The sequence below is a fragment of the Buteo buteo genome, chromosome 1 (assembly GCF_964188355.1).
Source record: "Buteo buteo chromosome 1, bButBut1.hap1.1, whole genome shotgun sequence".
Taxonomy (NCBI): domain Eukaryota; kingdom Metazoa; phylum Chordata; class Aves; order Accipitriformes; family Accipitridae; genus Buteo; species Buteo buteo.
Window position 1 is genome coordinate 8,501,273 of NC_134171.1, and position 142,671 is coordinate 8,643,943.

Consider the following 142,671-nt stretch of genomic DNA (forward strand, 5'->3'; position numbering starts at 1 on the left):
TGAATGGTTTTGTTCTTGGCTTCACGTTACTCATTACTAACTTTAAAACACTCAGAAATAACACACATTCTCAAAAAACCACTCTTATGAAAAATACCAGCAGTTACTAATGGTCAAGTGGCACAGAGACAGAACTGCATTAAGCTTTAAGTGGCTAACTCAAATTAGATGCATTAACCATTAAAAAAACCTAATAGTAAGTAGCCATGACTTGAAATAGTGTTCCCAAGTAGTTTCACATGCAATTGTCTGTCAGGCCTATCAAAGTTAAAAACTGAGACACTCAGAGCAGTTACTGTGCTACCTGGGAAGTCTAGTTTAAACCCCTTTTAGCCATTATGTAGAAGCCTTAAGTAAAGGCATCAGATTATTCTAGGTAGACATGGAAGAATTTGGCTTGACCTTAAGACCACTGTTATTGAAGGGAATATCAGAAAGAAGCAAATTGCAGCTCAAGCTGTAATTAGGTATTACACAACAAAAACACTTAAGAACAACCAGAGACAGAAAATGCCATGAGAAAAGCCACCTGGGGAGGGCAGAGACGGCTTACTCCATGTAGTAAGCAAAACAAACTATCATTTTGCTGTCTTTTCTGGAAAAGATACACACTAGGAAGGCTGTCTCCTTCACACCAGAACATAGCTCTGACTTTATACCAATGCCACAGTTTCCTCATCAGATCAAGCCACCAGATTTTAAGAGCACCTAACAAACTAGATAGCTAGTAATATTGCTTACAGCTAGGATACTCACTTGAGTTGAAAAGTTTAAGTGTCTCCATTGAGCCTGACAGTGTTGTAACACCAACACCCAGAAATTCCATTTTGGAGATAAAACCAGGTGAGGTGACTTTAACAAAAGGTCCTGTGTAGTAAACAGGAGTGAAGTGTCCGCCTAGCTCTTCTAGCAGTTTTTCTAGAGAACAGAACTTGGTAACCAGCTAATGGACACCTACTAAACTAACCTGCTTCTAAGAAGTCTGCAAAAGGTCAACAACAGGCTTACCCATTATAATTAAGTCTTAAATTCACTCCAGTGGCCTGCACACAAGTAAATAGTTTTTAAGGTCTCCCTCAAAGAAAGAGGATGGTGCTAACACACACATATCCTAGCCTAGTATCAGTATCAGATACATGGCTTTCAGTATTTTCCTGCATTTTCTTATCCACAGAACATCACTAGTAGGAAATGAAATTAAGAGTCATAAGTAAACACGTATCATTTATTTTCCAGCAACATCCCATACAAAAGCAATAGAAACATTAACTGCTTTCAGCAGAAAATCTGTACAGTGTTATCATTTACAACAGTTTTACATTTAAAATCAGCAAATTAAAAAGAATCAAGCACTTTCCCTAGACATTGTTTTCTTGAGTGTATTAACAAACAACTCATGACTATTTACAAATTTCAAATTCAGGCTACTGCTTTTTAAAGCTTTATTGCCTAAGCTTTACCATACTGACCTCCAATTTCTTGTGAGTATTTAACTTCCAATTGTTTCTGAAACATTTTTGCAAATAAAGAATGTTATTTTAAAGGTACGGCAGTTAATCTTACAGTAAATAACTGCAGTAGATGGGTTTACTAGTACTAATCAGCAGTACAGTTCAGCTACCACTTGTATTACTTCAAGTCAGATCTTCGTAGAAGAGCCAGATGGAAAAGCAAGGTATCACAGATGCTCAAATATATGTCCCTATTTTGCTCTTGATCTGCAGGTGGACAACTGAAATTATGGACACAATGGGGGTGGGAATCAGTTAAAATCTTGCTGAACTATTTATAATTACTTGAGGATAGCACTGCCTTTCACTAGTTTTTCTATTGAAAGCCTGTATAAAAAAAATCTGATATACATAAATTAAAAGTTAAAAAGAAGTCACACAACTTAATGGTATTTTTACATAAGTTTGGTCCAGAGAATATGTAGACCAACCACAACTTAGAGAACAGTCTTGAACTTTGCTTAAGCTTTTCTTACTATAAACAGTTTATGAATCAAGTTAACCTCTCAAATTTAAAAGAAACTTCCTCTAAAACAGTTTGCACAGACTATTTAACTGACAGTATCAAAATCTTTAAGTGGTTCCCTCAAACACACTTCCAAGTCAAATTCACCTTCTGCTTGACAGTCAACATGTCTAACTTTGGTGGGAGTGCCAGAGCAGGTATCCTGGAATACAAAGTCAGTTAATAATTAGCAGTTAAATACAGGTTTAGTTATGCAATAATTCATTTCACTTCTGTAATTCATTTAGACCACCCGCTAACAGAGGCTTACAAGCACTTTAAAGGCCTTACAAAACTCCAGGGCTAGTCTTAAGATTAAAAAGATTTAAATGAAGGCTTCTGCCCATTCAACCACATTCCAAGATTTCTTGCATTTTAAGGATCTCTATATATGCATACATTAAAACATTATACACATTCAACATTCATCAGAGAAACAAATCCAGTAAGAAAAACATTACTAGATCTTTACTGAAGATTACTGCTCAGGTGTATTAAATGCTTTCTGGATACAAAAAGAGCCTACTTCAAAAAGTCCGAGTGTGCCAAAATTACATCCTATTTTAACATTAGATATTGCATCTAGAGTAGTATTTCCACTGTACATCACAGTTCATAACTGACATGCTTTGAACAGATAAATAACCTTTTGCAGGCTATGAAAAATGAGATGTGTCGTTTGAGATGGTCACTTAAGTTCTAACTCTCTAAACTCAGACTACAGACATCTACTGTCACAGTAGACTCCTTTGAAGTAGAACTTAATTGGCTATAGCTGGGAAAATTTAAAGATTGCTCAGCTTTATGAACAGTCCCTAAACACAACAGATTACGGAACTTCTCATGTATTCAGGCTACTTTGGGTACAATTCTAAGTAATGGACCAATTATTAACAAATATTTATGACAGATATGCTTACATCATTATCCTGACAACTCGTTTGAGATTCAGTAGAATTGCTTCCAACAGATTCTGTCTCCATCTCACCAAGGTCAACAGGACTACTGTAAAATAATTTAAAAGAATACAACTTAAAACAAATTCAGTTTTTTAGTAGTAAGTTGCACTTTGTAGGTGCAGGTCCGAAAATGATGGCCAAACAAGAGCAAAAAGACCTACAGAGATCAACAGGGACAGTGGTGGCAAACTGCAGAGACCAACCAGAATACCAGGTCAACTCAATACAGCCAAAATGGCCAAGGACTAAATTAAAGTCTTGAGACTGAATACTGCAACTTGTCAAAGACAAATACTCAATACTCAAAAAATGCCTCAATACAAATAAAGACAGATGTTATGGAAGAGCAAGGAATTATTTCTTTTCTCCCAGACAAGGTTTTCATTGATTTCTTTTGCAACATAAGATTTAACATTCACTGTACACAGAACTAGACCCCAGCATCTGAAGATAGACTATTATTTCAACACCAACATACACAGTAGGCTTCAGGCTGAAATACCAACTCCTCTCACATCAATTACAAGTAAAAGGAAGCTAAAAGTAAGCCTTTGCTTTTAGATCCCATTGCTCCATATGGGTTTTAAAGTCAGCATCACTGTTAGTGAAAAACAGTAGTTTATCACCACAAAACTGTTTCCTGAGGAATTAGTTACATCTGAGTCCTCTTCATTCTGTAGTCCCACAGTTTTGTTTTGGATGTTCCCTGATCAGCTTTATTGCTTTCTATAGAGGAAAATAACTAGTTGCATTATTCTCCATCTTCTAGAGCAGAATAGCACAGTAGCTTGGACTGTGAACACATGGACTGTGGCCATGCTTTTAATTCAATGGTACCCTGAGATGATTTTACAAGTACATCTTTCCTCCCCTCTGCTCAAGAAACAAGAATTCATACCACTGTTCTTGAACTAGGAAGTGAGAAGGCTCTGAGGCAGGTTCTCGTACATTTTATTGGTCCAAGCTCAATATTCATGAATCTGTCAATTAGCGAGACCTCTCTAGCACTGCTTCTACCACAGATTAATCTGCAGACTGCTCTGAAAGAATTAGCTTGCCTCAAGGGTGTGGTATTTTCTTTTATAGAGTACTGCAGAATGAGCTCTGATTTCACCCAGTGACATGCATTAAAGAAGTGAGGAATATATATGTATGCCCTTGCAAGGACACTGGGTAAGTCTAGTCCCACCAACTAGGTCCAGAAAGCTACAAGATATTTTGACCACAAAGGAACTGAATAGCACTACGTGTGGACAAGTAACTAATGAAAACATTCAGCAATCACTGACTTGTCTCAAAAAGGGCTATGCTGTTTTTTTGGGGGGGAGGGTTGTTTGTTTTGAACATGAGGTTTTATATATTCATTTCTATAAAGGTATCTTGAATACTATATACATACATTTCTTGCAGATCACATCCTTCTTCAGTAGGTGGATCCCACGAATGCAATGCAACTTTCCATAGTTTAATTTGCTGGTCCCATGACCTACGGCTGTACTTCTTAAATTTATTTGGAGTTCTGGGATGAACTCCCGGTATACGATGGCATCTATTCAGATATTAGACATGAAAAATTCATTAGTGTTTTTCACACATACATAACACATAGTTTTAAATGGTAAGACTGACTGCCTGCTACACAGACTCATTACAATGCAGCAAATTCTAAGTTACTATATTATTTATGAGAAAAGCCTACACGCAATTCCAGCACTCAAGTGAAAAGCTGTCAGCTGCTTATGAACTTCCAGTTTTTCTGTCTTTGAGTCAAATAAAAAAAATACAAAAAGGATTAACAACCACAGGTCTAAAAAGCCTCATTCCAAACTTAAGAGCGACTGTAGTCCATTCTGTCTTTTAGTTTCCTAATGAGAAAATGGACTGCAAAAAGCAGTTTCATTGCCTCTAGTTGATAAGCACAACCAAAAGAACTTTCACTTCCGTTTCTGAAGCATGAGAAGGTTTGAAGGGGTGTTCCTCATGCACCAACTAGTTAAAAAAGAAAATCCATGTCTCATTTGATTGTGTGACTTACTGGTTAAAAATGTCTTAGAAAGTTTAATTTCTAGATGCCTTCTATCTGAATGTGTCTCAGATACCAAGTTTAGTATGTTAATATGCTTATAAAGAACAGGTATGTGTTACAATTGAATATTTAGTTTTCCAGAAACCCAAGCAGCTTACCTAGGAACTTCTTTAATGTATCTATCATATGCAATTGTGTTTTTTCCGTAGTTTATCTGTTTTTGTCTTCTCATCAAAACCACTTCATCTGTCTCAAGTTCTACTGTCACAGTGGACTCCTTTGAATCAGAACTAAAGAAAAAACATTGTAGATTTAGCACTACTAGAAAACAAGTGACACTCAAACAAATCCATGTGTAGATTATAAAGAAACATGTTAAAACTTTTCAAATGAATGCTTGGGATGTTACTGAACTATGATGTTGGAGCAGACTTAAGATGAACTATTTCAAACTCAGCATTTTAAGAAGCAACGTGGTACATGTTAAAACTCAGACCTGTTGTCAGGATTTTCCTCAGCTAAGCTACAAATTTAACCTACCTTCCAGAGGAGGACTTTCTTTCTCTTGAAAATTCATTTATCAGGAGTTTTCTTCTGTATCTGTAAGAGTTCAAATCAATATTAAGAATATACATACACAAAAAGAACACGTAAGGGTGCACTGTCACAGCTCACAGTTGATTTTACTTCTCAGCTAAGCAGCAGTCCTGAAAAAGTCAACCCAGACACTGTAAATGCCTTTCCACTATGGAATGGATGTTTCAGTTTTCCCCTAAAAAAAAAAAAAATTCTAAGACTTTCTTTTCCTAAGTCTTTTCTCTAAATATCTTTTTATAGCAATGATATGCAAAAACAGTAATTTGAGTTACTTTGAATGTCCTTTCACTACAAGATTCAGGAAAGGTTTCTTCCAAAAGGGAGATATTTAATGATAATGCTATGTCATTCCTGCAGGACTTAAGCCAAAACTGATCTAAAAGCAGCAGACAAGCTGCAAAGGTTGGTCTCATTTTACTACAATGGTGAAGTTAAAAATAGAAGTCAATACAGATTCTACAGGACAACTACCATTTCCCCTCCTTTCCCCACTTCATCTTAAACACCCATAGGTACCTTGCAATTTCTTTGTTAACACTGTTCCTCATTTCTTCTTCTTCTACTGCAGTTCCCCAATCTGAACACCGGGAAAGGGGTCCAGGGCCTTCTGGTGTTGTAAAACTAGAAAGAAAAAAAGAAACAAAGGAAAAAAGCCTCTACATTAAAATTTTATTATATTGTATTTCCCACCCCAGGCATCTCCCCCATTCACAGCTTGCTAGCTATTTAGTATATTCATTTATAGTACTCACAATGGCTGTGAAAAATCTTGTATTGTTCTATTAAAATTTACAATGTAAAATTAAGAATCATTTGAGAGTTCCACCTTGAAGTTGTGTGGTTTGGGGTTTGTTTGTGTCCGTCCGTCCCCCTTAAAAAGTTTATGTAGATATCTACAGAAACATACCACTGTAGCATGTAACCTAGCCTACACTCTCAATAATTTTAAGCTGGTGTCCTTCAGAAAATGGTATGCGAAATACCAACTTTACTCATTTACTCACTTATTTTCACTCCACTACATGAGTTAACAAATATTTATTCTTTCACGATCGCAGACTCATTAGCCATATAAAAAACAAAAGTTAGAACACAGAATTAAATCGTACAGCTAATTAATTAAAATTACGCCATGGCACCAGGAGATTCTCCATGTGAAAATATACCTAGTAAAGAAGGCACAAGAAAAGCAGTCAATTTTTAGCTAGTAAACTGAGATTTGCTATGACTTTGCAAACTGGTATTTAACAACTTTATTGTAGCCCATTAGCATCATGAGCAGATTCAGACTGTTGCAGGGGAATAAGCTTATATCCCTTCCCAGCCAACAATAGTTGCCTATATTCAGATTATTAAACGTTTTCCAGTTTCTGTCCTCCTGATGACCAACTTTCCTGAAGTACTAACTCAAAACCGTATCCTGCACACCAGAGCTTTTTCTGGAAATGCTCTGGAGACTTACCAGGATTCTGTGCAAAGAAGTCCATTGAAGTCAGGGAATTAGATCCACCTGTGCTAAAACCAGGTCCAACTCCCTCCCTGCTCCCAGCTCAGAAATAGTCTTGCGCTATTTTGAAGTTTTTGTTAAATTCAAACTGAAAGTTCTTTCTAGAGGAAAGCCAGTTACCAACTCAGAAAAATTAAAAATCCATAGCAAACAGTACAGGTCCCTCTGCAAATATCTGCTCAACCTCCAAGGATTTTTAGTATTTGCTTATATTAAATTCTAACCTTGCAGAAAATGCAGGCTACATTCAGTTAGTGTTCTCTCATGGTAGAGGACAGTGCAATCCCAGCAGTACCCAGTTAGTCCCAACATCTGAGCTATTTCCTCATCAACACTGTGTCACACCTTTTTATAGGTGTTTGATTCTGTACCTGTGCTGTGTATACAGAGAATTAGGGAGAACACGGGAGGGTCTACAGCTTTTTCTCTTGATTAATTTGCTCTGATGCCAGACAAACTGAGCTTAGTTCTCAAGACTCTCATCCCCATGTGCCATCTCACACTTGGCGAGAAGTTCTGGTGCTGTGCTAGGACTGCAAATGGTGCTCAAACTCTGCCAGAAGGGCAGAAGAACAAGGCTATAACCACACCCCACACACTGCCTGTCCAGATCTGTTGTATGACCAAGCCTCCATCCCAATCCTCTTCCAGTTTTAAAATTTTATTTTGACAATGTTGAATTAGCATAAACAAAATGTAATTTTAGCCCAGGAAGAGAACAACTTCCATCAGAGCTGAATCAAAACCAATCCAGAAAGTATGCCTGTTCAATACTGGAAGACACACAAAAATGTTGCTTATTTCGGTTGAAACTGATGAAGCAATCTGTAAAGTTTCATCCTTGTACTCCTGTTCAAACACACTTCCTGAAATTAATTTCATTTACTCTGGATATTGTAATTTGAGCCTTTGACCAATATCTTCCCTGCTGATTATCAGCAAGGAAAAATAGGTAGTTACAGGGCACAACCCATCTCATTCTAGATTAGAAATCTAGATTCAATCAACTGGGCTGCAGGCCACAATTCCCATCCACTGCTAAAAGGGACTAAAGGGTCTGTGGCATGAATAGCTCAGATGTAGACAGTGATATAAAATAAGATACTTTCACTAAACTGAAGTTCACCTGTGCTGTGAAATGGTAAGGAAGGCAGCGAGTAGCAGTATGAACAGAGCAAGTGACCTCAGAAGTAGACCCCACCACACATGTGTTGACACACTTAGACACAACTTCTCAGTCTGTACTGCCTTCAGAAATATGAAGACAGATGGCTTCTAAGGCTTGAATTTTTCATTTGTCATCTCATTTAGTTTTACCACAGCAGTATGTACAGCTTATATCCACAAACAAACATAACTGGCTTGTACAGTTATTGCTTCACGATAAATGGGGGTAAGCAAGCATGAAATAGGGCAGAAAATTATGAAGAATATAATTCAAGACATAAGAATGAAAAATATTTATTCTTAAGAAGTGACTCCAAGATAAGAACACTGCACTAGATTCTCTTCCCTCCTTTAATATCAGCTATTTATGGCGGACGAGTGATTTATAAATAGGCAGGGCTTGAAAAACTGAGTACAACACACAATTCCACAGCTCCTGATGAACAAAAGAGCAGAGGGATGTTTCTATTGCAAGCACTGCCTACCTCTCCAGCCTGTTATCAGAAGGCCTGTACTTGTTCTCATCAAAAACGGATGAATCGGATTCACTCTGCTTTCTCCGCTTTCCATCTGCGCCACGTTTTCTTCCTTGGGACCAGCGAGGCAGAGGCTGCGGGCTGGAAGCAGACAAGCCAAGACAACGTGAGCACGCTAGGTGGGTTTATTTAATTAACCTCTCTGTAACACCATCGTATGCAGGCACGCTGGTGTATTTACTAGTTCTACTTCAACAAACCAAGCCTGGCGACACGAGGAGGTGTGGGCCTTCAGAGTCCCCTCACAGGGAGGCTCTCCCACGCAAGGACACTCCGCTACTAACGGCCCCACAACCTGCCCCTCGCCGCCCGCCCTTGCAGACAATGGCGGGCACGGGGAACCCGGGCATTTACACCCCCCCCTTCCCCTACCCCCGCGGGGGGAGATTCAGCCCCGCTTCGCTTTAATTGGGAGGGGAGGAATCCGTACCTCAGCGAGGGGCCACCGGCCGCCCCGCCGGAGAACATGGCGGCCGCCCAACGGCCCCGCCGAGGGCGGGAAGGGCACGCGCAGGGGGCGCGCGGGCCCCGCCTGAGGGACGGGGAGAAGAAAGGGCGGGGAGGGGGGGGGGGGGGATGAGTACCGGTACCGGCACCCCTGGGTTCTACCTGCTCTTCGTGCCGCCGTGCGGGCTCCTCTGGCGGAAGGACATGGCGGGAGGTGTCCTCGGGAGGAGGGGGAGCCGGAGCGAGGACGAGATGCGGGAGAGCGACCTGCCTTCCCGCTCAGCCCCTTCGCATCTCCCGCCGCCGCTGACTGGCACCGCCCGCCCCGCCTCCGCGGAGGGGGCGCCTGCGCCGGCCCCTCCATAGGGACAGGTACATGGTGGGGAGCAAAGAAAGAGAAAGGGAAGGGGGAAAGCGCAGCCGCCCTCTCGCCCAGCCAAGCCGAGCCGGCTGGTGGGCGCAAAACAAACACGCTCCCCGCTACGGCGTCCCCGGCACACGCAACCCCGGAGACGCTTACCGACCCCACCCCCCCGCCGGTGATAATGGTTTAACCCGGTCCCACCGGCCCCGCCCCGCCCCTCCCGGCCCCGCCCCGGGGCGTGTTGGCGGGAGAATCAAGCGCGGCGGCGCGCGGTTTTGGCGCGCGCTGGCGGCGGGGCTAACCTGCGGCCCGGGGCGCGGAAGCGAAGCGCTGCCCACGTCAAACAGCAGAAAATAACCGAAACAACAGGAAAAAAACCCAGCGATTCCCGTGATCGGACGATGAAGGATTGCAGCCACCAGCGCGGCCCTTTAATCTGCGAAGAGCACGTCGTATTTCAACGGCCGCTTCAAACCCTACGGCAGGCTGTTACGACGTAAATTTACGTTTCATAAAATGACACGGCATTAGATAATATTTCATATCGGTATTGAATAACGTTGGATAATCCCCTGAGGTTGCTATGCTTTAGTAAGTGGAGTTTTTAGGTGTTTTTAATTGCACATGCATGGTGTTTCCACAGAGGCAGTGAGATCTATTCATCTGCGAGATCTGGTAGATACTGACATTTTACAACAGTAATTTAGAAACAACCTGGAGAACTCCTACAGCAGAACACAAGCACAGCTTTAAATAAAAATACCTTTGCAGCCCTTGTGGACCAACGGCTGGTGGGACACTTCACAAAGAGATGCATACAAACTGGGCAGCGTTGTCTTCTGGCCTTAGAGTCTTAGAATCATTTAGGTTGGAAAAGACCTTTAAAATCATTGAGCCGAACCATTAACCCAGCACTCCCAAGCCCGCCACTAAACCATGTCCCTAAGCACCACATCTACACGCCTTTTAAATACCTCCAGGGATGGTGACTCAACCACTTCCCTGGGCAGCCTGTTCCAATGCCTGACAACCCTTTCTGCGAAGAATCTTTTCCTAATATCCAATCTAAATCTCCCCTGGTGCAATTTGAGGCTGTTTCCTCTTGTCCCATCACTTTTTACTTGGGAAAAGACACTGACAGACCTCACAGAACAGAACTCTCTCTTGATTGCCCTCAGACTTCTTTTTGCAACTTCATCGCTGCTTAACTGAAAAATTAATAATTGGTAATAACCTGAGGGCCGTACCAGGGTAGGAAGTTTTCTCCTCACATCTTTAACCCGGGTCCCAGGGAGGCAGCAGACTTCCCTAAGAAGCAGGTCCAGTCGGGATATTGGGAATTCTGTTCCCCTCAGGAAAGAGTCTATGACAACAACCCATCTGTTTTTTCTTTATGGAAGCCGTTTTAACACAGGGCATAGACTGACTTAACCTCATCGACAGCTCCAAGATAGATGAACTGTCATCCTCATTAACGTTCGGTGCTGCTTGCAGAGCCTCACAACAATTAGACAAGGGCATCTGGGGAGGTGGGGTGGTGATGGAGGAGATGCACCCGCTGCGCCGGGCAGGAACTTGTCGTCGTTCCCCTCTTTCTCTCCAGTCACCGCGTTCAGCCAGGCAGAGAGAGGATTGGGAATCCTCCCTATCATGCGTCCTGCCTGCCTGTCCGTCCCGTCCCAGGGAACGTAGGGTGCCTTGGTGCTTCTGCTTGGACATGGCACGTAGCTATCACAGTAGCAATGGCAAAGTGGTGAAGTTACACCTAGGTTACCTCTAGGTAAAGTGATTTTATCTCCGCAAGCAGGAAGCATTCATATTTAAAAAGGTATTATATTTGGAATGTAATAAAACCTTCATATTTCTGCAGGTTTGGTATTCAACATGTGATATGGTAGCAATGAGAATGGGGTGTTTCTCTTGTAGAACCAGATTAGAGTTTTCTTCCCTTTTTTCAAGAGGCGCTTTTCTTGCTTCTCAGACCAGCAAACACATCAGCTGTTGTCAGATTAAGGTTAAAACAATCAGCAAAGAGAAATAACATTCTTAATCTAATAAAACTTATTGACATTAGTAAGATAGAAAGCAAAGGAAATAGCACTGTTCTCGAAGTAAGCAGGTTTTTTGTTCTAGAATTCAGTTTCTAAGGTATGCAGTTACCCCTGAGAGTGTTTAATTATGCATTGTATTTCTGCTTGTTCAGATGCAATCTGCATATTCTGATTCAGCTGTACAGGAAATAGTCTGTTTTCAGTATACTACAACAATCCCTATCATGATGCCTCAACTGAAAGCTTAAAAATTACAAAAAAGTGCCTCCTTCGGAGAAAGCCCACAGTCAGAGTAGTCATCTTTTTTTTCTCTAACGAGCCCCAGCCAATTAAATTAAATTAAAACCATTTCTTCCCAACACACCTAGGTAATACTCAATTCATCCTATACTGTCTGGTCATAAATTTTCTGCTGCCAAAAGGTAAGTTCTCAAGAACTACAGGCTTTGTAAGAGCTATCGTGAGCTATAGCCATAGTAGCTCTTGCTTGCCATAGAAGCTGGCACAATTTTGCATTAATTCTAATAACGCAGCTTCTTCTAACCACATCTCACCTGTGTGTCACAAACTGAATCATCTGTTGTGCTTGCCCAGCTGGCCTCTTCATTACTGGTATTTGCTCACTGCCTGCAGCATATAATTAACTTCTTTTCACTATCCCTATCTTCATTGTCTCTTCTTAAAAAAAATAAATAAGAATACCACTGTACAACAGCTATGATAATGAAAGTTCAAAAAACCAGAGCAGAATTATAGTCATGATATGAGGGTACAGAAAATAGGATTTTAAACTTAGTTTTAGCAAGCTTTCTTCTGTATCATACATGGTTTGCACGTCAGTCTACATTTTTACTGGATCAGCCTCACCTTTCTCTCACAGGTAGCAGAAATCCCGCAAACTTTGGCTCTGCTTACTTGACAGAAACACAGTTATACATTCATACTGAATCTAGCTCATACAAGGTAAATGCATGGAGTCAGTGTAAAAGAGTTACTGAGCTCTGAAAACAATACAAAAAATCTGCAGGTTTCACCAGTAAAGCTTTCTAGTGCAGATGTGGCCTCAGCCCAAAATACTTCTGATGGTATTTAGGGATATGACACTATTTGAAAAACTGCAATTAGATTATATTTTTCCCCCTTTAACTTGTGTATTCTTTTTAGTAAGGTTGCAACAGCCACTGCAGTTCTCAAGAATCTCTGCTCTTTGGCTCAAAGACCAGACACTTAAAGAGCAGTGAGGGAAAATTTAACTGTTGGCCAAGCAAGTGCAAAGCAGCCCTGGAGTAGACATTTACCAGATTAAAGAGCATAAACATGTCTTCTAATGAACCTGGGTGAAGCAATCCTAACATTCATTACTATGACAGGCTGGTTTTGAGTAACACTTGCAAGATCGGCAATTGAAATGTGTTTGATGCATGGCAGAAGTAGCAAAGAAAAGTTGTTTTGTTTTCTGTTTTTTTTTATTTTGAGCAGCTTCACACAAAAGCAAATACCAAAGCCCAGCAATAGTTTTGGAGACACTTTCTGAGCACATATTGACAGGTGCCGTTTTGTTTTGATTTTTTTTTTAAGAAGATACTTCATGCATAGCAAGGTTGAAGTGTATGTTGAGAGGGAGAATTTGCATCTCTAACTGTAGAAATGAAGCATGGTTTCACAAACTACAACTTTCTCATGTAATTATTTACAGACATGAAAGTGAAAGATGCCTGACTTGTGTTTCCAGTCTTTACATAGAGTTGGAGCTCTTGTCCACAAGTTGAGTAGAAAGGACATAGTCACCAAGCACAGTGGGTGGCAGTACACACCTTCACGTGCTAGAGGGAAGGAATTGTCTGAGCAGCATAATTGCAGCCATAACAAATGTGTTGCTTTGGATCCATATTATTTAAAGTAATTAAGACAGCCATCAGAGGAAGAGCGTCTGCAATATGCAATACGTATCTTTGTCTTTCTGCCTCTTCTTCACCATATGCTCCCAGTAATTTCAGGTCCCTAGACTCAAAACTTGAGTAGTTCCAGAACACATTTATTTTTTCCTGTTTCCCAATTAATCTATTCTGGAGAGTTCAATAGAATGGCCTACAGGAACATCCTAGCTGAAGTGTGGTAAATAACCAGACAGCCCTTCTTACACCTTTTTCAGTTTGCAGATATAAAAAGAGGCTTTCTTCAAGGCTGTGCAAAACCATACAGCACAGTATCTACAGCTGCTTTTAACTCTGGACATAAGAGCAAGGGTGAGAAGGCAGAGGTCAGATAAGGGTCCCAGCACAGTAAAAACTGCTGAATTTTCTTCTACCAGAGATCACTGCAGTATTATTATATCTGTGGTCTTGAAGGCCAAGAGGAAGCACCTGCTCGGTGAAGCTCAGGATTGCTCAGATATGTTAAAGATCTTCATGGCAAATTCACAAAGCTCATTGCACATTGTCTTTTCAAAAGTGGGAGAAAAATCATACTATTTTTTCCAAAAAGGCACAAATACTGTTCAACCACTTGGCTGAATTTTTTCTTGTTTGTTTTTGCAAAGCTGTGCCAGACAACAGATGGATGAACACACACAGACACTCACACTAACTTCCCAGCAGAACTAACAGCTTCAGCAGTGGGAAGACGACTACTCCCTGCCAGCCTGCCTTGGGAACTGCACCAGGCCAGACCAAGAGTCTGCAGACAACAATTTGCAATGGCTTTTAGAAATTAAATGGTTTGAAATCTCAGCAGCTGGCTTACTTTCTATTGATTTTTTTGTTGTTGTTATTTTACTCAACTTTTCAATGGCTTTACACGTTTTTCCCCCATTTGTGAATGCAGTGAATAAAGATGCTTCACTTCTACAAATCGCATCTACATTCTCATTATATGTACGTATCTCAAAGACTTCTGCTAATTATGTATTTGGAAATGGTGTTTTTAGCTGTTTAACAATGCTGTTTGGGTGGAATGTCTACATACCTAGCGCTCCTGGCTGAAATCAGTAGTATTTTGAGAAGAGGTAAGGGAGAACTGTGTTCACTTTCCATCAACTCCTTGTTTTTAACTCGAAGGTTGTACACAGGTCCTGTCCTTTTCTCCTCAGAGATCTCTGTTGTACGATGTCTCCAAAATGCCTGCCTTTGGGCGATAACAGTCAGGCTGGCTCCATGCTCAGTGAAACACTAACATCTGAAAATAGGACAGTGTAAGGGATTTACCTTGGAAGTTCCTTTCCCTTTGCCTGGCCTTACCGTAATTCTACAAACTCATGCATCTTCTGTGTGGCATCTGCATAAACATCCATGCTCCTGCAGGAAAGTTTGTTACGCTAGCACCTCTCCTTTCACACACATAGCTATGGAAAAGAGAACGGTGTTCCTGAACCAAGGACATGCTTGGTTCAGGATGTACATTGTAGGTTCAAAACACAAACAAACTCCATCTCCTCCAGCCTTGCTCCGAGATAAATGACTCGAACAGCGTGTTTACCTGAGTGCATCCAAGCAAGCCAGATAGAGGACAGCTCCAGCCTGGAAGTCACACAGTGCTTTTAGCATAACACTACATACAAGTTAAATTCAGTTCATCCAGCAGAACCATCTGCTGTAGCAGATCTTAGGGACTGCAGCTGCCTTGCATCTTTCTGTCCCTGCCAGTGAAGAAAATCCTTCAGAAAAGCACTTTCACACCACAGTGGGAATTTTAAGAGGAGGAGGAGATAGCCTCATCACTGTGACCTCAAAGCAGCATTTTTTAAAAACAAAACAAACTACACATAAGCAATGGCATTTCAGAACTGCTAGTGAAGGACTATTTCTACAAGCACAGATAACGTCTCATCTGTAAGGAGATTCTCACAGTGGAAGCATGCCAACAGAAGATACATGTAACTTCTTGGAAGAAATTTAAACCTGGCTGGTGAAGTTTATTTTTGCTAAATTACAAACTGTGCACAGATTTATACAAAGTGGATTTAATTAAGATAGGTCAAATTAATGGAAGGCTATCAAATACAAACTGGGGGTGGAATGCTGGACTTCAGCTTTGCTTACGTCAGTTGTAAGCTCTTATGTCAAATAGCTTTGGAGAGATAAATAAGTGAATGGATGGACTGCATTCCAGTATTAACTGTTCTGTTTAGACTGATGAGGCTACCATGACTAATTTGAAGACATTATGATGCTTCTATATCCAGTGGCAGCACTGCATGAAATGACTTCAGCAGACATCAAACCTCATCTGCTCAGTTTCATTTCTTTCCTTGTGCTACCATAGCTTGTCCAAGCATACAGAACCTGGATTAGGGAATAAATCTGCCCAAAATTTAACTGCCACAGGCAGATCAGTTATTCTATTTCTAGTCCACGTATCTTAGACCAAGAAATACAAGATCTTTTAAGGACTGCTGAATTACAAATCCTACAGATTTGTGTCCATAAATCCACTGCAGGCCCCATCCATCATAGGCAAAAGCTATGGGGTCCGACAGCTGAGCTTAAACATTTCATGACAACCTATTACTCTCACCTCTCCAGAAGGACACCTTTCTCACAGCAGAATGGGTGCTGGGGCTTCAGCTGCTCCCTTCCACTAGGTTACAATGCACTAAATACAAGTTCCTGACAAGATAGCAAAATACAAACTGAGGGGCTGGATACAACCCAAGTTGTAAAGACCCTTCAAGAGTTTGATTTAATCTCTGAAGAGTCCTCCTTTCCCCTTTTATCAAGGTGTCCTGGTTTAAGCCCAGCCAGTAACAAAGCACTGCAAAGCCGCTCGCTCACTCCTTCCCACCAGCCCAGGAGTGATGAGGAGAAAATGTAAAGAAAAGCTCGTGGGTCGAGACAAGGACAGGGAGGGATCACTCACCACTTATGGTCACGGGCAAAAGACAGGCTCAACTTGGGGAAGAAACAAAAGCAATTTAATTTACTACCAATCAAATCAAAACAAGGACACTAAGAAGTAAAACCAAACCTTAGAAGACCCTCCCCCCACCCCTCCCTCCTTCCTGGCTCAACTCCACTCCCCTACCTCCTCCCCTCCAGTGGTGCAGGGGGATGGGGAATGGGGGTTGGGGTCAGTTCATCACACGTTGTCTCTGCTGCTCCTTCCTCCTCAGGGGCAGAACTCCTCACTCTCCCGCTGCTCCAGCATGTGGTCCCTCCCACAGGAGACAGTTCTCCATGAACTTCTCCAACATGGGTCCTTCCCATGGGCTGCAGTCCTTCAGGCACAGACTGCTCCAGCGTGGGCTTCCCCACGGAGTCCTGGCCATCTTGGGGGGCATCCTCCTGCTCCAGCGTAGGCTCCTCTCTCCCCAGGCTGCAGGTGGGCATCTGCTCCCCTGCTCCCCAGTATGGGCTGGGGGCCGGGACAGCCTGCCATCTCACCATGGGCTGCAAGGGCATCCCCTCCTTCGGCGCACCTCTTCCCCTCCTTCACTGACCTCAGTATCTGCAGAAGGGTTCCTCTCACATTCCCATCTCCTCCCCTACCGCAGGTTCCCCTTCTTAACTATATTACCCCACAGACACTACCACTGTTGCTGATGAGCTCGGCCTTGGCCAGACGTGGGTCCAACTTGGAGCTGGCGAAGCCTCTAGAAGCTTCTCACAGGAGCCACTCCTGCTACCAAAACCCCAGGACACAAACTCAAAACACAAGGTTTAAAAAACCCCCACCAAACCCAAAATAACCAAAACACCCTAAAACAAACAAAAAAAGGACTACTAACCCACACATTCCTTTATAATGAAACTGACAAACAGCAAAAGCAGACTAGCGAGGATTTTTAAATTTAAAGTGTTTAATTATTTTGCATAAAGACAAAATGCCAAAAATGTTACACATCCCTTATTTACAATCATCATAAACCACATGAAAGCATGCACACTGCAACAACAAGGTTCTAAATATTACTTCTTAAAAAAGTGCTATACAGACATGTTCCTTGCATACGCACACTCTGCACTCTGTGGTGTGTGACTGAGCCACCCTTGTGCTGGGACACTACCGAACCCCGTGCTCGAGCATGCCTGGAAATAATGTTCTGGAAGGGACTGGGAGTAGTTTCTGGGGAAGCAGTTTACTTCCACATCAGTAGTACAATGGGCTTTTGGCACTTGGGTACACTACCAGCCCCACAGCAAGGCTGCTGTGTGTCATCCCTAGCACTGCCACAGTTCTGCAGTGGCCTTGCGAAAAGCCAAACAAAACTGCAAAGAGACAATTCCCAGCTCTAGTGGATATTTCTACCCCAGTACGTGCTACATAAAATGCCACAAGGACTGTAAGAAATTCCTGAAACTGGTACATGAATCTGGTCTAAACTCCACTATAGCCACATCCCTCACTTTGACCTCTTAATCACAGTGCTAGAAAAGTAAAACAAAGGAGAGCCTATCTCAACACTGTCACAACCCTTAGCCTGGACACCCCATGCCCAAGGGCAGCTCCAAACCTGCAAATAATGCTGCTCATCTCCAATTCCTGCAGGAACAGCAGGCCCTGAACTCATCCTTTTATACTCTTAGCAGTAGCTTGGCTCTTTGGGTCAGGCTGCAACACACAAAAAAGCAAAATCTAGGTATTTAGGCTTTGCTGCTGTTCGAACAGTTGGGGATCTGATTTTGATAAACCATCTACCTTTTCCTTCTCTTCTCTCACTAGGCTTAGGCAAATGCTAGTTTAACATATCTTATCTCAGAGAAAGGTAAATAAGCCAAATGGATGATCACCCAATCCAAAAGCTAAGAACAGTTTGTCTTTAACAACTGCAGAAAGGTTGAAATTATCTACATTCTTCTGAAGCAGTTCTTCAGGTTGGATGTACAATTCTGGTCCAGTAAAGGAAACAGGGTTTAACTCCTTGGATTAAGGGATGGAATTCTTCAGTTTGACTCAATATTGGACCAATTCACCAGCATGACATTAGTGTGCTCTAAGTAGCACGATCTCCAAATGGCGACAGCAGGATCCATCAACTGAAGTAGCCTTTACAATATGATGTACATGTCACCTGCCAACGCAGGTACAGCAGAAACATTCTCACAAAAGCTTTAAGGAACATCATCATCATTGTAGCACACGCTTAATGAAATCTGAAGTTTTGCACCTGAGGCAGAGCGTGCAGAAAACAATCTATCCTTAAAGATCTGGAGAAACCTGGACAAAAAGGTAGATAACAGCATTTTATAAATACAATATATCTAGTCATTAACAGCAAAACATTTACTCTTTTAAGCTGTAATGTTACAGTAGCAGTAAATGAACAAAGCACTACATATGGTGAGCTTAAAGCACAGTATAAAAGACAAAGCCATATTGTCCATACTAAATAAAGTGTTATAGATCGTATGAACACTTTGAGAACAGAAATTATGGTAAAAACAAAGAGAGTACCGCATACCCTATATTCCTAAAGTATTTGTCAAAGAGAAAATGAAGCAGTTGAGCCTATCTTTCCCAACCCCTCACATCTTTTTCACCTAAATGTCATTATTAATTCATAAAATATATTTTTCTCTCAATTCTAATTAACACATTCTTGCCATGTCTTAAGTGTCCTACTAACTAAGGTTTTTTTCCTTTAAAAAGCAACCAGACACATTCAAAATTATGGACATTTGTTTTTCCTGTTTAAGACATACATTTTCTTTTAGCAAAAAGGCAGGTGGTGTGGAATTCTACCATGTAACCCACTATCTGGTTTTCAAGGCACATTCACCTTCCACAGATGAAGTTTGTGCCATTTGAGAGTTAGAGCTCATCACACCTAAAAAACATTTTTAAAGGCAGCGTCTCTCTAAATATTGATCTTTACATTCCAGGAAACCAACGTGTTGCTCCACAGAGAAGCTATTTAATTCACTTTCTACATTTTACATGTCAAAGATATTTTTTCAATTAGAATGAGTGATTACGAACCCACTGAATATATATAGTCCTAAACAGAGACTTATTTACAACAGAGACAACTGCAAAGCAGCTAAATATCAACTATCTAAAAGATGAGAAAGGCTCTCTTAACTGTGATGTATAGAGGCATGCTTCTTTTACCTGCACATATCACCTTATGCTGATTGCACATTTGCTGACTGTAAATCTCTTCCTCTTTCAGTGCAGATCTTGCGCAACTGCACCAGTTTTCCAAGACTTCATCTGCTGATCTCAGAGTACATCCCTATTCTTCAAATAGTCTTCTGTCACAGCAGAAAGTCCTTCTTCCATACTTCTATATACAGAGAGACTAGGTATTTTCAAATATCGAATTAGCACTTCAAAAAAATGAATCCATATTAAGTCTTATTTATGCTCAAAGAATTTAAATTAAAAATCAAGAAAGTTAATACAAGAATGCCATTAGCACAATTTTTTAAAAGCTCCACCTACCTTTTCCTCATATTGCTAGAATTCAAAATTTAAGTAGTGTAAAACTAATTGTGCACTGTATTCTTAATACCATAGTCTTAATGAGTTTTCTTATGCAAAATATTGCAAGATCACTGTTAAACAGACATTTAGATCCTAGTTCATAATGTTTCAGAGCCTACATTAAACATAGATTGAAGACAATCAAGTTACACAAATACTCTCTGCTAATAAAAGCTGTTTGATTCGAGATTACTAACCATCCTATTAATGCACCACAGGAACCTACAGTCCAAGAGAAAATTTTCATTGAAATCTACTGCTGCAGATGCAAAGTTATGACTTCATCACAAAAATATTAAGAGGCAGAAAAGCTGCTACTGAAATAATTAAAAAACCTGGTACTTTTCATTTGGGTGATAATATAAAACACATTTTCTGGCTGAACAGGTAAATATTTCAATTTACTAAGTCCGAAATATTAGATCTTTCAATTGAGGTGCTGCATTAAACACAAGAAGATGGGATAAAATACTAATATGATAAAGAGAGCAACTGATCTGCTTTAACTGAACAGTTGGATTCTGTAGAATGATACTGCATATGGGCTACTGAAACAGAACAGGCAAAATAAGTAGTCAGCATGAACTCACCTCAATATTTAAATTTTTTTCCTCATTATTCTATCTTCAGCACTTGCACTTCCCCATTCCCTTTCAGGGTATTCTGATGGATGTCCTTCCAATAAACTGCTACAAAGTTTAAGCCTACAAATACAAAAAACCCTGAAGTGGCTTTATTATGGTAACATTTTTATACTAAATACAGATACAACCTGCTATTTACTCTAATACAGACTATAACATGAGAAAATAAGGACAGAATTTTACCACACAACATATAAATATTGGCCAACACATCCCTAATAGTTAAAAAAAAAAATGTTTATAATAAAAACTTGGATTGAAATGCAGCAATAAAGCAACTATGCTTCTAACTTACTACACAAAAGAAAGCCCCTGATTGATGAGCTGCATTTTATACCTCTCCAGCCTGCAGTCTGTATCTCTGCAAGTTTTGCTGTCAGGCAGAAAGAAGTTGGTTTTTTTCTGTTTCTGATTGTTCCATCCTGAACAACAACTGGCTGGAATCGGGTCACTGCATAAAAACAAACAACTATCATTGTTGTCAGCTACAAAACAACTTAATCTCTAAGGAGACAGAGAGGAAGTTTTCAGCTCCTAGGCTGAGGAAGTGAGAGGCTAGTAACAACCATGGGGACCAATTCTGTAAAATGCCATTGCTTTCCATAAAACAAAAAGGGTGAATAGGGCTCATCATCTTTCAGCATTACTTAATGGCAGAAGCAGCAGAAAGCAACCGATGGAGAGTCAGACTGGAAAAAGCCAAGTATACTCAAAGAACAAAAATAACAACCAAACATACCACATGTTGGAGGAAACATAAGGAGAGAAAAAAGAACAGTATTACACAGTGAAGACAGACAAAAAAAAAGCAAAGGACACCTTCACAGCACAAGCAATAAACAGAAAGTCACAATCATTATGGTATTTACCTTGTTATTTCTATACCATGTTGTACTGTCATTACTTCATCATCTTCACCAAAGGCTTCCCACTCTGAGCACTTTGAAAAAGCCTCCTGATGTCCTGATTCGGTAAGACTAGAAAGAAAATGAAAAGGTCTCAAACCATGGACCTTTGCAACACAGTTCCTCTTAATTCTTCTCAAGATAAGGGGGCTAAGTAGAGAGAAAAACCCACACCTGTATAAACATTTTTACTAAGGTTAGTGTGAGAAGTCTACTAAACCCCAAGGAACTTAAATCATAGTTCCAGTTTTCTGGTGGTTCTGACAAAACTTTGTATAGAGTTTAAACCATGCTCTCCTCTACATTGCCTATCATTTCTCAATTATAGGAAGACTTCTTATGCAGCAGCTAGGAACGGGGAAAAAAGGGAATATGATTAAGACCAATCACTAGAGGAGCAGTTTAATTCCTGAACAACTTAGAATAATGAAGGTGTTAGCCTAAAGAACTCTACCCTTCTGTTATCCATTTTTGAATGTTAACCTCACTCTGTCCCAGTCCCAGACTGGGCAACCAATTCCTTGTTGTTCCAACAAGCATTTTCTTCCATACCACCTTTCATAAGGCAGGGAAAAGCTTAATCAAAATACACAAAGCTTCTTTCATATCCCTTCATGAATACTCATTCTCTGTAATACCTGTAGCAAACGTTAACATGGTAATAATTAAATAGGCAGCAAGTTTCAGTATTCGCTGACAGTTATGAGCGCACACTGAGCTTCATTCCCTTACCATTATGTTCATCAACTTGTACACACTCTGAATGCCAAAAAGCAGAATGCAGTGCATGTAAGAGATACGAGAAATAAGTATGGCAGATGCCTAAGAATTTCAGAATTACAACCTCTGAAGCACAAACCATGTTCCATGAGAAATCAAGAACAACACATTAGCATTGCCTAAATCTACGCACAAAAACCAACCTATGTTGTGTCTTCTGACACTGAAGTTTCTTCACCTTTGCAATGGACCACTGTAAATATTTGCTATCATACAACACAATTATTCTGGCATGACTTCCCTTCCTCATTAAATTGCACACACATTTATATAAAATTAAAACTATTTAACAATTGGAGGGATAAATACCATTCATATTCCAAAAGTCGGTTCATAATATCAATATATCTCCATATGGAGAATCATTTCATACCTTTCCAGTGTGTGGTACATATGCACATAATGGTTTTTACTCTGTGAAACCACAGGGGAGTCAGAATTGTTTCTTTTTCTGCGTTTCCATACTGGAGAAGAATCGGGAGAACAGGGGCTACAAAAATAAGACAGATTTTATGCACACAACGTTTTTTCATCTGTGTTTAAATGCTTATCAGAGTTCTGCAAAATAATGGTACATGCTACACAGGAAGACCTTTTTTGAGGTATGATTCTTCAGGCACAACAGAAGAACACAGAAAATAGCTCAAATTTTGTTAACGACTCCACTATATTTTGGAAAGCGAACCCAGTCATAACCTCAGAAGAAACTGGGAAGCAGAACTATTTTCAGCTCCACATGCATGTCCCCAGAACAAGATACCTCAGTAAACAGGGAAGTGCATGAGGTGCTTCACTGTTAAGTCTCCCTGCTGTTCTGCAGATGGGCATAATACCATTAATTAAGGATGGTCACTCCTGCTTCTAAAAAAGGTATCCTCCTCTCAGCACTTGCCAACAGTGCTTAAAGAAACCTCAGCGCTCCACTCTATAAACAGACAAGCTGAAAAAACACTGCTTTTCCTGCTGTTAATAATGCAATTCTGTAACACTTGTAATTATTCTGCATTCAATGCTCTGCACCAGTGACGGATTACGTTCAAGAGCAAAAGTGCCAAACTCTGAAGCTGAGCATTAACTGCTCTCCCTCACTAAACTTTTCCCACAAAAAACTGACAGCATTAACACGTATTGAATTATTTCAGTAAGTTAACCACAGAAGTTTTATCTCATACCTCTCCAATGTGTAGTCAGTTTGCCTACATTCATCTTCACCCTCATTTCTTTTCTGCTTCTCGTCAAATACAAAGGAGCCAGAAAAATCCTCGTCTTTGCAGAACCATTCCTGGGAACTGCCTGAGGGTTCTGTACTACTAAAAACCAGGGGAGGAAAAAAGGATTTAAAATACTACCCATCTGGCTTAGCACTCCAAGCAGAAGACAGTTAAGCTGCAGTAATAACTGACAGTTCATTTCATATGACATCCAAACAGTGCAAACAACTGCAACTTCCACCATAGGTCAATTACAACACAGCTAAAACTATTTACGCAATGCAGTTACAGAGCTAATAGAATTCCATTCACTCATTTCCTCCCAATTTACCAGTCCAAATCTTGTAAAGTATTAGGTGGTGTCAATTAGCAGAGCTAGCCTTGTTAGAGAAATTCAAAGTTCTGAAAAGACAAAAAAAATTTCCGTCTTGAACACAGTTGCCACTCTCCTGCAAAGAGCACAGAAATCTCTCTCTAATCTTCTTACACTTCTCAAATCCTCTAACATATTGTTACTGCAGGAGAAAGGTGGTTCCACTGACATCAGAAAAAGGGAATATGGAAAGGTTATCAAGGTCAAGGAATAGTCATCACTGAATTTCTGCTTATGCCTATCCCTTTCTAGAAAAATAATTTTACCTTGTGCTCACCAGTGTAAACACACAGGTGAATGTAGTGTACTACTGCAGACAGACCAAATGCCTTCCTTCCCAAAACGCTTTATTGGAGATGAATTTAGACTAAATAATGGGAATATCTTCAAGATATAACTAACAAGATTCAAAAGGAAAACAAAGCATTCAGGGAGACTCCCATTTCTGAGCCTGATCAACTCAGTTAGGAATGCTCTAAAGGAAACAGAGTCCTCCTGTGAAGCAAGAGACATGTACTGACTTAATTCACCCATACACACACTGGCTGCAGATCCCAGGTTTCTTCAGTAGGAGGATCCCAGGCATGCAGTGCAATCTTCCACAGCCTGATCTGCTGGTCCCAGGATCTACGGCTGTACTTCTTAAATTTGTTGGGAGTTCTAGGATGAACTCCTGGTATTCGCTGATTCCTGTAAATACACAGTAACATTTATTATTTCAGAACATGATTTTTCTGCTTAAAAAAAAATATCTTCCGTCCATCAGATGACACAGGCATCAGTGGCCTAAGAAATAGAATTTTCATATTTTTAAACACTTAACTGAAACACTATATTGTAAAACACTGTCAAAAACAGACAACACAAGCAACAACTAACAGTAACATGCTGAGTCAGACCTGAGGTTCTTCCAGTCCAGCACTCTGATAGATGCCAAAAGCAGATCCCTAAGGCCCATGGAAAAATATGAAACAGAAGCAGCATAACTCATACCCCTTCAACAGTATCCCAGCCTCCAGCTACTTCTATCTCAGTTTTCCCGAGTCATGTGCAGTTTCTTTGTATTTAGTATTGTACTGAGTCTGGCTGGGATGGAGTTAACTTCCTTCATAGCAGTCCCTGTAGTGCTGTATTTCAGATTTATGGCTAAAATAGTGCTGGTAACACACTAATTTTTGGTTATTGCTAAACAGTGCTTGTACAGCTTCAAGACCTTCTCTTTTTCCCCACTCTGCCCCACCCCCTCCCACAGCCACTAAGTTGAGGGTGAACAAGAAGTTAAGAGGGGGAACTGCTGGGACAGCTGACTCAAATTACCCAAAGAGATATTCCACACCATGTAAGGTCATGCTCAAAAACTAAAATCAGGGCAGAGGAAGAAGGGGAGGTGTCTTCCAAAGTAGTTGCTGCTCATAGACTGCCAGGGCACCAGTCTGCCTGTGGGAGGTAGCGAGTGATTGCATTTGCATCACTTGCTTTCCCTCCCCCTTTTTTTCCTTCACCTGTTAAACTGCCCTTATCTCAATCCATCAGTTTTCTCTACTGCTCTTATTCTTTCCCCATCCCACTGGGAGAGGGAGGGAGCAAGTAGCTGTGTGGGTACTTGGCTGCTGGCAAGGGTCAACCCGCAAGTATCTTCAGTGAACTTTTATTCCACCATTGTCTACGCACTGTTACAATGGGGATTGCTGTAATTCTAAACAGCATTTGTCTTCTGGGAGTATAGAAAACAAAGTCACCTCATTCTCTGGGTAAAATGTAAACGATATGCCCTTCCACTGAATCTACACTGGGCAGACACTGTAACAATGCTGTCTGGGATGACCCCATGGCTGGAAGTGCTATTTCTCAGGTAGTATCTCAAAGCAGATCCTGACCACCAAACATTACTAGAGAGCTCACTTAAACTGTATCTTCAGTACAAAATAATCCTGTTTATAGTCCTACCATACTGGAGTCAGCTTTATGCCTGGAAGGAAGCATATTACAATAATGTTTTAAATCATACCAAGTACCTTGGTCTCAGGTGGCTCCCCCTACCAGCTTCACAGATCAATGTACTTAGCCATAGCACTTTTTCTAAGATAAACACATCCTGCTAAGGAACAGGATTAAACTACCCTGTTACAATGCCACCCAGAACACTTTTTTTTTCTTTTAAGTTTATCCCATGTTTTTTCTGAACGCTGTTCTCATCCTTTCCTATGCTCCAACTATGATTTAACTGATCACAGCACAGTTATGCAAGTGCCAGGCATCACCATAAGAGTGGCTGCAGTCCTACCACTGATGACAAAGTGACAAGCAAAATTACAATTCACAAAGCGATCCAAGACTCTTTGAAGAAAAGTGTTACTGAAGATTTAATGATTATATGCTATCTGTGATCATTTACAGTATCTGTTGTTGATTTTTCATCATCTAGTCTAATCTTTCAAGTTTTGCTCAACAACAAGCTTGCAGTGTGCACTGCACTTGGATAGCAATTTCCACAACAGACTCTTAGAGGTAGAATCCACAGAAAGCTGGCAAATATAAGTTGCAAGCCATATTTAGAAAAACACCTCTAAAAGTAACCCTCAAAACAAAAAGCCAAGAACACAAATGCACATCCACACATTAGTACAGACTAGTTTCTGAACCTTGACAGCTCTGCAGTAAGCAGAGGGGGCTGGCTACGAAATCTTGATTTAAGTGCCACAATTCACAGACTCTGAAGCCCAAAGTGGAATAACAGAGAAAGCAAGAAATCCAGGTTTTGATCTGTTAGTTACTGATGAATCATTGAAGACTGGTTTCCTTACCAATACTTAAATGCAAGGCTTTATTCAGTCCTCATTTAAAGCTGTCATTTCCTGCTATCAATTAACTTCACACTGGCCTAGCAACACAGTCACCAGAAGCATCACAGGGAGGTTATTAATACAGAGTTTATTTGAAGTATATTTGCTACTGGCAACAGCAATACACAAAGAAAACATTTAGCTTTAAATGTTCCCTATCTAAATTTGCTCCTATGCAGAAAATACCTGGCTTCTCTTTGACAAAAATCAACTGATTTTAAGTTTTCTTCAGTTACTGTTCATAGAATTTTAAGAGAACTAAAGCTGTATGCTTACCTACACACACATCAGGACATAGTTAAGAGTTTATTTGGGAATGTGCAACACAGTGCAACTTACTTTGGAACTTCTTTAATGTATCTGTCATATGCAAGGGTATTCTTTCCAAAATTGATCTGTTTTTGTCTTCTCCTCAGAACCACTTCATCTGTTTCCCTTTCAGCTGGATTAGCAGAATCACTTGAAACAGAACTTAAAAATAAAAATTAGAATTAAGTTGAAAAGAACCTTAATAACTTTACAAGTTATATAAACACATACTGTAGAACTACATGCATTCTTACTCTGATAGACAGTAAGCACAACTCCTACTTCACTAGTTTACAGAAGTGAAAGTTGTACCAACCAAATGAATCACTACAAAAGGTTTTGCAAGTTCATGCAGTTGCTCAGGTTTGTAACAAGTAAACATACACAGGAGGGTACTGGTGCTAGAGCTGCCTTACTAGAAGCTTACAGCTAGTCCTACAGCAAGCAAATCAAATGATACATGATTATTGCTTACATGTGTAACAACCTTCTAATATAAATACGAAAAATCTTAAACTCAGTAGAACAAAGATGGATAATATAAAGGAGGATAGCTTGAATGACCTTAACAGCCATTTCTCTCTCCAAGACATGATGGCTGATTTTCATTTTTCCTTTCACTATTCCAGTATTTTCTGTTATGGAAAGCTGTAATGAATATGCAATTTAAGCTGAAAAAGAGAATCTGAAATGATCATACAAGTAGCTTTTGAGATAAGACTTCTCAGTGCTACTTTCTCCTTACGGCTTCCTTCAGGCTTGATATGAAACAGCTTGGCTGTGTTTCAAATCTTCACTAATGCATGTAAAGTAGCTGGACATCATCAGATGGTTATTGCTAAAACCAAAGCAACAACAGTTAATAATTGCTCAATACCCACTTTGTCATTTTTTTATTTGATGTCCTCATAGTTTTGCCTTCTTCAGTTCTACTTTCCCAGTCTGGGCAACTAGAAAGAGGCCTAGAATGTTCTGGTGTTGCAGAGCTAGAAAACAATTGAGAATTCAATATGAACATTTGTTGCTCATAACATATTTAATGAACAGGAACTTTAATAGTGGACAAAAACTGCTCCACAATTGTAACACCATGGGCATGGCCCTACCCTATTTCATTTCAAACTCAAACAAATCAAAACACTTCAGCTGAAGTCACCTTCAGTAGTGATTTAAGACTATCAGTTTTACTTCGCAGGGAAAGAAAATGGTCACAAACTGAATTTCAATTCAGAACACAGATCTGACAATCTCTTAAAATACTGCCAGCTCAGCCAATGCGAGTACTTCGCTCTACTACTTGAGGACCTTCTCAATACTGCAATTCCATCAAAGAGCACAATTCATGAAATTACTTGAGGTCAAAATCAGTCTAATCACTGCTTTCTGTCATCAGCTAAGGACTTTGTAAAGGACTAGGGAAATGCTTAAGAAATGGAAAAATGCCCATCACAAGAGCAGAACTAACATTTTGTCAGACACCATCATATCCCAACATAATCATTTCAAGTATGTAAACTCCACTATGTAAAGCCAAAAAGTAAGTCAGGAAGCTCTTAAATAATCAGTTGGATCACTGATGTTGTCTGAGTGGAGAAACACCAGGTTCCTCATTAACTTAAAAAATATAATAAATAAAAAGTGTATAATGCTGTAATATTCTAAAGCGCTGAAAACTTCTCCTTTCAGTCTGTCATCTACTTTCAATGTTAATGCCACAACATTTAACATAAGTAATAAAAACTAGATTTAGCTTATAGTCTTACTTTCCCTAAGCAGTTTCACATCACCAGATATTATCATCCATGCTGCCAATGTCATTTTAACACGACAGAGATTCATTCCACACTAAGGAACATACCTACTCAGCAAGAGAAATACAAAATGCTGCTAGCACATCCAGTTTGACTCACAATCACAACACACTTAATATTTTTTTATGATAGCATCAAAGACATAGAAAACACTCCTGAATACAAAGGCTTTCCTAAGCTCTTCAAAAGACTCATTTATTAACTGAAGGAATATTAAACATGCCATCAGAAAAGACAATTGCTTTCCTATAATGTAATACTCAGAGATGTATAAATTATATACAAAAAGAGCGTTCATGTGCCCTCAGTGAAATATTTCATCTCTTCTAACTTACGTTCTACTCAGTTTTCTGCACATATCCAAGCACTCACCACTTTTCACCCCTCCTGTCAGACATTAAGATACCAATCTTAACCACTTCCTCCACCTTAGGTCTTTAGTCTAGAATATACAAAAGTAAACCAAAATACTCCTAGAACTACCTACCTATAAAATTTGATCTTATATCAAATTGTTCTCTGTACTGGATTACAAAAAAACAAAAAAGGTATTTACTAAAAACTGTAGTATAGCTGAATATACCGAGTGCACTGCCAAGTGAAGAGACAAACATCATGGTTTGCCCAGACTTACATATAAAGATGTGCAAGCAAAGAATAAAAAGTAACAGCATATTGCTTCAATGGGAATTTTATACTAATATTGAGGGCTTCAGCAATAAAGGGCTTCAACTACTGCCTCAGTACATACCATTTCTCTCTTTCATATGGAATACTTGCTAATATTATGGCATGTATTTCAATTAGCCAAATGGAATGGTCTACTCTTGCATAATGCAGATATCATTTGCTAACTCTGTGCTACTGTATTATTAGAAAACATTTAATTTAATCACGCCCAAGGTTTTGCGGGATTCCTAAAGAAAAGAATGCAGCAAAGTGAACATTTAAACAAACTTCACATTTATTCCTTACCTCTCCAGCCATTGGTCTAAATGCCTACACTGATATTCATCAAACACCAAAGAGTCTGAATCATTCCAGCTTCTACATTTCTGTTCTTGATGCCAGCAGTGTGGATATTTCACAGAACTAGAAAACAAGAATTTTCATCAGAAAACAAGTCACTGGTAGTCACTGAACATTGCCTAAACAAAACAAATACAATCTGCGTATCATCATTTATAGTTACAAAATGCTGATTTGGTATACAGATACGTGACTTCCGTCAACTTAACTCATTCAGGCAACACTAACTTAACAAAGGTGTTAGACAATGCAATTGCTGAAAAAAGGTCTTTGACAAATGCAATTAAGACATCAGAATTTTAAAATAAACCATTAATATTTAGGTAACCAGAAGCATACCCTTTCTCTATTTGCAAACAAAAAGGGAAGGGGAAGAAGAAACCCAGCTGAGGACTGTCACCAGCATTTATGGAACTGCTGACATGTGCCAATGTTCATAGACTGTCCTCTGTCAGCAATGCATTATTTGACATTTATATACCATTCTATCCAGTACAAAAGTTGTGGAAGAAGCAAATACAGAAACATCACTTCAACACAAGAAAACAGCATGTCTAAGGGGAATCAGGTCAAACGTTTATGTGGAAACACTTTTACACAGGAAATTCTTTACCAGACACTGCTCCAGAGTCCTCACAAGTAAGCATGGGGAAAAGGAGCTGGAGTGGGATGCCTGCAACACACTGGGAGGACAGCCAGAGATTGCTTAAGGATTAAGAGTTATCTACATTCTCCTCCTCAGTTCTGGCAGCGTTGACATCTTAAATGATAGGTTGCTAAACAAAGCGTCATCACAGCGTCTACTAGCATCAGACCTGGCTTCTGGGCTAAGGACCACACCTGCAGATCTGCCACCACCTGCCTGAGAGAATGACCCTATACTGCAGACTCCACACAGCAAACATACTGTTGCTCTGTATGTGTGAGTAAACAGTAATTGTACTGTTCTGTATGTGCAAGGTCTCTGCACTTTTTAAGTCAACAAGCGAGAGGAAAGGAAGGTTTTTGTTATTTTAATCCTGGATTAACAACCTATGTTTTCTTTCCTTTCCTCCTCCACCCTGACCGGCCTTGGGAGTTTCCCGCTCCCAGAGGGCTCAAAGTTACTGACACACAGCACAAATCGCTCACTCTGAATCATGGATCTAGGTAAAAGGACATTTTCAACACATTCGGTTTCTGCAAAGGCAGCGAACGGAAAAAACCTTCCTCTATCCACCCTCAGCAACAATTACTCAATTTAAAGACTCGAAAGAAAGAAACAAGCAGACAAAAAAGCCCAACACCTAGCACGCCTTACGTACAACACTATTTGAAAATATAGGGAAAAATGCTAACGGACAGTTACGCCTTTCAGAAATATTCCCGTATTCCTCTACCTCCAGCGCCTTGCACCACCCCCTGCCCACTGCAGCCTCAGCCTGAAGGCGAGCCCCAGCCGGGCTGAGGGCATTTCGCCAGACCCCCTCTGCCAAGGAGACTCCCTCCGGCGGGCCGCAAGGACGAGCCGACGTTTTGGCGGAGGGAGGCGAGCAGCCAGCAGCCGCCTCGCCCCGCTCCTCCTCACGGGTACCGAGGAGGACGAAGCTGAAGGCGGCGGCGACCTCCCCACCGCCCACACCCCCGCCCGCCAACACACCGGAGCCCCGGCAGCTCTACAGACGCCCTGAGGGAGTAACACCCCCGCCCTACCGCGGTAGCTCCCACCTGCGCAGCCCGCCCGGCTCCCCGCCGCCGGCGTGGCGCGGCGGGCCCCGCTGCCCGCGGAACATGGCTGAGGCAGTGGCCGCACGCCGCTGCGGAACATGGCTGCGCCCGCCGGGGAGAAGCAGCGCGCAGGCGCGGCCCTTCCTCCCGAGAGGAGGGCGCGGTGGGCAGCGCGCATGCGCAGCAGTCCTGCCGGGCGGGCTGCGCGGAGGGGGGGGTGCCGCTGCGCATGCGCACAAGCGCCCTTTGGGTGGCGTCAGGGTGCAGAGCGGGGTGAGGGCCCTGGGGTTAAAGCGTTGCTGAGGCTGGAGGGAAAAATGAGTTGTTCCTGCCAAAAAGCCGACCAGGTTTTACAGAGGGAGGGCAGGAGGAAGGCGTCGCGTCCTGCAGCCCACGCTCCTGTGATGAGGCGGCGGGGCGCAGCTTCCCTCACGCCAAGGGCACCGTCTTCCTCACAGCCCGTCCCTTGCCCCCACACAGGGCGGCTTGGACCCCCAGGCCCGCTCCGCTCGCTAATCTGTCGAAACCCCAGCTCCGACATCAGTGCGTTGTCTCACTCATGAGCCAAGGATTCAGTTTTGGGCAAGTTAGTCTTCTGCTCGCTGTCATGAGCTAAATGGGCTCAGCAAAGGGAAAGAAAAGCATCCCACGTTTCATACCATGAATGCAATGAACTACATTCTTCTATCGCCTGCGCTTGTTAACATACACAATGCCACAATAAAAAAAAAAATTGTTTTATACAGGACACATCATTGCTATATGCCAGTGCTCCCCTGGAAAGATGAATTTCTAGTCACCACCCCTGCTGATTTCATGACATCCAGTGTCACTCCTTCCCCCCTGCTATTTATGGAAAGTATTGTGTTTTTTTTTTCCTGAGATACATACGTAGATTTTACCTTCTTTCATTTACGCAACCCGCTGCCTTCAGGTTATAGCAGGAAAATTCATCAAAGAATGAACTATCAGGTGCACCTTCAGGAGAATTTAAGCCCTCTTTGTATTCACATGTTCTCAGCTAAGACATATACAGGTAAGTCAGACTGATTTCCACCCATGTGAAGTTTTAGCTGGTAAGCATAACTTTAAAATGAAAACCAGGACAGTCTTACATAAAATCAATTGTATTTTTATTCAGCTCTTCAGAGAGTTCTAAGATTAACTACATGTATTCATTAAGCCTTTTCCTTAAAGGCTATCCAAGTAATATTGCCCATTTTAAAATAGGTAAACTATCTAGGTAAAAAAAAACAAACAACAAACAACCACAAATAACAAATCCTGTGGTATATCTTTGGAAGAAAATGTCTTGTAATGCATGTAAAAGCTTGAATATTTGTATCTCAGCTCCTTAAATATCTCAAAGTCAACATTTCTTAAGAAATGGCACCCACAACTTTAGTCAGTTATGTCTTACTGAGGTTTAGCCTGACTGGAGTGGTACATAGCTGCAGTCTACCAAGTTTCAACACAACAAAAATACTCATACTGAAGAGATCACATCATAACCTGGTATTTTGTTTTCAAGTTATGGCAAGCCTCATGGTAAGCAACTGCATTCATATCATGGATTCAAAATATATCCTGCTTGGACAAAGTGCCTTTTTTGGGTTAGCAAACTATGTTAACCTAAAAAATCAACAGATAACATATTTTGCCAGTATTTTCCGGAATGCTGGAATTACAGAAATAACACAACTGTGGACGTAAATAATACAGCCGCAGCCCATGTTTTCAGAGACACCTGTTCAGCTGCAGCACATAGGGAAACTGGGGCTACACATGTATACACACATATGGGGTATTTATACTGACACTGTGCACCCACATATAGATTGTCTTATTGTAATGACATTACATTTATATAACGTACTTCAGATTACTAACATTGCCCACCCACAAGTCAGTGATGTGGAAAAGCATACGCACAGCTGAAAAAGCAACACTAAATCACTAATAATTCAAGAAAATTCTTTAAATAAGTATTTTAGCCCATCATATTACTTGGTTCATTTTTTTCTTAGAAAAGTGCTGTAAAAAGACCAATTCTAAACACTATCCTTATGTTAAAGAAATGTATCAAGATTGGGTGGGAGGCAATGTATTTCTTTTTACTGCAGAGAGAGATCTTCTCTAGAACAGCCCTATACGTGCATGTGGTTCTTCGGTTAATGACCCGAAGCTATCACAAAGACAAATGCCTATTTTTGTGCTCTATTATTTTCATGTTCAGTGCTTTATTCAAGACAAATAAGATATCCCATGACTGTGCAGGGAGACATCATGGTTTCTCCTTCTACTGTCTCTAAGAAGAATATGTCTCATGGATTTTTAACAAGTTGGTTCTCTAACACAGCCTTTAAGAAACTTACAAACTTTGGAGGCATGCCAGATTACTCTTAGAATTTAAACTTGGAAAAAAATGCTTGTTTTAAGGAATTTAAGCCAGGCACTATTGCTAACATAAATCATAATTTTATTTTGGTAATTATTACTAAGTTTTCTACGAGGCACTTCTGTGAACAGAGCACTACAATTAAAAGATGCAAGAGTATTATACATTTATGACTGTTACTTTGTCATACTGTTATATTGGCAAAAGAAGTGAGATGAATAAAAGCAAAGTTCCTCGAAAACGAAAACTTCCAATCAATTCAAAGTAGATTTCTATAAAAAACAACTCCACTGCACAAGCAAGTAAGAGACTAAAGCTCTTATTACATGAGATACTATTGGCAACTGACCTGTTTTTCTTTTATAAAACCATCTGCAACTACATGTATCTAAGATTCTTGAGGCCTTTATGATTTTAACTTCACACATCTGTACAATAAATATTTTTATTCCAAACAGGAAAAGAGCTGTAGGAATTGAATGCCTATCAGTGGCAAAACCACAACTCCAAAATCCTACCCTCTCTTCTGCAACTATTTCAAAGACCACATCCCGTATATCTGTGCCACATTATGTAAACTTTCCAGAAGTAAATGGTACAAAATGCTTATTTGTAAAGGCTGCTGTGTTGTGAGGAGGTGCATGTCAGATGACACCACCCAACCCTGTAAGAATCTTCCAAAGGTTAAAAAATCCTGCAGAGACCATTTCAGACTTCCAACAGAAGTACTGGAAAATATTTAAAATTCAATCACTGATCAGCTCCTTGATTTTTTATTAATTTTCAGACTTGTCAACAAATCTGTCTGAAACTCAGGAATTCAATTTAATCCTATGCAGATGAAGAGGGGCATGCCACTTAAGATCTCTTCGGGAAAGAGAGACAAATCCATACCACCATTCTCTGTGTCAAATTTTCACTCTATGCAGTACAAAGCAACAGGTAATGAAAACCAGAAAAATCACCCTTATTAATAGGTAGTATAGATAATTGCATAGTAGATGTTGTATAAGTAACAACTGAGATATCCTCAAGCAACTAGTGTCCTTGAACCCAAAGTTTGGACTTTTATAAGTGCATATTATTAAAAAAAAACAACAAAAACCCCCCAACAACACCAACAATATAACATATATGTTAGTTCTCAAATGATGCTGTCAAATCTCTTCTCAATTTCTTATCCCTCTCCAAAATACGGCTTGCAGCCACATTCATAACCATTTCCTGGCTGACTGGCTCTAAGCGCAATTCAGTGCATTCACCATGCAACCGTAGCTAGGCTGAGACTCTAATGAAATCTTTCATGGTTGTGCTTACAGTACTTGTACCGTTTTTAACATTCTGCCACCTATTCCTGCTCAGAGCAGTTACCTGTCATGGTAATCAAGATGTTTTCATGTAATCACTGGCATGCCATCTATGCTAGTGATTTACTGGTAAGATCAAACTCCTACACCAAAGCATTAAATTATTCCTTTCACTATTTGACCCACCTGTCTGCCTGAGATTACTACCCCTCTAAGATGGACGACCCAAGCAAGCAAATACCTGCATCTCAGCCCCTGCAATGCACAGGTCAGTGTAAGAACTCACACATTCTCCACCAGCTTGAGGCTTTCCACCAAGCACTGTGCCAAGTAATTGTTCATTGAAGGGTGTGATGGACAGCTAGAACACTAAGCATTGCATTCAGGTGTAGGAGTAGGGCTCTCTTAAATGTATGGAAAATGCTTTGATTTTAATTTACAAATTATTCTAATGCAGATCAGATCAAGAAGTGTGCCTCGGTACCCTATGAATATTAAAACAGCAACTACTGCTTATGATCAGTTTTTGAATTGCAAGCCTGAAAAACTTCTGTTAATGAAGGTCATTCTTTAGGCATCTAGCATGGCAACTTAAACCTTCTGCCATCTTGGCATCTCTTTCAGGGCAAAGGTTACTCCTCAGAAAAAACTTACAGGCTTCAAATAGTTGTGCATTCTGTCAGAGTATTTAGACAGTTCAGATGTTTGCTGCACTCCCTTCAAATGGATAAAAAAAAGTCCATCACCTACAGAGCATTGAAACCCTAAGCAGTGTAGCTCCTGGAAACCAACAGATTTAATGATGCATAGCATTAGCAGTGTAGGTAAATGGAGTATGTTTCTGAATCCTTCTGTTGTTTGAAATAAATACATCCATCAAAAAATAAGCTAAAGGCAGATTAATGGAATAAAAGGTCCCTATGGGAGTTGTACATCTTCAGGGATTAAATTCCTTAGCCTACAGAAACCAATCCCTTTATAAGTGGAGGGGACCAGCAGAAGGAACGCATCTGGGATACTTGTTTGGTGAACACCTGCAAAGATTAATAAGAACTTTACAAATGCATTAAGGAAGAACAAAAGTATCAATGAAGTTTAACCAAAATAATTTTCTCAGCCCTTTACTAAAGAATCAAAACCCAAGTTAAATTTAAAAATTTAAAGAATTTAACCTACGTTAATACTTGAAAAGAGAATAGTACCGCAAATATAGAGGGATACCCTTATTCCATCCAAGACACAAGAAAGCAAAATATGGGTTAAAAAAAAAAAATTTCAGGTACTGACATCTGGTGAATAAAAAACAAAGACACAGGTAAAAGTGGAGAGGAACTGAAAAGATTTACATCTGTTTTCAACACTGTAAAAGAAAGCTTTGGAGTTTGCACCCCTGTAGAACATGAAGTCTCAGAAACAAATCTAAGAGGCCTTTTAACCAAACCCACTATGAAATACATTCAAATTTAAAAAGTTAAAACATACCCAAGTATTATTCATCGTATTATGCAAACATCTAAAATGCAAAATTTGGCTCGGCAAGTCGGACAAGGCACTTGGCTCGACAGCCAGGTCTCTGGGTGCTGCTGATCTTGTCGGCTGGCAAACCATTTGCCCATACAGGTGAGGCACCACATGGGACGACAGTAGCATTGCTGGCATTCCCCTTCGTTTGGCTCCTGGCAGTTCTTGATGAGCTTGATGTTAGCGATAGTCTGCATACATCCTATGCATGGCTCCAGCTCCTAAAGAAGGAAAACGTCAAAATTATGAATGGCACAGAATGGCTTTCGTTATTGCTCTTCAAAGGCTTTTAGAAAATTATCTGCGCACAAGCGTAGCAGGTACCTGAGTTGGGCAGAGCCTCAAGGCAGAACTGCCCCACCAGAAGATACCAAATGGTTTCAACCTCCAGAGCCCTGTTTTATTAGAACACCCTCTAAAGAATGAGAACAAAGTATCACTTTAAACAGAAACCCCAGAACTGCTGCACCACACTGATTAAACAAAAATGACTGAAAATAAACATTCTTTCTCTCTGAAAAGCTCCACCTGTTTCCAGAGCACAGCGGCCAGAGCAAGGTAAGCAAGAAGCCATCTTTATTGTTCAGACATACTATTTTTGAAAAAACATGCCGATATAAAGTAAGAAAAATAAGCAAAGCTAACAGTTCTTACCACTTATTAGAGCAAATGGCTGTTCCCATCTCCATCTTTGTAAGTAAGAGACATAAATAACAGAGGAAATCAGGGCTCTACTGAACACAGTAGGCACTCATCTTGAAGGACCGGAAATTTACTTTATTTTTCTTGGATAATATTGGAATAATTGATATTTCCCCACCATTAGTTATGCCACGTGAACTTGCAGTTGCATATAGGGAGATCATCTTGCTATGAAGTGTTTTACAATTAATAAACAATAATTAGCATTTCTCATGTGTCTTCCAGCCAAAGCTGTCCAAGAGCTTGACAAAGTTCAAAGGACAGCACACTGAACAGGCATGGAGACCTGAATCCTACTCGTACTGCTACTGGTGTAACAAAAAGCAGCTCTGCTTCACGGTTTCTAGCTCCCACCTCCAGTGCCTGTTCAACTACACTGGCAGCTTGACTGTGGAGCGGATCCAGATGAAAACTAGTCATCGTTCCCTGCCTCTTTTCACCTCCATCATTTCCCCCAACCAGGTTCACCGCAGACAAAGTCTTGTGTCAACATGGGGACAAGGAGTGTGCAGGAAGTAGGACTGCTTCTTTCAGAAGCTTTATCAACTTGTGAAATTAGGGCTTATCTTAGGTTTTAGGCAGGAAAAACTCTAGCATAGAAAAGTTAACTAACTTTTTCAACTTATTCATGGAGCTTCAGAATAAGGAAAAATCCGATTTTGTATTTTTTAATGTCCATATCATAATTTCTAATGTTATTTATCACTCAATGCCAAACCAAAGTTCCGTAGCTCAGCTGACACGTAAATGTGTCGCAAATTAAGAGCCCTGCAAGAAAGCAACTCTCTCAAATGAATCATATCTTCTCTTTATTTTGAACATCTCTTTTCATTATATGCTGGCACTGCAATCAGAACGCACAACCACATTATGTGCAGACATATCTGATCCAGTTTTATTTTAGCTAGTTCATGTAACCATACAGTGAAGACACCATACAAGCTGCATGACACTACCAAAGATACCAAGTGCTCACACCATGAGCTGGAACATCTGTCACAGCCTCACTGCAAGGTCACCAGAACTAGTTTAATTAGTTACCTCTGGTACAGTGAACAGTGCTCTAGTCACACTTCTGATTGATGCACAAGTATAATAATGAACAGGTCTTCACAAATATTACTGGAGGTAGGACTCTATGGTGTTATTTACAATTAAAGAAAGCCCCAATTAGAATCATTAATTTATTTCAGCAGAAGATCCAGCAAAACCTGGCTGTCTAGAAAAGCAAGCTGTAATAGAGCAAACTGCCTAAAGAACAGTAACAACAGCTGTGATTCTAGCTCCTCATAAGCTTTCTGGAAATGTAACCTCAGAATTTCCGAATGTTTTCAAGTAAAATTTTTTATGGAAATTATAATAGGGGACTTTCTTCCACTATGCTGTTTCTCCTGTCTCAAAAATATAATGCTCACAATGCAGTTCATCTCCTTATAGAAGGAACAGAAGCAGCAGCCAGAACCACATTTATTACATATCTACAGAAATAGAAGGTGAGCCCTTGTGACGGATGCACCCACTCTGACTGAGTGAACAGCACTTTGGTTCAGGCATCACCAAGGAGGAGGCCTGACTGGAGTCAGCCCTGCTGTGCAGACCTTGAGAAACTGTGCTAGGCTGTATCTCCTCAGGACGTTATGGAACCTAGGCCATGTCTTATCAGGACCTAACGGTGCCAGCCCGAGCTGGAACTACATGAAACTAAAACTGCTACAGCTGCACACCTTCACCAAAGGGGAGTTTGACTACGAGTCAGTCATTTTACACTATAAATGTCCATAGCCCCCCGAGCTCTCCTGTACAGCAGCGGGCTGCATGGCGGTGATCTCCCCTTGGGTAGGACGCCTCTCAAGGTCACTCCTCGAGGTCGAGAGATCCCTTACCCTTTTAGACCTCTTAAGGAGGAATTGCAAACCTTGAAACCAAAAAAAAGCTAAGTGCTGGATGGCAACTTGGGCTGCCTGTCTGGAGGATTGAAACTTATCAATGGGATAACACAGACAGCCCTCACATTTCTTTCCCAATCGGCCCCCAAAGACAGTAAATTTCTTAATTGACACAGAAGCTCAAATGTCAATAATCTCAAGCTTGGATGCCCAAAGAACTTATATTAAGCCCCGTCAATGGGGGGATAAAATAACAGGATTTACCAGAAAAAGTAAAACATGCCCCATAGCTACAGTAAACTTGTTATTGCCAGGGCAGAAAAGGGTATCAAGGCACCAATTAGCAGTAGTTTCAGGGAAACAAAATGTGTTAGGCTTTGATGCATTACAAGAACGAGTTTGCAAATTGCCAGACAGTAGTGTTGGTCTTTTCACTGCCCAGTGTCCTTGGTTAGCTGAGTGAAAATTAACAGCAACCTGTGGGCGTCAGTGAACTGGCACAGTTTGCTTACTGTGAGCTACACCCATGGTGCCTGACCCAAAAATAACTTCCCTCGGTATCCTAGCTCTGCCGATGCCTGGACAGGTACTGCGGAGGTCACAGGTGACCTAGAAAAAAGACACATTATCTCCCGAACGCATTCCCCATGTAGTTCCCCAGTGTGGCCAGTTAAAAAACCAGACGGGAGGTGGCGCCTAACTACAGACGATAGAAAGTTAAATGCAAACACTGCCCCTTGCACGGCAACCCTCCAGGCTGCCTATCACCCCTGGATGGTGGTACTAGATGTAAAAGATATGGTTTTTAATGGTGCCGTTGCAGGAGGAGGAGAAAAGAAAATTTGCTTTTACCTAGGGTGGGATACAATTTACCTTTAATAGACTTCCTCAGGGCTATAAGCATTCACCCGCTGTAGCTCAGTGGAGATAAACATTATATTAGCGCTAGGTGGATACATCCTAGCTATTTATCAAACATATGTAATTTATACATGTTCCTTTTCTAGGTTAAGTAGAGGTGGCCTGTCCCCCTAGGCAAGGCCGGTAATTGGTATCTGTGGTAAAGATGACGCATCATGATACTGAGTCCCTTTTCATCCCTCCATACTATCAGACCTCTACCACCTCTCTCCTTCACTCCTCATTGGGGTCTGCCTTCTGTGTTAGAAAAAAAGGAAAAAATAATTTCATTTCCAGTCAATTAAGATTTTACAATAGTTCTTGCTTGGCTTGTGAATACATGTACGATACCCAGACATAAATAAAGTCCAATTTGAAAGAAAATGGACAACCTTCTCTTTCCAGGAACTTCAGAGTTCTAATTCTGCTAGCAGTCTGTAATTGCCCTCATATCACTTCCCTCATGCACCTATAGGAATCATAGAATCACAGAATGGTTTGGGTTGGAAGGGACCTTTAAAGGTCATCTAGTCCAACCCCCCTGCAATGAACAGAGACATCTTCAACTAGATCAGCCTGCTCAGAGCCCCATCCAACCTGACCTTGAATATTTCCAGGGATGGGGCATCTACTGCCTCTCTGGGCAACCTGTTCCAGTGTTTCGCCACCCTCATTGTAAAAAACTTCTTTATATCTAGTCTAAATCTACCCTGTTTCAGTTTAAAACCATTACCCTTGTCTTATTGCTACAGGCCCTGATAAAAAGTCTGTCCCTATCTTTCTTACAAGACCCCTTCAAGTATTGAAAGACTGCAATAATGTCTCCCCAGAGCCTTCTCTTCTCCAGGCTGAACAACCCCAACTCTCTCAGCCTTTCCTCGTAGGAGAGGTGCTCAAGGCCTCTGACCATCTTCGTGTCCCTCCTCTGGACTTGCTCCAACGGGTCCATGACTTTCCTGTGCTGGGGACCCCAGAGCTGGACGCAGTACTGCAGGTGGGGTCTCACCAGAGCAGAGCAGAGGGGGAGAATCACCTCCTTCAACTGGCTGGCCATGCTTCTTTTCATACAGCCCAGGATAGGGTTGGCCTTCTGGGCTGCGAGCACACCCATTGCCAGCTCGTGTCAAGCTTTTCATCCACCAGTACCCCCCAAGTCCTTCTCTGTAGGGCTACTCTCAATCCCTTCATCCCCCAGCCTGTATTGATGCCAGGGGTTGACCCGACCCATGTGCAGGACCTTGCACTTGGTCTTGTTGAACCTCATGAGGTTCACATGAGCCCACTTCTTGAGCTTGTCCAGGTCCCTCTGGATGGCATCCCATCCCTCAGGTGTGCTAACTGCACTACTCAGCTTGGTGTCATCTGGAAATTTCCTGAGGGTACACTTGATCCCACTGTCTATGTGACTGATGAAGATATTAAACAGTACTGGTCCCAATACAGACCCCTGAGGGACAACACTTGTCACTGATCTCCATCAGGACATTCAGCCATTGACCACTACCCTCTGGATGTGACCATCCAGGAAATCCAGTGAATTTTCTATAACTGGCAATTGTCACCTCCTGGACTTGCTCCTTAAGATGTTGATATTTCCTAACTTTCTCAGTTGCTGCATCAGCAAGCGATGATGGTTTACTCTCAGATCTAACAGTTAAGTCCATCACAAAAGCCTGATCTCCTGTGGAATGATTTCTGGAGGTGACATCGATATGACACTCCCCCCTTCAAGGGAAGGTGAACCTCCAGGGTGGAATGCAGTGGACATGTAAAGAATCAGCTCCATGGTAATTCTCTAAGCAACATAACCTGCAACTTTAGATGTTAGCAACACCAGGGGAGTGTGGCATGCTGACTCTGAAAAGTAACACGGAGGGTGGAGCGGAGTGGAGACAGCGTGTCCAGGCTCTGTGATTGCAGGGATAGGGAACTGGAATGAAAAGAACAGGAATGGTTGGTTCCCGCATTGAATCCACTGAAGCAAGGAGGTAAAATAATGGGGGTTCTGTCAACCTAATGCCTTACTTCTGATTTATATCACATGTGCCCAGTTCTGGGGTACTGACAGGCAACACCATGTCCTTTGGGTGAACTTTGCTCATTATAATATCATTATAATACCAAAACACACCTCCATCCCCAAAGTTACCCACCTCCAAGGTGCGACCACCCCCCGCAGAGCATGTGCTCTGAATTTTTTCTAGCATATACCTTTAAAAGCAAAGTGAGATAACTTTATACCAATCAAAGTAAGGTATGTATGACTGTATGAGCCACTCAAGCTCCACCTAAAAGGAAAAATAGGATAAAAAGACCCAAAAGAGGAAGACTGTTAGGGAAGCATATTGTATACAAGCTAGCTTAATTATTAGAAGTGCAGTAAGTAGTAGAGTGTTTGACAGCAGTAATCAAACCATTTAATTACCATTTGATTACTGCTTAATTACTGTTTAATAATTATCATTTAATTATCTTCTAATCAGTGTTTAATAAAACCATTCGGTTAACCCCACAACAATGACTTCTCTTAATAATTCACTTGCGACAGCCCTAAGGAAGCAGTTATCAATTACGCAGTAATCACATGCTCACCTATATTGAAAAGGATAATTATTACAGTCTCACATGGATAGAAAGTCTCACCTGAGTGCTTGGAACAGGATACGTCTGGTTAATTTCCACCAGAGATGTAAAGGTTTCTAGAAATAAATCACTAAGGCTTTGATGGATTACAACATTAGCTGCATTGCTGATGGGAGCACGGAGCTTTTCTCGGAGCTCTCCATACTCTGTGGAGTTCAACCTGAAGAAGAAAAGGTGGAACTAAATGTTACCATGATTATCCATTCAAATACCTTGACAGTACATTTCAGAGGTTAACATCGGAGAAATGAATCCACAGAAAAGCCATTTAGGTTGGCACATACTAGTCAGATTAAATACACAGTGAGCATTTTGTTTTCTTTTCCTGTTTAGTTGGTTTTGGTTTTGACACAACTTAGACAACAGAACATGCTGTCATCCTTCCTATCTGTGTCAGATTGCTGACAGCATGTTCCAGAGGTTAGCTAAAACATCATACAAAAATAAAGGAAGGTTTTTGAAGTTATCAGCATGAACAAAATCCATACAGGTACATAAATCATGCATTTACTGTTAAGTACTGCCTGCACAATTTCTGTCCACCTTTTTAATGCCTATTTACTTAGACCATATCTAAATTCTAGTTTATAAACTCCTGAGGACAGGAATTGAGAGTTGTATCATGTGGCATATATCACAAGGTGATATATGTATATATAAGTACGTATAAGTATCAGAAGACTGTCAATCAGTATCAGTGTCTGTGATTTTTATGATACAATTTTAGATAAAACCTGAAATTTCACAACGGTTACTAACAGCTGCTGAATGTGACTTACACTTTGATTTAAGGCTGTAACACACTGCGTTTCACACTAGGTTGCTTCTGCTGAACTAAGTCTAAGGGAGACCCAGAGACCTCAAGTGGCAGGCACATGAGACCTTGTGCAGATCCTGTAGTGACACGTTACTGTTGTTACCCCTTTTTAATGCAACAGTTCTGAACTGTAGATTCAGAACTCCCCGGCTCGATGTTTCCACTCATTAAACAGCTTTCATGGAGAAGCCCTGGGAACATCGCCCTGAAATTCCTCATTCTTCCTACCACTCGCTGAGTTCCGGAGCCCAGTACAATGCAACGCTGGCTTAGCTTTAGCTCCCAGCGGTCTCCATTGTTTTAACTACTATAGGATAACGTTGTTTGTTAACAGATGCTATCTGTGCAAATAACAGAGACCTTTCTACCCAGAGGAAAAATTCACACCGAACACACAGAGAAATGTGGCCTGCCTGCACAAAAGCATTTTTCTTCCAGAAACATCCCACTGTATCTAATTCTGATTCTGGATGTGTACAACGATCCAATAACCTTAATAGGCAATTTTTTTCCTATGGCACTTTTCTTAAATGCTGTATGACTGTGTTCTAGCAGAGATTTGCTATTTCTGACACATCTTCTTATAAGAACTTTTAAATACTGTTCTTGGTGCTGTTTAGTTTAGCCACAAAATAAAGTTTTGGGGTTTGGATTATTTTTCCCTAAAAGGAACTGTCAAAGAAGCCATGATTTTCTCAGCTGGGGATGTAGCTTTATCACTCTGGCACTGAAGCACTTACAGAATAAAATCGTTAGTTGTTTAATACTTATTTGGTCACCACTCTCACAGGTCTATAAAAGTCTCCTTTTTTCTTAGGACTGTCATGCTTACCTTAACTAACCTCTCGTTCTGAGCTCTGTTCACCTGGGTATCTAACACAATCACCTCTATGCCTTCCTCATGCTTGCCAGGACCCCTCTGCTCACCAACCAGTCTGGTGATCTGCCTACTTTTAATTACCTAGTAAATAAATGCTGCTGACATACAAATTTACACCAAACAGACACTCAAATGGCTTTTCAAAGATATAATTTTAGGAGCACTAAGGTGGCTTTGTGTGCTCCTTTTAAGGACACAATGACAACAAAGACTTTAGCACCCTTCTACTCAGTGTTACAGGTTTCTGTAGAACTTGTACTTTTGCCTAGCTACACAGAGTGACTGCTGAAAAAAATAGCATGGGCCCTTGGAAAACAAGCCCTAACAGTTCACAGCACATTCGCTATGATTTACTGCTATGAGAACACATAAATCAGAAATGGACCAAAATTACTTTCTTGCTTTAAAGGAAGTTAGCTTGCAGTAGATCAGCAAGAACTCCTCTGAGCAGTGACAAAATTATGAGCCTTGAGCAGGAGGCGAAAAAAAAGTCACGGGTGAACAACAGCCAGTTTTAGACAAATAACTATTTCTCCTCCAAAATTTGGAAGACCAAAGATTCTCCCTTTCATTCCTGTTCTCCGTCTTTCACCTAGCTTTTTCCAGTTACTTCTTTCTGCATCCAGCACAATCCTCCTCCTAAGAATGGATCAAACAGGGCAGTCCCTGTGTTTAACCACTGGGCATTCAACACTGTAGGTGTATGAGTCTTTCTAAACAACCTTTCTTCACTGCGCTGCATGGCAGAACTGTGCATACAGCATCTCTGAAGACCAGGCAGGGAGCAAAAAGGAAGGGATGAGACCCAGGGAGTCTTCAGATCTGTCAAAAAAGCACTCCATTAGCACCATCAAATAGCATATATATAACATAACAGGGTAGTTGTTTTACCGGATATCAAATGCCTTCACGTAGGGATTAATACTGGCAACACGGATGGTGAGGAACTGCACAGGCATATTTGAGTCTGGGGTGAGTTCATGCTGTCTGGAGTCCGTGACCGTCAAATGAATGTCCTGCTGCTGGGCAACGTGTAAACAGTAGGTGGTCACTTTAATCACCCATGTGTCCGTAACAATCACCCTCGCTCCTGGGGCCCCGGTAGCAAATTTGTCGATTCTCCTAAATTCCATATTGATGGAAGAAGCTACTGCCCTCCAACCCGACTGCGGGAGAGCATGAACAGCGAGTGTTCGCGCCAACGGATGATTATTCCAACCTTTCCGAGACCAGTAATATGCCAGGGCACTGGTGACTGCTGGAAAGAGAACAGCGAAGAAGAAGAAAGTTTTCCACCCTTTTGAAGCCAGGTAGAAAAAACAAAGATGTTTTTCAGGTGCAGCAAAGCACATACCAAGGTAATAACCTGCAAGGAAAAAGACTTTCAGAAAGCAATTAAGGACACGCATAAACACATACCCCTGAATCATATCGTTATCTAACCAGTGAGCTCACCTCCAGGAGAGCGATGGTACTTCTGGATGACAACTCAAATTCAAGCCCCTTGTCCTAAGCAATCTGAGGTAAATTCTCACCTGTCACTGATCTTTACCAGAATTACATAACTAAATGAAGCCAATGTGAATTTGCTGGTTAACTAAAACTACCTGTAAGATGCCACTTTTACCAGAATTATATACCTAAAGGAAGCTGATTTGAATTTGCTGGTTGAATAAAACTACCTGTAAGGTACCGCTCGGTTTTAGCGGAATTATATGGCTAAGGGAAAGCTGGTTTGAATTGGCCAGTTAAATAAAACGCTATTCCTTCGCAATCGCATGTACTCCGATGCAGCCAACGAGCTGCAAAGCTTAGGACGTACGCTGCGAAGGAGCTCGAGCGATACTAAAATACTGTATTTCCAAGACGTAAGGGTGCAACCCCCACCCGCCACCGGTGAGGAACCCCCTTGCTCCCACCCGGCCGGGGGTCACGCCGGCCACAACAAGTTCCCGAGCGCAGGCTCACCCCGGGGCAGCGGCTCTGCCTTTCTCCCCAACCCACGCCGGGGCGATTCGCCCGTGGGGGACACCCCCCCCCCACCTTCCACTCCACTCCGCCCCGGGCCCCCTCGCCCGCCGCCGGCCGGGGCTCACCCAGGGGCAGGAGGGAGTGCGCCAGCAGCGTGCCGGTGCTGCGCCGCAGGTGGTACTGCACGAAGGCCGCGTCCTCGCTGCCCAGCCAGGCGGCCAGCAGGCTCTGCACCGTCAGCCCCGCCGAGCGCACCTCGTCGGGAGGGAAGACGAAGCAGACGGCGAACACCAGGTAGGCCAGCGTGAAGGTCACCGCCGGGCTCTCCATGCTGCGCCCCGCCGGGCACGGCCCGTTCCCGCCGCCGCCCCAGCCCCGGCCCCGGCCGCCGCCGACCCCGCGGCTCCCTGGGAGCGGTAGTTCCCGCCGCCGAGCCCGGACGCTGCCGGGGCGGCGGTTCCGCTGGGGCGGAGCCGGCCGCGGCGGTGCGCGGCGTGGAACGCGGCCCCGGAGGGCGAGAAGCGGGGGTCGGGGGGGACACACACGGGGCTGTGAGGCTCAGGCGAGGAGCCCCTCCGTCCCCTCCTGCCCTTAGAGGAGCTCTGGTGGAGGAGGGCAGCGTCCTTCTGAAGTAGGCAAATGGCCTGTTTTACTGGAGGGTCTGAAAAAAACTTCTGTTTTTCCTGGCGTATTTTACAGAGCGTTTTCGTCAGAGAATCATCACGGCAGGGACGCAAGACCTTAAAAGGCCTTATTGAAGATACCTTCGTACAACCCCGAACACAGTGAAGGGAAAGGCCTGACTGGGGTCTCTCGTTACTACCAATGTACAAATAATAATTAATAGCTGCAAGAGTCGCCATTTCTCTTAGAATGCAACAAAATCCCTGCTTGCGCCCTGTAATAACCTGCCATATTTGTCCCTTTCACAGAAAGGGGAAGTTGCATAATTGGAAAAGCATGGCAGAGAAAGCAACATGCCATGTTACAAGCTGCTACTGATGGGGAGCTAAGTCAATAGGAAATGCCGCCCCCGGAATGTGAACTCTTACACTGGCAGATGGCTGATGTGTTACTGTTGTTGATGGAGACTGGGAATTCATGGTGGTTTAGCAACTCTTGAGTAAGACAGTTGCAACAGTAGAATTATGCTTGGATTATGGGCATCTTGTTTCTTTCTGAAAGGCACAACTGTTAGCAAGTTTATTGCTTTAACAATCATTTCATTGTCGCTGTCTCGTGACTCAACAGTAAAGACTTATAATTTGCAGAATGGACTGTGAAGTTCTATAATAAAAATGAGGCTGTGAAGCAGCAGGATTTCTCGGTGGTTTTATTCAAAAGATTGTTGATGCAGAGTAACTGAGAGGTCGTGGGTGTTTTTAGGGCTAGAGGGGACGGATGGGTTTCTGTTGTGAGGGGGGAAGAGAGGCAAAATACTCTAGCAGCTACACGGGACAGTTGTGCAAAAGTACTGAAGATGATGGAAGTTCACGTGGCTTTATTTATAAACATGGACCTCAGAAGGGAACCAAAATTTAAATGTGGACCTTCTCCTTCCAAAAGCTTTCCAGCTTCTGAGCTGATCCTGCATTAATTTCTATATCAGCAACTTTCATTTCCTTTAAAGAGTCCTAGTGGTATCAACAGTGTTTCATAAACTCATCATGGGACTGAGTCTCAGGGGATCTGACCTCTTTTACGAAGACAGTGTAGGCCCCCACATGCAATCCCTCCATAGCAGGCACCTACAAGCAGAATATTGGAGCCTACATCTCAAATTCTCACCCAATTTTGCTTTGTGTGGAAATCAGAGCGTGTGTAGCAGAGAGCAGCATGAACGGGCAAGTGCCCGCCTGGCCTTCCCCTGGCCACAAAGCAGTGCGACGGAGAGGCTGAGGATGCCCAGGAGGTACACCGGGGTCCGAAAAAATCCGTATGGGCCTTCAGCGCTTTCTCCCTGCCCTCTTCCTTCACCCCTTCCACTGCAAAGGGCTTTGGCTTTTGAGAATCTGCTTTTCTAACACTTCATGCGAAAGGGTGGAATTATTTACCTCAGGATCTGCAGGCACAACTCTCTGCCCCCATAGCCAACCACGTCCTGTGGGGCCCGGTCTGGGACTAGCCATAACACCACAGATACTCCGCATGGCTCTTCCCGAAGAACACCAAACACCCAGTTTTTTTCCCCCCAGAGCCGGTATTCGCTTCCCCGAGCGTGGATTTGAAGCAGGACTTCGCTGCCGGCCGCCCCCGGGCCCAGGCTTGCTCACCTCAGCGCGGCGCCATGGCGCGCCCCCGCGCACTACACTTCCCAACACGCCTCGCGCGGGAACGCGCTCCCGCGAGGGCTCATCGGCCAAGGGTCGCGGCTCTCCCCGCCCCCACCACGTAGGACGCTTTTCTGATTGGCGGACTCGTTCCGAATGCCGCTTTCTCATTGGCGGGCCGGAGCTGCCGTTGAAATTTGAAATCCTGTGGTGGCGGCGGAGGGGGCGCTGCCCGGCGGTGGTTGCAGAGGCGGGGAGCTTACGCCTGCCGGGTCCCGCGCACCGCCTCAGACGAGCTCCCTGCGGGATCGCACCCGCTCCCCGCCGGCAGGTGGGGGTCCTTTGGGGGGGGGGGGGGACCTGGGGGTGCCGGGGAGGGGGCAAGTCTCGTCGTCTACGGAGCTGCGGGCAGCCCCGCCAAGTGTGTGTGTGTGTGGGGTGTGTTACGGCTCGGGGTCTATGAGCTTGGGGGTGGTGTGGGGCTGGGGGGGGGGGGACGGGGACGACGAACGACACACACGACCGGCTCGGGGACCCCCTCTGTGAGTTTGGGGGTGGTGTGGGGCTGGGGGGACGACGACACGACAGGGTCGGGGATCCCTTCTGTGAACTTGGGGGGTGTGGGGCTGGGGGGCGGACCACAGGCTCGGGGACCCCCTCTGAGCTTGGAGGGATTGGGGCTGGGGGGGGGGGGGCTCCTGTCGAGGGGTCTCAGAGGCACTTTTGTGAGTTTAGGACTAAGAGACTTGGGGGAACTTAAGTGAGCTTGGAGATGAAGCTGAGCTAAGAGTTTGGGGGTAATGGGGTGTGTCGGGGATGATGGGGGTGGGGCTCAGGGGCTCCCCCATGAATTCGGGGATGAGGTGGGGCTCAGGAGGATCTTGGGAGCATCTCCATGCGTTTTGAGGGTGATATGGGGCTGATGGGGACTCGGGGTCGCCTCTGAGTATGGGAGGGGGAGGATATACGTGGGCACTTCTGTGAGCCTGGGGGCTTTATGGAGCTGAGGGAGGCTCAGGCAGCCTAGGTGGCCGGGGGTTTCTGAGGGCACCCTGCTGTGTTTCGAGGTGGGTGATGTGGGACTCCTGTGGAAAGTGGGTGATGTGGGGTGATGTGAGGCTCCTGGGTGACTCAGGAGTGTTGGGAGCACCCCGGTGAATTGGGGTCTGGGAGAGGGGAGGCTTTTACTATTATTATTTTTACTTAAAGCATAGCTATGTGCAATGATGGGCAGGGACGATGCTTCTCCGGAGAGCCTGCGAAGCCTTCCCTGGCCTTGCTGCTCCTCCTCTCCCTGGCCCGGCCCGGAGGAGCCCCACATCGCCAGCTCCCGCCCCGAGCAGCTGCCTCTGACTCAGCCGCTGAAGGCCAAGGCCATCTTTTGTTCCCCCGCAACGAGCTGCGGGCCCCGACTGCCTGCTCGGGGCCTTAACGAGGCTGGCTGGGCTGGGGCTCCGCATCTGCTGCGTCCCAAGCTTAGTTTTAGTTAAAACTGCTGCGAATTCCCTTTCCTCAAATGGTCTGTTGAGAGTCGGGTGACTTCTGTAGTCAGGGGAAGATCGTGATTATGAGGGTTGGTTAACCAGAATAGTGTTTATTTGTTCTGAATTGACATGTTTGCACTAAAAAAATTCATAGCAGTTGGCTCTGTGTCAGTCTGTATGGAAACATTCACAGCACATACTAAGTTACTTTGTCCGTGAGCAAGCGCTCAGCATCTTAGCTGCTGGAGGATAATAAAGTAGAAAAATTCCATCTTTGCCCTGCATGTTCAGTGGCTTTAGGCATTTGAGATCACATCAGTGTTTTGGATATTGTGCTCCACTGTTCATTAAACAACAGGTAGTTGCCATGAAGCCCTCAATTTACAAACGATAGGTACCTGAGGTTTAATTATCTGATGTCATTGAATTTATTTTCATTCTCAAATACAGAATGACAGACTGCTGGTTGTGCCTGAATAAATATTCTTCTAAAACTAGGTGCATTTTCATTTTTGTGAACTTTGATTGACCGTAGTGGGGAAACTGGCTGCCTTTCACAATATTTGCATGCCTTGGACACTGACTAATTTAAACAAAAATATGTCTTTAATAAAGCCTCCCTTCCCCTTTAACTTTGTCACAGCTACTGGTTAATGAACTTGTGAAATACAATTTAGATCAAATCTTGGTTGCAAATATTTTAAATAAATGCTGAATTACTTTTAATGATTTAATCCTAGAAAGGAGTTTGATTTTTAGATTTAGTATCTAAAATGCTGGGCAAATGTGGTGTATGTACATGGTGTCAAATTATTTGGTATTTTAATGATCTGAATCTGGTTTGGCAATGGTGCACAAGTGGCTCAATGACAAACCTGAAAAAAATCTCCAAACAAACCTCCCCTGCTTATGGAGCTTATTTTAGAAGGTGTTGACAACTTTTTCATGTCCTAGGCTTCATTTCTAAAGTAGCTACAGTAAACTGCAGTTTGTAAAGACTCACTTGATCTCAATTTGAGCTTGGAATGAAGGAAAGCAATGAAGTTGAAGTTCTACAAGTTGTTAGTGTAAAAATATGTATAAAATAACTTGGGCTAAAGTATGAATATGATGAAGAATAAAGAAGGAATGAAGAAATAGCTAATACAGGCGTACTTTGCTTGCCGTTGCTTCTGTAGTCATTGTTTGCATTCCATTGCTGATTAAAAGTGCTGTTGTTGGGCTTGCAGACAAAGCAGCTGAGCTCAGTGGAGAGTATGAAGCAAATTTTCCCACAAGGATTAATGCAAGAGTGGGGAAATGTGTATGGAGGCTTCAAGACAGAAATTTGAATACATAAGGGCAATGAGATTGAAAACATGACTTAAAATTTTCAGTGTGAGTGTTCTTGTTACTTCTTCATGACAATGAAGACAATCATTTGGAGTCTTCCTCAGCTGATTTTCTGGATTAATCTTGACTGCATGCTGGAGGATGGAAAAACAAGCTAAAGATTAGCTGTTTGGTCAAATCAAGCATTTGAGATTTGCTTGGAATGGTTATCCATTGCGGAAAGCCAACATCTTCTCCACTTGATGATTATCTTGCATAGGTGGTACAAGATAACACATCAGTTCTTATGAAAGAAATTGCGTTGTTAGTGGTTTGTCAGATAACTAACTGCGCTTCTTGGAGGTCATCCTTCGTGGACAGTGGTTATGCCTAGATCTTGCTTAACATGCCTTCTGTGCTCTGGTACTTCTTTAGTTTTTGTCTGTTTCTGTTTTAAAGAAACAGCAATAGCATCACTGAGTATTAGTGTTAAACCTTTAAGAACAGCAGAGGCTCCAATGGGAGTAAAAGGTAGACAGAGTTCAAGTACCTATAATGTGCTGGCTTGCCTAGCATACTTGAAATGTGTTCTTTCTCTATTTCAAACTTATTTTCATCCTTAATCTTAGTTGCAATGAAGGCTTTAGTTTCAAGTCCTTCACACTTGAAATACTAGTAACATTAGAACAGCCTATATGGCCGTCTAAAGCTTGTGCATGTCCAATGTTAAGAACTATATTTAAGAAATACCTTTTTAATTACATTTTTTTTGGATTTGCATACCAATAATGTCTATGCTGCAAAGGATTCTTAAGTACTATGCATCTTAAAAAACCAGCACGTGCTCAGACAGTGCAGGAAAAAGCTAAATAATTTTACTCAGGACTCTGATCCTAAATACACCCTAACTAACCAAATTTGGGTTTGCTGTTTGCTGATGTGCAATGTAGTAATGAGAGCATGTGTATAAAATAGAGAAGTGATTGTCATCTGCCCCTTGCAAAAGCTGTGATTTTGCTTAGCTAGATACCCTATTACAAGAGTCATGACTGTACGTCACTACCGGCTTTAAGGGGTTGGGATTGAGGAAACTTGCAAATGACAGAGCTCCCTTTAAAGGATGGGCAGCTTAATTAGTAAGGTTATTATGTTAACAGTGGGAAGTGTAGTATCAACAATTAACTTCCTGGACCCCTAACAAAAGCAGAGGGATTGTGCAGTGCTGCATTTAGATGCTTTCAGGGTCTTCTGAGATCTAACTTTTCATGTGAACATTTTCAACTTTTAAAACTTCTTTTGAAGCTGTTAATCTTTGCTAGCCAGCGCCAGGCTTCCAACTTTGATTATCTGCAAGTGCATCTGGCTGACCACACCCTCTCATTCATGCTGCGATGTTGTATGTGTTGATATTCTAGAATGAGTCTGCAGATTTTAAATGCAGAAAATGGAGAAAACGGAGGAAACATCAATGATGATCTAACAGCGGAAGACTCTGGCTTTTTCTTTGCACCACCAGAACCTACAGGTAGACCTTCCATCCTACGCCTGTCCCAGAAAGAAAACTTGCCACCAAAAAGTGTGGCAAAAGCTATGAAGGTAAACTTTTGGTTTTGTATTGATTATTTTCTCTTGCCTTCTATGATGTCTGCTACTGAATGCATATGCTAGTTGGAGCTTGGAAGTACTCTGGTGTTCATGTTCTTCCTTTTTCCTCCCCCTGCCCCTTTCTTAAAGGTAACCTTTCAAACTCCTCTAAGAGATCCTCAGACTCGAAAAATCTTAAGTCCTACTATGACGGACAAACTCGAGACTACTTTCACGCTTGATGATTGCAGTGAAGCCTTGGTGGACGATCTTTTATCTGCACCTGTCAGCGTTGAGTAAGTAATGTATTCACCACTAGTAGTATTAGCAGCATGGGACATACTCAAGTTAATTTTTCCCCATTATAAACCTGTATATTTAAAATGTAATTTTGTATTTTATAACAAGATGTAAACTGCACAAAAGGACCAAAATTAATGCTGACTTGGATGAACGAACCCTTTTCAAAGATAAAATTTTCTTGAAAGTAATGACAATTATCGTGGTTGTAATGTTGAATACCTAATTCTATTTCTAACTTCTCAGTAACTGATTTCATAGAGATGATTTATGATACAGATAAATAGTTTAAGAGAAAAGAGACACATTAGGCAGAGTATACAAAACTGTTTCCTATGGCAACGTTTTCATGTGAGACTACCACTATTCTGAAGCTAAGCCTTAAAATTTCTTCTCTTGTATGTTAAGTACAATTTTATCTGTCTAGATTTTCTCCTTAAGATACATCTTCTGAAGGGTTAGCTTGAATTGACACCTTGAGTCAATGAGTATTAAGATTAAAGAAAATCTAGCAACACAAAGTGAATGTAACATCAGTCCCAAGTACAAACAAGTTCGTGTGCCTTTACAGTCTAGCAGACTGGCTCTTAAAGTGGCTCATGGTAGCTCTATAGAGAAGAGTGCAAAGTCTGCAATGTTCCAATTTGGGGTTTTGCAACTCTACTAGAAATATTGTTATAATGCTATAAAACAGTGTTATGACAATGTTATTTAATAGGCCTCAATGCCTGTTTTTTGTTACTGACTTTTTTAGCTCATTTTTAAACTTGTATAAACATCTGACATCTATAATGCTCAGTTGCAAGAAATATCAGATCTTAGCTTTGTCGTCTGCAAGGAAATACATTCTTTTGCTTGTTTTTAACTACCTAATACTTTCATTTGACCCCATTCTTGTTTTTGGGAAGGGGAGAAAGGAGAAAGTGGGAACACTTACATGTTCTTTAAATGTATAGGTTTGCTTCAACTGTTAACTTGCACGTATACTCCAGTTTAGAAAAGTACTTCTGAGCTAGCCACCACAATTAAATGACTTAATTGCATTTATGCCCCAAACTTACTGTTCACATGAATAAATGAAGATTTAGTACATACAGGGTTCAAGTGAGTTAAGAGGGCTAGCGCTGAATGGGTTTTAGTTAGGGTGTAATTATGTGTCAAGACACTGCTTTTACAGTACATGTCCTTTCTACTTTTAAAATATAAGGATCTGTTTGTAGCAAATAAGCTAAAGGACTGGGTGTTGCTGAAGGGTGTCACTTTTGACTAGTGTCAAGTAATTCAAGTTTCAAGCAGGTGTCTTGCTCTTGACTGGCATTTATTAGGTTAAACGCTGAAGGAGAATGGGAGGGGCCTGAGTAGTTGAAGGAGCCTGGGGCTGAACTATTGCAGGGAAGAGGCACTCAAACCGGGTGAGAAGGACTTCCTGAACTCTTATCTCCCGCCTTTGCTTTGCTTTCGGGTTTATTAAAGTGTTTATAGCGAGTGGCTTTTAATCATGTTCTGTTCTACAGCAGATACGGATGGCACATAGAAATAGTAACTTTACGAAGGGACAAAACAATGGGAGGAAATCCTGTTTCAGGAAGTAATGGCTTAACTCTCTGTAGTCTGAGGCTAAGCCTAAAAAGTTTAGTAGAGTTTGGGGAAATAGAGAGCAATAACTTGTAGAATACTCAGCAGTAGTGAGTACACAAACTCTTTCTTTAACCTGTTTCTTCTGCTAGAGAATTTTATCTTTCTCTTGCTGGAAAAGTATTTTCTTGTGTACCACTTTGCTCTTCAGATTTGCTGTTGCACAGAGTTTACAGTGCCTGAAGTCCAGGTTCTCTTTTGGTGTGTAGGCCCTCATAGGTGAAATGCTTGTGTGTACTTTCAGGGGAAAAATACCTGCCAGAATGACCAGACAAAGTAATGACTTAAAATGGGAGAACCTGAATCATGACTCAGTTTGGTCCCAGACTTGTGAGTCTGTCATGACTCATAGATGAATCTATGTGAAGATGTACTACTAGTTGTGCCTGTGTTTAAGCTGTTTACTGTTAATATCTCCTCCTAAGCACTGTATATTTCACTGTCTAGTGAAATGGAAGTGTCCATATGCTGTAGTGACTAGAGCAGTCTCCAGTGATGACTGGCATAAGGTAACATAGCTGTGTAGAACAGGTAGCTTAAGAATACCTATTAGCTTTAAGGATTGATCTCACTATAGTGAGATAGCTCTGGTTCATGTGTACCAGAGCTCATAACTTATGAATGTTTAAGTGGCAACTGAATTCTTGCTGATGATATTCTTTGGCTGTCAGCTGCTTTATGTCAAAAAAATCAGATTACTCTGAGCATGCAAAGCTACTTGTGCAAATACCTTTTTAAAGATGATTTTAAATGATGTCTAAAAAATAACTCTAGCATGTGTGATCTCTTTTTTTTTTTATAATGCAGCACATGTCAACAAGAGACTGAAGCTGAAGCAAACGATACAGTGATAAATACACAAATGCCAGAGAAAGTCGGCACGGCTCCTTACCCAGATGATGAGATGCCAGTGAAGAGTCGAGGTTCCTACAATCTTGATTTTGATAACTTAAATGACATCAATCCTTTTCAAAGTTCAGTGCAGTTGCAGCATTCTCCTGGAAATCTGCAAAAGTCTCCTGTAAGAGTATCTAGCAGCCCTGAGAAAACTTCTGAAAAAAGTAACGATTCTTTTCTGGATGATACAGCTCCTTTTGCTTCAACCACAACAAGTACAGAGCACTCAAGTGAAGAGGAGAAGGCTCTTTTCTCTGGAAAAGAATCTGTATTGAGAGAGCTGGAGTCTAACAAATCCAAGCTGTCCCCTAAGCAAGCAATCAGTGACTGTGTTCAGGATGTGAAGTCTGCTTCCACAGATGTGAGCCAAATTGGTAATTCAGTGGGATTAGAAGCACCTATACCTCCTGTACAGTTATCTGGCAACTTAGGTCGCAGTAGTTCTGATGTAACTAATTCTTCTAAAACCAGGGAATTGAAGCTTCAGAATGTTTCAGTAGCAGAAGAAGCCTCTGTTGAAGGGCCAAAGCCTGCAGAAGAGCTGGCTATCTCCAAAGGGGGACCTGCAGAAAAGCCTGGTGTCACCAAGGCTGGACCAGTAAAACTGGAATTTGACTTCGATAATACCACTGCTAGAAAGCCACCTCCTAAGAAACTAGGTAAAAGAACTGGAATTAAGCCACCTTCCAAAAAAATTCCTATTACCAAAACAAAACCAGAGAATACTGAAGTGCAAAATAAAAGTAATGTGGAAGATGAAATCCCTGTTCCCAAAGCATCTTATAAGTTTGACTGGGAGAAACTTGATGATCCAAACTTTAATCCGTTTGGAGGAGGCTCTAAAATTTCCAGCTCACCCAAGTCTTCTAAACCTAGCCCTCAGAAAGCTCACCTGCAAGAGGAGCAGGATAATACCTCATCAAGAAGGGAGCCTCTTCCACTGGAGCAGGATAACAGAGCGAGTACCTGTGAAACTCCTGAGAAAAGAGAACCCAGGAATCTGTAAGTAAATCTGTAGCTGAATGTAGAAGCACCTTGAACTCATGTGAGGAAAAGATAGATGGTATCTCTAAGTAGTTGATTCATACCTCCTTGACTTTCTCCCTTTGAGGTCGGCTGAGTCTGTTGCACATTGTAACCTTTAACACAGGGTGTTGCAACAGCAAATGTCTCCTTGTGGAAGCCGTCCTGAGATGGCTAGCTCTGTGCAAAAGGTGTTCTTAAATCTGGAGGAATGAGAGGTAACAGGCTTATATGGGAGGGGCTTTAGTACCTTGGTCAAGTGGCTCTTTCCCCATTTCTCCAAGATTAGAGTAAAATGTGGAGAATCAGGTGACTGCTGCTGTCTTTCAAAAAACCAGGTAAGTAGGCAGCAGCGTTGCACATCATGCAGCATGTGAAAGGACTAGGCAATTCTCTTCTCTGCTTAGGGTCCTGGCTGAACTCTGAGGTGCTGTTTCTTCCTTGCTTGTTCTTGGAATCTGAATGCTATCTCTAATAAAAAGGTCTGTCACTAAAGTTGCATTTTTTTGGCACCACATAAAGCTTTTTATTTCAGAATGGGAGATACTGTGTTGCCTTTCCTAGAAAGTCTAACTATTAAAATCTCAGCATTACTATGGACAGTCAGATGCTTGCCAGAACTTGACTGGTACAAGATGTTCATTTGATAGAAATGTTTGTGCTCTTGCCCCCTGTGTAATGTGATCAGCTACTGTTTACCAAGGTGAAAAGTTAAGTTTGTGCTGTTAGCAGTAACTAAAGTATTGGACTCCATTAAATGAAGTTCTGTGCTTTACACCAATAATCACTGCATTACTTTGGAAAGAGTAGCAGGCTGCTTGTAATTCCGTTCTTAATTAAACAAAAAGCCTATCTTTTATTTCTGTTTGTTAAGCCTTTTTTTTTTTTTTTAAATTAGAGAACAGTGTTAAGTGAATAGGAATAAGTGATGCTGCTGTGACTTTCTGCTTCCCAGGTAGCACTGCTTCTGATGGAGGGAGAGCTTTCTGTCACTTAAGTTGTCACCAGGCAAGACAGTGAATTTAGATCCCACCTTCCTTAAAGCTTCCTGTGCTGTGGCAGTAGAAACTCTCAGATATGCTTCGTTTGTTCAATGCTTCAGTATACCTGGTAAATAGAATTCAGAACTGTCTGTGTGATTTGGATTTTGATTTTTTTTTTTTCCTTTTTTCTTCAGGGAAACCAGCAAACAGAGTGTGGTAGATGAGTCAAGAACTCAAGAAGCTAAGCCAGGAGTTCAAGCAGAAGCTGAACTTCCAGGAGAGATAGCCATGGTAAGGTATAGGAAAGATAGCCAGTTCTTACCAAGTTGTTCCATGAAACAGAGTTCTTTGACTTAACCTTGTCAAACCCATGTTTGATATTTTGTCTAAGAATTAGTGGTTTTCTGCATCTTCAGCAGCTCTAGAATGAATACCAACTGTGCAGACTTGTCTTTTGAAGGTAACATCAGAGACAGCCAAATTGGTACCTTGGTATTTAGTATCTTTTTTGATCAGCAATCACATATAAGGACAAACATAAGGGTGTGGACTCTTAAAAAAAAAAAGTGACTCCTGTATAATATTAGCTGTACTCAATGTTGGTAGTTTAGTTTCTATGCCTGTGAACTCTTGGTTTATTATGCTGGCTGCCCAGCTAGTTTATGACAAACCAATTTGATCGTTATTGTGATTTTCCTTGCATGTAAATCATTATTTTAACAGTAAAAAGGATTGTGTTTTTCTCATCAGGAGACGCAAATGAGCCCATCCAAAATGTCTCCAGCAAATGTCCCCTCTCAAGATAATTTGGTTTCTGCTGACAGTGGAAAAAAGTCAGTGTCTGCAGAAGAAATTAAACCTAGTTCCCACAGAACTGAAATAACAGCAAATGAGCAGACAGCTAGCACTGAACCTGAAGAGCTCTTCAGACCATCATCAGAAGGTAAGTGCATTTCTTTAGAATAGCTTGAAAATATATTGTTACAATAACCTCTGCGTATGCACTTCTCTACAAGTTTTGGCAATGATTCTAGTTTTTGTCTCATTTTGCTCTTCTGAAAGGACTGCAAAACCTACAATGACTAGCAGGGGTGGGAAATGTACCTTAGCTTATTTCTAACTTTCTCTGGATTAAGCTAAATTCAAACAGCTGGTTGTTAGCATTCAGCTGCCTGGAAGGATGATATTTAGGCTGGTACAGAAACAATCTTTTTACAGTGGTGACTTTCTGTGCTGAAAAAATGCTCCCTTAAAATAACTTCTGGTATTAAGGACTTGCTAAATTGAGAGTACTAGAGCTATTGCAACTGCCTGTATTTGAGTCTTGTAGATTACTGCAGGCCTTAGCACTACTTGAATGCTGGTTTCATATTGCAGTGTGGACAGTCTTCCTGTACTTGCCTGCCTGTCTTGAAAGCTTACTACATAGCTGTGACTTAACCACCTGGAAGGGTTATTCCTTGTAGGAGCACTGTGTGGAAGGATGAGTAAATGACTTGACTGCAGTGCAGTCTGAGACTTACCTTTAATACTTGAGTTGAATCAGTGTATTGAGAAATGGCTATAACTGCATTGTTCAAATCTGAGCTGTCCACTAATTTTAACAGTGAGATTGCCAATCTTACTCTTTTATGGGGCATTATATAAAAGGGTAGAATATCTGAGTGTGCTTGTCACTCTAACCGTGGAACAAAAGTTCTTCAGCTGTGTGTTAAATTCTACATATTCTTAGAGGTGTGTGGAGGCAAATGTAAGCTGTAAGTTTGTTTAGCTTAGAAATCTTTGCCTGATTCTTTTTTTTATTCAGGTCCAGATAGAAATGCAATATTTTTAGCCAATGAAAAACTAGAGCTTATGATGTGGGAGCAGGGATTTATTTGCTTTATACACATGTCTATTTGTTTCTGTCTGTGGGTGCTTCACTGTAAGACAATATGACAATATTGCATCTTCATTGTATCATTTCCTGCTTTTCCAGTTCTAGGAATGGGCATAGAAATAGACTATCTTGAACAGTTTGGGACTTCATCAGTAAGTATGACATTGAAATGTTATGTTTGCCTCCCTGGCAGAGGGGAGAGGAAAAGAAAATGAAACTGTCAAGCCTTAAATGTTTTTGTGAAATAACTTCACTTTGAGCTTGCCTACAGAAATATAGGTTCTGTTCTGAAGGAATGTGTCTACAAGGCTGGGCAGGAGATGGTGCTGGAAGGAAATGTAGTTATAAGCAATTCTGCTAAGGATCAGAGGTCTTATGCTTTCAGTTTGCAAAGGTGCTATTTTTCTTTAATAGTGGTGAAACTGAGATGGATTATGTTTCACCTCTCTGGTTGCCAAAACTGCGAGAACATAATTCTTTGAAAGTAGAGGATCATTGTTTTGAAAATATTTTTTTCTAAGCTCTATTGTTTTATGGGCAGTTTCAGGAAATCTGTCTCTAAATTGGGCATGTCATGTTTTAATCAGTTTGGCTTAGTTATTCTTTCTCCTACTTTGGTCCAGAGTAGGAGTGGCTCTGAATATACAGTGAATACACTGAATTGCAATTGATTTTTGATCACACTCTGTTTGTCCTTATTGCTGTATGAGCAAAGACAGAGAATGACATGCACTGCTCATTCAGCTTACAATACTATCTTCCCCTTTCACTGTATTTTGCTGGTTTTGAAGAGTTCATAAAAGTTTGCCCTTTTGGTTCTGTCTGAGCTGATTGAGTTCACTTGATATTACATAAGGACTTAAGCATGTGGGCACCGAGTTCTCTTACGTAATTTTTCTCCTGAGAACAATGCTCTGGCCACTGAAGAATAGGCTCACCCTCTCTCCAGAGGATTATTTATGTGTGTGTGGGATGTGTGTGTTATGCTATGAAGCAGCATATCTGCCAGTTTATGCTTCTTTCCCCTTAGTTCAAAGAGTCTGCCTTGAGGAAACAGTCGCTGTATTTGAAGTTTGACCCTCTGTTGAGAGACAGTCCAAGAAACCCAATTTCTGGTACTGTTGAAACAACTATGAATATCATGACAGCTCCACTTCAGTGTGGGTAGGTATCGACTTAGTCTAGGCTATAGTACATAGCTTTACAAAGAAAGGCAGTTCTTGAACATAATGGTGTTTGTTCGTTTTTAGTCCTGTTGCTGATATAAGTAAATCGCTTGAGGAAGCTGAAAAGCCTGCAGTGAATCTTCAAAATGAAGAGAAACCAAAAGGACTAGATCTTCTGGGAACATTTACAACTTCTGTAAGGGTGTCCAGAATGGTACCAGGTTTCTTGTTGATATTTTGGGAAAGGGATGGGCTAAGTTCTGGACTTAAGACTTATGCAGATATTCTAAGGATTGCAGAATACTTAATGCTTATTTAAACTGTTATCTTAAAAACCAGGTTGGATACTCACTTACATCAAAGTTGAACTTTTTGGTGGATAGTATTTTCTTAAGTATTAAAAATCTCTTGTGGAAACTGGTGACATTGCACATGGTGTAGGAGAATTTGAGCTGTTCTTAAGAATGCTTTAATCAAGCAGTTTTTTTCATGCAGCTGAAGCAACAAAATTTTAATTGCACTGCTGGGATGAAAAGCACTTCTTTGATTAAACTTGATGCTCTACAGTCTAAGGCTTATAGTTTGAACAGCCTTTTATGAACAGATCTGCACACAGCAGTTCATCCTGGAATGGTGCTGTTTTTTTACTGGTGGGCAACAGTGTGGTGTCATCTGCTTTGTTTCTGATAGCTATAATTGGTGGATAGCAGTTTGTGTTATAACTTAAAGATAACTACATAGTTCTAAAAGATATCTACAAAGTAAGAAAGTTATGGTAACAAAGTTATGGAGGTGTTTTCAGTGTTTCAGTAAAGTATGTTGACTTACCATCAAATAATCTGCATACAGTTAATCAGTGGCATGAAAATAAGTATCTACTTTTTTTTCTCCTCACAGGACACAGATTCCCTAATTCCAGACTCCCTGACTAGTGATGTTCCTTTTGCTGCTTCCACAAACACTGCAGTGGATGCTATTATAGATGTGCTAAAATACAGCCAAAAAGACATGGATGCAGCTATTGAACTGGTTAAAAGAGAGGTACAGTGACCCTTCCAAAGCAGCACTTTGCATAGCCTTGAAAGTCCCTTGTGTTTAGACTATCTGGTATAAATCTCTATACTTGGTAATTCTTTCCATTGTACTTGACATAAGCATCTCATTCTGAAATGCTTGCTCTGCACTTGATAGGAGCAGTAGGTATAGAACTCTTCAGAGTTAATATCTAAGGAAATACAGTAAACTTCACTATTAGTCAGGTTCTGCCTTAGAACTGGTCAGTATTAAAAAGCATCTGTTATCAGATGGAATGGTTAGGCTTGATATCAGTGATCTGAATACTCCTTATTAAACTAAGCAGGATATTAAACTAGGCAGGAAGTACCTGTTCTTGCCAATGGGAGGGAGTGGCTCCTCCTGATATAATTATCTCCTTAGAACAAGATAAAACTGTAATGCCAATTCAGTGCAGTGATCAATTTTTTTTTTTGTGAATTGGGGAGGCACAACAGTATGTCCAGCTAATAACAGTGAGATCTGGACCTCATGTGGAGGAGAACTACATTAGTGGAAGAGGAAAGAAGTAGTTGAGATTTCAAGCAGTTCTTAACTATATCACTACAGAAATTGCTTTTGAACCCCCATCTTCTTGCTGATGCAAGGAGAGTTATGTATCCACTTAATTAAAAAATATAAGTACTTGATTCATTATAGCTTCTGGGTTATGTAACCTTATGAATACTAAATAATGTAAGAGGAGTACTTAAGGATAAATGTCCTTAAAGCTATTCGTGTCGCTTCAAAATTAACTTCACAAGAAAATGGAGCATTCAAAATTCCTGCCTAGCAATACTGCAGGCAGTGACACTAAGGAGACCAAAGAAAGATGACCTGTGATTATTTGCTACTTAAGTTATTTTTTTTTCCCTTTAGAGTACAAAGATACTAGCTTTTCTAGGAGTAACTTTTGCTTTCTGTCATTTAGAAGGACACTTTTACCTAGCATATTAACTAGTACAGGAAAACAAGAGCAGCTTTGACAGGGGAACAACTCTTATTGCACTGGTCTAAAATGAAGGATTTATATAGTAACGGGGTGTAAAGCTTGTAATATCTTAAAATTGGTGCTCTAATCTCTTGTTTCAAAGAACTATTTTAAATATGCAAACATAGTTGTAGCAAGACAGGTGTGACTGGATGACTCCAGCTGTGTGTCACTTAATACAGTAATTCCAAGCATTTTTGTTTAACCTGAAAGGAAGACAGACTAAATTTTAAGATTACTTTTTGGCGAAACAACTCAAGAGTGGGACGAGAGGAAAAACAACCAAAACCCTGTTTTCCTTCTGGGCAAATACAGCAGCACTTCATGGCAGCGTTCGTTGAGTCTACTGAACCATGTCTGTTGAGTTTGCAAATGAAGTTTTCTATCTGGTTTCCATCTTCACGCATTTTTGCTTTTGTAACATTTGTTTCTAGCCTAACTATTGTTAATGTTTTCTCTTTATATTTTGGTACATTCTTTTTTTCATTTGTACCCCACTTCCTGTCATCTGAAATATTACAATAGGTTTAAAATGAGTTTGCTCTAAAGAAGTACTGAACACCAGTGTACTACAGTATACTGTGCAACTTTGAAGAGAAATCAGCAGTAATCATGTGCTCTCACCTTCTTGTTTAAAATTCGAGGTTGTTTTATGTATTTTGGGCCTCTTTTGTCTTTGAAGGCCTCCCACACTGCAGTCAGCTATCAGTGTTATAGTTCTTAATAGAAACCCCAGGGCAAAATTAAGTTTATGGAGTTTACACAAAGCATTTAGCAAAGAGAGCTTATACTGCTTAATACTGTTACTGGGAGCTCTGCTTTAATTCAGCTGATGTGAAATAGGTATGGTTGTTATTAAATGAACTGAGCTGTCTTTAAATTTGGAAACATGGTAGGGGGCTGATTGAGTGTTGAATATAAATTACTCCAAACAGCAATTTAATTTTTGGCTAGACTAGACTTCTGGTACTTGCTCTTTCCTGTTAAGATTAGCAGATTTGTGTGGCTTTTTTTTGTCTGCCTTGTAAATAAAAGGGAAATACATGTCACTTGAGAGAATATTACTTCGAGAGAACATAACTGGCCAAGGAACAGTGATCTACATATACAATGAGTAAGAGTAGTCAAGACGTTGGCTGAGTTGGCTCTGATCTTGCCATTTGAAGAGATATTGGTAACATTGAGTGGGAATCATGTATGTGAAACCTACACATCAATCTACATCTCATTTAACTCAAATTTGTAATGAAACACTTAATTTTGATTCTGTTAAGCAGTTAGAATTTATTTTTCTCCGTATCAAGTTAGAAGTATACCTAAGCAGCCCTTCAGACTGTTGTGAGTATCAAATCTTGTATATCTTCCTGTGCGAGAAATAAAGGTTTATTTTTTCCCCTCAAAGGTTCAAGAGAAACAGTTGGAGACTGAGGAATGGAAAAAGAAGTATAATAAGCTTCATATGGAATACAAGGAAATGGGGTATGAATCTGTCCTGATTTTTTTTTATCTATTTACTTCAGCTGCTTTTGTAACTTATGTTCAACATTTTTTCATGTTTTTTAGAAAAATAGTTGCTGAATTTGAAGGTACAATAACACAAATGATGGGTAAGTTCCATAATTACACTTTGAATGGCTTGGGGTGGGGGGGCATGTTTAGCCTAAGGTTGCTAACTGAAGTTAGTACTCTTTCACTTCTGATGGCATTAATATTTCAAGGGCTTCCAGGGTGAGTGTAAGGTTTCAGATAAGGTAGAGTAACACTTTTATGCATATATATACAGATATGATATCACTTGGTAGCTAATGATGACTTCCTGAATCAGGCATGAACACGTCTAACTTTTCCTTACTCTACAGTGGAGTGTGAACTGTTGGCTTATTAAAAGTAGTAGATCCAGTTGTCTGCACCTTGTGCTTAACTGTTTATTATCTGACCTCACTGAAGTGATGTCAATAGGAGTTGTTGCTGGACAGATCTGGCCTTTGCTTCAGTCAAGTTTGTGGCTTCAAAGCTAGGAAGACATTGAATGAAACTCTTATTGTGTAGGTACATTCTCCTAGTTCAAAGCTGAATAGCAAAATCTGTGCTTTGCTTAAATTTAGTTCTTTAAGGAGTCTGAATATTATATCAGCTTTTTTGTGCTACCTTAAGCCTATGGGAAACACAGCTCAGGTGTGCTAACAAAAACTTGTCCTGAAAGAGTTTGCTATGCTAGTTTGGCTTGTTATCCTAGTCTCCTCCAGATCTTCCAGCTATTGTGTATATTTAATGCAAACATACTTTTGGATTCCTTGTTTCTATTGCAACATTTGAGGCCCCTGTTATGGTAAACTGCTCGGGTGTAGTATTTTGACAACATTGCAGGAGAAACAATGCTTTGGGCAAGCACCTTATAACTGGTCTTTAATGGCCTTGGGTTGGTATGAGGTAGTATGTAGTAAATAAAGAGAATATAACTGCTTCCTTAAAAGCAGAGATATGGTGTCCTTTCAGAGGAAAGGCTGCATTATGAAACCCTTTTCTGCTTAAGAGGAAGAACTGAAGGTGTGGAGGTTGTCTGTCCATATTGTGGAACTAGTTTTATGCTAATGCAACAACTATCATGAGTGTAACTCTGTTAACTCCACTTTCTTTAGAGGATGCTCAGAAGCAGAAGGAATTTTCAAAGAAAGAAATGCAGAGGGTGTTGGAAGAGAAGCAACAAGTTATTTCAGATCTGAACTCTATGGAGAAATCTTTCTCTGAACTCTTCAAACGACTTGAAAAACAGAAGGAAGTGCTAGAGGGTTACCACAAAGTAAGATGCTATAATGTAAATAATATCCTTCCAAGATAAATGAGACTTAGTGGAGAGGAAATGATGAATTTCTAGAGCAGTCATTAATTACTAGTACATGCACTACCTGTAAAACCAGGTGTGAAGTTGTTTATTTAAAGATTTTAAAAAATTACTGGTTTATTGTATTTAGTGACTGGGTTAAAGTATGATAATGATATCTTTGTTAGAAGCCTAAGTTTCTTCAAATGGAAGAATGAGCTATTTCTTGCTGCATGCATATCATTTTTCTGTTAATCATAGAGACAGGCTGTTGTCTAGCAACTGCTGCATAAGGGCAGCTTGTTTCCCTTACTCTGTGTTGAATGGATGCTGAAGAGGATTTGCTATTAAAAGTCAAAATTATAATAGTTTATTGCATGTTCTTTATCTTAACCCCCCCCAACTTTGTAGAGTCAGGCCTTCATTTGGCAGCATCTTCAGAGATTGGAGGAGTGAAGCTAATGAGAAGCATAAGCTATGGTTTCTTATTACATGAAATGCATAAAAAAGGTTCAGCTGGTGTTTAAAAAAAGTGCCTTCAAATTTTTTCCTTCAGTTATCCTTTAATGTTCCCTATTTACTCAAGCTTAGAACTAGCCTGTTACAAGTTTCTAGTCTAGGTTTGAGGAAACAAGCATGTTGTCTGTGTTATGACTTAAGTTTCTGCTCTACTAACATGTCAGTCTTTGTTCATCTTGTGTCTCTTCCATGTCTCCACACTAAATTCAGAAGACCTTCCTTAGCACAGAGTTAAAGCATCACTTGGAAATGGAGTTTCTGGATTCAAGAGCTAGAATTAGTAGGGGAGTCTTAGCCCTTGTTTCAAACAGTTCCAACTTGCTGTAATACCTAATAAAATAAGGTGTCATAGTGTCTGTGCCTACCAAGGTAGCTTTCTTGCTGTTAATGTTGATTAATTTACGTCAGGGTCCAAAACCTGAATCTTTCCATGGATTCCCTGAAGTAGCTGGATTTCTAGGTATTCTTAGGACAATTGCAAGCTAAGACAAAGCTGGTTTAAAAAAAAAAACACCAACAACAAAACAAAGCACAGAAAACTGATTAGTGACATTAGTTTCAGTGACCTTTCCCCTTTAGTAAAGTTTGCTACAAAATAAACAGAATATTGGGAGGGAAATGGGGTGAATAAATTTTAGTTTGCAAAGTTAAGAGAGTTGAAAGGGGAAGCTTTAGTCCCTATGTAGATCTGTGGGACTTCACAGTCGTTCCTGTTATTCTGATGAGCAAATACTGCCACTTTGGTGTAATCGGGCCATTTGTGGAGAGACTCTTCTGTCTACTAGCACATAAAAAGCTAACTAAGCTTCTTGGTTTTGGGACAGAATGAAGAGGCTCTGAAAAAATGTGTTGAAGAATACCTGGCTAGAATTAAAAAAGAGGAGCAGAGATATCAGACGCTAAAGGCACATGCTGAAGAAAAGCTGCATCAGTAAGTACCATGTCAAGAAGCCAAGTACTGGGAGTGAAATATGTAGTTTTCATAGTTGCTGCAAAATGTGATTCATTAATACCAAAACTTGGTTTAAAACATGTTTAGTTTGGGGATCAATCCAAAGTACAAGCATCTAGTGTGATTCTATGAACAGTTTTGCTGTGCTGTCTGAAGGGGATGTAAACACCGTCTTGCTTCTATTTCAGAGCAAATGAGGAAATTGCCCAGGTGCGAAGCAAAGCTAAATCAGAGACTGCAGCACTACAAGCCAGTCTCCGCAAAGAACAAATGAGGATCCAGTCTTTAGAAAAGAGTCTTGAACAAAAGGTTAGTCAAAATGCCATGGGTGAGTCTCTTCAAACTATTGCCTTAGACTAGGTCAAGAACTACCGTGTACCAGTGCTAGAAATAGCCATGCTAACTGTGCTGGTTTTGGTGGCTGCTGTCCTGGCAGGCTTTGGGAAATAGGCATTGAAACTTAAGGCACAACTCTATGTCAAGACTCATCTGTATGCTTAGATTTTTTGGAGCCAAAGGTTTGTTCCCATAGGTGTGTTGCAGAAGTGATCAACACAGGTTCTGTGTCGGGAGGTAATCTCAACTACTGAAGGAGATGGTGATCTAAAACTTAAATATGTCCCAGAGCAGGATCTCAGAATGAATCTTGAGTAACTGTTTGGTTCAGCTTGTTCATAAACATGATTTGTAAACTATTGGCACTAATGCAGGCTCTTTTGTATTGGCTAAACTATTTCAATATTGTTCAGGCCATTAATCCTTGTATTTGATATTTTTTCATATTGCATAAAGTCTTAGAATGTTTTGTAAATGCACATCAGTGTCATTTGTTAGAACCCTTCAAAGGAAAAAGCTTTCTGAGGGTTAAAAGTCATATTGCTGGAAACGCATGCTATTAGTTTTACTGCATCATGGTTGTATCTTTTGCCAGCATTGAAGGCTCGAAAATAGGTAATGGTGACATGTTCCTGTTCAGGGAAAAGTCCCATATTTGTGTTTAGTCTTCAGGTTTATGGCTAAGGTTTGCATAGCTGAGGAAAGAGTAGGTCTGTAACTGGAGAGATGAGACAAGCCATTTAACACAGAACTAGTTTAGTTCATGTTATAAACCCAGTAACATTTTATGTTAAGAACTCTTATTAAAATGGTTCGACCATATGAGGAATTACACAAACTGGAAATTATCGCCATATGTCAGTAAAAGTATCAAAGCATCATCCTACAGAGTTGTCTGTCTTGTTTAGATTTTAATCTTCACTGTCACTATCTTGAATTTCAGTGCATCTAACAAAAAGACTTTGAGTATGAAAAGTCTTATTTCCCTAGATCAATTGGCCTCCACAAATTATGGGGAAGTCTGTGGAAGAAGTAGAAACAGGACAGTGGATTCTGGCTCACTTCCTGGGGCTCTTAAGGGTGCTGTGTGACCTACAAAGTAGATTGTCCTTTAGAGTAAATTTGCATGAGTCACTAGCATGTAAATGGACTTTCTATTCTATGTGTTGGCAAACACGACTTGTTGCAACTCAGCTCACTACATGGGTGTACCATAGCTTAGGCATACCTAAAACTCACTTTTTTTTTTCCTGTTTTCAACAGACTAAAGAAAATGATGAACTAACGAAAATCTGTGATGACTTGATCCTGAAGATGGAAAAAATTTGATAGCTTAACTGTCTTGTAAATATGTCTAGTCTCTCTGACTTCCTGTCTTCTGTGTGTTCACTCACTTTTTTTAATTGTGTATGTTGGGAAAAAATAAAACTTTTGATTTGCACTTTTCTTGCATATTATAGGCTGTATCTTTTGTAGGAAATGTCAATAAACTTAAGTTCAGTTGCCGCTTCCAGTAGGTGACAATGTCTTGCATAACATTTTCACATGTCAGAAAAACTAATTGTCTTACTCTCTGTCTTTTCCCTGCGTAAGAACACCAAGGTTCTATACTCATGACCTGGCTTTGCTGGTGAGGGTCAGCATGGGCCATGTCTCTACTTTATACTTCCTGCTATCTCACTTAAAACATTCCAGAGTTACAAGATTGTAATAAAACTTGACCTGTCACAAATGCTATGAAGTATTTCGTGATGTTAAAAAAAAAAAGAAAAGGAACTTCAGTGTTCTTTTTCATTAAAGAGGAGCTGGAGTGATTCTGGTTTTGCAGGTAAGCCAAGCAGAATACTGAATAGCAGGACAGATTGCTTGCTACTCTATCTTGATTTTTTTTTTTCTTTCATGTCACTAGTCTGTCTGATGCTATTGGCTTTCCAGTTACCTGTGAGGAACTCCCTGCCACTTGCTTGTAATGGAAAGCCTTGGGAGATGTAGGCTGCAGGTCACAGGTTATGATGAAGTCAGCTTTAATTAGGGCAATAGCAGACATCTCGGATGAGCTGTTATTACCTAACAGACATTAACAGGATTGTCTGGTTGCAAGCTACAGCTTTTTATTTCTAATATTACTGGGCGGTCATTCCCTCACTTGCCTGACTAGTAGCTGTGTCTTCCTCTCAGAAGGGCTGTTGCTGCTGGGTGTGCTCTTATCTGTAGTTTGAGCCCTTCCCTTACATATAAGGGTAGTCTGACAGGGCAGGTGGAAAAGTAAGCAGCAGTGCTTGGGAGATCTGGAGTCTACCTTTGGTTAGGTAGCTACTGATTGGTATTGTTTTTATTGACAACTGTATGTAGCAGGAACACCCTATAGAGCAGAGCAAGTCTACAGTTAATTAACACACTTCAAGTTTATGGTCTGTGATGTTTTCTTTGTGACTTCTACACTAATGTGAGAGTGTCAGTATGAAGTCAGTAGCAACAGTATTGAATGCCTAGATCCTGCAGAAGTTGCTCTGCTGTGTGTGTGTTTTTCTTAACTTATTGCTTAGGAAAGTGCCAGATGGTAGCAGAGGAAAAAATTAGTCATAAAACAAGAGTATACAAAACCAAAGTTTACTCCCTGCCTCAACTTCAGATAACAAGGATTACTCAAGGCTGTGTTGGAATGTTCCTTTGTAATAGACTTATACATACAGGTAAGAAATCTTCTTGTACTTTGTCTAATTTGTGAACTGTCTTGCTCATGTGTGTTTAATTGTGGAAACTGATTTCTATTAAAGTCCTCAGTGAATATTGAGGTTATAGGCTGCTGTAGCCTAGGGTTAGATAAGATTAAGCATATAGCCCCCAAGGGCAGGCCTGCTCTTTACCCCCTGTTGGGTCATCTCTGGTGTGATGAGCCAGACAAACTGGTCTAGAGGAAATGGTGGTAACTGGACAAAACAGCAGTTTAGCAGTGGATCAGTGTGCTGTGCAGGTTCACTTTGCACATCTTGCACAGAAAGGGGTAGAAGAGGGCAGAGCATTTCAGTGGAATCCCTGGCTAGATTAGTATAAAGCTGAACTTGCATTACAAACTTTACAAACTCACATTATTGGGAATAAGCCTGCAATGCTGAATCTTTCCACAAGGTGTGGCTGCTGCTCTTTGAAATATTGGCTGTACTAGACTGGGCTGTGCTTCAGCACGTTGCAGAGATGGAGATTGTCCCTCTCTTCTCCGGTTGCACTTAATGCTAATAAGACAATTATTCTGATAAATTCCTGTTGGGAAGGATAAAGAGCTGCTAAGTGATTGTATGCCAAGGGACTTCATGTAAATAGTGATAACACTATCTGGAGTTTTTGTGCTACAACTACCAAACTGGAATTGTACCACTGTGTGTGCCTTTAGGCAGGTGCTGCATAAGGGAGCACTGGGATCGTCCTTGCCTTCCTTTATTCCTTCAGGGTAAAATTGCTTTCTACTATTCCCTCTGGCTTTCTGCTTTGTATGCAGAATATCTCTGGTCCAGTAGCTTGCTGGATGAAGGGAGGGGAGACTTTCAACCTGTTTGTTCTGTTGCTTGAATATAGCAGCCTTACAGACATCGCTGTCCCCGGTCTGCTGATGGAGGTGGATACAGAGGAAGAAGTGCAGTAGAGACCAGCATACCAGATACAGGTGCCATGGTAGTGTCAGTGCCTGACAATTCTTATTTGGTCTATTATCACACATGTTATCGAGAATCACACCTTGTGTGGCCAGTTATTGCCTGTTGATATTGGATAATGGAAATTGCACTTCAGCGTAATGTGGAAAGACAGCACACCGCACTCCTACTGTAATCTGTGACCGCCACCTGTGAAATCTGCCTGGGGCTCTCCTGTTTCCTGATTGTGTCAGTACTTACAAAAAAACCTGACAGTATGTGAAAACCAATGCTTGAATGAAGATTGCTATAAATGCCTGAGCACTGAAGAGGGTGAGTGAGCAGCCTTTGAATGTGTGATTCCCCAGGGCTTAACTTCAAGGTATTACCTAGCTTTCAGCTTGGATAACTATATTTTCCTCCTATGTGTGTGGGGTGTCTGCATTTTTAAACTGCTCAGAAGGCATGGCTTATTTTTCTCTGCCAGTGCCATATCTACCTCCAACTTAACACACACCATCTCTAAGAATTTTGTATTGTTTAAATGTTGAAAAGTATTGTTTAACTGTTACCTTCCTTATTTTAAAGAATCATTCTTGTTACTATCCTTCTAATGCTGGACAGTCCCCTTCAGAAGAATTTGCCTTTACAGCATATGCTATAGGTGGCCAGATGCCCATTAATGAACTTGTGTGAGCTGTTCTATGCAAAATACATGTGTGTTTCAGTGGGATTAGTTCGTGTACGCTTACTGAGATAAGAATCAAGCTGGCTGTTTTTTTACCTTATTGCCATTTACTTACTGAGCCTCATCTGATATGAACTGGCCTCTCTGCAAGCAGATGATAGGAGGGAAAACTGATACTGCTTGGTGCTTCTTGTTGCTTGGTTTTATTTATTATTTATAGGAACAATTGCTAGGTGCTGTAAAAACAGAGGATGACTGTTCTTGCTCCAGATATACTTGAACTGGGAATAGGCTATGGGAGGATGTATCTTATTTCAGAGTTGATCAGTACTGAACCTACTTGCGTGATCTAACAGCATTGGTGTGTTTATATCTACGGCCTCCATAGGTCTATGCTTTTAAAACCTTTTCATGGCATTTCTTTGGTTCTCCAGGAAGTCTTGAGGATACACATCTGCCCTTGGACTCTTCTTGACTGGACTACCATGCAGGTAATCCGTGCCATATACCTGCACTGATGTTGGTCAATCTCTTTTGTGATGTAGCCTTGCCTACATGGTCCAAAGTCACCTTCTTTGTAGCCATTTCCACTCCTGTTCCACCAAAACTAATTTTCAGTAGGATACTTGTCATGGTCCAAGCACAGACTTTAGTGTCTTGCATAGTTAAAGACTTTGCTTCAGAAGCCATGGCTTATACCCTGCTGGATTCAGGGAATGGCTCCAGATTGATCCTAGAGTCAGTGGGTTGGATTCTGACCAACTTTCTAGTCCTTTTTTGCTGCTCTGATGGCACAGTAATTAAAGAAACGTCATAGTTTGTCATGAGGGAATTTCAACAAAGCCATCTTGGTGTGAAACTGGAACCAGGCAAGGGCTGAATCAAACTGTGACTTCAGCTGGATATCTAGACATGCCGCTTCACTTCTAGGGTTGCAATTTATGTCTCCAAAGCAGGTATAATTCATCTTTTTTCCACTCCCTGTTACAAAAATTTAAATCGCACAGAAGAAAAACAGAGAAATAACGAACCATCTCCTTATTTTTCCTCACTTTGGGGGATGGATTTACTACCTGAACCAGAAAACAACAGAGTATTTTAAAGCAGCAAAGGGAAATTAATACTATTTTTCCATTAGAAAACAAACTTATAAAGCATTTAACTTCAGCATGCTGTCCTTGCCTATATGAGGAGCTCTCTGTCTTTTCAGAAGTCATTAGATCATGACATGACTAATCTTTTTACAGTTTTGAAAGACCCATGTGGTTTCGACTTTGTCAAAGGGATCAGTCACAGCATCTACTTTCTTATGGATATGTTTTCCTTTCCAGTTTGCCTAACGCAGACAAACTAAGTCCTCTGCAGGAGTGAAGGGGAAGGAAGTTCCTTGTGAGTTTTGTCCTATTTTTGATGATAGTGCTAGTAAAATTAACTGCAGCTTACATCGGATATTTGCTTTTCAGTGCTTGCTGCCAGGTTTTTGCCAATGATCTCTTGCTGTTTGAAAGCCTCTCTAGTAGTTTGCAGACTCACAACCTGTATCAGACCCTGATTTTTCTCTCTGTTGGGAGTTCCCTGGGGGTGAAGTTCTGTCCTTAAGAGGGTAATGGTGTAACTTTACCCATCTCCACGGAGTCTCTTCTGGCTCTTGGCGTGCGAGAGGACAGTCCCTTGGCTACCGTCACCTGTCAGAGCACTGCAGGAGTTGATGGAGCTGAGGACCAGCTTGTCTGACTGTGTATGTATGATAGGTCTCAGTGGCCCAGAAGCAGCTGTGACAGTTTAATGGGGCCAACACGTGTTACAGCTTGCAGCAGAGCACCAAGTGTGCTCACATGTATCGTATGGCTTGTTAGGCTTGAGGAAAGAGCCACTGGGGACACAAACACGTGGTGAATCTTCCTCCCCGCATCTCTTTAAAGCCACTTAGACTTGCAGCACAGAGATTTGGGGGGGAAGATCTTCAAATCCTTCCACTACTCACTTCTTATATTGCCTTAGTCCTAAACCTGGTGTCTAGCCTTTCGTACAATGCCGGGGTCAACTTCAGATTCTTCTGGAGGAGGTGGTGCAGGATGGCATGGAGCTATCTAATGAATCATTTAAACTCTTTCTTTCCTTTCTGTCTTCCAAGCTTGCTGAGCAAGATTGCATCCTGGAGCCCAGTTAACGGCTTTATTTCTTGCTTTTTCATTTCTTTTAATGTCTTAAAAATAAAATTGCTTTATACTGCCTGATTTAACTTGATCCTCAAAGAAATAGTTTTCCTGCAGTGCAATTTCATTTTTTAATTTTTTAACTTTTTTTCCAAATCAAGAGCCTGTATTGCTCCTTTCCAATACAAGTAAATGTGCTTGTCAAATTCAATCAACCCATTTCCTTTTGTACAAGTTCTTCAAGCCAGTTCTCCATTATTTTCTCCAGTGAATGCATCAGCCAAGAAGAGAACAAAGCTAACAGAAAGGTGACGCTGGCTTTAGGGACCAAGCTTAATCAGTGTGAATGAGCTGTGCATCCTGGATTGCAGGAGGGTGCCAGTCAAACCCAGTTGGTGAGGGAATCCAAATGTTTTCTATGAATTTCTTGTCTGGAATTTGTCCTCAGTTCAAGTAAACAGGTACTATTCAGGAAAAAAAAACAATAGCCGTGGATGGTAGACCTAGGAGTTGAACATTTTGGGGGGAGTTAGTTATGCAACGTTTCATCATGCAGAAAATTCTACCACTTGTCTGTCTTTTGGCATTTAAAACAACATTCCCTGCCTTTCTTTCCGTTAACAGAGCCAACTTGCTTGTGTTTTGGAGGCAAATGACAAGTGTTACCCTAGCTTGCACTGAGGAGTTGTGTGGGAGCCTGTGCCCAATATCTCATAATTTTATTTATAATCATGGCACCACGGTTTGCCATTCCGTTTGAAGGCATTGTTGGTATTACAAAGCAGAAGTATGTTTGGATTGGAAGAGTAGTACATGCTGGTCTAAAAATAGATCCTCAGCCTAGCTCCTAAACTGTGCTCAACAATGCTGAGGAGACAGGGATGCAATGGCTGCTTTGTTTTCTGCGCTGGGTTGACCCTGGCTGGATGCCAAGTGCCCACCAAAGCTGCTCCATCACTCCCCCCCCCTCAGCTGGACAGGGGAGAGAAAATAAATGGAAAGTCTTGTGGGTCAAGATAAGGATAGGGAGAGATCACTCGCCAATTACCATTACAGACAAAACAGGCTTAACTTGGGGAAAATTAGTTTAACTTATTACCAATCAAATCAGAGTAGGGTAATGAGAAATAAACCCAAATCTTAAAACATCTTCCCCCTACCCCTCCCTTCTTTCTGGGCACAGCTTCACTCCCCAATTCTCTACCTCCTCCCCTTCAGGGGCACGGGGGGATGGGGAATGGGGGTAGTGGTCAGTTCATCACACGCTGTCTCTGCCGCTCCTTCCTCCTCAGGGGCAGGACTCCTCACTCTTCCCCTGCTCCAGCGTGGGGTCCCTCCCACGGGAGACAGTTCTTCATGAACTTCTCCAACGTGGGTCCTTCCCATGGGCTGCAGTTCTTCACAAACTCCAGTGTGGGTCCCTCCCATGGGCTGCAGTCCTTCAGGCACAGACTTCTCCAGCGTGGGTCCCCCGTGGGGTCACAAGTCCTGCCAGAAAACCTGCTCCAGCATGGGCTCCTCTCTCCATGGAGCCACAGGTCCTGCCGGGAGCCTGCTCCAGCGCAGGCTTCCCATGGGGTCACAGCCTCCTTTGGGCATCCCCCTGCTCCGGTGTGGGGTCCTCCTTTCAGGGCTGCAGGTGGAGATCTGCTCCCCCGTGGACCTCCGTGGGCTGCAGGGGGACAGCCTGCCTCACCATGGTCTTCACCACGGGCTGCAGGGGAATCTCTGCTCCGGCACCTGGAGCATCTCCTCCCCTTCTTCTGCACTGACCTGGGGGTCTGCAGGGCTGTTCCTCTCACATGTCCTCACTCCTCTCTCTGGCTGCAGTTGCTGTTGCACAGAAACATTTTCCCCTTCTTAAATCTGTTATCCCAGAGGTGCTACCACTGTTGCTGATGGGCTCAGCCTTGGCCAGCGGTGGGTCTGTCTTGGAGCTGGCTGGCGTTGGCTCTGTCAGACATAGGGGAAGCTTCCAGCAGCTTCTCACAGAAGCCACTGTTGTACCCCCCCTGCTACCAAAACCTTGCCACACAAACCCAATACATTCTCCCAATCACAGTATCATCTGCTGCTACCCTGATTTTATTGCTGCTATTCACCATGGCCCCCAGAGCCTAGATGAAGAAAGTCATTGGATATAATCCATAATATCAATCAATAATGTTGTTTATTGGACCTTGCAGTAAAGGTGGGGTTTAGTCCATTGCAGGGTATAATGGTCTAGGTGACAGGAGCCGAATTTGAGTGCTGGGATCTGAGTGCTGAGTAGTAGCGTGCTCTTGGAGAAACCACTTTGGTGCTCTGTGCCTGTTTCCACAGAGGTGGTAGCTAGAGATGAACAATGTCTGCTGCTTTTACACAACACACTTGGAGGCTTTCAGTTCCAAAAGCTGAGTGTGTGACTAATATTTTCCATCTGATGGGCAGCCTGGAGCTAGCACTTCAAATTTTAGCTGCCCAGATCTCGTGATAGGAAAGCCGTTGTTCCGATAGATGAACTAATTAACAATGAAGCATCACATCTGCTTGAAAAATCTCTGGTGTAGTTTCTGTGGAGATTTCTGTAAATAAATAAAATCCTTTCCAAAAGAGTGTTTTGATCAGCAGTTGTTTCCAAACAATGGAATTTATATCTGGGTCCCAAATCTGAAGTCTCCAGCCGAGATCTTGTCCCATGGGAATCTGGGATATCAGGGCTGGACAATTTGCTGTGGATTTAACTCTTTAATGTAGGTGATGTACAAGAACCCCTCCTTCCAAGCAGAAACCCGTTTTAAACTGATCTGGCACTTTTTGCATTGCCTGTGACAAGCTATGTAAGAGCTGTGTCTGTTCATAGCGCAATGGTACTTCCAAACCAGACGGCGCAGTAAACATCACCTGCTTATAATGAGAAAAATGTGCTGCTTCTAAACAAAAATGGAAACAGCCCCACATTTTCTGTAAAATGAGGACTTTTAAGGAGTCTGTAAGTGGTGGCCACTACTAGGACCCCGAGCGATCAGCGTTGGGAGCGAGGCAGAAGCGCCTCATGGGCATCCCGGAGGACTGACCATTGCAGAGCCCACAGCAGCTGGTGTGTTATCACGCACCTTTTATTTAGCTGGCACCGACAAATGCATTGCTGAAACTCATCACATTTCAATGCTTGGAGTGACTCGACACAAGCACTGAGTGTTCCTAACCTCTTTCTGGTGCCCGAGGTCCTTCCAGTGACAGTTATGCAAGGTGGAGCCTGGAGTCTGTCTGCCGGGGATCTGTAATTCATTCCTCCGAGCGCTGCTCTCCACTTTTACCACAAAGCCCATCTGAGGAGCCGTGGGAAAGCACTTGTGCTTTCAGCTTAGACAGTGACAGAGCACGGAGGCTGAAAGAGGAGGTGGTGACACCAGCTGGTGATGTGGAACGAGGTGACTGATCAATAGCGGAGCCAGGTGTGAATGTAGCATGACGTGTCCTTGGTATGGACTGAGAATATTACGTCCATTCAGAATCCATGAAAAAAATTAGGAAGTATCCCTGTATACTTGGGAGTAAACATTGGTTGTGTCTGGCTGGCTCCTGAAAAGGAAGGAGTCCTGTCTTGAAGGAAATGAGTCTCCCAATGCCCTTTGGAGTTAGGGGTACCTAAACTTAATTTCCAGGATTAGGTCTAATCTGAGCATCCATGCTAACCTGAGCAGGAAAAGAACTGCAACTGGAAATGTTGGCAGCATATTTGTTGTCTTCTGTTTACATATGTGTATATACATATATGTATGTAGGTATACACACATATATATGTAGGTATACTTCCATCCATATGTATATGCACAGCTCTATAAGTTTCACTCCTTGCTTTCTGATCAAAGCTTCCTAGGACATCAGCAGCAGATGATGTGTGCATATCTTGGTTGGGAAGCACAGCTAAGCGTTGTTTTTAATATCCATCTATTCATGTTTATCCCAACACTAGGTGGCCAAGCTGCCGCTCGCTGTGGCAAATGTTATGCAGAGCTGGAGCTGGTGGTCCCTGGTATCTTTGTTGAGGGATTTATGAGGATGAGGCTGACTGCAGAGAATTGACTATTCCTCCTTGCACAAGAAGCTTAAGTCACTCAAAAGAGAGATCTTCAAAGCCATATGTGAGAAATAGGCATGCAAATTTTATTGCCTTGCAATTAGAGTCAGGACCCAACCATCTTCTGAGTACAGGTGACCAAGCTTCTTCACCCTACAGGTGATATCCCAAAATCTTCATGTGCTGAAAGCCACCAGCCTTGAGCCACGTGTCGTGGAGAAGAGGAGAGTAGCTCACAAGCAGGTGACGATAAGTTTATCATCTCGGAGGTCCCATTACAAAACAGGAGCCGTCCTGTCATGCAGCCTGGTCTCAGCTACCAATGCCCTGCACTGCTGGCGATGTGTCGTGCTCCTCGCAGCCCTTCCTGGGGCTCACCGGCTCGGAGAAGTCCTGCCGTAGCTAAACAAGGGTCCTAATCCACCGACAGGAAAGCACTTTGCGTGGCTGCCAGGTGATTTTCAGCTGATTTGCGTGGATGGACAGGGAGCAAAGCAGCTTGATTGCTGTAGACAAGGAATTAGGCTACCTGTACTGCCTGTCCAGGTGTGAAACTGCTGTGGACTTAATTACTTGCTTTGCTCACAGTGATATTCAGTTTCTCAGCATTGTGAGGAATATTATTTATGGGAACTTTATCCTCCTGGCAACTAACAAAGTAATTAGTTCAGTCTGCATCTTTCAGTTGGATTTTGCTGTGATTTGTGGCTGTGAAATCCAGAGGATGTTAAAGAAATGGATAAAAGGGATTTACATTTACATTCTTGCAAGTAAAATGAACTGCAGCTTGGGCTTTAGCTTGATTAACAGCGAGTAAAATATAAAGGAAAGGGCTGTAACCCAGAGATTCCAGGAGAAATTAACTGGATGGGCCAATTCAAGTTCCAGGTCTTCTGGTATGGCTCAGGCAGGGTTGTGGGTCCCTGTGTTAGCAGCGAGCCTGTCTCCAGGTCCCTACAAGTGTGCCGAGAGGGATCTGAGCCATGAATTCATGGTAGATGGTGGTGATAGACCCCAGAGCTCAGGGAAGGCCACTGACAGCATGCTCTCTGCTGGACACAGGGCAGAATGAGCCAGTATGATTTTCAGCCTGTGGTTTGCAAAAAGTTGGAGCTCCATGAGAGGGAAGTATGTGCTGCAAGTGGGTTTGGATTCTCCAGTTAGTAGTTCACGCCTGCTTTGGTGTGCTGGTGGTGGTCTGCAAATAAGAAAGGGTGAAACCAAGATTGCTTCTTCCTCCTCCCTTGGAACAATCCAAATAAGACAGACCAAACTGCAAGGTAGCCTACGCACACCATCTGCAGCAAGGTGCGGGAAGGAGTTAGCTTTTTGCCTTGACTGTAAAACTGTGTCATGGTTTAACCCCAGCCGGCAACTCAGCCCCACACAGCCGCTCGCTCACTCCCCCCCAGTGGGATGGGGGAAAGACTCAGAAGGTAAAAGTGAGAAAACTCATGGACTGAGATAAAGACAGTTTAATAGGTAAAGCAAAAGCTGTGCATGCAAGCAAAGCAAAACAAGGAATTCATTCATCACTTCCAATCAGCACGCAGGTGATCCTCCATCTCCACAAAAGCAGGGCTCCATCACGTGTAACGGTGACTTGGGAAGACAAATGTCGTCACTCCAAATGTCCCCCCCTTCCTTCTTCTTCCAGCCCAGCTGTATATGCTGAGCATGACATCATAAGATCTGGAATATTCCTTGGATCAGTTGGGGACAGCTGTCCCAGCTGTGTCCCCTCCCAACTTCTTGTGCCCCCCCAGCCTACCCCAGGGGTGGTGTGAGGAGCAGAAGGGGCCTTGGCTCTGTGCAAGCACTGCTCAGCAATAATGAAAATATCCCTGTATTATCAACACTGTTTTCGTCACAAATCCAAAACATAGCCCCACACTAACTAACATGAAGAAAATTAAGTCTATCCCAGCCAAAACCAGCACAAACTTTATGCTCTCAACTTGCTTTACTCCTGCTGCAAAACTTACAGGACTGGGTTAGCACCAACAGAAACCAGCATCTTCTCAATAATGATGATAACAAGATCCAAGGCATGTTTCAGCATGACCCATGCATGGGAAGTATCCTGGTGCTATAAGGTCATATCCTCAAGGGGGTTTAAACATGTTATTCTCATGGATTTCTATGGGAATGAGGCACCTACTCAATACGAAGACCTGAGCCCTATTCCTCCTTTACACGCTGTGCTTTGCCCGTAGGGAGATAGCAGGGTTGAGATGAACCCCTGCTGCTAAGCTGCACTCTGCTGCAATTTCCATCTGCTGAAATATGTTTTAATATAACTTCTGATTCTAAAAATATCTTTAAAAAAATATGGACAAAGCAAGCTGGTGTCACTCCAGTGGAATCAAATGTTTCCTCTGGCCAAGAGCTAACCTGTCCAGCGTTTCCCCCGCAAGGGCCTTCCCTTCCCTTTCCCTTCCCCTTCCCTTCCCTTCCCTTCCCTTCCCTTCCCTTCCCTTCCCTTCCCTTCCCTTCCTTCCCTTCCCTTCCCTTCCCTTCCCTTCCCTTCCCTTCCCTTCCCTTCCCTTCCCTTCCCTTCCCTTCCCTTCCTTCCCTTCCCTTCCCTTCCCTTCCCTTCCCTTCCCTTCCCTTCCCTTCCCTTCCCTTCCCTTCCCTTCCCTTCCCTTCCCTTCCCTTCCCTTCCCTTCCCTTCCCTTCCCTTCCCTTCCCTTCCCTTCCCTTCCCTTCCCTTCCCTTCCCTTCCTCTTTCCTTTCCTCTTTCCTTTCCTCTTTCCTTTCCTCTTTCCTTTCCTCTTTCCTTTCCTCTTTCCTTTCCCCTTCCCTTCCCTTCCCATTCCTCTTTCCTTTCCTCTTTCCTTTCCTCTTTCCTTTCCCCTTCCCTTCCCTTCCCATTCCTCTTTCCTTTCCTCTTTCCTTTCCTCTTTCCTTTCCCCTTCCCTTCCCTTCCCTTCCCTTCCCTTCCCTTCCCTTCCCTTCCCTTCCCTTCCCTTCCCTTCCCTTCCCTTCCCATTCCTCTTTCCTTTCCTCTTTCCTTTCCTCTTTCCTTTCCTCTTTCCTTTCCTCTTTCCTTTCCCCTTCCCTTCCCTTCCCATTCCTCTTTCCTTTCCTCTTTCCTTTCCTCTTTCCTTTCCCCTTCCCTTCCCTTCCCTTCCCTTCCCTTCCCTTCCCTTCCCTTCCCTTCCCTTCCCATTCCTCTTTCCTTTCCTCTTTCCTTTCCTCTTTCCTTTCCTCTTTCCTTTCCTCTTTCCTTTCCCCTTCCCTTCCCTTCCCATTCCTCTTTCCTTTCCTCTTTCCTTTCCTCTTTCCTTTCCCCTTCCCTTCCCTTCCCATTCCTCTTTCCTTTCCTCTTTCCTTTCCTCTTTCCTTTCCCCTTCCCTTCCCTTCCCTTCCCTTCCCTTCCCTTCCCTTCCCTTCCCTTCCCTTCCCTTCCCTTCCCTTCCCTTCCCTTCCCATTCCTCTTTCCTTTCCTCTTTCCTTTCCTCTTTCCTTTCCTCTTTCCTTTCCTCTTTCCTTTCCCCTTCCCTTCCCTTCCCATTCCTCTTTCCTTTCCTCTTTCCTTTCCTCTTTCCTTTCCCCTTCCCTTCCCTTCCCTTCCCTTCCCTTCCCTTCCCTTCCCTTCCCTTCCCTTCCCTTCCCTTCCCTTCCCTTCCCATTCCTCTTTCCTTTCCTCTTTCCTTTCCTCTTTCCTTTCCTCTTTCCTTTCCTCTTTCCTTTCCCCTTCCCTTCCCTTCCCATTCCTCTTTCCTTTCCTCTTTCCTTTCCTCTTTCCTTTCCCCTTCCCTTCCCTTCCCTTCCCTTCCCTTCCCTTCCCTTCCCTTCCCATTCCTCTTTCCTTTCCTCTTTCCTTTCCTCTTTCCTTTCCTCTTTCCTTTCCTCTTTCCTTTCCCCTTCCCTTCCCTTCCCATTCCTCTTTCCTTTCCTCTTTCCTTTCCTCTTTCCTTTCCCCTTCCCTTCCCTTCCCATTCCTCTTTCCTTTCCTCTTTCCTTTCCTCTTTCCTTTCCCCTTCCCTTCCCTTCCCTTCCCTTCCCTTCCCTTCCCTTCCCTTCCCTTCCCTTCCCTTCCCTTCCCTTCCCTTCCCTTCCCTTCCCTTCCCTTCCCTTCCCTTCCCTTCCCTTCCCTTCCCTTCCCTTCCCTTCCCTTCCCTTCCCTTCCCTTCCCTTCCCTTCCCTTCCCTTCCCTTCCCTTCCCTTCCCTTCCCTTCCCTTCCCTTCCCTTCCCTTCCCTTCCCTTCCCTTCCCTTCCCTTCCCTTCCCTTTCCTTTCCTCCTACCTCATCACAGCTCTGCAGGTGGATCAACAGACCACTTCCAACTCTCAGCTTTCTTTTTCAGCCAGTGGAGAGATGATCTCTTCTTCACAAAGAGAACTAGGGAGACAACACAATAAATCCTCCGGGATTAGGGCCGCCGATGGATCACAGCAGGAGCAGAAAACGAATTGCAGGAAGGAATTGGTATGTTTTAAGGACTGTGACTTTTAAAGACTCGCGGGTTGGGGCCATGTTAAAGGTCTGCAGGACTTTTCACTCCGAATGGTCTCACCTGACTGAGGGTCTGACACATGAGCCGTGAGCTCCATGGGGTGAAATCTCAGTTCTTTCCCTCCATCCTATTCCAAGTCACATCCATCCTGACAACAGCAAAGAAGAGCCAACACCTCCTTGCACAGAAAGAAATAGAGTTAAGAAACCCGCCTTGCTAGAACAAGATAACAGCATCTTTATGAGCCACAAGACGGCTCCGTAGAGCCGTGTGTGTCCTGCGGCATGTCCCTTGCAGGGACGCCGTGGGTGCTGGGGTATCTTTGTCTCCAAGAGTGGAGGGAGCCGAATTGCAGCCGTAAGGGTCCAAGGCGCTGGGTCTCCTGCCTGAGCCCTCCTGTCCCTGTGGCTGCCCGAAGCACATGGTGTGCCCACGGGCAAAGGCAGTTTCTGGCCGTGTCTGCTGTCCGCACGGAACAGACACAAATCCTGATGCAGCTGGACTCGCTGAGCCAGGGTGGAGTGAAGTTGGGGAAGGTGGTCCAGCAAAGGTGGCAGACGTCTCAGCTCCTGCTTTCTGTTACAGGTGGGAGTTCAGACATTTCCCAAGCCCAAGAAATTCTCGCAAATGACCTGAATTTTACTTAGGCTTGGAATTTTCAAGCTGCTTAAATGAGTTCTAAGAGACTCTCTCAGACCAAAACTTGCTGAGTGAGAGGGAGAAGCAAACCAGGGATTTTATTTCCTCCCTAATCTCCTTTTTGCAGCCACTGGTGAGGAAACAAGAAGTTTATTTTTTAGCCCTTTTTTGCTGTCAGGCTTTTCTGCTGGGAGAGAGCATGTTTTTTTTCTTATGCTTATTATGACTCGGGACTGTGCACACCAGCAAGTGACTGACTCTGCATAATAAATTGGAGGCGACCTGAAAAAAAAAAGGATAAGCTGCAGTTTCTTGGGAGTTCAAAAAACATATGCTCCAAAACCTGTTTGTCTGTATAATGACTGTTATTTCCAATTGCCAAGGAACTGCATGTACGCTTCTGCTTTTTTCCAAAGCACATTGTGTGTGTTGTTGACAGGAGGCACTTTGGCTCCAAAATACTGCCCAATAGCCTTGTCAAACAGGGAGAGCTTTTCCTCTCCCTTTCCCTTGTCCTTCTCTCCTCTCTCTCTGTCCTTCTCCCCCTTCTCCGTCTCCCCTGTCCTCTCTGCACCTCCCTCCCTCTGACACAGAGTGTGGGGCGAGAGGCTGCTCTGGGCAAAGGGACGAATTTCAGAGACCGTGCGTTCAGCAGTGCAGTTTGTGTTTTTGACCTGTTTCTGACTTTTTAACCGCCGAAGGACCCAATGGCAGTGACCTTAGCAAGGTGACAAGGCCCTCAGCGTCACACGTGAGCAGCGATTGCCTGCAAAATGGTGAGAAGGTGGCAGCCCTGATGCAGAAACACCAAAGATCAGGAGATCAACACGTGCACGTAAAGGCAGGCATCGTTGTTGGGGGCCTTAATCTTTAATTAATATAAAATTATAAAATTAATATTATTGTGCTTAAATAATTTAAATACAAAATTGTTGTGAGTCATGATTAGAAGCAACAAACATTACTGAGAAAGGCAAGGAGCTAAAGTTGTTATTTTGGCTCAGGAAGTGAAATATGAACGGCAAAGGTAGATAGCCTTTTTCTCCTTGATTCTGTCCCTGAGGTTGTAACATTCTGGTTCAGGAATGTCTATTAATATTAAATAATTCACTTGGGTGACTTTCATAGATGGAAACCAGAACTGATTTCAAAGGACTCCAAAGGAGACCCTTCATAAGGGAAACAAATAACTACACATTGTTTTTTATTTTGTTAGGTTTTTACCTTATTTGCCTCAAAGAAACTTTAAATAGGCTTTCTTTGTTTGTCCACACTGGAGCAATATAACCAGGGAATTTGGCAGAGTCCCAGATCCTGGCAGCAGCTGCCAATAAAAGCTCGCTGAGCAAGTACAAAAAATAAAATCACACAGTATCATTTTTAACTTTGATTAAGTTGTGCTGAATTGCTCCATGGGAGGTAACGGCGAGCTCCGAGGGGTTAGGACCAGCACGGGGTGTGAAGGATGTTTATCTTGCAAGTGTTTGCTTTGTGCTGTATATGTAGTTCCCATTGCTGGGGAAACACTTTGTCAAAAGTCCACTATTAAAAGAGTTCGGGGAATAAACATTGCAACAACATGAACAAATGAAAACCATTATTCCGTAATGTGCATAGCAAGCCACTGTCAAATAAAAAAGCTGAATATGCTTTAAAATGCTCCCTGCCATCCAGCGATGGGACTGCCTTAGATTTGCCAGCAAGCGGCTGAGCGATGCCGAGGACCGCGGTCCTCGGTCTGACGTGCCGCGGTTGAGGTACCATGAGGAGCAAATGGGAGAAGGGCACGGTGGGAGTCTTGCTTTAGGATGACCGCAGCAGTGCTACTGCTCCTCTGCAGTGGGATGCTATTTAGAGTGGGATGCTAAGGAAATTGGCACCTGGTATTTTGGCCTTGTGTGCTGTGAAATGTGGGGGTTTGGGAGGTCTCCTGGAGCAGGCACGTCCGTGGAGGGGAGGAGGCAGCCAACTGAGTGATGGGAACCACCACCACCTCCTTAGGTGGTTATCTGGGGGTACCTGAGGAGCAGCACCTGCGACATTTGACTATTTGTGTCAGCCAGGCGCATGTCTCATGTTTGGCGTGGTGGAGAGTTAACGCGGGTCCATGTTCATGAAGCCAACGGATTGGACCCATTCATGGGGATGTCCCCCATCCTTCCTTGAGACCCTGGGGGCTGTTGGCTGCACACTGAGCTATCCTTATGCCTCTTCCCCACTCTGGTCCTCGGTGGCTGTGCACTGTTGCAATAGTTTAGGGCTGGTCTCTTGCTTGGGACATCCTTTGCTGGTTCCTGACTCCATGACACCTCTTTGGGAGTTATCTCTGAGTATATGTTCAGAGAGCTGTCAGCATTCAGATGCTTCGTATTTACATTTTTTTCAGGGTACAGGCTCTTCCCTCAGTGCCCAGGATGATGGGGACATCAGGTCAGCCTGCCCTGCTCTGCTCCGTTCCATGGGGGAGGCAGCACGGTTTCAGAATGATGGTTCTGGAAGGGAAAATCCTCTAATCCCACCTAATGCCACCCAGCCTTGAGACCTGCTTGGGCACCTGCCATTACACTGGAGAGCCCCAAAGCCTCAGTCACCAAAACCTCTTTTTTCTTGTCTGACTTCTGGCAAGATAGGACTAGCTGGGGACAAAAGGTAAGCCTCTTTCCCCCTGCGCTGTTGTCCAGCATTTAAGTACTGTTTTCTTTTCTACATCACTGCACTGCCCTGCGATAGATGATTTCCCCATTCACCTCTCCATCCTGATTCCCAGCCTCCCTTCACTTGAAGCTGTGTACTTGCTCAGCTCGAGTGGTTGCCGATCACATCCTCTCCCTGGACATTTCTGCTGGCCCCACTGTTTGGAGGTTTAGCTCTGCTGCCCTCAGTAATTCCTCCTGAAAATCTTGGGTCCCGTGAAGACCTCTGTCTCGAGCCAGGAAGCATTTGTGCTTCCTGGTTCATATGCAGATGCCAAAGTTCTCAGCGGTGGAGCCGAAGTCTCTACTTTGTCCTCTGTTCCTTGGTTTCAGGTGAAAAAAAAACCCCAAACCCCCAACAACTGTATTTCTTTTAATTCTTCCAGTTGCTGGAGTCTCAGTGAACATCAAATGACTCCTCAGCCTTTGCATTCCTTTGGATATCGTTCTCCAATGCCCTACCCGATTTGCATGCTTGTCATCACAGTGAAACAGCAAAATTAGTTGTGTTTTTGTTTCCTCCACTTTATCCCATCATCAGCCCATTATATACACTGTGCTTGCTTCCACATTGGTCTGAATGTTGGGGTTTTTTTCTCTAGAAATCCATCACTCCCAGGCATCCTGGCACTGGTTTGCTTTGTTTCCACGTGGTTTGCCTGCTAACACCCTGCTCCAGAGCATCTCTGGCCCGACCTCTGTCATCAAGTCTCACAGACACACAGGCTGATGTAACTTATTTGCTTTACAGTGGAGATTTTTCTTTTCAAACCCAAAGAAAGAGAGTAAAAACTGCAATGAAGATTTTAACTGGGGTTATATTTCGCCTTTCTGCACAATAGAACCACCCCGTGTGGGGCTGCAGTTCAGTCCTTGCACCAGGAGCTTCCCTGTGGGTAGTGAACTCCCTGCTGACAGCAAGGGAGTGATCCCATCCCCAAACGTGGACATCTTGTGCTGGTGAGATGAACTGGGGTGCCAGCAAGGTCCTGAGTGACCTGTTCCCGGCTTGAGCAGGGGGTTGGACGAGAGGGTTGTCAAACATTGGAATGGGCTGCCCAGGGAAGTGGTTGAGTCACCATCCCTGGAGATATTCAAAAAGCGAGTGGACAGGGTACTTCAGGACATGGTTTAGTGGGCATGGTTAACGGTTGGACTCAATGATCTTGAAGGTCTTTTCCAACCGAAATGATTCTATGATTCTATTCTATGATTCTATATCCTGCTACAGCCCCTGTGTTAACTTCCTCCTTATTCTCTGTATTAGGAGCAATATTTCTACGCTGTTGGTGCCACATTTGGTCTCATCTTGTTCAGGACAGAAAAGGAGGGAGCTCTGCGTGGTCGCACCATGTTCCTCAGGTTCAGGGTGGTTTATCGCCCAGAGGAGGCATAGCACAGAGCTCCGATCCGGCCCCGTGGCTGCGCGGGTCGGTCCCCAGGGCTCTGCGGTGATGCAGTCAGCCTGTGACTGTAGGCAATCCCGTTGAAGGGCTCAGAGCCATGAAAAATGCTGCCAAATCATTGTAAGGAGAATTGTCAAAGTGCTGGTTGTAGCTACTACTCGAGGCATGGACAGACGGGATTCCTGCTCCTCTCTCTGAGCTATTCCCTTGGGAAACCTGGGCTTCTCCTGTCATTCCTGGGCAGACAGCTGCTGTTTGCGTGATCTGACCATCTGTTTGCTGCCCCAGGCTGCTGCAGCAGACATTTGGTGACACTTCTTTACTTTTCCAGTAATGTCCCAATTCTGTCAGACCATCTTTCCTAGTTATCTCCAAAACCCACTGCTTGCAGGGCTGGAAGGGGGCTGTTTTAGGGTAAGAACCCTCCTCACAGACCCTTTGCAGCAGGGTCACGTCTCCGTGCTTCTCCCTCTCACTTATCTACAAGGTTGTAATGGCAGAGAAGAAGCTGTTGCCACCTCGGTGACCTCTGAATTTGGTCTGTCTGCACTGCAGTGAAGGTCCAGCTTTCAAGCCCTTGCATGGGGTGCCCCCAGCTGCACACTGAGCAGCTCTTCTCCTTTCCTCTCTGCCACTCACTGGGTTTTGCTCCCAGACTTTGGATCTGTCATATTGCTGCGTGGATTTGGTCTGCTTCCCTGCCAGGTCAAGGGCAATGCACCTAGTCAGGCAGCCCACAGGACCAGACTCTGTCGGGGTGTATTTCTGTGTCATTTATGGCATCTACTAAGCCACCAAAAAGCACAGAGCCAGATCTTCACATGCGGTAGCTAATGGGATTTCTCTGAAGATGCAGAGGTGTCTCTGTGGTGGATCTGGTCAAGGAGATTCATTATGTGTCTGGGTGCCCAGAGAACGAGAGGACCCACCCAGGAGAAAGCAGGGAGCACCCAGTGTCCACACATGTTGAGAGAGAACCACCAGCAAGGCGATCAGTGGGTGCACAGCTCCAGGGTAGCCTGTGGCACCTCTTGTCCCTTGAACCTGGCCAGGAGAGCAGAGGAACTGGGGCCAGTAGTTGACGGCCCAGCAGACTCCCGTTATTCCTGTGCTTGAGCAGCACCTTCTTTTAAACCTTCACCTAGGGTTTAGGTTTAGACAAGATGGGGCACAAATGTCCGTCCAGTTTGATGTCTCTGTGGGCAACCTGGCTGGAGATCTGCCAGCCAAAGTGTGAAGGAGGCACCTGACGTGAAAAATCTATCATGAGGCTTTGAATGCGAAATTCTTCTCGTGTGAGAGCACTGAGGAGAAGAGAGACGTTTGGTCTCATTGGTTTTCTTTATGGAAACCCACAGGTTTTCTTTGGCTGCTTCCGTAGCACACTTGAAAACAGAAGAAACCATTTCTTAGGGAGCAGCCAATGTTGGGCAACAAGCCCTTCGACTCCCAATGCGTTTCCATTGACTTTCACATATTTTTGTCATATTTCTTTTGGCCTGTGCTGTAATTTAGGCACTTGCTTCTATACCTCTTTGGTAAAGGTTTAATTGGAACTAAAATCCCATGGTGCTTTGCTGTGTAGACCTCGGCCTGGCTAAATTTTTTAGGATCTTCAGCTCTCCTGACTTTTTCTGTGTGCTGCATAGTGCCATTGGTTGAAAGCTCTGCTTTTGCAGTAAATGGGAGCCTGTTTGTATTTATTGTGTTTCCTCTTGCAGAATTGCCAATAGTCATGAGAAAAGTTTCACCAGCAAAGGTTTGTGTGACTGGTATTTTTGTATACTGATACTTCTGCTTTCAGTAGTGGTGGATAGGATGTGTATGTGTTCAAATAGCGTTATTCCTGTGCCCCCTTGTCGTGGTTTAACCCCAGCCAGCAGCTAAGCACCATGCAGCTGCTCGCTCACTCCCCCCCCTCCACTGGGATTGGGGAGAGAATCAAAAAAAAGTAAAACTCATGGGTTGAGATAAAGACAGTTTAATAGGACAGAAAGAAAGAAAATAATGATAATGATAATAAAAAAATGACAATAATAATAAAAGAATTGGAATATACAAAACAAGTGATGCACAATGCAGTTGTTCACCACTTGCCGACCGATGCTCAGCCAGTCCCCAAGCAGTGATACACCCGCCCGGGCCAACTCCCCCCAGTTTATATACTGGGCATGACACCATACGGTATGGAATATTCTTTGGGGCAGTTTGGGTCAGCTGTCCTGGCTGTGTCCCCTCCCAGCTCCTTGTGCCCCTCCAGCCTTCTTGCTGGCTGGGCATGAGAAGCTGAAAAATCCTTGACCTAGTATAAACACTACTTAGCAATAACTAAAAACATCAGGGTGTTATCAACATTCTTCTCATACTAAATCCAAAACATAACACTATACCAGCTACTAGGAAGAAAATTAACTCTATTCTAGCTGAAACCAGGACACCCCTCCAGTGTATCTGTGGTAAAATGAGAGCAGTGTGGAAATCTCAGAGGGAAGCCCTGATTTTCATCGCAGAGATCATCGTCATAGGGGACAAACATGCAAGCAGATCGAAATTAAACTCACTTTCATTTAAAGAGGTATAATATCCTTCAGTACAATACATTACCCTTGGGTGTTTATGTTGATAAACATGATAAACAGCACATGGTCAGGTCTGTGGCTTTGAGGAATCCAAAACTGCCAACCCATGAATATTTAAAACTGCAACCTATGGAAGAAGTGCCCTCATCGCATGTGTGCATTTCCCATCACTGCAACCAGGATGCCACCAGCATCCGCCACACATGCCTTGGTCCCTCTCTCAGCCTCTCCCCAAAGGGAGTGCTGGGAACACCAATGGGGGTTTTGTTTCAGCAGAGATTGCCCATTTGTTTAAACCTGTCTCATGGTTCAGGAAATTTCCAGATGCACCTAAAAACTCCTAGAGTCTAAAGAAATAATCAATTTGGGGTTCTTACTTTGTGGTTTTTTTGAGCCTTTCTGCCCCACTGTGATGTCTTGAAGCTTTTGCTGCTCAACGTGATCTGAACATCTCACCCGCGCACTTGGCTGCAGGGGCTACATGTTGAGGAGCAGAGCCCCAGGGCTACGTCAAGGTGCATGTTAAACTAGTGAGAGCTGAAATCAGAGTAGCTGTGAGCTGAACATAAATCTGCAAGACTGAAAAGCTGGCATGTTAACCCACCTTGCCACCCCCTTTTATAACAGTGACTGACAAAGCTTGAAAGGATGTTTATACAGGAGCCAGCTCCCATTACGCAAATTGAATTTCTCCTCCCCCCTTCCCCTGAATCTGGCATCAAAACACTTCAGCAGAATAAATATAACAACTATATAAAACCTACTATTTACTTTTGACCCACTTCTTTGCTAGTTCACAGCATGCTTGCCCAGTTAAATCATTGGCCACTCGCTCAGGGAGCTCAGCCTGTGTTTTGTTGGAGCAATACTTGGGGTATGTCAGTCCTGTGAACAGGTCCCAAAATGTTGAGGCTGGGATAAGCGGTGGGCTGAGTGTTCTCAGCTGTACCTGTCACGGAGCAAGCTCTTGAAGCTGTGTTTGGAGGTGAGGTCCTTCTTCTTAATTTTTTTTTTAGCAGCTGAATTTTTTCTTTGGTGGGTTGTTAGGAACCAGACACTTTTCAGCCCATGTTGAAGCTGAAGTGTGGAGAAACCTGCTCACCTCCAGCTGGAGTCAAGTGGCATGCACATCTTCCCACAGCTGGGTAGGGACTGCCAGACCTGGGGCTTACTGCTAAAGGCTCCTGGTGCTAAAACCTGCTGTGGGCTTGTGTCCTCACCCAGAATTTGTCACATTCCCCTGTGACGGTGTGCTCCTCCCCACCCCTTACCTGACCTGTATTTCCCATAGCCCTGCTCAAGTGATAACCACCAGCGACAGTTGGAATGGATGCATCTGCTTGTGTGGATTTTGGGGAGAGAGATAACAACGCAATAGCCAAGGGCCAATTTGAGCAACGCACACACCTAACCACAGTGCTGGTCAATGTCCGACTCAAGCCAAATTTGGAAGAAACTAACATCTGTAGTTGGTCTGTAAAGACGACTATAAGTCAATTATCTTACTCCATAAATAGAGGACAGCCCAGGGCCCACTGAGCTCTCCTGTATGGCAGTGGACTGCATGCCAGGATCTCCCCTTGAGTAGGGACACCTCTCAAGGTTACTCCTCGAGTTTGAGAGAATTCTTATCACATCAGATACTTGGTAAGTGAATTGGGAATAAGCGTGCTGAAACTTTGAAATCTTCGCTAAGTGATATAAAGGACTGAGTGTGCACATATAATCCTCTAGACATAAACCATTGACCAGGTCTGGGACTAAGTCTGGATCCAGCCGCACCTAAACTCCCCTTTGAGAAGGAGTTTAGAACACAAGGGGGTCCACTCTGATCCTCGTGACTAAATGGGAGGGTCTCCCTGACAGTTTTGTCTGACCCTGCCCTCTATGCAGTCAATAATCAAGTGTACCTTGCCATCAAATCTTGTCAAACCACTGTTGCATTTATCATTGAACTGTGTCAAATCGCTGTTTTATATCACTAAACATATGGCTACTTCTTTTCTATGAGTGAAGTGCATCACTCCATCCGCTACTTCTCTCTACTTTGACATCCTTGACATCCTTCTTAGAGGGTCCTTCCACACTCACAGAGGATGGGGCGGGGGGGCACGGCTTAACCTTGCTGGTTGTAGGTTCTTAGAAGTGGGGTACATACTCGACATGAGTTACTTGTCTTGCCCCTTGCCTGGTCACTGGGGAGGGAAAGGCATTTCCAGAGGGGGACTTGTCCTGCTTGATGTCTTGTTTAGAATGGGATGAATCACAACCTCAGAAAGGCTGGGGGGAAACTCAAAGCTGGTTTTTGCAGTCCCATGCTCCAAGACAAGGCTGACTCCCATAATCATCTGAAACATCCCTCCAAACAGTTCTGGGAGGAGATTAGCCTGGTGGTGGGGAATCCAGAGCCAACCTAGCAGTCCTCTTGCTCTCTAGCCTTTCCCTTCTCATGTCCTCATGGAGCTGTGCCCAACGTACCTGCACCAGTGTCACTGAGGACCACTGTCCTGGGGTCCCTGGCGACTCTCCAGTCCCACCTGGATGTTTCATCCAGTCATAAGGTTTCTGCCAAAGAAACAAAGCCAGACTCTGCATATACCTGCATGTCACAAAGCTGAAGAGGAAGTTTTCCTATGCATGCATATCTAATGTATCAGAAAATATGTATTTTAGAATCTTAGAATCATTTAGGTTGGAAAAGGCCTTTAATATCATCAAGTCCAACCATTAACCCAGCACTGCCAAGCCCACCACTAAACCATGTCCCTAAGCACCACATCTACATGTCTTTTAAATACCTCCAGGGATGGTGACTCAACCACTTCCCTGGGCAGCCTGTTCCAATGCTTGACAACCCTTTTGGTGAAGAAATTTTTCCTAATATCCGATCTAAACCTCCCCTGGTGCAACTTGAGGCTGTTTCCTCTTGTCCTAGTGTTTGTTACTTGGGAGAAGAGACCGACCCCCACCTCGCTACAACCCCCTTTCAGGTAGCTGTAGAGAGCGATCAGGTCTCCCCTCAGCCTCCTTTTCTCCAGATTAAACAATCGCAGTTCCCTCAGCCGCTCCTCACAGGACTTGTTCTCCAGATCCTTCACCAGCTTCGTTACTCTTCTCTGGACACGCTCCAGCACCTCAATGTCTTTCCTGTAGTGAGGGGCCCAAAACTGAACACAGTGCTCGAGGTGCAGCCTCGCCAGTGCCAAGGACAGGGGGATGATCACTCCCCTGCTCCTGCTGGCCACACTAGTTCTGGTACAGGCCAGGATGCCGTTGGCCTTCTTGGTCACCTGGGCACACTGCTGGCTCATATTCAGCTGACTGTTGACCAATTTTCATACACTGCTATCAGCAGTGCTATAACTTCCCACCCTGACTCTCTACAGGGGAGAAAGCCTGGAGAGAAGTGACTTAGCTGATTCAAGTGCACAAGCCTGTTCATACCCCTGTGGTATTGTAGCTCGCCCTTAAAGAAGAAGATTAACACTCCATTTAACAGCTCTTTATATGACAGCACACCATAGATTAAATCCAGTACAGAAGAAAATATGTGCATGCCTGGACCTAGTCTCTGAGCCTTTCTATTAGGAGTAGAGCAACATCCCAAATCAAGATGCTATAAGGGCTCTGGGCTTTGCCACAATTAAATCATCTTCAGGTTTGAGTTGTGACCCAAGACAGAAGCCCCTGGAGCTTTCCACCGTCTCCTGAGCAAAGCTCCAGAAAGAAGTGAGAATAGGCTATAATGGGGAAGCTTGCCAAACTGCTTATTTTCCAGGCAAACATTTTGGGATGGATGCAGGTATGAAGTGTCTGGGACAAATACAGAAAGCTGTGAAGAAAAGACCATGTGTGGATGGGGAAAGGAGGGATTTGGAGTGGCCTCTTGCCAGTAGCATTCTGGAGAAATCAGAAGATGTTGCTTCTGTGCCAGTGAGACCAGTCTGGCCTTGGGGCTGAGACCTCAGGCAGCCAAAGGCTGAAGAAGACCCAAGTGAGGTGTTTTTGGGACCTACAGAGGGTTTAATGGAAAGACAATAGAAAAAGAGGAAACTGTGTGATTAGTTAAAATGATTTCCTAAGGGTTATCACAGCTTCTGTGTCTCTGGAAATACCTCAAGCTCAAGAAATACTCAGCCAATGCAAATTCTGGTATTATGCATTGACAGATGAGACTTGGGTGGCTTGACTGGTCTCACTCTTTGGAGAACGGTGACCGTAACAAATAAAGGGGGAGAAAAAGCTACAGGCAGGAGGATGGCCTGACAAGAGAAGGCAGACTGAACACTTAGACTACACTAAATAACCAATGCTTGGGGATAATTCATACAAAGTAGTGGACTGAGTGGGGAATGCTGATATGACTTGTGGAACTCATTGCTGCAAGACACCGCGAGGGCTGGAAGATTAGCCTGAAGAAGCAAATAAGCAGACCTTGGAAGGAGGTGGGGGAGATCCAGAACCTGGTTTCTCACCTCTCCTCTTGCCCTCAAAAGAGTCCTGTAAGAGACATTAACCTTCATAAGGTTATGGCTGTAGATCATCCCCTCATGAGACAGGCTCCCAAGAGGGACAAATCTTTGATACTGGTTCACTCATGCTGTCTTCAGTGGTAGCAGACACAAGACAGGGCTCTGGGCCATGTATAACACTGTGGGTGTGAGGGAATGTTTCAGTTCCTTTAGGCTTCCTTCACTAAGCTGCCTAAAAAGAAAAGAAAAAGCTAAAGGTGTTTAAACCCCATTGCAAAGCCCTGGACTTGGGAAGTCGGAATGGGAAAACTGGTACCGCCCCCAACCTGACTCCTCAGCACAGGGAGGAGTGGTAACAAAACAGCATATATATATATATATGTATATATATACCTGATATGTAGGGCTTGTAGTTACAGGCACTTCATAGGTCTGCTCACTCAAGAACGTGATCACTGCACACAGGCATTGAAATGCCAATTACTTATCACTAGGACGTCATCGTTCAGCCAAGGAGTAATGGGAACAGAAGTGCATTTCTGTCTCTTATTAAAAAGGCACGCTCTCAAATACAGGGCCCTATCCTGACCTCAGTTACTCTGAATGGCTCCTCCACTTATAAGGGAGGTAGTCTGAATTATGCTGTGATACAGAGATTGGGATCTCTCCTGTTATCTGCCTTTATATTTTAATCTAAATATCAAAACCATTGAAAGGATGGTTGATCTTTAAAATAATACTTGCTTTCATGAATTGTTCCAAGTGTGGTTCAAATTGGGCTGTAGAATTCATAATTAAAAGGAATGTGCAGATTTTAGTCCATCCCAGATTCAGCTGCAATTAGCATCTCCATTAATATGCTGATTTATTCCCATACAGTCCCTTGTTACTCAGAGAGAGAGACAGAGAGAACAAGATCAAAGACGCGTGGTCCTGGCACTTCAGCATCTCCTGGGAAATCTCTGCTCCTTCCTGCCAGGAACTTTTGATTTGCAGTTGTGGCTCTGGGACCTGGTTGTTGCTACTCCTGGGTACCGGAGACTGTGGTGTCCTACTGCATATAGAAGCTTTCCCCAAAGTGTTTAAACCAGTTCCTCAGGAGTGGCAGAGGGTTCCATCCAACGTACCTATTGGGAAAGCAGTTTCTGGCTGATGTTGCTTTGTTGTGCCCCAGCATCTTGTGGGAGGCCCCGGACACCCATGGGACTACGGACTGTGCCTTGGTCCCATCTAGGTTACTGGTACAGATGTAGCCACAAGGTACAATCTGTGCTCCAGAGTCTAACGAGTGCCGGTGGGGTCTAGCTCAGCTCCTGCCAGTACAGCAGATCCAGCTTTCTGCAGGGGAGAGGAAGGAAGAGGAGAGGAGGGAGCAATCTAGCTGTTCCCTTGGGTTCACTGGTCCGTGGCTCTTGTAACAGCAAAGCAAAACATAGTTTTGTTGCAAAAACGGACAGGACAGATAAGGACATTTTGTTCCATTTTTTGTGCACCCAGCTCTTTCTCCTTTCTGTGTGTATCACGATGCAGATGCACACAGCTGCTGTAATGTGCTCAGTGGTGGTACGTAGCACCGGGGCCATGCAGGACTGGACTTTCCTGTACAAACCTCAGTGCTTTGGCTAGCGCATTTTTCAGGATATGACATTTCCAGGTCATTTTGTGGAAGGCAGCACAGCACCCCACACCCATTTCTAGGGTATTGGGTCCCCTATCCAGCTGAGTCCTTCAAAGGGCAGCCTACTGAGTGTAAAGTGGTGGGACATGAGCAAGGGTTTTCCCCTAGACCAGGAGACAGAGGGAAGTAAGTTGGGTTTTTTTCACTTTTGCTCTCCTCTGTGAGCATGGGGCATGCTCTGCTTGCCAGCATTCTCTCAGTGCTTTATCTTACAAATTCCTTCCTATTGCAGATAGCTACAAGAGGCTACGCCCTGGGTTTCTCCCACTCTCTTCCAGCGGCACATTAGAGTGATTTTACATGGTTTTCTGCTGCAGGTTATAAGTTTGCCCCATAAGTGGCCCTTGGAAGCACCCCACAGCACCACTGCATGTCAAGGTGCATGGAGGGACTGTGCCATTGGCCCTTCTTCTGAACTGGGTGGATGTTTTTAGGACAGTGAAGGCAGTGACCCTCTTTCTTTGCCTTTGGAAAAGTAGCAATGACCCTGCTGTTGGCTGGGAAGTTGTAAGCAGTGGTCACGGACTCCGGTCCTGGCTCTGTCACCAGTTCCTTTTAAGAATCTGCCCAAGTTGTTTTAAATCATAAAAGCAGTATACAAGGCTCATATAACCCCTGGCTGAAGAGCTTTCTTCTCCAAATATGTACAGAGCTACCTGAGAACGAGATAACAGCAGACAACATATTTAGCTAGAAGTGACATCCTTTTTGCCTCTAACTACAAAAAGGCTACCTCCCTTCTTTTAGTACAATACAACAGCTGTATATGACTGCATATTAGCTTTTCTAGCCCCAGAGGTGCTGTTCAGTCTGCCACCTTCTCTTTTCCACCCTAACACGTGTAAATTATTTTTGTCTCTTTTTTTTTCTCAGCTGCAGATAGAAGGAGGACATACGTTCCCACAGGCAGCAGCAGATTGCCCATGTCGGAGCAGGCTGTAGATGGTGCTGCTGGCCCAGGAAAGCAAAGCTGGGCTCTATAATAAAATCTCCAATAAAAGCAGTGTTAAATGAGCAAGTCAGAGGGACTGAGAAAACCAGGGAGGCTCGGAGCTGTGGGAGCACCTTGACGAGTAAATCCTGAGCTCCGGTGCCAAACACTGATGAGTCAAAAATAGGACGCAGGGGGATGGTGTCAAGTGATGGAGGACCACCGTGGGATTCGCGGGGACAAGGGGGTCTCCTTCAGCTCTCCTCTGCAGACCCATGCCTGCCTACAGTGAAGCAGGAGAGCGCTTTGTCTAGGCCAGTACTTCTTGGGCAAAGGCTACAGGCTCTGGCAGGAGATGTAACAAGCTGCAAGAGATTAGGAATAACTGAACCTCAGAGAAATTTCTTCCTAATCCCCATTCACTGGTTTAAACCCTGAGGATTTTTATTTCTTCCAAACCTCTTATTTTTTGTTTGTTTAGTATTGGCTCTTATGACCAGCTAATCTTGTTAGCCATAAATTCAAGCAATCCTTTTTTGGATTCCTGCTAGATTTGTCGGTTATGGGAAGAAAATCACAAGCAATTGAATTATCATGGCATAATGAATTACCACTTCTCCACTCAGCTGTGGCCACTGGCTATTTGTGAGCTCTTAGTCGTTTGCAATTGCACAACTGAGCTCAGCAGCAGTTTTAGCTGAGACTTAACCTGCATTTACGGGAGGGTAGAGTCTCCCCGAGCACCAGACACTGTTTCAACATCATCCAACATGCTAGGGAACAAGCCATGATCTGATTATACATGGAGTCTTGGTAATGCCTTGTAGCAGCGAGTTTCACAGGTCGATTGGACAATATTTAAAGTATTTCCTAATGCTGGTAACATGTCTACAGCTGGCCAGGTGCCTCCAGCTTTCCTGTAACCTTCTAGCCCATGCAAGAGAGAGCCAAGATGACCACATAGAGGCTTGGACTTGACTGCTGTGACCTGCCAGGAGGTTTTCTGTCCCTAAACACTTGCCTAGCACTGTACACCCTCACCCCTTGCTGTGTGAAGCAGCTTTCCGAGCCTTTCATCTGTTCTGTGCACAGGGACGGTGTTTGTGCCACTACAGCAACAGTTTGGGCTGGTTCAGATTGGGCATTTTTTTGTCACATGGCTCAAGGAATGCTAGGTAATGCTGAAACTTCAGAGCTGAGTCTTAATTTAAGGGCTGGCAGGACTCCACAAATCCTGAATAAACACCTTCATCAGTGCCTTCAAGTAAATCAAGAAAGCCCGTCCTCCTCGACTCCATTTCAGGCTTGCAAAGACTTTTTCTTCTTTGCCTTCCCTCTCTCAGAGGAAGCGTATATCAGAATACTGCTGAAATTCAAGATCCCTCATCTGTCTCACCCCGCAAAAAACAGAGGCACAAAAGAGGCATTAAAGACACCAAACATGCAAATAATCGAATGTTTTCATATGCAGAAGAATGGTTGCTTTTAGTAACTCATCCTAGAACACGACAGCATTAGAGGTTTTGGAACGAGGGCCTCCCAACAGCATCAATAAAGGGAAAAGGTCCAAAAAGTAAGCTAAACAGTGCTGCTGCCTGAATATAGCCTTTCATTCAGCCATCCCCACACCGTTTCAGGCTCATTTTGGAGTTTTTTTGATAAATGATGGAATTTGTATTTTTTGGCTTCCGTTCAAGAGTTTATATTTTCGTTCTATAATTTCCTTAAACATTTAATTTCCTACATTAGTTGACGGTCTCTTGCATCTGCCGGAAAATTAGTTCTGGTGCTTCTGTGCCTGCACTGGGAAATTTTTATTTTATTTTTGAAGATGCAGAGAGAGTGAACCCACCTAGGGGTAGATGCTGTTGTATACAGACTCGCAACTTTGCAGATGATATAGGAAGACATGACAGATAAAAAGATATTTCAGTCAAAGGGCTTCGCTTTTAAAGTTACTAGAGGATGTTCTGTTCTGTTTAGCTGTAATACTATGGCCATCTCCAAAATATCTGAACTCAGAGTGACAAATACATGGGAAACAGAGTTTTCTTACAAGTGCTGCCATTGACCTATGGAAGGTGCTGCTGTGAGGTGCCACCTTCAACCACTGGGCAGCGTTTTTGTGAGGTCTCCCCATTTCTCCTCCATGTATGCTGCTCTTGCTTCCCAGCGCTGCCTCTGTGAACAAGATGTTCCTCATTTCAGGCTGACCCTCCCTATGATGGTGGAGCCAGCGCATCTGAAAAGTGGCAATCCCAAAAAACAACATGAGGAAATACTTTTTCTAGTGTCATTTAGGACTCCAGGGAAAGAATTCATTTAGTATGGAGCATCAGAGAAAGCACTCGGCATCATTGGAAGAGAAGCTATGGTAAGGTCTAGGAGCAGAAGTAGGAAACAACTGTGTAGATAACAAATTAGTTAGGAAGAGAGTAAAAAGGGTGAGAGGTAAAATTATGCTGGAAAAGTGTAGTTAGGGAGCAGATCACGAGAGTGATTTTACCCTATCTGTCAGCCAACGTGGTACCCTTCTCTGCATGACTGGGTGCCAAAGGGGACCCCCGCGTAAAGCTGGGGCCAGCAGGCAGGCGTGCTCAGGCTGCCGTTGGCCCTGTCTGTAAGTGAGTTTGGACATTTTTTCCTGGAGTTTGTCGGGGGACTTTGCATCTGGAAATCCTGATTCCTACAGTCCTGAGGAATCACATACTTTGAGAAGCATCATTTGACTCTCTGGCATTTTCACTCACTCCCTGTGTCTGAAGCAAATTGAGACAAGAGTTTTTTGGAGCCAAAACATGTGAACCCAATGCCATAAATATATATATTTTCATGCTCCTGCAGGAGTGGGAAATAATCAGTTCTATTGCCCTGACACCAGCAAATTACTCCCGACATGGAGTGACTCCTCATCAGTTCCTGCCAGGCAGTTGTAGGGTGAATTTGCAGTGATGCAAAATCACAGGATCTGTCCCAACTTAGATAAGTTGTGCATTATTTAAAGGTTACCGAAAGGTTGAGAGTTCATGATTTCCTTGATGCTTGGCTGGAAAGAAAGCCACGTGCTTCAGCCTTTTGCAGCGCAGAGGACTGAGTGTTCTTGGCACTACGGCAAGGAAAAAGAGGTGAAGCCCTCTCCTGACGAGGGATGGGACATCTGAATGGGCAGTCCTCACAGCAGTGGGACCAGTTGAACCTACCCTGTCAGCAAGTCAGGTGCTTCCTGGCCAGGTTACAGCGTTTCTGGGATTTAGGTCTGGTCAGGCGAGTCTGCTCTTATGAACAGTCCTGCTCCTTGTAGCAGTCTGAGCCCGCCACTATGGTGTCCAAGGAAATCTGTTCTGGTTTGAATTAGCATAGCATTATAGGAGATAAAGGCTCCCTCCCAATTAATATCAGCTGATATTTGCTACAACAGACATCTCTCCCAGTCTTTTCTTGAGTAAAAACTTCCACTCATTGGACCTAAGAATGTGTCATATCTTGGTGGAAATGATCTGATGGGAAGCATAACAGATTCTTTTTGTTCATTAAGTCCACAACATGCACAATGTGTTTGTGGCCATGAAGACTGTACCAAAAATCTTTCTACACCCTGAAAATACTGGGAAGAGCAAGACTTGTTTGTAAGTAGAGACAGTGCTTGCTGCAAGAGATGCATGGAGGGTTGTGGGCTCCAGGAAGGAGCTGCATTTGCTGGCAACACCTTTTGCTGGGTGAAGACCTGCCTTTGGAACAAAACAATCCCCTTTTGCAAGAACTCTGTCCAATGCATCATTTCCAGCCCTGGGCTAGATGCATCTTCGCAGCCTGTGACATATTGACTGATGTGTTACGGTGGAAATCAAGTCTTCCGTTACATCAGAAGGTAAGTCCGCAGTAAACAAATGGTCATGATCCTAACTCAGCAGGGTGTGATTGCTTGGCCTGCCAGGGAACCCACAGGAATGCAACACATTTATTTCTAGCCAAGCCCTGGGGACAACCCCCCACCCCACCAGGAGCTCTGCAAGGGGCTCGGACCAGCCTTGGGGCTGAACTGGCAGTGAGAAACCCACCTTTGGCCCTGGCTGCCCTTCAGACTTTGGCCCATGGAGAGACCTGCAACGGGTCTGAGAGGAAGCAATGGGCATGCCTGCTTGCATGGTCTTCCCAAAATGGGGCTCATGCCTGGAGGAATCTCTCATGCACAGCTCTAGGATGCAGATTATGGGCCTCTGTCCTTATTCTCTCAAAAACTCCACTCATTTTCATATTTTTTTTGATCTGAGCAAGGGCTTCATGGTTCTTTCCTGTTGATGGCTGGATTTCATCTCTTTCCTTTCTGCACAGTGTGCTGCTTGTCTCCTCCATCCCCCTCTTCTTCGTCAGGCTGGGATATTAGAAGAGCTGTGTGTGGTCCTGGCCAGCTCCTGATCCATGCTTGCTCCAGGAGAAATTGAGGTTTCAAAGGTAAAAAGTGTGTGTGTGGAGTGGGGCTTATTTTTCTTGATACCAAAAATGTCTGGAAGAATGAAGTTTGGCAAGGAAATCCCTGCACAAGCCACAGGTCACCTGAATTCTCAGAAAGGCAATGGTTGGAGAGCACAAAACAGTGTGTGAGAAAGTATCAGATGGGGAAAATGTACAATTGCAGTTCTTAGGCCAGACATGTTTGAAAAATTAAAACTCACAATCAGTTCTGCCATCATTTTCTGCCAGGTGATGTGAAACCTGACGCTGAGACTGGCCAACAGAAAAAGGCACAAGGGTCCTTGTACTGCTGGGATTTTTTGTTACAGCTCTGTGTTGAGAATGAGGTTTTTTCCCCTTTCCTCCAAAGGTGGCTTTCTTCCTGGCGGCCCCACTCTCTGCTCTGCTCCCTGACCCTGATCTCTTCTGGAAAACTCCGTGAGGCAGGACTGGGACAAATGATCACAAAAGGAGGGCAGATTTAGTGAGAGAGCTTAAGTGACAAGCTTAAGCTAGAAGCTTGATCTCTTGAAGATGGTGGTCAAGGGAAGAGATGGATAGATCCGGTCCCCAGAACGGATCCAGACCAAGGACGTGCTGGTGTGGACAGGCATTCCCAGCGTTGGCCACCACAGCCCCCTTCTCCTGCCCATCTGCGTCCTGGAGAAGACAGCAGGGGTGCAGTTCTGCTATGCAGTTTGAGGTGGGGATGTCTCTGGAGTGCTGACAGACCAATACACTGTTACAGCTGGCTGAGAATTGTCCATATTTTATGCTAAAAAATAAACAAAGCCAACAATACTGAAATGAAGCATTTGGGCTCAGCTGTGTTCAACATTTATGTACGCTCAGCTCAGACAGGATGGAGATGTGACGGCCCATTCTCTTAGATAGAGCAAGTCATCAGCTGGACTACATATCCCACGATGAACTACTGCCTTCTGCCTTGTTGCATTTCTGGGCTGTGCTGTGGGACCCAGTGATGTATTTTGGGTGGGAAGTCTCAGGTCTTCTGAGGCTGGTCTATAAAGCAGCCTGAGACCACGAGGCACTTGCATGGTGACCTCTCAGCAGCTCAGCCAGGTGCAAGTTCAAGTCTGAAACATGTCAAAATGATGTACAAAACATTGCTTCCCAGGATAATTCATTCTATGAAAATGCTTTGGTATTTCAACATTTTGTCCCAAGTCATAACGGAAACAAATACTAAAATATTGGAAATTCCTGTGGGATGAAATTCCTGTGAAGCTCGTTTTTGCACTTAGTGAAAGTAAATACAAAAATGCCTTGTGGGTGGGTTTTTGTTTTTGCTCCCTTAATTAAAGTTTCCTGATTTTTCCACAGTGTCAGGGATGGTTTAAAGAGCTTACTCCCTTCAAGAGCCATTGCATGCAAATAGGCCTTGAGATTTCCCCATGGCAGGGAGGGACATGTGCGTGAAAATCCAGATTATTAGTCAGCGTAGTCCAAGGGTGGGGAAGAAAACCTTCTTCTTGCATGGTTAGGGGCACCTCTTTGCAGAGCACTGATTGTTGTTCTAGTTTGCTCTCTGCTTTACATCAATGGGATACTGTCAGGAAGAAACAAAGATATGCATTTTTAATTCATTTTCTTCCTGGCATATGTAAAATGTGCTGCTTTGTTGGAAACCTTTTTGGTTTATTTTTAATAGCAGTGTGGGACGTCAGGAAACATTCAGATTTCAAGCCTTGCACAGTGGCAGAATTCACATTTCAATGAGGTTTGAGGGAAGGCTTCCTTTGGCCAGCAAGGTGCTCGCTAGCCCTAGTGTTCATCTGAGGGCCTCTTCCTTCTCCTCCCCAATCCCCAGCTCAAGTGACGACGGCTGGTAAGTTTATTGCCACCTTGTTTGGTGAGAGTTTAACACCAGACTGGGGCTTTACAAAGCGACTGGCATTTTGGCAGACTTAGTCCATCTGCCTCCTGAGATCCCTAGTTTGAGGACCAAACTTTAATTTTTGTTCTGCTTCAGTGTTCACAAATATTAGTGAGTTTTGATGTCTCCTTTTTCTTCAGAATATGCCTTCCTCATCAGCCAAGGACCCTTAACCTCTCAAGCACTCAGCAGCAAAATCGTTACCCCCTTTACTCCATACAGCAAATAGCAAAGCTTATAACAGGGGCATATCCTTGGCCATGTCGTAACTGGCAGTGTGTGGCTGTCTGGCAGCTGGACCCTGGCTGTTTCTGGCCAGCCCTTTTCTAAATATGTAAGATGCTCTGATCTGCTAATTACGTCTTTACTGAATGGCCACATGGGTGGGCAGGGTCTCTGGCATCGCATCTCTTGATATCCCGCTCAAACTTCTGCATCTTTGCCGTGTTTGGAGTTTGCAGGTGGTCCTCTGAACGGGGTAGGTTTGGCGGTGTCTGTGTTATCAGGGTGGATCGATGCTACATGGGTCCCCTGCTTTTGCCACTCTTCCAGCATTAGAGATCCCCAGCATCAGTGAATGTTTCCCAGCCCGGAGCTGAGGGAGCAATTTAGGATGGTTGGCACTCAACACAAGTGGACTGTTATCTTGAGCACAGACTATTCCCTAGCATTTCCAGCATATTAGAAACCTGCTTATTATGTTTGTCCTTGGAAAGGAAAATATTACGTATAAGAACAAAGTCCCAGGTTCATAATAGCTGCAGGGTATAAGCACAATATTTACAATGTGGTGAGCATGGGGAGACACAGAGGGGAATGAACTTAAGGCTCTTTGTATGTTTGGTGGGGCTGTGGCCCCACAGCAGCACAGGTCCGGAGAAGTGACGTTCCCAAGTGACTTAGAATCCACTCGCGGACACAGATTCTCTTGAAAATTGCTGTGCTTCCTGTGTGTCTAATTTGGGATTAGTGGGTCAATACTGCAGTAATTTGAGCAAGTGGTTTTGGGCGTACAGCTCTCTGAAGGAACTGGGGGGGGTCCAGAAGGCACAGCTGCTTTTGAGCTCGTCTCTGCAGACTGATGGGTGGCTGCTGCTTCTCAGGTGGCTATCGCTGCCAACGAACTGACCATTGCAAACTCAAGTTTATTTAAGGGAAAAGCCGGGAAAGTGATGTGTCTGAGCCAAGGAGGCAAGCCAAAGTGTCTTTTTTGCAAGGGCAATGCCTGCTGCAAGCCAGAGCCTCTGCCGGTAGCGCCGGTCTCCACAGCATCCTCCCTCTCCAGCAAATTGCAGTCTGTTTTCCCGGAGCAGGCGGAGCAGTGTCCTCTCAGGACCATTGCGTCAGCAGGTGACAAAAGCTGACAAGCCATTCTTCTTGTCTTTACAGAAGAGCAAGCAAACACAGTTTTCGTGAATGCCGTTGTGCTCAGGGGAAGTGCTGGTTTGGGAAGTGCACATCACACAAGGCTGTTGCTGAAGGACCAGCGTAAGTTTGACAACAACTGACATGATGCCTCATCACTTCTATTAGCCAGAGCAGCAAATTCAGTATAAATGCCCCCCTCTCCATTGCCACTTCACCTTCCTACGGTAATCCTTCCCATCTACACCAGTGTTGAGCTTATACCTGCCTGTTTCGATCCATTCAGTTCTTGGGAGGAGTTAACTGTAGGAAATGTCAGGCAGAAAAAATATTTAGTCATGTGGGATTATTTCACTGCATGGCAAAATAACTTGAGGCACAGACTTACCAAACTTAGACTTTTTCACCCTTGATACCCATTAAAATGCAACGTGTGATGTTATTTTAATACGGCATGTGCTACTAACCCACAGTAGCAATGCTCTGTCAATATTATGGTATAAAAATACTTCAAATGCTAGACTAAGCACAAAATAATTAAAACTTTTCCACAGAATAATTAAACTTCTCTGAAATCCCATGTGCGTGGGGAGATTCATCCCCAGCGCAGGTGTGGTAGGGCCAGGAGGGCCAGATCTGATAAATGAATGAGCCTGGGCAAACTTGTGTCCACTGACAGCACCTTCACACACCCCCTGGACTCATTGCTGCCACGGTCCAGCCAGTGAGGGAAGGGGCTGTGCCAGGTCCCTTTCAAGTCACTTCACTTTTTTCCATGTTTTTCTATTCAATGTCCAAGAACTAGTTGGTCTTTTGTGCAAAAAACAGTGTCTAACATGACACTAACCTTGATTGACTTCTGGAGAGATAATCCTGACAGCAATAATATTGATGCTAATTAATGGTTCAGAGAAGGGATGCATTGCAGAGGAGATGACTACAGGTTAATAGAAATCACATAGATACACTATTGGAGATATTTGTTTTCATTATTTTCTTGAGACTGCTAGAATTCAGGTTTCAATGCGCTTGCCAGACACAAAAATAGTAAATACTTTAAGCAAGAGAACAACATACACATTACAAGAGTGAGAGGAATGGAGAGGTGGAAGCCAAATGGAAGTTGTGAGGTATTGGTATGCTGAGCATGAAAAACTCGTCAGCAAATTCAAAGAGTCCAGGGGTGGGGGACGGCTGATATGGCCAACATAGCCTTGGGAACATACTTCAAAAGGTGAATGCGTGGGATGCTGCCAGGCACGGTGAAAGAAAACAAGTAGTAGCAGCTATTGCTGTCTGCGAGACTTTCCTAAGGGGACCAGACGGTTGGGAGACGAACGGTGAGTCCCCAAAGTCTTGCTCGCACAAGTCTTTCCCGGGAGGATGGCCCCTCTGCTCCCCCCACTCTCATGGGCACGAGGTGTGCGTGTCAGGCGGTTGCGATCAAATGCACCACCCCGAAAACGTGTTTTCCTCCCCCGTGTATGGACATGCCCAGCTGAATGGTGTTTGGAGCTACATAAACTGACTAAATAAGTAAGAGTGGAGAAAGCAAAGCTGACACTGATGACTGTGAAAGAAGAAGAAAAAAAAAAAAGTCTTTTGACATATCTGTTCCTCCCTCGGGCACTGAGGAATTTGCTCCCTGCTTCATTAGCTTCCCCGCTGTGCGCTGGTGTGTGATTCAGACCAGACCTGTCCCACCATGTACGCTTCACCCTACTCCAACCTGATGGACTAAGCAGTCCATGGGGTGATGGAAACAACTCCAGGGGATACTGTCCCTCCCAAGGAGCTGTTCCTGCTGGGCTGGAAAGCTCTGCATCATTCCCTGTGTTAGATTTGGCTTTGAGAAGCCACCCACTGCCTCTTAAAGGCTGCACTGACTATGCACGTGCATCCTCCGGCTAGAGACGCTTCTTGGGTTCACAGATCCCCCTGTGAGAAACCTGCATGTGAATCCAGACCTGGAGCATTCCTGCCAGTGCAGTCAGCGGGCATCCCTGCTTCTCCCTCACCTTCTTCTGCTGGTGGGCTTTAAGCCATTGGTACCCATCCTGTAAGAGCCGGAGGGGAGTTAATATTTTTTCATGGTGCAAGGCGCTGTGCAAATGCAGAACATGTAGGAAAACGAGCAGAGGTCAACTGGTGCTGAGCTGGGTGAATCAGTAACTATGCACATTTTTCTTTGCTGTCTGTGTTTCTTTTTATCACAGAGAAGATGGTTTTTGTTCCTGAAGCAGGAGGAGACTGTCTATAGTACTGCTGGTATTTGCTTAACTACCTTCCTGCGAGTGTAAATCTTCCCTCTTTCTTTCTCTCTATGGGGGCAAAACATTTGGCAAATCCCCTTTTTCAAATCAGGGATCAGGTATATCAGCAGGCGCAAAATGAATTTTGCATTGAGTTTGGATCTCCTCCTCTGCAGGGGTCTCTGGATCTGCTAAACTTTCACACTTGATAGCCAAAATCTGCTTGTGATTAAAGGAGAAAATGAAAAGCAGATGGCTGAGGTGAAAGGTGCAGATTGCTCCCTTTTACTGCCCTGCATGTGAAGGGGGTTGGTACGCAGGCCACTGCAGAGAAGCTCAAAAATTTCTTTCCTATTTCAGAGTCTGAAGGGAGCATCACATCTTCCAGAAAGTGTTGATGAAGGGCCGTATTCAAACTGTCTAGCTACAGCATGTGGCTTTAGCATCATAGCAGATTCTCTGTATAGGGAGCTGGTGCAGAAAAGCTGGGCAATAAGTGCCTGAAATTGGCCATTGCTCACTGAATATTGGTCACCGTGATAGACAGGCACCAGCTAGGACACTGTGGGCCAAACCCCACCTGTACACCATTCAGACTGCTTTCACAGGTGGAAGTATCAAGAGTAAAACGGCAGAATCAATAAATCAGGGAGCGATGCCTGCCCAGGGTCCTGTCACTTCTTCCAGAGGAGGTACTCGAGACTCTGGTGGAAAGGCAGGACATCTTGCTGACATTAGCAGTCCCAGCAGGAGCTGGGAGGACAAAATTGGCTGATGCAATTTTTAAGCTTGGGCGCAGGGTGATGGAGTGGGAGGAGCAGACACTGGAGAGGTGCTTTGGTACCAGATGAATCAACCGAAGAGGCAACATTTGTAAACAGAGGTGGAGAGCTGGTTCCAGCCTCCACTTACTCCTTTCCGAACTCTTCCCCTCCCGATTCACTTCTCCCAGCTTGGCCGTGTGCTGAGATCGAGTTGGGACTTGCGCTCTGCCTGGGCTCAGCGATTGCTGCTCCCTGCTGCAGAACTTCAAACCAAGACCTGAGCAAACCTGCCCCATCTGACCAGCCCAGCCTCGCAGCCCCAGGGTCCTCGTCCCAGTTTCAAGTCTTATCGCATTCCTGAAGGAGCATCTCCGGCTTGGGGAATAAGGCATAGGCCAAAATACAAGGGGGAAGGTGGGAACTTTGGGTTAGACAAGTGAAGCCAACCTTTGCCTTGACTTTTGTGCTAGGGACCTATCACCAAAATAGATGAATAATGTTTTTGCGTGAGTTAGAAATCGTTACTAAACCTTCCTGGACAGGCACTGACGAGCTCTCATGCGGCACAGTCACCGCTCTTGTCTCAATCAAAATAGATGGGCTCTTGTGGTGGCATGGGATGTCTCTCTAGCTCTCTTTTCAGCTGGGAGGGATTTAAGCATATTAAACCACTGTGTTTTTACAGGCTCTCTGAAGTGCACAGCCCGAGAGATCCTACTATGAAGGTCAGACAGACTGTTCACATCAATAGATGAAGTGGTGAGAAATTATTAAGAGGATTAGCTGCTGGTCAAAATGCATGTCTGCTGGAGCAGCCAAAATACTGCTGTTGGTTCATAAGCTTCCTTTTGTATTGTCTATGATTTCATAATTTGGGGATTCAGAGTTCATAGGGGAGTTAAGCCAGTGAAGCAGCAAAAGGGTAGATTTCTGTTACAGACCCTTGAAAGAAAACAAAATAAGGAATGTTATCAAAATGTCACTTGCTGTCACTATCCATGGAGCTAAATCCTGGTACGGACTGAGAAGGGTCAGGCCAGGACTCTACCAGGTAATTGCAAGAGGCACGGCTGAACAGAGCAGCACCGTCTCTTCCCTACCCCTTGCTTTGGCTATTTTTATGGAGGGCTAAACTGATATCATCCAGCATTTTCTGAGGCTCTGAAATATTTGCAGAAAGGGTGTTCTGGCTGAGTTGGGAAAAGTCCCAGGCTTCACAGAAGAAGCTTCAGCACCTCTTCTGCCTACCTTTCCTCCCTCCTGCCAGAAATCTCCCCCTTCAGGTCCCGGGATATATTTGCTCAGGACTTTGCTCCCTAGCCCAGCAGCATTCCTCTGAAGCCTTTTACTTCTGAGTCAGTCCATATTTCTTCTTCTCTTATGTCATATAAAACAAAGGGTGCGATTTATTCAAGTTTCCTCAGTGGTTCCTGCCAGAATAAAGAGAGGTAAGAGTTGCCCAGTTGCATGACTGCTTGCTATGAGCCTGAGACCCCAGATCTGCATTCCCTTAAGGGCAAGTGGAGACGTTTAGATCCCACGTTTAGCTTAACTTGTGGCTACCAAAAAAAAATAAAAATATCAGAGCTAGGCTGGCTGACACTCCAGAATTCAGGACTACGAAGGCCTCAGGCTTTGGTTTCTTAATTACACATTGCCTACGTATGAAGCTAAGACAGGAAGCAATGAACATAAATTACAGGAGAAAATAAATTTGGATGTTAGGAATAGTAGAAAGGCAGTGAAGCACTGACAGTGTTAGCTGTGGGATCTGCTATGGGGATCTGTGGGAACGGATGTAGATTTTGTCTTCACAGAATGGTAGAATCATAGAATAGTTTGGGTGGGAAGGGACCTTTAAAGGTCATCTAGTCCACCTCCCCTGCAATGAGCAGGGACACCTTCCACTAGACCAGGTTGCTCCAAGCCCCATCCAACCTGGCCTTGAACATTTCCAGGGATGGGGCATCCACAACCTCTCTGGGCTACCATTGCCAGTGTCTCGCCCCCCTCCCAGTAAAGAATTTCTTCCTTATATCTAATCTAAATCTTCCCTCTTTCAGTGTAAAACAGTTACCCCTTGTCCTGTCACTACATGCCCTTGTAAAAAGTCCCTCCCCATCTTTCCTGTAGGCCCCCTCTAGGTACTGGAAGGCTGCTATAAGGTCTCCCCAGAGCCTTCTCTTCTCCAGGCTGAACAACCCCAACTCTCTCAGCCTTTCCTCATAGGAGAGGTGCTCAAGCTCTTTGATCATCTTCGTGTCCCTCCTCTGGACTTGCTCCAACGGGTCCGTGACTTTCCTGTGCTGAGGACCCCAGAGCTGGACGCAGTACTGCAGGTGGGGTCTCACCAGAGCAGAGGGGGAGAATCACCTCCCTCAACCTGCTGGCCATGCTTCTTTTCATGCAGCCCAGGATAGGGTTGGCCTTCTGGGTTGCGAGCACATGTTGCCGGCTTGACTGAACTTATGACCACTACCCCGGTCATGATGGAAAGAGAAGCCAGATTTTCCATGTTCATCAGAATTAATGAACATCTGCCACAAAGAAATGGACAATATTTCTTTGTCTTAACCTGCTGGTGCAAAGTTGTTTACCAGCTTGAGAGGTGTTTTTATGAGCCTGTGAGTTCCTTCATGCCTATCAGGATTATTTGTATTATTGCTATTAATTGTAGCTATCCAACTGCCATTTTAACTGTCTGCTGGGATAACATAATATCCTTGTAGCATGAGATTGTGACAGCTATGGAAAACTGGAAGAGAAAAGCTCTCTGCTCTCAGGAAAAAACAGTGGGATTAATCCTGATCCTGCTGAAGTGCAGTTATTACTGATTTCAAATGATCTGGTGTCCACCCAGGCCTTCTTTCAGGTCCATAGGACCTTCCTACAAATCTACATTTGTTCTACAAATGGGTCTACAAATGTTCATTAGCCAGTACCAAGCCATATAAAATCCTTGAGTGTCCAGGGATAGACTTTGCAAGACAATAATTGCTTGAAAATTCCCAAGTAATAGCATTTGGGATATCCTCCTTATCCTGAAAAATAAACTGTTTAATTAAAAGGAAGAGTGGAATTAAAATGATAGAGATGAAAAGACTCTTCAGTAGGTCATACAGGCTATAATTTTTTGCTTGGCTCAGTCTGGTTCAATCAAGTCTCCTGCACTCTGTGGCTCAACTAGGTACGAGTATCTAGAGCAGTTGTGCAGCATTTCCTAGCTAGTATAGTGGAAAGGTTTAAAATACTAACTAGAAATATCTGAGGCTTTCTTTTTTTGCTTTTCCTACTCCAGGAGAGGGTAGAAGGAGAAGATGACAAATGCAGGCATGTTGATTTCTCTCTTGGAATGATGTTATTTAAAAATTTGCTTAATCTTATCAGGCCAGCCAGAGCATCTGCTGTCTCTGTTTGTGTTCTGTTGCACAATCACAGGAAACAGCCAGAGTGGTGGAAATTCTGAGATGATCCTACCAGAAATGGTCACTGGCTGAGCCGGCTGACAAAGCCCCCCCTACAGTTCCCCTCTGCCTGGCTTCTGGTTTTTGCCTCCAAATGCAAGTGGGATTTGAAGGTGGTTCTGACTCTCTAGAGGCCCATGGAGGGGAAGATTTTGACTTTCTCTGACTTCAGTGGGGGACTTCTGGATCCATTGGCAGGAGCACCACCTTGGTCCTCCCCTCACACCCAGGACCCTCTCACAAAATGGGACAACTCTATGTTTCTCTGAATTGTATCTGCATCAAACTGTGAGTGCCATTATGAAGGACAAAAAAAGAAATCCTCAGATATTTCTAGACACATGCCAGTGCCTTTCTCACTGGACTGCAGACCTGGCAGCAGAGAGGAGAAACCATGCCTGCATCCAGCAGAGTGCCCCAGCCTGCAGTGCCTCAATAGTTTTATGGTCCAAAACCAAGGTCCCTATGTGCTTGAAAGGTTGAGAGGTGATAGTCTAGTTGTCAGAAGAAGAGACAAGTTTGTAGGGTAAAGAGAAGAATTTTTATTAGATTACTTTATCTAGATAGAAATATATCAGCAACTAGTTGGACACACAGGTCCCTTTTCAGGGCAGAACTGAAGAAGGACTTAAATTCCCCCAAAACACGTCAGGTCAGCTGTACAAGAAGGGCTGTGCGCTGTGCAAGCTGATGTTTAATTCCAGCTTTACTAGTTACTACCTTTCTGAAGTTTGCCCATCACTGGCAGTGACAACTAACACACAGGCGAACTAACATGTCATCTTGATCCCTGGGGAGGCACGTACGCTTGCAGCCCCCATCGGACAGCGTGAAATTAAAGCAAGCAGAGACCTCGGTGAAAGCACACTGTGGGACATGAAGAATAACGGTATTCATTGCTTTGAGGGAACCTGGCAGGATGGGCAGTTCCCCTTGTATTTTGGCACTCTTGCTTCTGATCTGGGGACCCTGAAGAACTGAGGGGAAAAGAAAGAAGAAGAGAGGGAAAAAACCCAAACCCTTATTATTCAGACTTTTAAAAACCTCTAGCAAAGGGTTGGTTTGTGTTTTGGACATGTCTCAATGTAGGTTGTCATTAGTGACTGACTAGCTATATTTGAATAGATGCAAGTGACAACCCAGAGCCTTTTCCCAGCCTTTTTTCACTCTGGTATGTAGGAAAAAAAAAAGGTTCACTGCAGTCTAAAATGCATCTGCACATGGTGTGCTCTCCTTGGCTCCAGTTGGGCTCAAAGTGAAACACCACAAAATGCCTGTTGTTACTGGCACTTTCTGCACTGCCATGGTAAGAAGCTCTGTTTGCTCTCAGCAGATTTGGATCCCGGTTCCTGTCCCTAGCATTATCATATGAACTTTTTTGGATGGCACACCAAACTTTCTGAGGTTTACCAGTTTCTGATTATAGGCTGGTTCCTGGGAGTGGGAAAAAGGCCATAGTACCAATTCTCATCCTGTCCCAAATATGGGCTGCATCCCAGGACCCCTGAGGTCAGGAGATCCGCAGCAGTGGATGTTAGAGGGAGTATGAAACCACAACAACTCCGCTGAAGCCCTTGGAAGGTGGCTAAAGTTCATTGCTGTTATACTTCCAGTAAGTCAGAAATTTGGATCTTGACCCACAGAGGCATTTAGTTCCCTGATTCCCAGTGGTTTCCTAGCTATGGTGCAGGTTAGGAGCTGAGTCTCTAAATAACCGGTGGCTGTGAGCTCAGTGCCTCAGTGTGTTCAGATCGATCTAATGTTAGTTGCTCTTGCTGTATACCGAGGTCCTGGCTGGAATCTGGGCTCCTTGAAATAGAGCCAGAGACATATAGGCTGTGATTTAGGTGGCCAGTTGTTGAAGTTTACAGTGTGGGCGCCTACGTCGGAGCTACAGGCAATGGAAACAGTTCAGACAATACAGTTTCAATAGAGAGTGGGACATCATGCAATATTTCCCTAAAACTCTTCTCATGAGAAAGCCTCTTTCTCCTCACCAGCTCCAAGGGAAGCTGGAGTGACACCTGTGTTATTGATGTCTAAATTTAGGTAGGAGGTGTCCCATCCAGAATAGGAGGCAATTCCTTCTTAAAAGAGGTTGTCATGCTGTATAGTCAGGACAGCTTGGGCTGGGAAGTGAAAAGCGGAGGCAGTGAATTTTAGTTAAGACTAGCCAGCAGAGCCAGGAGTTGGTACCAGCTGTGTTGATTCTCAGGTTTGCTATCCACTCTCCTGCTGCTGATCCCAGCGGTGAATCTCTACTGATTCACACATGGGACAATCTGATCTTCTTTAAGCTGAAGTCTTTAGAAATGAGACATCCAAAGTCATTAGCCAGTCCTGAAATCTTGGTCTATCTGGTTTTTTCTCTGGTCCTCTTCCTCTCTCTCCTCTCACTCTCTGGCTCAGTTGTCTTGATTACATGAAGTGCAAAGTTTTCTCTCCTGCAGCCTTTGCCCAAAACTCTAGTAGGACATGTCTTCCTAACTTCCAATATCTTTGGAGCAGATCAACAACTTTTAGGAACCTAATTCTCCAGTGGTAGTAAATTGGAACATTCCACCTGAGCTCAATAATATTTTAGACCAGCTGAGGTTGCAGCCTGTTATCTTCTGTGATGTGCTTTGAAGAAAGGTGGGAAAACATGAAAATGTTTGCTGAATTGTGTTTTATGGATCATAGGAGGCTTTTCATTCATTTCTGTGTTGTTTGGCGGAAAACCCCCAAAACATCAGTCTTTGCATATTCAGTTCAGATGTTGTCAGAGCAGATGGTGAGAGAATATTTTCACTTCAACCTCTCCATGTGCACTCATACAGTTCAGCACAATCGACCTTGATCCCAGCCTGTGGCCATTCCTGCAGTACACATGCTAGAAGATAGCACATTTTCTTTTCTCACATCAAATGCTGGGTGTGTTTCCATCCCTTAGATAAAGTTTACAATATTTCTATTTCCTTTTCCCCATGGTACTGATTATCCCAGAAATAGATATGAGCTGGAAAGCTCTGTTCTGGATCTGAACTATTCCTGTGTTGCAACTGGCACTGTGACTGAATGCATTTTTGGGGCTGTGATAATTTTGCATTTTCCCTTGTGCCAACTCTACTGTCTTCAAGTCTTATTTTTTTTTTCCTCTCCATGAACTGGATTGATTTTTTGTCATTTCAAGTGCTTCTTGTTTGGAGCTTCTTCTTCTCTTCTCTTCTCTTCTCTTCTCTTCTCTTCTCTTCTCTTCTCTTCTCTTCTCTTCTCTTCTCTTCTCTTCTCTTCTCCTCTCCTCTCCTCTCCTCTCCTCTCCTCTCCTCTCCTCTCCTCTCCTCTCCTCTCCTCTCCTCTTCTTCATCTTTTCACTTCTGCATCTTCTTGACTCTCTCATTTGTTAACTTCTGCTGAGTTGCTCACCCTGGTCTCACAACAGGGGCTGCTTGAGCTGAGCCTCCTGCAGTTATAACACAGCAGCAGTGGGGCACGACATTCTTCAGGGAAAAAAAGAAGACAAAGGCTGTCTTTAAGCTTAGCCCTGCCTGAGGAGAAGCTTAAACCCTGGGTGAGATGCTCACCTGTTGATCACGCAGAGATTTCAGCATGCTGCAGTTATTCTGGAAGGATGTGAAACTTCCCCAGGAGGATGTATACTGACTTGATACAGAAACCTTCAGTGTCCTTCTGGGAAGAGCAATGCTTTGATGTTGGGTCTTCCCAGACGAGTGTGAGATATCTCTCCAAAGCTGTAGCCTAAGCTGTAGATGATTGCTGACTTTGTTCTGTGTAAATGCTGAGCGAAAAGACTGTGTGTGGCATGTGGAGGGAGCGAGGACATCAATAAATGGATGTTCCTTGTTAAAAGAAAACCAGACAAGGAAAAAATATACATGAGGATACATGTAGCTCTATTTATTATGCATAGTCTGTAGCATGCCACATGGAAGCAGGATGTGTAAGGATCACATGGATCCTTACAGTCTGTTTAATAGGACACAAGTGTCATCCAGCCAGGAGGACATCACTGGTAGCACCAGTGATGGTGTTGGGATGGGATGAAGCATACTTAACTGTTTTCATGGGTTAGGCAGAAGCTGAAAGGTTTCCGTGTGATGTTTGGACATATGGAAAATGGATGAACCATAGCACAAAAGGGGAGAGCGCTAGGAAAAAAAAGAGAGGAAATATCTAGATCAGTTCTTTGCACCTGTATGTTCATGCCTTTGAGGTTAGCTAATGCCTGTGGAGATGGCGGCATAGATGTTTCACCTTTTTTTTGTTTGGTTGTTTCAGGAAAGGCATGTCTGTGGTTAGTACAGAGCCAGAAACCAGACAAGACACATCCCAAGTGAGTGCCCAGTGGCCAGAATGGGCTAGAAATGGAGTGATCACAAAGGGGCAACACAGCACAAAGTGGCACCAGAGTCCAGGGTGTCTTCAGGGACTTCAGGGATTTACTGTCCCATCCCTGCACAGCATGCAGCCACTGCCAGAGCACCACGCTGCCTGCCTCGCTCGCCAGGATTCAGCCTAACAGTTCTGCAGTCTTCTTTTGGCATTGTTTTCCCCAGTTTGGCACTTCCCAGGGTTTAAAGCCAACTGGGAAAAAACATAATATTCCAGGATGCAAAATGATGTGTCATGGCACATGGGAAGGGGAACTGCTCCTCTCTGATTGCCGCACTAAAGTGATGTCAGGGAGCAAAGAGCTTCTGCCTGAGGTAGGAAGACTGACCACCCTGACCAGCTCATACCACCACAAATACATGACCTTGGAACTGACCAGGCTGTTCCAGCTTTTCTTTTTGAGATGTTTTCCTTCTCTAGAACATAGGACAAAAAAGGAAGACAACCCTTTGCCATATTCCCAAATGATTTACTAGAGTTCAGGAAATTGGATCAAAAGGTGAGCAGAGCTGAGCTGTGTCTGCCTCTGCTTTGTCAGCGTCAAGGTGCTGGGGCCATAGCTTGCAAGTCTGCCGTGTGGGCCAGGGAACCCCCATGGGATTGTAGGGCAATGGCACTAATAGGGGTTAAGAAGTAATGGTCTGCCTCCTCAGGATGGTGGTCCAGGGATAATTTCTGGAGTATCTTGCCATCTATGAGCTGATACTAACTTTTCTGTGGATGATTTTAGACACGTGAGATTTTTCAGTTGCTCCTTGGGTACCTGGAGAGCCATGTCTCTCCTTCTCCTGCTCTTCCCATAGGAAGGTAACTTCAGTCTCTAAGGAGACTGCTACTTTGGGCGATCCATCAGAATGAGTTTGGGGCATCTCCTGCCAAGGGAGGCAGGATCTTGTCCATGATTTGCAAAGCTCTTTCAGATCCTTGAGATGCAATTATTATTTCGACACTATTGTGAAATCTCGAGGGTCGTGACTCAAGAAATAATCAGTTGTATGGAAATAAGGGTGAGTTATTTCAGTAGATGAGAGGACTATCCAGCATTATAATCATAACACTTTAAAGACTAGATAAACAAGAGCTATGGGAAGGACACAAACTCTTATGTTTCAGGGCATAACTATTGTAGGTCAGGAAGTAATTCTCCTTTCAGGCCATTTATTCTGTAACTGGTGGCTGCAACTGGAGCCGGACACTGTCAGAATCAATAACCCACGGCAGAGGCACCTCTGTTTGTTTGTTACTTCCAAGTTTTGCAATGAATTCACTGGGATAAACAAACTTTTGTTTTCCTCTTGCAAATTCGACCACCTCCCCACTTCTTGTATTCCCATACTTTATATTCTTCTTGGCACTAATTGCATGCTTTCAGTCAGTGTGTTTCTGCTTTCCAAGACCGTAAGCCATGACTTGGGGGCACAGTCACATTTACATCCCTTTGCAGATGGCCTGTTTCTAGCACTGTCAGTCCTTGGGTTTTATTTTTTGCTGTCTTTATGCTGAGGGACAGACACTGCTCAGTGGGTCTTTGTGATTCTAATCTTTTTCATACAGTTTGAGGAGCAATGAACTTGAAAAACAAGATCCCTTTCTCCTGGGAGAGAAGGCACCTGAATTTAGGCCTGTCTTTACCACCCACTAAGGATGTGCGTGACAGTTTAGAGAGGGCTGAGAGCAGTGTATTTGTCATCTCTGTAATGCCCTTTGTTGTTTCCATATAGCTCCCATTTCTGTGGGCACCATCTGTTTGTTGGGAATTTTTTTTTCACCCCGTCATTGCAGGCTTCAGGAAATGCCATCTTGCCAGGTGGCATCTCTATTTGCTACTGCTACAGCAGCTCTAGAAGCAGGTGCAGTTTGTGGCATAATGTAGCTTTGTGCCAGCCCATTACAAGCCATGGCCCATTCAGGGACTTGGATGGGGTTATTGCTTTAGCTCAGCTCCATTCGAGATGTGGGCATTGCATCTGAAGTGCCACTGGCAGCTGACTTCTCACTTTGATTTATGCTAACCTTAGGGCTGCTGGTAATTACATGCATGTTCTTGTATTCAGGAAGTTTATGCAGTCGCCAAGGAGCAGGGACTTCTTCATGCAGCACTGGGAGGATGAATTGGTATTTTGATGAGCATCTCAGACACTTTGGGCCACATGAAAAGGCCTGCCTGTGTGTTCCTTCTTGTGATGGCGGAAGGGTTGGTGGAAGGAGAATTGATAATAATACTACAGCTCTGCTCTCCAAGAGCTTCTGAACTAATCTGCTGGTATTTCATCAGCCAAAATAATGTGTGCACAGCAATGGGTTTACATAGTGTGATTCTGTGGCTCATTAACCAAGTTGGATGACCAGCTGGTGTTTGTTTTCTTCTTGGTATCCCTTACAAGTAGTGCAAGGGGAAGAGTGGTCAATATGCATTATTTCCACGGCATTTCATCCACCTACTTCAACCGAACCCAAAAGGCCACATCAGAGAAATGGTCAAAAATTATTTTCATACTGGTGCCTCCTCTGTGAGTGCCCAAAAGATACCATTTAGCTGGTGTCTTACATGGGAATATCTGTTCTGGGCAGTGACCACTAACTTTTCTCTTCTAAGCTACCAGGCATTTCATATTTTAGATAACATTTTTTCAAACAAGTTCATAGACTCTCATTGACTTTTTCATTTTCATGGACTGCTGGAAAAGACCGGATGCAGCCAGGTGACTAAAGAAGGGTTTTGCTGTCCTTAGCACAGAGTGATCTTGTATTATAAGTCCTTGGGTAGCAATATCCTCTTTTCTGCTGCTGCTCAGAACAAATTTCTAAGGAAATATGAAGAATGCAGGCCAAATTCAGAGACGAAGTGGGAACGAGTTTCCTTTTGAATCACCTACAGATGCTCAGGTAAAGAGCATAGGTAGAGCTTTTCATCTGGTGAAACTCAAACATCGAGAAATCATAAGCAAGAAAATCCTTGCTTTCTCGCTATTTCTCCTTTCTACCTTTGCACATTCTTCCCTCTATTTGTAAAGTACACTATAAGTCCAGTGCTGCAATGTAAGTGACCATAGCTCTTAACAAGATCAGTTATTCCTAATAGCACATGGGCTACTAAAGCTAGGAAACCTCAACACTGGAAGAGTGAGCCTCCCCACCTGCCCCTCACCATGATGTGAAGCAGAAGTTGGTGGTGTGTCGGCACCTCATCCTCACTCGCGTGAACAGCCGGGGCGTCTTATACCTGCTTTGCTCCTACAGCCCTGGTGCAAACATCAAAAATGTCAAAGTGAGTCCCCACCTCCAAGCAAAGCTGAGGTCTTCTCTGATGTTCCCTCTGCCCATTAGCACTCTCTTAGCCTTGTTTGTCACATCCAGTGTAGCATTTCCATATGCAAATGAATACAAGATGGCTGGCCTTTTGCCCTGCCCCAAGTCACCAGGTGAGCAGACTCGCAGAGGCTCCTTGTGTTTTGAGTGTCAGAGTAATCCCCCACAACAAACACCTGGGGCTGGACTCCTTAAAGCCATTAAACTTGGAAGGCAATACACTAATTTTCCCCGGAAACCATCTCTTCTGTCATCGTCAGGAATATTGTCCCAGGCCCTTGTGGGTGCCAGCAAAGCTGTAAACATGGAATCTATTGCAGTCCTTTAGCATCTTTGTTTACAGCTGCTCTAAATGCATTCACCTCATCACCTTCCCCACATTACCCCAGTGCACAACTGCTCACTTTAATGCAATTCATCATGCTAATAGAGATAATTTGCTGGTTTTTTTTAAAAAATTGCACAGAGTGGTTGTACCCAAGAGACAAGAATGAGCATAGAAACACTGTAGAAAACACTGTCTTTGTAGAAAATTTAGGGGTATTTTATTGTTTTGTTTCTTCAAAATAAATCCCAAATTAAAGGTACCTGTCAAGTCTTGTTCCTCTTTCTGGGTCTGATCTAAAGCTCCACAGAGGTGTTGAAATAATTGCCCGTGGCCCAAGAGGCTTTGGATTAGGTCTTCTATTAATTTACATTTCTTCTCAGTATTTAGGTACATGTTAATACACAGATGTACAATTAAATGGGCTGTAGGCAGAGTCAGTAATGCCAATAATAAAAGTTCAATAATGATTTTAACCTATGTGAAAAGAAGGATTATGTGATCGTTACTTCTGCCCAACTGTCTTCATTTTTTTTTAATCACTTGGCTAATTGCAAACCAGTTTTGAGAGAAGGGGGAAGATCTCCAATAAAATAAAGTGCCTGCAAGTTCTGTGAAACTTGATAAGTCAAGGATAGAGATGCATCTAAGTGTCCTGAAAATGGGGAGAAGAGGTCAAACTTCGTCATGTCCAGTCTGCCCATAAGCACGTGCCTCAGGACAAACCAGGGTGTGTTTTGTTACTTCTCCAGTGGGGCAGAGCAGAAGGTCTGGGGAGAGGGAGGGAATGAGGGGGATTTCAGGGGTGTTCTGTTAGCAGCCAAAGGCTGCATGTTGAGGTGAAACCACATTTCCTCAGTCTTGCTGTTCAAGGAACAGCTTGCTTAACGTGGGCAAAGGAATGAACGTATTATTCCCTTGCCTTGCGCACAAAATATCCTGAAACATTTTGTCTCAAATTGACATGAAACTTTTAGCCTGCAGCAGGTATGCGGAGCATAACATTTCAGCCCACACAGTTAAAGTCTGGCAAAATAGGAAGTGATTGAAGGTAGGGTCTGTTCCAGGACCGTTCAGCAGGAGACTGAGAGCTGAAGGGGACAAGCTCTGCTACTTGTTTTACCCATGCCTGACCACTTCTGCAAAATATCATTGAAGTGCTGGCTATTATGGCCATCATCCGCTCCAGACAGATAGGTCTGAGTTCAACTAACAGAAACTGTTTCCCAAAACAGAAGTCGTACTGAGGCTCTTCAGAAGCCCAGCTGTACTGCCTGAGGTGTTTCACTGGCAGCAGAAGGCAAAACTGGGGTTAGGATATTGTTTTGGTTTAATTTTGTGTGTGTCAAAGCAAATGTGCCAGAAACACCAGGGAAGGAGAGAGGAGATGGTAGCAGAAAGGCCAGAGCTGCCGCAAATCAGCTGTGCGTGTAACCCCAGCTGACCACGAAGAGGGGGTTTTGAGAATAGAGCTGACCAGAAAAAGAGACCAAGAAGATAGGGAGAGGCTCCTCTTTACTCTCTGATTCCCACTATGCCCAGAGGAAAATGAGAACACGAACTTTCTCTGCAGATAAACAGGACTGCATCAAAACCACTCAACTTAACTAGCATCTTTCATAATGGAAACATTCCCCGTGATCCTAAGTATCAGCTCTGTACTGTGGCCAAACGATATTGTGCTACATTTACATGTATATGAAACATACATATATATTTAAAATAAAAGAAAGCCACTCTAGACTAAGCATCACTTCACAGGTTTTTGGGAGAATTCTATTTAAATTTGAGTTTATTCCCATTTGTCATGTTGGGTGAGATACATGTGATCAAAAGTAGATGCATGGAACATAGATATTTCCATCTGAGCTGGACTCTGCAGCTGCCTTTTCTATTTTTTTTATATCCAGGGTGTAATTCTGCTTGTCTTAAAATAGACCTCTAAAGTAGGTCAGACAAGTGTCTCCTTAAAAATCATCTATTGAAGAGCACGAGGGTGGCCAGGTCTACCCTGTAGGCGGCTGAAATTAGGGGAAATGAATTCCTCCCCTACTGATCCCCAGGTACGTGGTGCCTAATGCCTGCGCTGGAGTGGGTGGTCTGATCTATCAGGTCCTGGGCTGGATGACAGGGCTGTTTGCAAGTGGTTTCCATGGGCTGTCTGTGTAGTTTCTTTTGCAGCCAAATTTTAGCTTTTTATGCCTTAGGTGGTGGTGGGACACTCCAGCCCTGACCGTATGCTTGTCTTTCTGCAGGAAATGTGGGTGATGTGTCTCACTTCTGTATTTTAGCAATCCAGCCGCTGACCCTGGATGCTGTTTTGCTCTCTGTGGGATGACTGGTGCCACTGGGTTTGAAGTGTTGTCCATTAACCCAGCTCTAGCAGGCTTGCAAAGGAAGGAGGGTGGTGTGGTAAAAGCACCCCACTGGGTGGCAGGAGTTCTGAGCTCGACTCTTCACTCCGCCACAAAAAAATATCACTGTTGATCTTGGGCCCGTTTCTTATGCTCTTTGCTCCACCACAGTTTCCCCATCCGTAAAATGTGAATGATTTTTACCTACCTGGCTGAAAACTGAGGACCTCATAACTGGAACTCGAGGAACCTGGAGGGAAACTCTGGTCTGGATTTGCTCACGACAAAGCATCTACTAACATATTTTCAGCCAGTGCCTGGCAGAGCAGAAATGTTCAAATTTCTGTTTAAATAAGCTCTTTCATCAGATGAAAGAACATACCAGGAACCGGTCAGCAATATGCTCTGTGGAGTGGCCTCTGAAAGGGGAGTGCAGAGCAGGGAGTTAATAGATTCCAGGTAATGAGAAGGGTGCAGAGCTGCACCGAAATGAAGTCGGTAATGAAGAACTGACCCAGGGAGCTCCTCACTTCTGAGTAATCCCAGTTATCAGCTGCTGGTCACCTCTGCAGTGGGAGGTCAAGGGGAAGGAGGCCATCGCACTTCACTCCACCGGTGAAGATTAAACAATAACCAGCGCCATAAAGCTTCTGACTTTAACTGGCATGAATTAAAGGCTTTGGTCAGGTTGGCCTTGGAATTGTTTAGGATGAAATTGATTCCTTTTAGCCTTTGAGAGGGTCCAATTTAAGCTGTTTAGCTGAGCAGTGTGGAAAATACAGCAGTTTAGCTATTATGTGGTCAAACTGAAGAGTAGGCGCCATTTACCGATATTGCTGGATCCATAACCTCACATCCTCTCGGAAACACCGTACTTATTACACTTTCTATCATGTGTTGTTATGGCCACCAGCGATGAAAATCCAGCCTGTTTTATCCATCATGTTTCTTGGCTTCCATGTTGCTTATATGTCTTACACGTCCCTCAGAATACTTGCTGCAGGGCAACACATGTTCATTGCAGGGTTTCCACTCCAGGCAGAAATGTGTGTGTTTTGAGGCAGAAGGGCAGGAAATGCTTTTGGTAGATGTCAATGGCCTTACAGTTTGTAAGGATAAATGTAGCCACAAAGACTCTTATGAAAAGAAAAAACACTTCTGAGAGGCTGATTACTTGTTCTTTTAATCCTAGAGCTTTTTAGGCTGGCTACAATAGCATCTCGTTTTACTTTGGATGTCTAGAGATTATATTAATATATACAATACCCAGTTTTCTGCATTGGACAGTCTCTTTGCCCATCCTACCTGAGAGATGGTTTCTACTAGCAGCACTGAAAATGGCTGGTCTGTACAGCCAAGAGAGTCCAAAACCAGAGGTGTATTTTTTTGCTCAGACCAGTTTTACAACAATTCTCAGCTGCCATGAAATGATAGAGAGTACGAATTTGTGAGCTTTGTATCGGCTGAGAATCTGACCTAAATTTTGGACAATGAATCATATAGACAAAGGAAAATGTTAATTTGGGCTGCTTTCTGGAAGGAAAAGAACATTTTTCTCTTTACAGCTTCCCTCAGGAGCTGTGAAGGTACATGGAGGAGTAATGAGAAAAAATTAGGAAAGGGAAATTCAGGGCAACTGCTAATACAGTGAGGTGTTAATCTTTCCCCGTGAGGACGTGATGATCTTTTCTCAGGAACATGCAAAGGGAAGAGAAAAGAGATGGAAATGGTGAAGTAATAGAAAAGGCAGCTCAGTTCAATGGGCACTGTCTTCACTTGGGTATAAAATGAAGAAGCACAGGGGAAAACAAATAAAACATGGGTCCTCTTCCAGAAGAAAATAACCCTGTGAGGGGACTCAGAGGCTGTTCTGCCAGTGCTAATTGCTGCCCCAGAGGCATAACCCTCCCTGCTCTAAGCAGCTGCCCTCCTTGACAGGATGAGGACTGCTGCTGCCCTAACAAAATGAGCGTGTGGGTTCTTTGGTAAGGAATTTTATACCAGGGCTGGAGAGAACACAGAAGAGACATAATCCTATCCCAGCAGGCAATGAGCCTGGGTGATCTTAGAGGCATTTTCCGTTCCTGTTTTCCTCATTTTGCACCAGAGTGATTAAACCTCAAAGCGGTCAGTATTTATCCAAACACTTCTATTCTGAAACACTGGGTTTCTTGCAAGTTTTCCTGCCCTCCCTTGTGATGGCGGTTGGAAATGCTGCAAGACCAGAATTGTGTGTCATGTCTCCTCGCTCCCACTTCTGGCCCAACTCTTAGGAAGTGCAAAACCATGCAAACAAACAAACAAAAAAAGCTCTTGTAGCAAGACACTTCAGGCAAAGTCAGTCTGAGAGCCTACAGGAACGTCTACTTGAAGCTCTTTGTCCTTGGCGTTGAAGCTAAACCCTGTCCCTGCTGTGGATGTTGCTAGCACAGTGCCCGCCACTGTTTCCCCTGGAGTAGACCATGCCCCTGGCTAAACATGAATGGCACGAAGGGAAATTGCCTTCTCCATGTCTTCTGCCCCTACTGATGGAGGTGGGCTTTCCTCCGTAGACCAGTACACTGGCCCAAAGGTCACAAGTGCCACTGGAGTGATGATGCAGCGATGGCACTGTCCTCCCCTGCACGGTTTATGAAGGATCTCACCTCTGCAGCTGGTTTGAAGTCTTCTAACCAGCTCTTCTTTCGTTGTGCTTCTTGATGTCTTCCTCTTCTTTAGGAAGGAAACCAGTAAAAGCTGGTTTGTTGGAGCTATGTTTCTTATTAGAAAGGTTTTTGTGGTCTGTGATGGCCTGTCATATCTTTTCCTTCGTGTGAGTGAAACAAATTTAGAAAGTTTGGGTTTCGTTCTGTTGTAGAACAAAAACAAACATAAAAAACCCCTCACAAAAGATCGGCTTGTTTATTGATATAACCACAGCACAGCTCCCATGGCAGGACCCAAGCCATTTTCTACCCCATTAATGTTAACATGGCTATTATGAAGGACGGGGTTCAAGACTAACTGTGACAAGACACACAAATGAATGTAAAAGTTTCTAAACAATTACTTAATATGCACATCCCATTCTTTAATCTCCTGAAAATAAATATGAGCTTTCCCACTTAGACTGCTGGAGAATCTGGAAAAAATATGTTTGACCGTTAATTAGTATGGATGGAGCTAAAATTAGCAGTTTCTCCTGCGATAAAAACCATGTTATAATCACCATGGAGCCTGAGCAAGCACTCCCATCACTCATGTCTGTCTTTATTTAGTATAGGTTTGGGAGACATCAGCTTAATCTCTGGCCCTGCCGAAGCAGGTCTCCACTAGAGAACGATACTGCTGCTCTTCGCAGTGCTTTGAACTAGCTGGGTGTGCCCATACCAGTGCTCTCTCCAACCTGGCAAAGGGAACGTGTCTGTCCCGATCACAAATAGCACATTTTCCAAGAACTACAGTTTCGTGCCATGGGCAGTTGTCTCCCCGTTCCCAGAAACGATGACTTGTGTGAACAGCAGTTGCTCGTCCACAGCCAAGGATGTGCTGTACCTAAAGCTGATTGTGTGTCAGCACTCTCACAAGAGTTTTCAGTTTATGAAAAGGTTTATTTTATAGAAATGTAATTTTAGGTGAGGTTTAAAGAACCAAGCCTCCATCTTAGTTGGGACCTTTGATCTCAGTGGAGCATCATGACAATATCAATGTTCTCAGAGGGACGAAGCTGCTAACAAGTGATGGCCATGTTGGTTGGGCAGATGCCAAGGAAAGCCTAACAGGGATGATGTGCCATAGCGAAAGAGCAGGGACAGTCTAAAAATGTGTATTTGTTTGGAAAAAAATCTATGGAGGGAAAAATGGGTCTTATTGATAAAACATTGGCCTAGGACAAAGAGCTGGGTTAAATACCATTGCTGGCACAGACTTTGGGTGCGCGTCCAAGAATAAGTCATGGGACCTTCTGCCCTGGTTCTCAGCCCATAAAATGGAGATGTGGAGGAGGATAATAACAGCCCCTTTCCTTTATCCTGGCTTTGTATGTGTCAGACCAGAAATCCTGGGGGAAGGGGCAGCATCAGAAACAATAGAGGCTTGTTCCCTTTTCAGCCCTGTGAGCATTACTCTACAACAGACACAGGTTGTGCTATCTGAAGGCCTCTTTCAAGGTTATTTTGTTGAGACCAGTGTTTAATTCTAGGCTTTAGAAACAGAAAATGAAAAGACCCAACTGTTCCAAAGGTCAAATTGTCCACCTGTCCTGGGCAGGCTCCTAGGCTGATTTTGTAGTGTGTACTGTAATGTTTTATTTTGCCTACAGTCTGAGATGTGAGTTCAATGGCAATTTGCAGAGCAAAGCGGTAGCTTGATTGGCAAATCTCTGACAGAGAAAGTTTGAGCTCAGCAAAATCTAACCTTCCTCCTGGGACAGCATTTCATTTGAAGGCTAAGACATTTTTGTCCAGACTTGCTTTCATCAGAAATGCTCTCACATTTGGGAAGATAACTTATACTTTGTGACATAACGAAAATGGAGAGGCTGATTTTTGATTCTTGACTTTGTATTTCATTTCGATTTGTGTATTTTTTCTGTTAGAGTGGGAGCATTAAGGTAGAGACAAAAAATGAGTTCACTCTTTTTCTCCCCATGCTTTTTCAGCAGTAAAAATATTTATTTTCTTTAGTCCTCAAATGGAAGAAGCTCAAACAGTAAGAATGGGTATTGTCTTTAAATTTTGAAATGGAAATTTTGTTTTGTTTTGTTTTGTTTTTCTCCCCCCTCCCCTCCTTCTTAAAGAGTGTCACATTTTTGACATAAAGTCACTCTTGGGTAGAATTTTTTTTTTATTAATATTTTTAGCTGGTTGTTGAAATATATCTTTTTTCTGCATTTGTGGGTCAGTCTATTGCATGGACTACAAAACCATAGGGGGTATGAGCTACTTTAAATCACCTCTGTGGGATGGCCATACTAATGTTTGGAAAAAATCCTGAATATATGAAATATTTCACTGATAGTTATTTTAGAAATATTGATAATAGACAAGGCATGGATTACTGAGGCGAGCTATGTGCTTACACTTTACCTTCAGTCTGTTCACAACCTGAAGGTAACCTTTCTGAAAACTTGCAAGAGGATAATAAAGAAAAAGATTGTATAGAAGAGAAAAAAGGATAAATGTGTAAAAAAATTTTGAGAAAACTCCAGAAAAACTTATTTTCAGTTACCCAAGATCAATGTACAAAGTCTAAAAAAGCACTGCATATGGATGATGAACTTTAATGTTGTTTTGTTTCCATTTTAAAATATTATGGAGTTGTGCTAAGCAGAATTCCTGAGGCTGAAGGAAAACTCAGGTACTCCAAACAAATACTGTTTGAAGTGAATGTTTTTTGGCAAGGTGTTTCACAGTATGTATTGAATAATTCCATCCAAGATATTTTGATACCTTGTTTTAGGAAAAGAAAATGCTGAGGATTCAAAGTAAAATAAGACTGCGGGGGAAAGAAAATTAATCTGTTTTCTTGGAACACCCCTTAGAATGTTACAAATCCTGCAGAAATTTATGGGTAGCCAGAAGCATCAACTGAAGCCCTCACCGTTCACCAGCCTGTTACTGAAAATGAACATTAGAGAATATTTCCATTTCACGTTGGTGTGTATGATAATTTTATGATCTCAAGAGGTCAAGTTCAGACTAGCTCCTTAGGAATGCCACTTTCCAAACTCGCCCCAAAATCCTCAGCATCAGGCGGCACTTTGTTTTTTGAAATATCTGCTTGTTAATCACTACCTTACAGTATTAACTAATCCCTGCAACACATCTGTCAGATGTGGAAACTTAAGAAGAAGTTAAATTCCAGATCACGAAGGGTTCCCTAGCTGCCTATCAAGATAACAACATAGAAATCATAGGCTTTTCTAAACAATAGGTGAAGCTTGAAATCTAGAGATATTTGGACACATACCACTGAAACCAGGAGATGATGAGGAGATGTTTCTGCTTCTGCTACAGTCAGCATTTTGAGCCTTTTCTCTCTTCTGTACCACAGAGATGATTTATAAGTTCGTGGGAGATATTACAGAGCTATAGGAAATACTGAAGCCCATTAAACATTCGGAATGAGCGCACTGAAAGTTGTCACGCATTATCTGGGATTAAAGTTGAGTACTTCTAGCCAGATCCTCCACTACTGAACATTAATTGGTGAAACTTGATTTTATTGGCTGGCAAAATGCCCATGTACCTCAGCTGAAGGTCAGGTGTACCGCTTGCTTGCTAGGCAGAAGCAGGAGCATGTGAAAATTTCAAGGCAGCTTTCATCCCTCATTTTGGATTTCAAGCTCTGATTGGTCTCTGGAGGTTGGAAAAAAACCTGAGAAAAAGCACATTATTTCTTCCAATTCCCTGATTCAGAGGAGTTTGTGGAAAGAGCTGTAGAAGCTCTGGATGATCAAAAGGACTGGCACGGCCAGGAAAACCTCTCCTCCTCCTCCTCCAGACGTGGGCTGGATTCAGCCATGGGATGGATGCGAGGTTTGGCTGTGGACACAAGAGAGGTGCACAGTCACATCCATCTGCTTCTAGGGTGTGTTAAATTTTATTTTAAAAGGAAACTCAAATTAATTCAGATTAATTGTTCCCAAAGATGCCTATTTTGCTCCACTGGCTGGGAGAGACTCTAGAAGCTGACCTGAGTTCAATGGGATGAAACCCAGTCCAGGTGCTTTGTCAGGTTCTTCTTCAGGGACTTGTTCCTATGTGAGTTATTGAACACTTAATCGGCTCCGAAGGTCTAGCCTTAAGGTGACTTTGCCTGAATCAGCGGCAAAGCAGAAGTCATTGATGCTCTGAGGTTTATTGCCCAGCTGTACACAACTTTTTCCGCATCTTGCCTGCAAATAGAATGCAACAGGTCGTAAGGCTTCTCTCTGGGGTCTTGCGAGACTACCCGATGTTTGGGACTGCCGTCAGCATCGTGCCACTCCATGCCTGCAGGGATGGCATCAAACCTGACGGGACAGCAGCCGCAGCAGAGGCATTTCTTGCCCAGGCACCAGGTCCACACAAATCCTCCTATTTCTGTGTCACACCAGGACCAGGAGACAGCCTGGAAAAATGAGGCTGCCGGCATGAAAGCAGCAGGGGGAGGCTTCTGAGGACCTTTCTGGAAAGCTGAAAACAGGAAATGTTTAATCAAGCTCCTAGGAAAAAAAAAAAAAGAAGAAAAAGAAAAAAAAAAGACAGTCTCTTTCTGAGCAGCCAGGATGTTTGTGAAATCCCTGCTCCGTTTATTATGATGCTGAGTTTCAGCTGGCTGTTTTATTAAAGACAGCTGGGACACATTACTTGCGCATTAACACTGAGCCAGCTTTCATTTTAAAACTTACCCGTTGCTGGGAGCTTTCCTTAATGCGTTCCTGCTGCTGCCAGCTCTATAATCCACACCAGCAGCCGCGGGGGAAGATCACTTCGCTTTACCATACTTCTTATTTCCGCAGAAAGGCCTAATAAAAATCAGCCTGGCCGATCAGGAGCAAGATGGCCCCTCTCCTTGCTGTGGCTCCGAGGTGGAACGAAGCTCGCCGGAGCAAGAGGTCGTCGGTGCATCCGCCAAAAGGACATCTGCTCACGAAGCAAAACCCTTAACGCTCATATGCAACTCTCTCTTAATTGCTTTCCAGGGACGTATTAGAGCTTTTTGCAATGTAAACTGTGTTTCAGTACATCACAAATCACCGAGCGATGGCTCCGGCCGAGATCGTAGCGGAGGTTGGCGAGCCCTGTTGGGAAAGCGGGTGCGAAGGTTTGTCCGTGCAAAAGGGATTTTTTGGGGACCACCAGCACCCACCCGGGGCTCGGGGGGTGGCAATGGCAGTCTGTGTCCTCCAGCACGTGTCCCCCAAGCACACGGGGCCAGGATGTTCTTCTCGGGGATCTAGGAGATGACTCAAGTCCCTCACAGCAAAATCGCTCTGTATAAAGAAACACGCAGGTGTGGATGGAGGGAGTGAGCGTGTCTCTCGTGCCCCCAGCCCTGTGGTTTGGGACATCAGAAGTCATCCGGCCCCTGCCTGCCATCCTGGTCCTGGTCCTGAGCACGGCTATGGATGCCCATTACGGGACCATAAGTGTAAAAACTGGTGTGAATTCAGGTCCCAACTTTGGGAAAGGGTCAAAGGGGTGACGTTCCCGTGCCCACGCTGCTTTTTAGCCTGGTCTCGTAACAGAACAAGACTTGTGCCATCGCACAGTATGTTGTGTGTGTGCCTATGTGTTTATGTAGCAGGTGTGTTCCCTAACTATTTTTGAACTCACAAGCCAATTTCAACTAAACATAACAGAAAGGTAGGGATTTCAAACATATTGAGTTCTTACAAGTGTAAATAAGCTGTTGGGTGGAGAAGAGAGGCTCTGTTAATGCCCTTACTGACAGGCTGCACTGGGACCTCAGGCTTTATTAGACACTTGAGAATCCACGCAAAAGCGCTCCTTTAAGTGTTTTAATTGTGGAAGACTTTTCCATTCCTGTTTATGCCTCATTAGATATTAGAGTGCTCACCCTTCTCCCATGTCCAGGAAGGGGCATTTTTCTTTTACATGGGACTAGACAGCTGCCTATGGAACAAACTGCCCTGAGGATGTGTTTCTTCCTGACAGATCTTAGCTGATACCATGTTGTTTCTCAGCAGCATTGGACGCTGCCTTTTGAAGTAAAAATATCAGAATCCTTTTCTTTTTTTTTCCCCAATTTTGTTAGTGTCTTTACTCGTGAAATCATACAACAAGTTCCTCAGATTACTAACACCCATATATAAAAATACGGGTTTTCCTCCTTTAAAGGTCTTTGTTTTTCTTTGTCTTATTCTCATGCATTTGCACTTTGAGAGAGGGTAAGTGTGTGTGCCATCTCTGTACTATTCATTATTTTGTACTGTACTCCTTTATGCCTTGTCTGCACACAAAAAGTGGACCGTTATCAGCTCTGGCAGTATCATCAGTGCTGCAGAGTTGCCGTCCTCCTCCTCCTCCTGGTGACAAGGTGGCTGTGATGCCCAGCCTGTTACAGCTGCCTCTGAAAGGCCTCCTTTAAACTCACTTTTGCCATGGTTCTTCCAAAGAATTTGATAACTGGTGAGTACTAACAAGCTGAGATTGCTTTCTAGTGCACTACATAATGTCTCATCATTTCCTCCTCTGTCTGCATCTCCCTATTGCCTCTTTAGACCTTTAGACTTAGAACGTACTTGGATTAGAAACTGTCTGCAGTAAGCATTGTCATATTTTTTTTCTACAGCAGCTAGCAGAAGGTCCAAGTCCAAATTTAGGGTGCATCCATGACAACACTGTTTTGAAGACCTCTTGCCCCTTGGCAAGTGTTTCCATTAAAAAATCTGGTGCAAATCAGTATGTGAAGGCCCTTCATTGGTTTTGATGCAAAGTTAGCATGGTTAGTTGAGCTCACTTTGAACGGCTATTTAAACTATTGCAGACAAAGCAGGTGAGCAGTGTCCACGTGGTCTGTTTTGCTAGATCTACTATCAATGTGATCTTCATAAAAGGAGTGATAGAGAGCAGATGTAAAGTAACATCTTAAAGAGGCCCCATTCCTCCCTCAGCAAATACGCATCTCTGCCTTAAATCATCTTTATACCAGCATAATTGCACCTGAACTGGGTCTTGTGCTGATGGATCAGTAAAATCCTCACCCACCCCCAATTGCCCCAGTATGGAAGCTGTTTTTTGGCCAGACTCCACTCATCCCTCCTCTAAGATATACACCCCAAATCTTTTCACTCTTGGTAAAAAAGTTTCTCTGTTTTTCTAGTAATTTATGCAGGTCTGAAGCCCTCTAGTTGCTGTATACCCATCCTTACTACCATTCCCAGTAAGCAGTTCTCAGTAAGCAAGGGCTTTGCAGAGACCTCCAGGCAGGTGGCATGGAAGAAGGAAGGCTACTTCAAGGGGAGACTTTAGATTGAAATACTGTGTGAAACCTGCTATACAAAGGGAATAAACCGTAATTAAGAACACCAGTATCCAGTCTGCCATGTGGCCCTGTGAAACAACTGGCGTGATTTTGGAAACTCATTCTGCAGTAAAGGAGTCTCAGGTCCTTGAGGGCACCTGATGATAGACTTCAAACTCTTCCCCTGTGACACAAACTGGTGTGAAGCCAGTGCCATGTCCTGATGTCAGGGTGGCTACCCAAAGGGTGCCTCAGCCTCAGAGTTGTACTGAAATCATAGCAAAGAAAGGAGACTGTTCCCAAGGATCAAATTCAGCAGTGCTGTGGTTGCACATAACGAAGTTTAGTGTAGCAGCACTCCACAGAGGGGCAAGATGCCTGGGAAAGCCAGGGGTACTTATCAGAGCCCTCCACAAATAATGCCTGGAAGAGAAACCACTGAACTATTGGAAAGTATATATCAGATTCATTAAGTATTAGGTTTAATAGTGTAGAGGTATAAGCCAAAATGGGGCTGATAAGCATACAGACATCCAGAACGGTATATGTGTGTGTGTGTGTGTGTGTAGCTGTCTAATATTTCCAAAAACTTTCCTCCACAGGTCAAAAAGCATGGATTGGAAATTGTTACGAATAATTTTGGTTTCACTGCATTGGCACTTGTCAAAGGGAAATGAGCTCTCTGGAAAATTCCTGAGGGTCTCCAAAGACTTTGACATGAAGCAAGGCAGAAGAGGGAGGAGGTATGTTCACAGTCCTCCCAGGGAGGCAGCTAAGGACATATATGTTCCCTCTAAGAGGCCATTTGGGATTTGACCAGAGCTTCAATGAAATATCTCACCAGGTCTGGGAAATGCAGAGAGGTGAATGAGCTACCCTGCAGTGTTTTTTTGGGGTAAAATTTTCCCTTTGCTTTGCATCCTGCTCAAGCAAAGGGCTAGGTCGTGCTATGAACATCAGCCTTCATACAGAGTGGTCTCTTTTGCAATAGTCCTTCAATTCCACTGCCTTGAACCACCTTGTCTTCTTTAGCTCCTCATTACTATGCCATAATAGACATCTGAATAAATGTGAACACACTATTTTATACCACATCCCCTGCCTTAGCAGGGAATTAATTACCAGAGTTAAGTATAGGACAGAGCTCTGCAGTTCATTCATTGCATTTGCTTTAATGAATTCAAGAACGATTGGGTCAGGCCCTGGGCTTGAGTAAATCTACATAGCTGCACTAGACCAGGTGATGATCTGCCCCATTATTTTTCTTACAGTGCTGCAATTTGCCTGGGACACTTGGTCTAACATTTACATCCTGAGTCTTGCAAAAAGTGCCAGGGGAAATTTATAACCACAAGTTAATTAACCATGAATCAGTTAATATTTGGGCATGTGAAGTGCTATATACATGCAAGGGATTAAACTGTCAGAGGGAACTTTGGTTTTAAATCTCCTAGGAAAGTTGTCACTTCTGGCAGCCTGCTGGTCTCCGTGTTAACGCTGTGCAGGGTGACTGCAGGAGCATTGATTCGGGGAGAAGGTTCCTCTTGCTGTATTCTACAGTTTCTGGGGTTTACTCTATGGGATTCTCATCCAAATAATACTTTCCCTCTTGCCTTGGGAACCTACCCAAGAAGTCAGATTACCCTTTGGTTAGGGGGCTAATTAATGCACAGTTCACTGGGTGAGATACATACGCCTGTGCCGTACGGATCACAGTGATCAGAGTGTGTCCTGCCGGCTCTGGAAGATAGACACGTGTAAGGTCTGCACAGACCCTGCCGTCTGCAGATATGTTGGCAGCAACTGAGAGATGAGCTCTGCATAGCAGCAGGGATTCCGCAGTGAATTTAAGGACCCATCTGTTACTGCTCCTCTTCCTGGCCAGTTCTGCTGAAGGATTTATACTCTAATCAATCCCACATTGCCTTTTTTCCTGAGCAGTGCTGTAAGGAGTTAGGACTGTGACCATCTGACATTGCCTCTGCTCCTGGCTGACACGTTTTGCTCAGACGATACACCATAGATGCAGGCAGAGGTGAGCATCCACACATTAAAGCCAGCTCCTTACACCACCTTGCTGCTTGGACCTTTGTGCTTCCACCAGAGCTTTAAAACAGCTGCTGAACCAATTGGTCAGCAGGGTGGCTTGAGAGGGAAAGAGATGTTAGTTTTTCCTCCAGCTGGCAAACCTTACTTATATTTGGAGGGCACTAGCTATTAGGATGCTATTGCCTTGGTATGCCTAGTCATCAGGTCAAGGAAACCTAAGGTGAGGAATAAAGTAGAGCGGGTTTTTTGATCCTTTCCCTGGTGATGGAGGCTAGCCCAATGGTGCTGTTTGCAGAGCTCCGACTATGTTCGCTGAGCAGGAGAAGGAAAGACCCACCAGAACCGGAGTGGGCTGTTAATGCACACAGTAAACTTCTGCAGCCATGTGTTTCCCATCTTTCGATGTCAGTTTGACTCAAGGGAAGGTCTGCCCAGTGAAACGTCGCTGTTGCTGCGAGGCATTTCAGTTCCTTTGCTGAGGTGGACCTGGAGGAGATGACGTTACCTTGCTGCGGCCAGGAGCACCGCTCACGTTGCAGGACCTCAGCAAGCAGCGGGCCACGGCAGTTTGGCAGGCTCTGCTGTGATTTAAGATGTTGACGTGGCTGCTCTGAGCTCCGTGAGGTGGCAAGCACCTCGTTTCACAGAGCTTCCAAGAGTCAGGTTTGATATAACAAACTCATTTTTTTCTGCCTGCTTGAACCTGATGAATGTCCTGTGTCTGCAGCAGCTGCTGACTAATAGTGACAGTTTGCATGAAGAAAGTGAGCACGAATGGAGCATTAATAAAGCTCTGCTAGACCCATTTAAAGCAGGCGCTTTCCCAAAGCTAAGAGCTGATGTTAAGTCACTGGAGTTGCGTAACTAAAGGAAGAGATGGAGCTGAACTTCCCTTTCTACGATAACCCTCTCTAAGATACTTGGAGAAATAATGTCTTCATAATGATGTGCCATTATTTAGGGACTCTTGCTATCAGTTTTCTCTGCTCCGCAGGTCAGGTTCACAAGCATTATAACATTTTTATTGTCAGAGAAGCAGAATAATATTAAGAATGATTTTTCTTGCTAGGTGATGGTTTTACAGTTGTACATAGCTAGGCAAATACCTCTGATAATGTCGTGACACCCACCATGTTCATTCACTAGTACAACTATATCCATACCTCCTGTGTTACTGAGTCTCTTTGGGCCTGATCTGGCTGGCTTTATCACATGGAATAGCAATTTATGTTTACTCCCAGGCCAAAGAGAGTAGACTTATCCCCCTTTCTCCTCCAAGTAACTACATGAATCATTAACATTACAGAGACTGCTTGAGAATGAGCAAGTGTTATTTATAACACGGCCATTTTAACAGAAACTGAAGAATTGTTGCTGTAGGAGGCTGATTTCTCAGTATTTGGGCTGTTTGCAAGCTTGGGCAAAGAAAAAAAAAAAACCACTTGTAAAACATAAGGCCAGATGTTGCCCTCTTACTCAGCATGAATAGCACCATTGAAATCTGGGGACTGCTCCCAGAGCAAGATGCTGCTCCAAGAGCCCAGCTCTTGACATGGGAGTCGTGAAAGAAGCACAGAGGTGGCAGCTCTCTGCGTCTTCTTCACGGATTCTCTTTCCAGTGTGCATCTGCAAATTCAGACAGAAAGCCTTGTGGGGAGAACAGGCTGCCATTTATTTTATTCCTCAAAATATTTACTCTACTCTAACGCCTACCAGACCATCTCATCACGCACTAGACGGGAACGCACATGCTGAGCTCTTGACATGACCACAGCATGAAAGTTTTCGTGCAAGCAGGAGAACAGCGCACAGCGAGGGAGATGGATATCCACTTGGTTTCCCACAAAACAAAATAGTTATTAATGATTCTGCAAGTTCCCCTCAACACTAATTTCCTGTTTAATTTAATAGGTGGAGAATGTCAGTGCTTTGTGGACTTAAGGGCTCATTTTTTGTCCCTGATTCCAAGTCCCTCATGGACCAGGCCCCTACAACATCTATGTGATCGGATACAACCCAGGATGTTTACTTCTTGTTCCAACACGAGGTTTCTAACTTTTTGCCTCCCTTGATTATAAATCTCTTGGCTGCCAAGAACCTGGAATTTCACCCAACCCACGTAGGAGCTGGTTGTCTGTTCCCTTACCCCACATCCATCAAGAGCAGCCTTACTGGAGCAAAGAAAGTTGCACCAACAGGAGATTAGGATCAGCTCAGCTCAAGGCAATTTCCTTGAAAACAAACAAACAAACAAACCAACAACAAAAAGAAACTGTTATTGAGTTAGCTCTAGAATGAACATAACACTTGATCAGCAGAAGTTGCCCCTACTGAAGGGTTTGGGATATGGTGCCTTCATCAGTGTGATTGATGACATTGCAGAGAATCCCCATACAGAGCCACTAGGCACAAACAGGTCATTAACATGACTCCATCACATTTTTCTTAAACCCATTAACCTGCACCATTGTGGAGGCCTAATTTTTCTCTGACTTGTGCATTCATTTCACAGGGAGTGATTTCGTAGGAGCACCTTCTGATTTAGCTCAGCATAACCCAAAATCAGACTGTGGTCTCCTGAAAGAACACTTTAATTTCTATTACGGTCTATCCCCTCGTGCTCAGTCTGTTGGCAGCTCAGAGCATGCACATGTACATTTCTTACAAGATCTCTGATGACCACAGGGAAAAGGCCCTGGGGAGATACTGGAAATGCATGTGCTATATGGAAACTATAACTTACCCAGGTGCACAGCTCTTGAGAAGTCTGAGCCTCTGAGGAGCTGAAAAACCCTATTTCCTGTGTGGGAGGAGAAGGTTTTGCAAAGGTTTTCAAGTGGGAACAGATATGCTTAAAACATAGACAAGAAATAGGTGTAATTTGCCCAGCATTGCTTTCGATGCTAGGTTTTACAGGGGTGTTCATATAAAAATCATTCAAAATGCATCTCCCACAATGAAAACAAAAAGGGGCAATTAAAAAAACCCCAAACAACCCCCAACTATGAGGAACTACCTATGGTATGGAATTTGCTTTATTATTGCCATAGTGCCTAGCTATGCCAGACAAATTTTAGCCCCCGCTGTGCTGGACACTGCACAGAGATACAGTGACAGCCAAAACTCATTACAAGGAATGTGCAGCCTTAATAGTTAGGACACTGTACGGCACGTTGTTAGACTCATTTTCTCATATGGAAGTTGTGGCATCAGAAGATTGAGCAACTCAGTGACACAAAACCAAAAAGCCATGTTAAAATCAGGAATTAAATACCACTGTGCTGAATCCCGGTCCAGCACCCACTGCACCAGCCATTTCACCCCAGTGAGGGTGTGCAGCCACCCAAGAACATCACAGTGATCAGCAGCTCCTGTAGATTTGTCTCCAAATAAAAACACAACCCTGCACACAGGTCTCCCCACTTCCTTGTGCTGTGATAAAAAATGAAACCATACCTCCATCACAGGGAGGGTGGTTGGTTGGTTGGTTCTTGCAAGCAGGACCTGCTCCAGTCTTTCCCCATACACACATCTGCCTTCATACAGCCTTTCTGAATGCAGCTCAGCTTATATCTAAACTTCACTCAGGTGCACTCTGCTTGTTAGCAACATCAGCTCCTCTGTTTGCTGCCAGCATCATTTTGCTCCTTGCTTCCAGAGCAGCAAGAGGTGTTTCCTCTGCAGGTATGAAAGTCTTTACGTCACCCAAGAACTGCTAAATACCTCTAATTGCCAGGAGCGGTATAGCAATCCCAGGGTGAAGGACATGAGCTGGGTAATTCTTGTTTGTACTTGCAAACTCTCAGATCCACACTGAGGAAGCGTGGAGTGGTTTCTGGTGAAAAAAGGTTGTCAGTTGTTGGAAGAGATGGTCAGAAAGAGCATCCACTCAGGTTGGGAGCCTGTGTCTTCGTGATCTGTGGAAGAGCATATAAAGATGGCAAACGTGATGTTGCTTCCCAAGAACATTTCCCATTCTGTCAGTGATTTGCAGCTTAACTACAAGGCACCTCTTCTATTTAATAGCTCTGTGTTGCTTCCTCTTCCATGAATTTGTCTAGTGGCTTTTTGAACCCAGGCAAATGTCTGATATCCAGAGCCTCCAGTGTCAAGGAGTCCCACAGTTTAACAAAGAAGTCTTCTGTTTAAAACTGCTATTTTTGTGCGGTGCTTAATTGTTCATTTATCAGGAGGGAAAGTAAGCACCTATTTATTGTTGACCCTCCACAGGACCATTCCTGAGCTCAGAAGCTTCCAGCACTTCCCTACTTGTCTCTTGTAACTTGGTTGCTGCAGAGACCAGCAGCTGATGAAGGCAGCTGTCCTACCTCTCTGAACTGCAGGAGGAACTGAGACATTACTATTTATTTTTGTGGTTTTTCCTCCTAAAATGGTTCTTTTTTATGATTAACACAGCTAATAATTAAATACTTAAAAATGTAGTTAAGCCACCATGTTACGACTCTCCTAATCCTTTGCTGTCCTTTCCCCGCATCTTTCAGACTCCCCAGGGTCTTGACCTGCAGTTTAAGAAACTGCTTTATTGCACAGAGATTGAGACAGTAGGAAGCAACCTTAAATTGCCTTTTATATGACTGAAACATTTATTTATGGTCAATCTGTTTGCAGTTTGAAATGGGACTGTACATCTTCTCAGCAGCGCTTTCACAGCTCATAGAGCAGCATATCGACATCAGTGGGCTGAAGTTTACCAAGTCTTACGAGATCAGTGAGTATTAGACAAGCTTCAGGTGTTGCCATATCACTGAAATGATGAAGTTCCTGATTTGGGAAGAGCCAGGGAAGGCTCTGTTAAATGTTTTTCCTTTCTTTAGATTTTGATCTAATACTTATCCTGGTTTTAGAGATTTGGAAACTGAGGTACAGAGACTTGGGCTGTGTCAGGGGACAAACCCTGGGCAGAAACTGGGCTGAGTTCTGCTTCCCCTCTTTATGCACTAAAACCAAGCTCAGACTTTACTGAAGGTTAAGAAACAGTTTGCAAATTGTTGACTGAGGAGCACTGATTAATATTTCATTTCACAGAGGAACTGGAAGCAAGGTTGTTTCTATGCATGATTTAACAAGGAGGTAAAGGCAAAAGGAAACTACACACCATCCATCTTAGAGCCTAAAAACCTTAACTTAAATGCTAATGAAAGCAGAGGAATGTCACGGCACCACTGGCCATGTTAGGATTTCTGTTATAACTTGTAGCCTGGCATTTCATTTCAGGAGCAATGACATACCTAATACACAGCAGAAGAAATTATAGTCAGGTAATATAGCTTTGAAGTGGAACAAACAGCAAGTACAGTGTCAGATGCTTTGAATAATAAAATGCTCATACCAAGGAATGCCAATGAAAACATGCTGTTTCCGCAGATCTTTTCACTGCTATTTATTCAGCATAGGCTGTGAATAAATAATAAACAGTAGAAAGCTACATGGGATTAAACTTTGGTAATGACAGACATCACAGATAGGATGCACAGGCTTGAATTCCTCCTTAGTCACATAAACCAGAAATAATTGGAACTGGCTGGACAAATGCCAACACATCCTTCTCATTGGGAAGTATAATCCCATTGAAATGCAAGTGCTTCACTAAGTCAACTAAGTCACACAGGTATTTTTAAAAATCCTGTGCTGGAGGAAAGATACATTCTCATACTATCAAACTGAACTTCAATAAAACAGAATAAAACATGATTTTTGTTGTTCATAAATCATATTTTGTTTTGGACTTTTAAAATTATGTAATTGCAAATAAAAAAAACCGAACAACTGACACTCTGTAATCAATCTTAAATGCTATTTCTTCTGTCAGAGAAGATTTCTCCATTTACTGAGTGGTAGAAAGGGAGGGAATATTTTAATGCAGCATGAAGACAGATGTCAGCCTCTCAAAAAAGATTAATCTCTGCTGTCAGTGGTACCCAGCCCAGGGAGCAACCTCTGGCTCCGCAGAAATTCAGTGCAGGCTGTTTTGCATCCATAGCATTCACAGCAACTTCTGGAGCGAAATGTCTGAGTCCACACCGCGTGTCCAGGCACAGAAATCTTTGTCCTTGTTTATATTGTGGACAAGTCCCACGAAGGGTGATGTCTCTGGTTGTCTGTCTGTCTGCAGTCGCGTTGAAGTGAGCACAGGTAAGTTTCCTTCCACCTTGCAGTATTGCATGTGACCAGTGCCCTTTGGCCATCCACGATGAACTGCTTCAGTTCAGGACTCACAGAAAACTTTAATTCTATCTTAAGCTGGCAGATCTTGTTGTGTGGAATATGTGCCCTGCAAGCTTTCCAACTGCATCGCTTCTGCTCAGATTTGAGCCCATCACTTCTGAGCTAACTGTCCTACAGATGCATTGCACAGTCCAAAAAGACCTTTAGTTGTTCCAAATACTGCTGGCCTCTCCAACTTATATTCCTGCTCATCAAAAGTGTCTGGAAAAGACAACCAGATGTCAGGCTTGTCTGTTATAAGAAATGGAACTCAATCTGTTAACATCAATGCCATTTTACCTGGTACTCTTTATTGCATGGAAGGTAGCACACAGCCAATAGCCATGAAAAGAGAGGGGCTGCACGGTGAGATGATTTTTCTGTTCTGCGGGCAAGCCAAAATATTGAGATTTCATTCAATTGACTTGAATGAAATTTTCATTTTGTTTTCAAAAGAGATTGTGATAAAGCACTAGCTCTGGCTTGCAGATAGTGTTATGGTTTAGGCTTTAAAATATCTTTAGAATTATCTAAATGTAGCTACAGAGTGAGAATCATTTCATTTAACTTAATTTGTTTAAAGTGAGAATCATTTCATTTAATTTAATTTGTTTAAAGACAAGCTCTCTTCACAGTCTGTCTAAAGATAGGCAGCTCCAAAGGATAAATCATCTCATCTGTTGTAAAACATTGAAAACAAAAACTGTGTAATGGTCTCTTTTGAAAGCAGCAAAATAAAGTATTTTTGTGTCTAACCTAGATTTTCAATAGCTTCGTGAATGCAACACATTGAAAAAACATTCCCAAATTATCCGGTTAATTAGAATCGGCATTTTCAATTAAAAACATTGCAACAGAAAACCCTTCCTCAGCAGCAGTTAAGAGCTGTTTTGAGCAGCTGAGAAGGCAGGTGACGTGGACACCGAGATGGCAGGACCAGTGTGGATGGCGTGTGTGTGTGCACACATACGATGGCAGCCTTGCACGCTGCCGGAATGGGGCATTCCGCTGGGATGTGCGTGCAGCAGCCCACTCGGGCACGCAGAGCCCATGAGCCGTGTCTTCTGTTGCAAGGAGACGACTGCAGAAAATATGTCACTTGGAAAAAAAAACCTTAATTTTTTGCTTGTGTTCATTTTTTTGAGCCTTAAAGAGGTCTGTTTAGGTCATGTTTGCAAGCTTTGATCTGCAAGACTGAAGGCCAGAGATGTGAGTCTTTAGTGAAAGCCGAGATCCTCACTTAATCGACCAAGTCAAAGAGCTGATGTTTAGGAAGAGTGCCAGTTGTGACAAAACATAATGAAATGATAAATATTGGCACCACTACAGTGTAGTGCGCTGCTTATTCCTGACAGCAATCCTGCAAGCCATTTCTACATGGAAAGTACACAAAAAAGCCATAATTAGACCATATGGCTGAGCGGTTCCTCTGGTGTCACTCTCAGAGCTGTACTGACTTCTCTCTTGCAGCAGCCGAGTGAGCGGAAGGGTTAGATGCAACCTGGAGGATTTCCACTTTTTTCTTTTTTGGTAGAATTATCTTTTCCATCACTATGGAAACCTCCCATTATTGGCTTTCTGGGGGAAAATATGTCTATATCTTTGATCTCAACCACAGCCCACATGGTCTATAAAACTTGGAAAGCTGGAGTACCGGCACAGCCGCTCTTCTCTCATCTAAGAACAGAGCAGCCATTCTTAATATACATGTATTTTTAACATTCTTGTCTTGGGCAAGACACAAGGCACCAATGACCCAAATACAACTGTTGGCACAGAGGAAAATATTGTTTATCCATATATATTTGCTTAACAGACTCTGAACAAAAATATAAACAAGTCAGGGAGCTAAATGGAGTGGAAAGCTCATGTGTGAAGGGAAGGTCTGGGAGTTACCCCCCACAACATGCACTGTGTTACTGCTCAGAGAAGGGCAAGAGCTGTAAAGAGAAATAATCACAGCTGGTTTTTTTCAGCTAAAATGTGGGCCATTTTCAGATCTCTCTGCTCCAGATGCAGTTCTGAGCAACATCTCTAAGTCAGCAGGGTTATATCAGCAGAGACATGGTAGAAGTGATGAGGAGAACTGATTCTTTGAATTTCAGATCTGTTTTGTAGACCACTGAAAAATAAAGCCGGTGGGAGAGTGCAACATCCCAGCCTTTGCTAAACTGGGGGGGGAAGACATGTTTCCCATGTAAAAAATGTTGGATTTTGTGCATGTTCTGTTCTCACGGCCATCTTGATTATGTCAACACCAGCATCCAGCCCTAGGATTTGTAAGAATCTTCCTTAATATTTGTAAGAATATTAATCTTAATATTATTAATCTTAATTAATATTAATCTGTAATCTTTCTTAGTATTTGTAAGAATCTTCCTTTTGCAAGGCCTAAGCATCTTGTAATCAATAAACAGTTTTATTCACACAGTGCTTCATTGAGGGAAGGGGGCAGAACATGTGTTTCTAAAGGCTACAAAGGATGGAGTCCCTGGTAAATGGATGATGGTGTCCCTGAGTTACTCAGTAAATCTTTAGCACAA

General features: G+C 43.4%; 4 protein-coding genes across 14 annotated transcripts; 1 reads left to right on the plus strand and 3 right to left on the minus strand.

The window, feature by feature from the left end:
* Positions 1–1,207: 1,207 nt before the first annotated feature.
* SLBP (stem-loop histone mRNA binding protein) lies at positions 1,208–9,576 on the minus strand. The gene is made up of 8 exons (XM_075040630.1): positions 9,418–9,576; positions 8,758–8,889; positions 6,115–6,219; positions 5,542–5,601; positions 5,160–5,291; positions 4,375–4,524; positions 2,937–3,021; positions 1,208–2,179 (listed from the first exon to the last, which is right to left on the minus strand). The coding sequence occupies exons 1-8, from the start codon at positions 9,459–9,461 to the stop codon at positions 2,063–2,065; spliced, it is 825 nt and encodes a 274-aa protein (XP_074896731.1). The 5' UTR covers positions 9,462–9,576; the 3' UTR covers positions 1,208–2,062.
* A 7,645-nt stretch (positions 9,577–17,221) lies between these two features.
* On the minus strand, positions 17,222–31,834 carry LOC142044704 (histone RNA hairpin-binding protein-like). Of its 4 annotated transcripts, none has more exons than XM_075057545.1 (12): positions 31,704–31,834; positions 29,943–30,059; positions 28,038–28,142; positions 27,187–27,318; positions 24,545–24,694; positions 23,593–23,730; positions 22,794–22,910; positions 21,605–21,712; positions 21,073–21,186; positions 20,682–20,795; positions 19,717–19,891; positions 17,222–18,822 (listed from the first exon to the last, which is right to left on the minus strand). In XM_075057545.1, exons 1-10 carry the CDS (start codon positions 31,766–31,768, stop codon positions 20,690–20,692), a joined length of 1,152 nt encoding a protein of 383 aa, XP_074913646.1. In that variant the 5' UTR covers positions 31,769–31,834; the 3' UTR covers positions 17,222–18,822; positions 19,717–19,891; positions 20,682–20,689. The 4 variants fall into 4 exon arrangements, with proteins under 4 accessions (XP_074913646.1, XP_074913733.1, XP_074913823.1 ...); XM_075057632.1 differs by having other exon boundaries at positions 17,224–18,822; positions 19,717–19,906; positions 23,593–23,727; XM_075057451.1 differs by having other exon boundaries at positions 17,294–18,822; positions 19,717–19,906.
* Positions 31,835–32,819: 985 nt separating this feature from the next.
* TMEM129 (transmembrane protein 129, E3 ubiquitin ligase) lies at positions 32,820–47,128 on the minus strand. Of its 4 annotated transcripts, none has more exons than XM_075058009.1 (5): positions 46,854–47,128; positions 45,649–46,123; positions 43,061–43,220; positions 42,227–42,347; positions 32,820–37,150 (listed from the first exon to the last, which is right to left on the minus strand). In XM_075058009.1, the coding sequence occupies exons 1-5, from the start codon at positions 47,056–47,058 to the stop codon at positions 37,110–37,112; spliced, it is 1,002 nt and encodes a 333-aa protein (XP_074914110.1). In that variant the 5' UTR covers positions 47,059–47,128; the 3' UTR covers positions 32,820–37,109. The 4 variants fall into 4 exon arrangements, with proteins under 4 accessions (XP_074914110.1, XP_074914030.1, XP_074914188.1 ...); XM_075057929.1 differs by lacking the exon at positions 42,227–42,347 and having other exon boundaries at positions 32,820–36,442; positions 36,891–37,150; positions 46,854–47,127; XM_075058087.1 differs by lacking the exon at positions 42,227–42,347 and having other exon boundaries at positions 45,649–46,015; positions 46,854–47,127.
* A 2,113-nt stretch (positions 47,129–49,241) lies between these two features.
* TACC3 (transforming acidic coiled-coil containing protein 3) lies at positions 49,242–69,662 on the plus strand. 5 transcript variants are annotated; one of them, XM_075058208.1, is made up of 15 exons: positions 49,242–49,329; positions 53,209–53,389; positions 53,528–53,673; positions 56,120–57,211; positions 58,410–58,506; positions 58,966–59,158; positions 60,194–60,246; positions 61,125–61,258; positions 61,345–61,474; positions 62,158–62,301; positions 64,707–64,911; positions 65,944–66,104; positions 67,469–67,575; positions 67,785–67,905; positions 69,196–69,661. In XM_075058208.1, the coding sequence occupies exons 2-15, from the start codon at positions 53,210–53,212 to the stop codon at positions 69,259–69,261; spliced, it is 2,829 nt and encodes a 942-aa protein (XP_074914309.1). In that variant the 5' UTR covers positions 49,242–49,329; position 53,209; the 3' UTR covers positions 69,262–69,661. The 5 variants fall into 5 exon arrangements, with proteins under 5 accessions (XP_074914309.1, XP_074914385.1, XP_074914471.1 ...); XM_075058370.1 differs by lacking the exon at positions 49,242–49,329 and having other exon boundaries at positions 52,878–53,389; positions 64,707–64,783; positions 64,868–64,911; positions 69,196–69,659; XM_075058455.1 differs by lacking the exon at positions 49,242–49,329 and having other exon boundaries at positions 52,880–53,389; positions 61,345–61,456; positions 64,707–64,783; positions 64,868–64,911; positions 69,196–69,658.
* The last annotated feature ends 73,009 nt before the right edge of the window (positions 69,663–142,671 follow it).

Bases quoted from the DNA above. Each gene is read 5' to 3' on its own strand.
- SLBP (XM_075040630.1), bottom strand. From the start codon at position 9,461: ATGTCCTTCCGCCAGAGGAGCCCGCACGGCGGCACGAAGAGCAG. The intron at 4,525-5,159 runs GTAAGCTGCTTG...ATATCTGAATAG, and splicing joins TACATTAAAGAAGTTCCTAG to ATGCCATCGTATACCGGGAG. The intron at 3,022-4,374 runs GTATGTATATAG...ATTATTTTACAG, and splicing joins GGATGTGATCTGCAAGAAAT to TAGTCCTGTTGACCTTGGTG.
- LOC142044704 (XM_075057545.1), bottom strand. From the start codon at position 31,768: ATGTTCCGCGGGCAGCGGGGCCCGCCGCGCCACGCCGGCGGCGGGGAG. The intron at 28,143-29,942 runs GTAAGGAATAAA...ATTGTTTTCTAG, and splicing joins TTAGACCAATGGCTGGAGAG to CTCTGCAACACCAGAACATT. The intron at 23,731-24,544 runs GTGTGTATGGGT...CCTGGTTTTTAG, and splicing joins ACCTGGGATCTGCAGCCAGT to TAGTACAGAACCCTCAGGCA.
- TMEM129 (XM_075057929.1), bottom strand. From the start codon at position 47,058: ATGGAGAGCCCGGCGGTGACCTTCACGCTGGCCTACCTGGTGTTCGCC. The intron at 46,124-46,853 runs GTGAGCCCCGGC...TTTTCCTTGCAG, and splicing joins GCACTCCCTCCTGCCCCTGG to GTTATTACCTTGGTATGTGC. The intron at 43,221-45,648 runs GTAAAACAACTA...TTTCTTCTTCAG, and splicing joins GTGAAGGCATTTGATATCCG to GTTGAACTCCACAGAGTATG.
- TACC3 (XM_075058208.1), top strand. From the start codon at position 53,210: ATGAGTCTGCAGATTTTAAATGCAGAAAATGGAGAAAACGGAGGAAAC. The intron at 61,259-61,344 runs GTAGGTATCGAC...GTTCGTTTTTAG, and splicing joins ACAGCTCCACTTCAGTGTGG to TCCTGTTGCTGATATAAGTA. The intron at 61,475-62,157 runs GTACCAGGTTTC...TTCTCCTCACAG, and splicing joins CTGTAAGGGTGTCCAGAATG to GACACAGATTCCCTAATTCC.